Source organism: Anolis sagrei, chromosome 4 (genome assembly GCF_037176765.1).
Source record: "Anolis sagrei isolate rAnoSag1 chromosome 4, rAnoSag1.mat, whole genome shotgun sequence".
In the NCBI taxonomy this organism is placed as follows: Eukaryota; Metazoa; Chordata; class Lepidosauria; order Squamata; family Dactyloidae; genus Anolis; species Anolis sagrei.
Genome location: NC_090024.1, coordinates 209,168,096 through 209,312,274, shown reverse-complemented (window position 1 = coordinate 209,312,274; position 144,179 = coordinate 209,168,096). Strand labels below are relative to the sequence as shown.

Here is a 144,179-nt window from a genome sequence, read left to right as displayed (position 1 = left end):
TTCTAAGCCAGTCATTGACCTGTACTATTTTTCTGGCTCTTGTGGGTCCGTGTCTTACAACAGGGAGGAGGGATGAAAAGACCACCTGTACATTACGTTCTTTTAGCATTGCTCCTAGAGCTCGAAAATCATTTGTGATCTTTTGAAACGTATGCCTTGCAGTATCATTGGTTCCTACATGAATCAACATTTTAAAATGTTGCTGTTCCTCTTTCTGCTTCCCACTTTCTCCCTTTGTCCTCAGCTTGTTTCATGCCATTGTTTTGCAGCAATTTTGTTGTTGACACAAATGGGAACATATTGACAGCATTCCAATGGGAAAACAATCACTATCACACCTGTCTGCCATCACTCTATCATGTTCTCATCTTTTACTTCTCTTCTTCCAGTCCTCTCTTTTTCTGCCTTAGCTCTTGTCTTCCCCCGTCTTACTCCCACCTTTCCAAAGACTTTGCAAAGCAGGCATTACCATTCCCCAAACACACACATACACAGAATAAGGCACAGGCCCCTTTTCCACCCTCTTCTCTGTTGGTTACTCTTCCATACTAAAACTAACCTCACCCTGCTTAGCAATAGGGAGAAGAAAGGGGATGGAGTGGAAGAGAAGGGTCATTCCCATTCATTCAAGCAGCAGTACTGGGAGCAATGAAAAGGTGCACTCCACCGATAATTTAAATGCAAAGCAGCAACAGGAGACACAACATGTGATAAGTCCTAGGTATCAGCTACAGACACTATTTTCTTGATGTAATTATGATTTACCCTCCTTGTGTGTTAAAGTACTGAATTAAAATACATTATTTTGCATTCAATTAGTTTATTTTATTTATTTATCATGTCAGAAGTGAGTTGAAGGCACAGTTAAAATGCATTTAAAAACACAAAATTTTAAAAACTTAATGAAAGGAAGAGAAGAGGGGCAGAATGTTGATTTTCCTTGTATTGTTTTACAAAGCCAAGCTTCCACGCCTTTCCTATCTCGGGAAAGAACAGGTTGTATTCTGTAAATCTGAATTTCTTCTTGTAGTAAGCAGAAGAAATAAACACACTTCACAAAAAGCTGGGGGATAGCAGAGCCCTGCCAGTTAAGAGTTTTCCTTCTGGTGCTTTTCTTGAATAACATTCTCCTCCAAAATGTACATCAGGGGCTCATTATTTCTTCTTTCTTATAGACACACAAATCCTACGATTTCTAATTTCCCTAAAATACAATCAATATTACAAAGAACTGTTCCTGATTTGAATTTCCTCCCTTTCCTTAGGTTGTGGTATTTAATTGTTTGTGCGATTTGCCTATTTCAACATTTTGTGAACTCCATATTCCCACATTTATTGGATTTTTCTGTCTCCACCTTTTCCTTTAGATTCATTACTCTTCATTTTGTGTGTCTGTGCGCACTCATGTGCCAGAAGGTGCACAGTGCCACAGGAAATAAATTCCAATTTGCAGAGTTCAAACGTTCAAATATTGAGAGAGATTTTATTCTGTGCTTTGCGAAAGGTTTCTTTTTTTGGCACGGTGATGTTCCATTTATATTAACAACATGATCATATGCATGCTTACTCAGATGTAAATCTCAATAAGCTCAGTGGGATATTCCTAGGTAAATATGTTCAGGATTGTAGCTGGAGGTATTCTAAAAGGTCATTAAAATGACATTCCTTCATGGTAATCATGTTTTTCCCAACTATATTTTTCTCAACACATTTTATTTTATTTATCCTTTGGCACTACAAGCATTTCTCCTTATTTCCCTCCCATCCAGCCCATTTTTATCCAAAAACTATCCCTCTGAAAAAGATTAGGCTGAGAAGCTACACTCATTCAAAATGATATATAATGTTCTGAAAGAGCTGGTATTTTATCTGATAGCATACTATAGCCATGAAACTATGAAATGTTGTCTACCTATTAAGAAGGCGTTATTATAGGTATTTATTGTTAACGCCATACACACATATTCACATCAACAGATTTGTTGATTTCCTCCCCTCTTCTTGTTTTTTAGGCTTTCCAAAACAGTACAGAAATTCATGGATTTTGGTGTGTTCTTCCTCATTAATAACTTGTTTCCTCTTGTTGCTTGTCCACCTCCTTTTGGCCCCACTCTGATGTTCTTCAGTAGCATGTGTCCTGATTTTCATTTTCAAATTTTGGAGGGAATGCAGTTATTGGACTTTGATGTGTCTTCAATCCTATGGAATCTAGTTTGTATTTACATTTCTCTGCTAGAGAGCTTTTGTACTAAAGAAACATTTTCAAATTGCCCCCAAACACTAAGTATTATAAATCTTCATTTAGCAGCCACATCAGTTTGTCCTCAGTGCTCATTAGGCTTGTGAGTGGATCCATTTTAGATGTTTTCCTTCAGCCAATTCGGCTTGTTTGGCTTGGTCAGATGCCTGTAATGGCAAGGGCCCAGCCATCACAGTTTCCTGTCCATAACGGAACCATGTGGCAGCCAATCATGACTCCTCCTCCACTTTTCAGGAGCACATGGCGCATGGAGAGGCTGCCATATGCTCCTTACACAGAGTTTTCCTGTGAGCCCTGCCTGGTGGGCCATTTGGAGTAGAAGAATGCCGTGACATGTCTTACTGAGTCTGCTTCCTTAACCCCGTTGCTGAAACCCAGGCTCCCTTGAAGGGGGAAAAAAAGGAAAAGATCCCAGAAACAGAAAGGGGAGCCTCGTAAATTCCCCATTGCTGCCAGTGGGCCAGATCTAGCAGTAGTCATATTTTTTGGCTGTGGACCAAAAATGGCTATCTAGCTACCTACCTGTTTTCAGAGGTCTACTGCAATCCAGCCAAAAAAAATGGATCGAGATTCAGCTGAAATGCACAAGTCTAATACCCATTGGATACAAAAGACAGCACTCCCTTCATTGGGCACAATTTGTTTGGGAAGATTTTGGTCTGACACATTTTATTTCGAAGATAAAAAATTAATAATATCACTTGTGAATGAATGGCTTTCTATTAATCAGCCCTTTAAATATTGATCACTGGCTCTCTGTGCTGAAGCTGCCTGGAACTAAGATAAACTGATATGCTGTCATGAGAACCATTTTGAAACTGTCTGGTGACTATTCTGGGAATTCCTCCAGCCTACAACTATTTGTGTAATATCTAAGTATGCAAAATTGGTCCCTTATTCTCGCTTGGTGATGAGCTTGCATTCCAAACACATGCAGTTTGATTGAAACCCCTGAGATATATTCCGTTCAGATGTATTACAATCAGTGTCACAGTAAATGCTATTATTCATAGCAGCCAAAGCTTATGATTGGATTTCATTGAATAATGGAGCAATGTCACACAGCATTGTGCTCTGTGATGGTTAAAGTATGTACACAACCACTATTCTCAAAATAGCATTTACTCTCATGTTCTTTCAGACCCTTATGCTTTGTTTCAGTCCTGCCACCTGGAACTGCTGTCCCTCACCCCCACCCCTTTCCCTTCTGCTGTATGAAATTCTGAGTTTCCCTGGGTGATTTCTACTGGACTAATTCAGTTGCAATACTGTTATGTAATTGAAGAAAGGCATGCATTCCAACATTTCACATATGAAAAGGGAGAAACCTGTGGCTAAGCAACACCAAAGTGTGGTCAATAATATGACAAATGTTATTAATAACACATACGTTTGGAGAGTCTGTAGCAGTTTGCTTTTGCCTGAGCCTGTTGTAAAGGCCAAGACTCCATTGCTGCCTCCCTCCTCAGAGTTAATTGAGTGCAAACCAGTTTTGTCCTTTGAACACCACTTGAAACAACTGAAATAATCTGAGGACAAAGAGGGAAAGTGGAAGGAGGACAGAAAAACCACATCATTTTAAAAGCAGTAGAGAAGGGAGGACAGAGGATTAATTCGGACTGTTCCTGTCAAATTGGGATGTTTAGAGGATATTGAAAGGGACTTATAATACTTTGTCTATTGATATTTTTTTCCTATGGTCACCCGCAGACCAAGGGAGTTAAATGGAAAATTACATAGACATAAATCCCTGCTTTGAATGCCACAACCCCAAACCAATTCCCAGATCTACTATTTAAAAAGTATAGCAGATTCTAATTTCAGTTCTCCTACAATGCATCTAGCTATGACTTCAACCTTCAACTGGTTGCAGAAATAATTTGAAGAACTGGAAGATGAAGTGTCATTGAAGAGTTCCCTTTACTCCTCTCACGGAACTCCCCTTTCCAAATTCATTTATCAGATTACTGACACTTATTTTTCACAGATCTGGTATATTGTATATATTTTTTCTCATCTAGATAAGGCAGCCATGCAAGAAGGACAAAGCACCTCAACCATTGTGGGTGGCATCGCGTCTATGGATGATGAACACAATCTGTGCCTAATAAATCAAATCTGATTTTCTAAGTTCTGTAATCAATCATTTGCATAGCAGTCTCATTTGTATAATGTATGCTCTCCCTGGGGAATGTTAAATTATTGGACATGTGTAAGCTGCAGCAAGCAAAATTCCTGGAACTTGGTTAGAACATTTCTAATGTGTTCAATTTACTATTCTGAAAAATGCTATGTGCTATGGACATAGCATCCCCTCCTCCACATACTTATATACACACAACAAAAACAATATGTCCTTTGTGACAGATGCATTCTTACAGCAATGTCTGCCACTTTAACACCCAAAGCTTCATCCTATGAAATCCTGGGATTTGTAGTTTGGTAGATACTTAGATTTCTCTCCATCAGTCTTGGTGGAGATAATGTGTGTGAAATAGAGCAATTTAAAGCAACCATGGATAGTGAGATCCAGGCCACTGATACTGAAACCTGAAGTGCAGATATCAGGTCCCGTTAAGCAGGTGGCCAGTCCCAGCAGTGGGCCCACCTGTGGATCCGTGAGCCTGGTGAGACAAGGAAGCTATAATCTAATATTTCCCAATCAATAAATCTCACCAGTTGTGAATGAAGCCACCAAGATAATTTATTCAAGTCAGCTGAAGTGGATGCCAACTCGCAGTAAGTCACCAAAGTAAGCTGAGATGCCCTAACATTGAAAAACAGACATTTTTATACAGTAAAACTCTCCGCAGTTACCAACCAATAGCCCATGAGAAGTCTGCCAGCAGTATATGATTTCAGCTGTAACTAACAACTTACACTCCCTAACAATGGATAAACAACATCATACTGCCTATGTATTATATGTGAGGCACTAGTAGTAATTGAGTATGCTAATTTCCATGAATTCATTATTTAAAACTATCCAAGTTGGCAGCTATTTTCTGGCAGTGAGTTCCACAATTCAAGTAAGCAGTATCTAAAGAAGTAAGTTTATTAAAGAAGAAGCAAAGCTTCTCCTCGTCTATTTTCTCCACATCATGTATAATTTTATAGACTTGCTCTCCATTTCAGTAAGCTAAATACTCTCAAGTGCTATAGGTTTCTCTTGTAGGACAGTTGCTATATAAGTCCCCTGATCAATTGGTTTTCTCTGGTCTGTACCTTGATCTGCTCCAGAGTATCCTTTATAGGTGTAATGACCGAATATGGTCACATAATGGATTTAGTGAAATATAGTCGTGCCAGTTTTATTTTTGACTCCCTTTCTAATAGTGCCCAATATGGAATTTGAAAGAAAAAACAAAAGTGCTGACTGAGTAAATGGCTCATGTAAAAGCCATACATTGGGTCAACACTGCCTTACTTCATCAGTTGCTGCCAGCTCAGATGCCATCAGTGTTTGGAGAAGTTGGGATATTTGGCCCAATCATTACTTAAATTGATTATCAATTGCCATTATATGGCCACTTTCTTAGATGTGATAATTTTGGAGTTTAGCCTAAATAATTCAATGTAATCAGCAAACTTGACCGCCTCATTACTCAACACTAGTGCCACATTCTCTACAAGCAAGTTTTACAAAAGCACTGCTTCCAATACAGACCCTTGAGGGATCCCACAACAAATGGCTCTCAGCGTTGCGACAATTCATCATTGACTCCTGTTCTCAGCTTGAAATACTTTAATTAGTTTTTGGTCCAGAAGGGGACTTCTCCTTATTTTACCATTGTTAAGTTTGCTCAATCTTTGCTGAAGAATTGTGTCAAAAAACCTCTTTGAGTCTGCCAGATTATTCCTGTCCATATTGTATACCAAGAGTTTCAAAGATACCTCTATACACACATGGGGGAAATAATTTTATATGAGCAACATAAATATTATGGGGAATAAATGACCCAGAACCTGCTCAAAATCTTTACATCTCAGCTTGTACTATCTTCACAAAATATTCCATAAACCTGTGAATTCTTTCTCTATTTTTTTTTCATGTCAGAAGCGACTTGTGAAACTGCAAATTGCTTCTGGTGTGAGAGAATTGGCTGTCTGCAGAGACATCACCCAGGGGATGCATTACCATCCTGTGAGAGACTTCACTCATGTCTCCACATGAGAAGCTGGAGCTGACAGATGGAGCTCACCCCTCTGATATTCAGGTCAGCAGTTCAGCCGGCAAAGCAGTTTAACCCATTGTGCCACCTTGGCTTCTATCTCTGTTGATTGTGTTATTCACATGAGCAGACAGCCCAGATGAGCAGTGAAATATATAAAAGTTTTGAGGAAGGATCTGCCATGAATCGGAAACTGCATGTATGCTTTGCAGCTACTGTTTTATGAAGGCACTCCTCCTACCCACACTGCAGAATTATTGCAGTTTGACATCACTCTAACTGCCATAGTTCTATCCAATGGAATCCTAGGATTTGTAATTCATTGGAGTACTAGAGCTCTCGGACAGAGAAGGGCAAATATCTCACAAAACTAAAAATTCGAGAATTTGATAGCACTGAGCCATGGCAGCTAATGTAGTGTCAAACAGCTAAAATTCTTTAGTGTCGATACAACCAGTCTTAAGAGACAAACTAGATGGGATGTTATATGTGTCAGATGAAATGTTATATATATATAATAGCAATGAGTGGTTTCTGAAAACTTGGAAGAATAGTGTTAATGTAATTCTTGTGAATTATTGGTTCAATTCAGTGGGCAGGTAAACCCCAAAAGCAAAACTACTCTTCCAGATGAGTTCAGAAAGAGAACTAGGAAGAACTGGAGAAGAAGTACCCTTGCCAGGAATAAGGAAAAGGGTAGCCGGGTTCTAATTTAATATTGATGAGGGAGCAATGGAGCAAATTCTTTATAGTGGAGTTTCAGTTATGCACTTGTACCTATGTTTCATCTTTTATTTAAGACCATAAGATTTGTAGTCAAGGTTGTTTGCTGTGCTGCTGAGCAGCATATAATTGAAAAATTCTGCACTGCCATTTTACTGGATGAATGAAACTTTTGGGACTTTGGATATGTTTTCAATTCAAGATAGAATTTGTTGTTATTGTTGATATACAGTCAGTCCTTCAGGGAGTCTGAATTCATGGATACAATCATCCACTGCTTGAAAATATATATGTTTTCAATCCCAAAATCAAATCTTGATTTTGCCATTTGATCCAAAGACACCATTTATTGAGCTATTAAATATAATGGGACTTGCACACCCACAGATTTTGATATTCAGGGGGGAAGGGTGAAACCAAACCCCAGAAAATACCAAAGACCCATTGTATATAAATTGTGATTGTGCTTGCAATATCCATATCCAATTGGGCCCATAAACTCAGAAGAGGTGCATTAGCGCTAGTACATGGATTCGGTTTCTTTAAAGTTAGAGAGTCAGCATGGTGTAGTGGTTTGAGCACTGGACTGTGACTCTGGAGAACTAGTTTTGAATCTCTATTCAGCCACAAAAATCCACTGAGTGACCTTGGGCAAGTCTCACACTTTCAGCTCCAGATGGAGGCCCAGGCAAGTCCTCTGAACTCAATGATAAGGTTGCCATAAGTCAGAAATGACTTGAAAGCATACAAAAAAAGTTGAAGTTAAATCCATTTATCAAACTGTGAATCAATGTGTTCAGTCATTATTTTAATGTATATATACAATTCAAAATTACTCACAATGGCCAGTAATGAATTATAGTAAAGAGAACCCTTAATCATTACTCAGCTATCATGATAGACATCCAATGTTTTAAAAAATGTGTTAAAACAATTGCAAAAAAAATTCTAACAAGTCAACAAGAATTTCTACCAAAATATTTTCAGACTCTGGAAATGAGCAAAAGACCCACAACATAGAGGAAGTTCCTTGCTCAATACAGAATCTGCAGAAATTGCTGCTTCCTGTGTTAATTTTGAGCAAATCGGGAGAAAAGCTGCCACTGGCATCAGAACTCGTACCAGCTTTTGCATGGGAAGAAGGATTTTCATTGAGACTCCAGCACAAGAGGAATACACAAAACCTTCCCTGCCCATATGTAGTGGTTCTAAAAAAACATACAAGAACAAAACAGTGCAGGCTTCCTAAGTCTTCTATGATTTTTAAACTTTACATGATTGCATGTGACACATGTATTCTATTTGGCCTTTGCAGCAGCCATAGAGGATTTCAGTGTTTTGTTATGTTATTTAACTACATTTTCTTTGGTTCTCAACTCTGCTTGGATCCTGAAGGTTGTGTACTTTGACAGCCTATTTATAGCTATATGATTTAATGAAAAGATGAGGCAGATGCTGTAAATAAACATATTTTTCAATAAAGAATGAGAGGCAAAGTAGACCATCTATGCAAAGGCTGGTAAAGTGGCAGCATAATTTATTCATACATGGTACTCTCTCATCGTTCTCTGTCGAAAAGAAGAGGAACACAGAGGGCTGCTTTTTATCTGTTTAAGTATGCTTATTTAGATATTGTGTGAACACAAACATTTCAGGGCCAAAGAAAATCTCACAAGGTGTCTCATACCATAAATTAATCATAAAACAATAAACTACAATTAAAACACTAAAATCAGAATAATTTGTATCTTAAAAATTAAAGAAAGAAGCAGGAAAGTAGCAGCAATGTTGGAAATAGCAACTTAAGAGCACAACTGTATAAAAGTGAAGAACTGGCTCTTTGGTCCCATTTAAAAGTAGCCACTCTGGGATCCAGTCTCATCTCCCTTAGTCATTGGAGTTCCAGAGTAATTTGGGCAATACTCACTTTGAAAAGTTCCTATCACTTCTGCCCACTAATCTGATATATCTTTTTGGCTGAGCAAAGAACAACTGGTGAAGCTTATACAGGTGCAAGACAAATGCAGATCGCTTGGTTCTAGATTCCAAGGTATTTCAGACCGTAAATATAACAACAAGTCTTTCAATTGGGTCCAAAAGTGTATTGACAAATACTGCAGTTGGGACCAAGTTGCTTGTCCAAGTTGCCTGGTCCACTGAGGGTGCTTCCAGACAGCCCTAAAATGCAGGACAAGGAATTGAGTTTTAAAAATGAGGTACCTGAGAGGCAATCCAGACAGGAAAAGCTGAATCCTGATACATCATCCCCCAGTGTCCTCACAACTGCCTTTTGACCTGGATTAAGATGGAGTGTGGATGGGGGGCATCCAGCAGAAGTTTTTTTAAAAAAACAAAACAAAACAAAAACAAACCAAAAACAAACAAAAAATTCACTCTGGAGATGCACATATCCGATCCAGCACATAATTTTGTAGCAAGGGCAAGCACTTTACTCATCATGAGATTTGTACTTCTGGGGAATGACTAGAGCTCCTTAGCAAATAATTCAAATATCTCATCACACTACAAATTCCTTAGGATGGAAGATCTTAAAGATTCCTTGGGATATAGCAGTCGTAATTAAAGTGGCACAAATTGGATATAACAGCATACTGTAGATATACTTCTGGGTTCTCTTCCTAATACAAGGCATGCAATACTGATAAAGATATTTTCACATCGGAAGCAGAAAAACACAATTGCCTTAGCTGGCAGTAAAAACAAAAGAATAAATACATACCTGACTCCTGAAAACTGACTACTCTGACTGTCTTCACATGCTGGCAAGGGAGCAACTGAAAGTGACTGTACATTGTGGGATTTTATTACACCAGCATAAAAAGATAGTAAAAAAAAACCACAGAGAAATTAGGGTGGGATAAAGTCATAGGTGTCTCTAATATGGTGGTCTCTATATTTTGCAGTCGTAGTTTACTGGCTGATGTTGATGGATCATGAGGGAGAGGGAAGAAGAAGAAGAAGGAGGAATTGTTGCTGATATGCAATTTGATTTGGTAAAACTTAAATTTAAAAAATCCAAAACATCTAGAGGCTACCAATTTAAGGAAGGCTTGTACAGACAAATGCTAAGCAAGGTGGACTAGCTATTTGATACAATAAGGTAGCATATTTGAAGATTACCTCCCATGGGTGGAACAAAGAAGGAAGCTGAGATGAAAATGACAATGGCACTTACAACCAAAGAGTTTGCAAGATAGTACGCTGAGTCCATGAAACTGTATTAGAGGATAGGGTCTGTAGCAATCCAGCAAAGCTGGCCTATGTCATGTACCTGCAAGAAGCAAAGCCTCCTATTCTATAATGAAACTACTTGCTGAACCTTATTTCTACCATAATTACTGGAGCCCCCGGTGGAGCAGTGGGTTAAACCCTTGTGCCAGCAGGACTGATGACTGGATGACCGACAGGTCAGAAGTTCGAATCTGGAGAGTGTGTGGATGAACTCCCTCTGTCAGCTCCAGCTTCTCATATGGGAACATGAGAGAAGCCTCCCACAAGGATGGTAAAAAATCAAAACATCCAGGCGTCCCCTGGGCAACGTCCTTGCAGACAGCCAATTTTCTCACACCAGAAGCGACTTGCAGTTTCTCAAGTTGCTCCTGACATGAAAAAAAAAACACCCACATAATTACCGGGGCATGGGGCAAGTTATGTGGCACACACTGCTCTGTTCTGCAATTCTACTCAATGTGGTTGCATCACTTCAGTTAAATTTAAGTCTAGCCTTTCAGTGCAGGCAGTATAGAAATGGCCCTTTAAAAAATAAGACAATGTTTTATTAAAATAGACTGCAGAGAAAGTGGAAGTGGGGTGGACATTCTCTACTAGCAGAGAGCAAATATCTGCTGAATCAAATGGGTTTAGCATAAATGATCTGGATTTTGTGGGGTCAAATCACCCTCCCAAAGGGAATTCTTGTCACAAATGAGCTTTACTCCTTCTGACATTCATCATTAACTGTTCAGAACTGGGTTTTTTTTTCATTTAAAAGTGATACTAAGCAGTATAGTTCCGGAGATCTAATCTTTTTCCTCAAGTAAGTAGCTCCATAGAGGAAAATGTGTCAGAAGAGTTCGTGCCACATTTATAACTTTAGGTGAAGAAAATCCTTTCGCTCCAAACTTTTACAGAACCAAAACATCCTGACCTCTTCAGCTTTGTGTGACTCACTCCTAGCATTGCTGGATCTGACCAGAGGAGTCATCTTCCACCAGGGATGGGAGTCATGTGGCCCTCTAGATGTTATTGAATTGCAAGTCCCATCATTGGCACAGCCATTGATGAAAAAAGTTGCAAGTTCCAGTCTGTGAGAATCTGAAAGACATCTGAAAGACAGCATGATTTCCACTTTGTGCTATGCAGAAAGTGATATTTCTTGCAAAAAATGTGTTGTCTCTAACATTTCACAAATGAAAAAAAGAAACACACTTCCTACTAGGGCAGTATTTCTCAACCTGGGGGTCGGGACGGGGGTGTCAGAGGGGTCACCAAAGACCATCAGGGGAAAAAAACCCAGTATTTTATGTTAGTCATGGGTGTTTTGTGTGGGAAGTTTGGCCTAATTCTATTGTTGCTGAGGTTCAGAATGCTCTCTGATTGTGGGTGAACTATAAATCCTAGCAACTACAACTCCCAAATGGCAAGGTCTATTTTCCCTAAACCCCACCAGTGTTCACATTTGGGCATATTGAGTATTTGTGCCCAGTTTGGTCCAGATCCATTATTGTTTGAATCCACTGTGCTCTGTGGAATGTAATTTGGCATTGTATTTGTGGACCTATCTGTGCTGAAGGTGGATGTAGGTGAAATACAACTCCAAAACTCAAGAGCAATAACCGCCAAACCCTTCCAGTATTTTTTTGTTGATCATGGGAGTTCTGTGTGCCAAGTTTGGTTCAATTCCATAGTTAGTTGTGTTCAGAATGTTCTTTGATTGTAGGTTAACTATAAATCCCAGCAATTACAACTCCCAAATGACAAAATCTATCCCCCTCCCACAACCCCACTATTATTCAAATTTGTGAATACTGAGTATTTGTGCCAAATTTGATCCAGAGAATGAAAATACATCCTGCATATCAGATATCTACATTACAATTCATAACAGTTGGAAAATTACAGTTATGAAGTAGCAATGAAAATAATTTTATGGTTGGGGGTCACCACAACATGGCGTTAGGAAGGTTAAGAATCACCGCATTAGGGCATCTCTGGCCAGTATTCTATTAGTGACATAAAATCACATATGCCCATTTTTGGAGGGGACACAGGGGCTATTCTCTTACATTTATGCTTTATCCCAAAACGTCACCCCCACCCTGCAGGGTTACTGCTGCAAAGGAAGGTAGAGAGATTTAAACCATGTCCTGGACTCCTGAGAGAAGACAAAAGAGAATACACCACTATCTGAGGACTGTATTGCATAAAGGTGGGAAATTGGCATTGAAAAAACTGGAAACTTGGGGAAATGATTATGGTCCCATACATTGCCAGTCAGCCACATTCCCCTTGTCCATCCCCTGTAATTGACAGGAAAACTACGGAAGTGATGTCAGGGAGCAGGATTGCTCAAACTCCCACTCTCCCCTTTTAGTAAATACAGATTTGAAGTTAGGAAAATATTTCTTTTTTAGAAACTTTGCTGGAATGGCAAAGTTGCATTTACAAAAATAATTTTAATAAGTCTTACAAAGCAGCAGAACTGTGGGAGGATGGAGTTATATCCCAACAGGCTGTGGGACCATGGAGTGGGCAGCTGCCACTGTTGTACAACCATGGTGAGGTTCAAATGCATGGGTGCTCATCCTGGTAAGTTACCAGTATCTGTGATTGTGTGAAAGCAGCTGTGGGATGGCAGCTTTGTGCGATAAAGTCCTAAGTAAATATCATTGTCCCTCTAGATCACAGCTTCTTGAGCTATTTTTACTTGTGACCCCTTTTTACCTGACAAATGTTTACATGACCCCAAAGTATATAAAAGATAGACGGAGGAGGGAAGGTGAGAGAGACACATGTGCATGAGAGAGACAGACAAACAGAGAGAGAGAGAGAGAGAAACAGAGGAAGCCAGAGAGAAAAGGAAAAGAGACACACACAAGAGAGGAGAGGAAAAGAAAGGAAGGCAGGGAGACCCATGTACACAAGAGAGGGAGAAAGAAAAAAGGCAGGGATATACATGCATGGGAGAGAAAGAGAGAAAGGAAGGAAGAAAAAACAAGTGTTTGAGAGGAAAAGGAAGGTGGAGAGATGCTTGTGCAGGAGAGACAGAGGGAAGGAGGGAGGGAGGAAGGAAGGGAAAGGAGAGGGAGGCAGGCCATGCATAGGGTTGGGGAGGGGGAGGAAGATGATTCCAACATACCTTTATGGCGACCCCATTTGGGGCCCCAACCCATAGCTCTGTTCTAGATAAGAACCATACTACAGGAGAGCAGGAGCTCTGAAGTTGCCTACCATACAAATGGTTGAGGTCACATTGTTTAGTATTGTTGATGACCAAGGTTCTTGGGAGTTATCAGATTCATAGGGTTGCCATAAATCAAAGTGAATTTGATGACAAATAACAACAACAAATCAGAAGCCAGGGATTCAGTTCAAATCTTGTTATTTTATTTGACAAGTGGGATTGAGCCTGATTTATTTATTTAAAAGTTTTATATACCGACCTTCTCACCAATCTTGAGGGACTCAGACCGGTTTTAAACCATAATATACATACAGTCAATAAAACATCATACTTCATATGATGCCAGTCCATGGCGAACTCTTCCTTCACTGTTACAGCATCCCTTTCTGTGCAGATATTTAAATGTCTGCACAAAAAGTAGATAAACCACATTCTACACTTTATTTTAACAGTGGGAGGTTTGGGTCATAGAATTGTTTATTCCTAGCCAGTTGATTAACATAATATTTGTTTTAAGCCTTTTACACTTTAACTTGTTTAAACTTGTGCTGTGATCTATTAAGCCTGCAGCAATCACTCTGGAGGCTGAATTGCTTGCATTTTTCCTTCTGGTGCCATTTAATTTTGAAATTAAATTACAAGGTAGATGTGCTGACACAGTTAACTGTTCAACTGAATGGAAGAAGTCCAATTATATAAAAATAATGACAACTCATTTAGATCTTTCTGTCTCAACCATTTTCCCTCAGTTCAATCATAAACATATAGTGCCTAATCTAGGACTGTTACCACTGGTGTTTCACGCTAGATTTTCTAAAGATGTAGGTAATTAACTAATTAGGTAATTAAGTAATCATTATGGTCTTTTAAGTCTGAAAGACTGACCCCACCCCCCCACACACACACATATTGGCTTGAGTGTCTTTCTGTGTAATGAGTTGTGATTCCCTTCCAATCTCCTTCATTACTTAGTTTATTCTGGTTTCTGTTATATGTTATCTTTGAATCAGACTTGGATTAGACTCCCTCCCTGCCTTCCCCCAAAGAGTAAATATGAACAACATGTAATTTTTCAGACATTGCTGGAGTATAAACCCTACCAGTTCTAGCAAGCACAACTAATGGTGAAAGATATTGGGAAATATAGTCAAACATTTGGTGAGTATCACAGAACTGCCTTGGGATGTGCAGAGCAGACAACAATGTTTATCTCAATAGTCAGTTGTTTTGGGTCACTCCACTTTAAAACAACTTATCCTATACAGCAGGCCCGTAGCCAGGATTTCGTTTCGGGGGGGGGGGGGGAGGCTGAATTTTTTTCAGGGGAGGATTCGGGGGGGGGGGGGAGTTTTGTGGGGGGTGTGTGCTGAGTCTGAGTGAAAGAGGGTCTAGCCTAGCAAACCTTTTGTATCCTTACCCCAATACCCCCATGCATATGGGATATATTGAGTATGGTGATCAGATCATGATATGAATAAACATAACAGTTTAAATAATGCATCAGTAAGGCCTTTTCGTGAACCACCATGAGAATTTGGGGGGGTGAATGCCTCTATACAGTATTTGGAAAGGTATTAGAATAGCAATATCCAAATTTAAGTCAACTTCTCTTGCCTATCTCCTTTCCTAACATAAGAGGGATTTCCCAAGCCAGCAAATTTTCTTTTAACTGTACAAGAGCATCCCAAATAATTTCTCCTGCTTATATTGCATTACTCCACAACATTCTGCTTAATATAGATACCAAATACTCCCATAAGAGCTATTGTCATATTTCAACTCTGAGAAATCAAACATAGGAACCAATGTCATTGAAGTACTAAGGCAGTCCTGGAACAAAATAGTTTACAAGAGCTCCTGAAAGCTGCCTCTCATGTGTGGGTGTAAGGTAGCCTCTATTGTTGGAACTGGGGCTTTAATGGATGATCCTTCCAGAACAAAGGAAAACAAAGATACAAGCTTTTGGGGAAAAGGGGCAAGAAGAAAGCCAAAGGCCTGAGTACATAGACCAGGGAAAGATACAGAGAACTGAAAATAAAGGGGTGGACATCATCTAGACCAGACATGAGCAAACTTCGGCCCTCCAGGTGTTTTGGACTTCAACTCTGAGAAATTCCAGCTAGCTTACCAACTGTTAGGAATAGTGGGATCAGAAGTCCAAAACACCTGGAAGGCCAAACTTTGCTCATGCTCAAAATGATCTAGACTTTCTTGTCTCATTAATCACTTTACAAGTGTTTGTGCCATTTTGCTTCTGATACCATTCACACACCACCCTGTTTGCCTCATATTCTATGACTGGTATATTTTAAAAACAAACAAAAAACAAATCAAACAAACAGGAAGCTACAATTGTTTAATTGCACAATTATGTAATAATGCTATTACTATATTAGGAAAATGAGCAGACACCATGTTATTTCTATTTTTTTCCTATGCCTTTTCCAATGCTTGAACCAATACTAGTCTAATTCTACTTTTGCATATTACTCTATAAAATTCAGATTTACCCTTTGTTTAAAGACTACTATTCAAACTTTAGTATATTTATTCTTCTTAAACTCTTTAAGTTGTCCCTGAATCTCATTTTTTTCTTGAAATTAATCCTTAATAGGGTTAAATTGGAATTGCACTATTGTACTAATCCACTTATTATTTTTAATAATTTTAAAACGTGAAAAAGCCTAATGACCTATCATCACATGCTGGAGAACAGAGAATCAACATCCAGCAGTTTTATTGGGAGCTCTTGAGAGTCCCATTGTTTCCTCAGTCCAACCACCAGAAGTAGTCTGGAGTTTCCCTATAGGAAATCCTAAATGAGTGGTGAAACCATACTCACACATTGCCCCTATATCACAATAAAACAGAACAAGGCATCTGCACCTAAAGTGGATATTAAATCATAATCATCATGTCAGGAGCACAGATCTCTTTATTTATTCTTTAATTATTGAACATACATGCTAATATTATGTATTAAGTGCACTGGATGATGGGTGTCGCCATGCTTTAACTATGCTGTTATGTGGGTAGCTAGAGAATCGCACTTTCTCTCATTACCTTAGAGGTGTTTACTGATGTCTTCTAGATTTATGGTTTGCAGGTGCAAAAAGTGAGGCAGAAACTAGCAAATAGCTCCTAAGCTATTCTTGTGAAAATAAGGGCCTATCTGGAATGTTTTTGTTCTTATGAGTCAATGCAGAGGAAATGGGTACAAGAGGGAATGGTGTTGCATACTGACAAAGATGAAAGCTGGGGAATATTTGAATTACTTTACCTATTATTGTGTTGTGCAGTTATTCATTTCCCAGATCTAACAGTGTCCATTGTATGATGAGCAACTCTGTTATCTTAAAGAAAGCTTCAGTGCTTTAAGAGCTTTGTTTCCCATACACGACACATAGTGGGGTAGGATGAGAAACAGAATGATTTCAAGTAGGAAAAGAATAGATTTCTGAATGATCCAACAATGGTACACCATGGTACAGCACCTAAGGGAGCCACAACATCCTGTAATATACCCCAGGGAAAGAGAGAACTAGTACAATGCAGTTGCTGTATCACACCGTGTAATAAACTTCCAGACTGTGTTTTATACTTGTAAACAGAATGCAGTTTGAATGGTGGAAGCCAACACAGCTCAACTGGACAAATATAGATGATTTTCAAATAGAAGGATAGAGTGAGAGCAAGGAATATCTAGCTATTTGTGATTAGGCAGCCCTCAAAGTGCTAAAAGAGAAGATATTTAAGAGTGAGGTGGGAATGATGAGATTGTGACACTGTGATTTTCTTCAATCTTTGGCTTCAGACTCTGCAATAAAAAAGACAGCAAACTATAAGATGCTGTGCTCTTTTTCTCACATGATTGTCACTATGTAACCGCCTTTCCATCTGAATGATCAACGCAATTATGGAATGACAGAGAGTTGCTAGAAAAGAGTTGGGAAGTCTGAATTTCTGACTTAGTACCTAAAAAGTGATTTATTCCAAAATATATTGTGAAAGCCAATCACAATGCCAATATCAGCTAAATGTAACTGTTTTTTCTGCATTTGTATTATAAGGGAAATCACTGGAAATTTATTTGAAGTGGCATCTGGTGGCTTCTGTACTCATGGATTGGTGAATCTGCTCCATCTTTTGGAAAGGAGCTTTCCAAACTACTGATTTTTATCCCCAAAACAGGTTTGTCACTTTAGATAGCTTCAGCACATTAGCCAATATAGATTTACCATCCCATGGACATGGAAACCACCAGTTACCACTGAGTGTGGAAGAAACCAGTTCAGCCTGGTTCCTACATTACAGAACCTACATTACAGAAACATGTACTTTCTAAGTAATTCAGCCCACCCAGTGTTTATAGACAAGTCTTCTTCATTAAAGAAATGTCTTGCGTACAATAATCTGTGCTTTTGTATTCTATGTGTACCATTAGATTTTTGGCTGATATGTTTTCTTTCTGGTTAAGTGGTTATTATTGGAAATAGTTTCATGGTCACAGAACAATTTTGATTCTGTCAGCGATCATTTGGTATTAATTGTCATGTACTAACCATTCAAAGATTAACTTGTCTAGAGGGAATAGCTTCAGGTACATGCATTGACAGACTTGTTGCTATTATCATAACAAAAAGAAGTGCTTTATGCTTGTGGGTAAGAAAAAAGCAACCAACCTTTCCATAATTTCCTGTTGCCAGCCCATATGGTTGTTATTGAAAGGACAGCTGGGAGCAGAATTATAAAAAAACATCAAGTGTTTACTAAGGTCTGAACTGCATGCAAAACAATTCATCAAGGAGGTAACGTTTTGTCTTACGATTCTTAGTTGTTTTTACAACAGTTAATAAGTGTTACACAAGTGTTATGTTGTATTCATTGTTGTATTGTCAAGGGGATAGGGCACCACATGGTAACAGGCATCCCCATCAACACCACTACTTTCAAATACATTTGAAGGATCTCATGGGAATTCTCACCTATGTTACTGATTTTGGGAATGTTCCAATTTGAATTAATCTAGGATGAAAGAAGGCATTTTGCATCTTGGTTGGAGCACCCCCCCTTATTGCAAAAGTAGACAGGGAGCTTTTCAAACAATATGCATGCTACTGCTTAATTAAGAGGGGTTAAGACAAACCAAGGATGCAGAACATATGTTAAGAGATGTTGTTGGACTCCAGCTTCCATAAGCTCCTAGCCATTGTGGCAAGGAAGTAAGAGTAATGGGAGTTTTCACTATATGACCCTCCCCAAGTTTTAAAATCTTTGGAGAAGGGTGTTATCTTGGTTGCATCACTATCACAGACATGTTGCTAAGGATATGAGAGGGATTGTTTTGGTGGCTGTTCAGTTGGCCCTCTCACTGTTCTCTTTCCACCGAAAGAAAAGACTATTTATTGAGGCAAGCTTTTGGATGTTAAGTGTTTGTGACCGAAAGGTCTTTAAATAGTGCATGTTGTTCTTTTATCTTCTTTACTGTGGACTGAATGTTTTAATCTCTTTTAAAACTAGTCTTTGTTCTGGTGACCTATTTAATTCTTTTAGCTATTTATTAAGGGCCAAAGTATCCTATAGGCATTAGAACAAGTATGGGCAAACCCAGGTCCAGGGGCAGGATGCAGCTCTTTGGGCTCTTTTCTTAGGCCCTCCTCTCTCTCACCATCCCATCCTTCTCTCTTTTCTTCCTCCATCCCTCCCTCTTTCTCATTCCCTTCCACCCTTTCACCCTCCCTTCTTTCCCTCTCTCCATCTTTCTCCTTCCTTCCTTCCTTTTTGTCTTTCCTTCCTTCTCCCTTTCCTCCTGCCCCTCCTTCTTTCTCCGGCCCTCCATTCCCTTCCACCCTTTCGTCCTTCCTTCCTTCCATCCTTCCTTTCCACCCTTTTGTCCTTCCCTCCCTTTTTTCCTTCCCTCTTTCCTTCCTACTTACCTCCTTTTTTCTCATTCCTTCCTTTCTTCCTTTCCTTTTGTCTTTCCTTCCTTCCCTTTCCTCCCCCTTTCCCTCTCTCTCTCTTCCCCCTCGCTCCCTCCATTCCCTTCCTTCCCTATTCTTTCCTTCCTTCCCTCTTTCCTCCCTCCTCCCCTCTCTCCCTCTTTCTCCTTCAATTCTTCCCTTTCTCTCTTTTGTCCTTCCTTCCTTTTCTCTTTCCTTCCTCTTTCCCTTCCTTCCTTCCATCACCAGACAGCCAGCCCTCCTAGCAGGGAGGGCTAGCATTGTTGTTGTTGTTCATTCGTTCAGTCGTCTCCGACTCTTCGTGACCTCATGGACCAGCCCACGCCAGAGCTCCCTGTCGGCCGTTACCACCCCCAGCTCCCTCAAGGTCAGTCCAGTCACTTCAAGGATGCCATCCATCCATCTTGCCCTTGGTCGGCCCCTCTTCCTTTTGCCTTCCACTTTCCCCAGCATAATTGTCTTCTCTAGGCTTTCCTGTCTCCTCATGATGTGGCCAAAGTACTTCAACTTTGTTTCTAGTATCTTTCCCTCCAGTGAGCAGTCGGGCTTTATTTCCTGGAGGATGGACTGGTTGGATCTTCTTGCAGTCCAAGGCACTCTCAGAACTTTTCTCCAACACCACAGTTCAAAAGCATCGATCTTCCTTCGCTCCGCCTTCCCTAAGGTCCAGCTCTCACATCCGTAGGTTACTACAGGGAATACCATGGCTTTGACTAGGCGGATCTTTGTTGCCAGTCTGATGTCTCTACTCTTTACTATTTTATCGAGATTAGACATTGCTCTCCTCCCAAGAAGTAAGCGTCTTCTGATTTCCTGGCTACAGTCTGCATCTGCAGTAATCTTTGCTAGCATGTGGCCCCCAAATTAGAAAGTTTGCCCATGCCTGCACCAGAAGCTAAGCAAGGTCAGCCCCAGCTAGTACCTGGATTGGAGATCACCAACAAACACCAGAAGCAGTAGGCTACATTTCAGACGAGTGAACTGGCAAAACCATCCCTGGGTAAGAAAAAATATGAAATTCACAATGTTACCATAAGTCAATGGGCAACTTGAAGGTACACACATTATTATTACAGTTTTATTTGTACTTTATATTATTTTGTAAGCCACCTTGGGTTTCATGCCAGATGAAAATTGCAATATATAACAAATCCCTTTTTTTTAAAAATTCAAGGATACCAGAGGGGCAGGAAGTGGCTTTCCCACTCCTGACTCAAATCACAGTGATCTTGAGTATGTTTTGGGAACTTATCTTAAAGCACCTTTTCCTTACTTGTCACCCTCTGGATCCCGATTATCCTCAGCCAACTGCCCAAAAGATAGACAACAATAGTCCAAAACATGTGAAGGTCATAGCTTGGTGAAGGCTGCCATAAAAAACCAGAGCCAGTCTGTTTTGAGAAATAACCATTCTGTAACAGCTGTATGATGATCATTCATCTTGGTTACATTCTGACTGCCTTTGTTGAGAGAAGCTTATTCTTCCAGTCTAAGACACCGGGAGGGAAATGAAGAGATTGTTCAGTCTGAGAACATTTTGTGCAGAATACAGCAGAGATACGAATAGTTTATTAAAGTACATTTCTGGTTGGGGACTGAACCAGAGCATGACATTCCTTGTTGCAATTCCGACTCAAAAGCCTACTTATTGGTAAAATGCCATCCTCTTTCCTAGTTGCAGCTCTGAAGTCTTGGCAGCAGTGATAGATCCACTCCAGCATTTAGTGCAAACTTTAAAAGAACAATACAAAGAAGTTCAGCACATCAGACAACTCATTTAAAGTTAACAGTAATTCCTGGTATGGAGTCACAATTCCCACAATACAAATGCCACACCAGCCACTGTTTTCCACATGCATATGCATTTATTTATTCAATTTATATCCTGTATTTTTCTCAAAGTAAGATTCTTTAGGCAAGGTATGCACAGGGGCGGCTCAACCATTACGCAAAGTAAGCCGTTGCGGAACACTTCATTTCCCCCAGGGGCGCTCTTCGGCAGCAGCCTCCTCCTCGCCCCTTTGTTGCCCCGTGTCCCTTCTTCGCCAGGCTGGGCTCCCAAGCCTAGCGCCCAGCCTGGGGAGGAAGGAGGACAGAGCAACAGAGGGGTGAGGGGGAAGCTGCCGCTGCTGAGGCCCTCTTCGACAGCAGCCTCCTCCTCGCCCCTCTGCTGCTCCCTGGCTAAAAGGGTCCCTTCCTCGCCAGGCTGGGCTCCCAAGCCTGGCGCCCAGTCTGGGGAGGAAGGAGCATGGAGCAGCAGAGGGGCGAGGGGGAAGCTGCCGCCACAGAGGCCCTCTTCAGCAGTAGCCTCCTCCTCGCCCCTCTGCTGCTGTATAGCGAAAAGCGTCCCTTCCTCGCTAGGCTGGGCTCCCAAGCCTGACGCCCAGCCTGGGGAGGAAGGCGCACGGAGCAGCAGAGGGGTGAGGGGAAAGCTGCTGCCGCTGAGTCCCTTTTCGGCAGCAGCCTCCTCCTCGCCCCTTTGCTGCTCCGTGTCTAAAAGGGTCACTTCCTCGCCAGGCTGGGCTCCCGAGCCTAGTGCCCAGTCTGGAGAGGAAGGATGATGGAGCAACAGAGGGGCGAGGGGGAAGCTGCCGCTGCTGAGGCCCTCTTTGGCAGCAGCCTCCTCCTCACTCCTGTGCTGCTCCGTGTGTGTGTGTGTATATATATGTGTGTGTGTGTGTGTGTGTGTATACACACACACACACACATACATACATATACATACATAGGCCTGGGCCAATTTTGGCCCTCCTTCCAGGGTCATTTGGAAATTGTAGTTGCTGCGATTATAGTTAACTACAATCAAAGAGCATTCTGAACTCCACCAATGATGGAATTGAACCAAATTTGGCACACAGGACTCCCATGGCCAACAGAAAATACTGAAAGGGTTTGGTGGGCATTGACCTTGAGTTTTGGAGTTGTAGTTCACCTAAACTCAGAGAGCACTGTGCACTCAAACAATGAAGGATTTAGATCAAACTTGGCACAAATACTCCATGTGCTCAAATGTGAACATTGGTGAAGTTTGGGGGGGAAATAGATCTTGACATTTGGGAATTGTAGTTACTTGAATTTATAGTTCACTTACTATCAAAGAACATTCTGAACCCCACTAACGATAGAATGGGGCCAAACTTCCCACATTGAATCCCCCATGACCAACAGAAAACACTGTTTGGCGACCCTTCTGACCCTTCTGACACCCCCTCATGATCCCCCCAGGGGTCTCAACCCCCAGGTTGAGAAATGCTGCCTTATGGCCATCCAGACCAACTCCCTTCACCAGAGCAAGAAAACAATCAAAGCCCTCCTGATAAAGAGCCATCCTGCCATAGATATAGATAGATCTATAGAATTCAAACACACACACACACACGGAAGATATAATATCATAGATTTGAAAGGGATCCCTAAAGAAGGACAATGATATGTTTTATGTTCCAGAGTAGGCAAACCAGACAATCGCTACGTCAATACTGACAAAGAAACAACAAGAAATACTGTTTACCCACAAGCATCAAAAAATTACATATATTAGAAACCAACTTTCTCATTACTTTCTTTTCAAGATGACCAGACTACCAGGGGATGGTTAGCGCATATATATATATATATATATATATATATATATATATATATATGTCATGGGCCGACTTAGGCCCTCCATGTGTTTTGGACTTCAACTTCCACAATTCCAAACAACCAGTAGGATGTCCAAAATACCTGGAGGGCCAAAATTTGTCCATGTCTGCCTCTCTCTCTCTCTCTCTCTCTCTCTCTCTCTCTATATATATATATCAGTGATTGGTTGGGGGGGGGGGCACCAAAATACTGTTTGCTTACCATTGAAAATTACCTAGGGCCGCCTCTGGGTATGCATAATAGTAACTAGTACTGTTCAGTTGTAGCACTCATCCAGCTGCAAAGATGGAGGTCACCACCTCACCATCTACACAGGGCCAGACCAAAATGCTTAAAACAAAATTCAAGGTGACCCCATGATCTCAAGTCTATAGATGGAATCAAGCTGGAATGACAGGTAATTTTCACTCCAACACTGGAGATGGGACAATGCCTTCTATCACATTAGAAGACAGCAGTATAATTTAAGGTGTACAGAGTATGCTCTGTTACACCCAAAAAAGAGGAATGGCTGAGGAAGAATAGCAATCATTGATTGCTAGAGACGACTGCCTCATTCTTAAAAATGCCAGGCCCTGTCCCACTTCCACAAAAATCATTGTGGCAGAGATGTCTGAAAGTATCCTGTTATGGAACAGTTATTCAAATCCATTTGCTCCATTGCCTGAAGACTGATTATCTACTCCCCAACTGCTCTCATCATGTTCTGACTATTATTATTATTATTATTATTATTATTATTATTATTAAGTCAACGACAGATCCTAAGTGTAGACTCTGCAAGGAAGCAGATTAAACAATCTGCTGTTGCAAGAAGATCGCGCAGACAGACTACAAGCAGAGGCATAACACAGTTGCTCAGATGATTCATGGGAACTTGTACCACCAATACCATCTTCCTGCTACAAAGACGTGTGATCCAATACAACAGCTAGCAGAGAGATCTTGTTTGCTGTGGACTCATCTTGTTGTGTTTCGAATAATGATGATGATGATGATGATGATGATATAATAATAATAATAATAATAATTTTCTTACCCACCTCTCCTCATGGCTCGGGTCGGTTACAAAACAATTAAAATACATAAACACAGCTAAAACACTACAAATGTATCCACTGAAACATACCACCATAAAAGTTACATACCAAAAGATATCTATGAAATACATATTAAAACAGACAAAACAAAGGACATGCATTAAAATTCATGTTTATATTTAAAGACGGTCTGGGTAGGCTTGCCGGAAAAGACAGGTCTTCACTTGTGCCTGAAATTCTGACAGCTGATTTAGCTGTCGGAGTTCTACCAGCAGGTCATTCTACAGCCTTAGGGCGGCCGATGAAAAGGTCCTCTAGGTGGTGGTTGCCAATCAGGTTCTGTCTGGTTGGAGCAGAAGCATCCCAGAAGACTGAAGTATATGGGCCGGATTGCATGAGAGAAGGCAATCATTTAGGTAACCTGGACCCAAACCATGTAGGGCTTTAAAGGTGAAAACCATCACATGCCTTTAATATGTGAGTAGCACAGATTCAATCCCTCCCCCCCCCCACCCCCATTGAAGATGGAGCAGACTTGGTTTCTGCACCCCTACAGACTAGGACATGGGGCACAAGCTTCAAACTGCAGGAAAAGAGATTCCACCTCAATATTATGAAGAGCTTCCTAATGGTACGAGGTGTTTGACAGTGTTGTGTAGGGTGGTGGAGTCTCCTTCTTTGGAAGTTTTAAGGCAAAGGCTGGATGGTCATCTGTTGGGAGTGCTTTGACTGTGTTTTTCTGCATGGTGAGGGTTGGAGTGGATGGCCTTTGAGGTCTCTTCCAACTCTAGGATTCTAAGTTGGTGAGCCAGTTTGCCCCTGAGGCATTCAGGCAAGTGGAGCCACCCAGACTCCAATGCAGTTGAGTGCCTTCCAGAATGGTCAGGCAACATTGTACTAAATGATCAAGCACATAAACAAACAAAGATTACAATGGGCCCTTGGCTGCTGTTTGGTTCTAGGATCTCCATAGTATGGACTCCACCCCCCCCCCCCAAATATTTTTGAGCTGCAGCTGCTGAATCCTTGGATGCTGAACCTATAGTTAAGGAAGACTGTCTGCATTCAGAAAGCTATTATATCTGATCCTTCTTAGAAATAATAGAAGCTGTCTGCAGTCTCCCCTATACACTTCCTTAGGAACCAGCTACAGTGAACTGATGAAAGGGAATTCTTAACCACATATTGTGCTTGTAAAGGTTTTAATGATGGTAGAATAGGAGAAGTAATTTCCTTTTCTACTGTTGTTTATTTGTTCAGTCGCTTTCAACTCTTTGTGACTTCATGGCCCATGCCAAAGCTCTCTGCCACCTCCAGCTCCTTCATGGTCAATGCAGTCACTTCAAGGATACCGTCCATCTATCTTGCCCTTGGTCGGCCCCTCTTCCCTTTTCCTTCCATTTTCCCCAACATCATTGTCTTCTCCAAGCTTTCCTGTCTTCTCATTATGTGGCCAAAGTACTTCATCTTTGCTTCTATTATCCTTCCCTCCAGTGAGCAGTCGGGCATTATTTCCTGGAGTATGGAGTAGTTTGATCTTCTCACGGTCCAAGGCACTCTCAGAATTTTCCTGGTAAATCACAGTTCAAAAGTGTCTGTCTTCCTTCGCTCAGCCTATTATTGTTGTTACAATTTTATGTGACTTATACTTTTCTACTGTTTTTACCTGTTGTATGTTATATGTGCACCCTGGAGTGCCTTGTAAGCTGCCCTGAGTCCCTTTGGGGAGATGGTGGCAGGATATAAATAAAGTTTATTATTATTACTTTCTTTATAGTCCAACTCTTGCATCCCTAGGTTACTATGGGGAATACTATTGCTTTAACTATGTGGATCTTTGTTGCCAGTGTGATGTCTCTACTCTTCACTATTTTATCGATATTGGTCATTGCTCTCCTCCTCAAGAAGTAAACATCTTCTGATTTTCTGACTGCATATCTAAGGTCGTTAATGTTTCTTCCAGCAATTTTAACTCCAGCCGTGGATTCATCAAGTCCCGCATGTTGATGATGTGTTCTGCATACAAGTTGAATAGGTAGGGAGAGAGTATACAACCCTGCCATACTCTCTTCCTCCTGACCTATGTCCTATATCTCAGGTTTGGTCATATATATACATATATATATATATATATATATATATATACTTTGAAAGTATTGTGGGTGTAAGCCTGCATTTTCTAACATAGCTCTGCAGATTTTGATTTTAAAGTAGTGTAATAAAGAAAGGTAGGACAAGAGACCTCACTAACACCTTCACATTCACTTAATAGGGTCTTGCAATTTCCCACTTTTCTTGATGTATTTCAAGCAACATTGTAAGGCTTCATTTATTATTTTCCTGTTGTTTTCATGGTAGCGAGTTTCTAGCTGCAGTTGCTTGTTATTATTCCAAACCAATGCATTCTTGATTTTATGGAGAAAAAAAACCCTCTACAGGTTGAGTTTCTCTTATCTTTAGGACCAGAAGTGTTTAGGATTTTTGAAATACCTATATTTGCATATAGACGCTGATACATTTTAAACATGGGATCTAAGATTAAATTCATTTATTTTTCATAAGCATCTTATACACATAGCTGGATGGTAACTGTATACATGGTATATTTAACAATTTTGCACATGAAACAAAGTTTGTGCACATTGAGAAAGCAGATGTGCCATTCTCTCAGCAATTCGTGTGGATAGTTTGGGATTCTGGAGTATTTCAGAATAAGGGAAATTCAGCAATGTAGATCAGCATTTCCCAACCCTGGGGGGTTGCGAGGGGGGTGTTAGAGAGATCACCAAAGAACATCAGAAAACACAGTATCTTCTGTTGGTCATGGGGGTTCTGTGTGGGAAGTTTGGCACAATTCTATAACTAGTGGAGTTCAGTATGCACTTTGATTGTAGGTGAACCATGAATCCCAGCAACTACATCTCCCAAAGGTCAAGGTCTCTACCAGTATTCACATTTGGGCATATTGATGTTTCATGCCAAGTTTGGTCCAGATATATCATTGTTTCAGTCCACAGTGCTCTCTGTATGTAGGTGAACTACAACTCCAAAACTTAAGGTCACCAGACCCTTCCAGTATTTTCTGTTGGTCGTGGGAGTTCTGTGTGCCTAGTTTGGTTCCGTTCCTTCATTGGTGGAGTTCGGAATATTCTTTGATTGTAGGTTAACTATAAATCCCAGCAACTGCAACTCCCAAATGACAAAATCAATCCCCCCAATCCCACCAGTATTCAAATTTGGGCGTATTGGATATTTGTGCCAAATGTGGTCCAGTTAATGAAAAAACATTTTTCATATCAGATATTTACATTATGATTCATAACAGTAGCAAAATTACAGTTCTGAAGCAGCAACAAAAATAATGAAGAACTGTATTAAGGGGTTGCAGCATTAGGAAGGTTGAGAACCAGTGGTGTAGATGCTCCCTCATTCAAAGTGCTATGAATGAAGGGTACGGATTTGGGTTTAGAGCAGGCATGGGCAAGCTGTGGCCCTCCAGGTGTTTTGGACTTCAACTCCCACAGGCTGTTAGGAATTGTGGGGGTTGAAGTCCAAAATACCTGAAGGGTCCAAGTTTGTCCATGCCTGTTGTAGATGCACCCCAAGTAAAAAGTCTGGCTTTGTTTTATTCAGATTAGAAATGTAGCTCATACAGGTTCAGTATCCCCTTCTCCAAAATGCTTGGGACCAGAAAGGAATTATATTTTATGGTGTCCTTCCTGGCAGATTGGAGTTGGACTGGATGCCCTTTGGATGCCCCTTTTGATTCTACAATTTGATGACAGGCTGAATGGCTATCTGTTGGGAGGGCTTGGATGGTGTCCTTCCTTGCAGATGGGGATTGGACTGGATGCTCTTTGGATGCCCCTTCCGACTCTACGATTGAATGACAGTATGAATGGCTATGTGTTGAGAGGGCTTGGATGGTGTACTTCCTGGCAGATCGGGGTTGGATTGGATGCACTTTGGATGCCCTTTTCGAATCTGTGATTCAATGACAGCCTGAATGGCTATTTGTTGAGAGGGCTTAGATGGTGTCTTTCCTGGCAGATTGGGATTGGACTGGATGCCCCTTCTGACTCTATGATTCAATGATAGTCTGAATGGCTATCTGTGGGGAGGCCTTGGATGGTGTTCTTCCTGGCAGATTGGGGTTGGACTAGATGCCCCTTATGACTCTACAATATGATGACAGTCTGAATGGCTATCTGTTGGGAGGACTTGGGTGGTGTTGTTCCTGGCAGATTGGGATTGCACTGGATGCCCTTTGGGTGCCTCTTACAACTCTACAATTCAATGGCAGACTGAATGGCTATTTGTTGGGAGGGCTTGGATGGTGTCCTTCCTGGCAACTCAGCCTGCAACCTTTCCACCAGGCATGGGCAAACTTTGGCCCTCCAGGTATTTTGGACTCCAACTCCCACAATTCCTACCGGCTGTTAGGAATTGTGGGAGTTGGAGTCCAAAATACCTGGAGGGCCGAAGTTTGCCCATACCAGCTTTCCACTAATCTACCCTGGGACTCAAAAAGATGTCTGGGACTCAAAAAGATGTCGTTGTAGGCGTCTACTACAGACCCCCAAGCCAGGAGGAAGATCTTGATGAAGTCTTCTGCCAACAGTTGACCAAACAGGCACAGAAAAGAGATGTAGTAGTCATGGGCGATTTCAACTATCCCGATATTTGCTGGAAAACAAACTCGGCCAAGAGTACAAGGTCCAACAAATTCCTCGCTTGCCTTGCAGACAATTTCATGGTCCAGAAGGTAGAAGAGGCAACAAGGGGATTGGCTACTCTTGATCTCATCCTAACAAATGCGGAGGACCTGATCGATGCGGTCGAAGTGGTAGGATCCTTAGGGGCAAGTGACCATGTGCTCCTGCAATTTGAGGTACAAAGGAAGGCCGAAACTAAGACAAGTCAAACCCGCATTTTGGACTTTAGGAGAGCTGATTTCCAAAAAATGAAGGAAACGCTGAGCAGCATTCCGTGGACACAGATACTAAAAGACAAGGGAGCTACGGATGGATGGGAACTTCTCAAGAGTGAAATACTCAAGGCGCAATTGCAAACCGTGCCAACAAAGAGAAAAAATAGGACAAGTGCAAAGAAGCCAGAATGGATGTCCAAAGAACTTCTAACTGTGCTAAGACACAAAAGAGACATGCACAAGAAGTGGAAAAAGGGAGAAATCACCAAAGAAGAATTCAAACAAATAGCCAACACCTGTAGGGAAAAGGTCCGCAAAGCTAAAGCAAAAAACGAGCTCAGACTTGCCAGGGACATTAAAAACAATAAAAAGGGCTTCTATTCTTATGTCAGTAGAAAAAGGAAAAACAAGGAGGCGATAGGACCTCTTCGAGGAGAAGATGGGGCAATGCTGACAGGGGATAGGGAAAAGGCAGAACTACTTAATGCCTTCTTTGCCTCGGTCTTCTCACAAAAAGAGAGTCTTCAACCTCAGCAAGATGGAGTGGATGAGGGATTGGAGGACATCCAACCCCAAATTGGGAAAGAAGTCGTCCAGGAATACCTGGCCGCTCTTAATGAGTTCAAGTCCCCAGGACCAGATCAACTACACCCAAGAGTATTGAAGGAACTAGCGGAAGTCATTTCGGAACCATTGGCAACCATCTTTGAGAGTTCTTGGAGAACGGGAGAAGTTCCAGCAGATTGGAGGAGGGCCAATGTGGTCCCAATCTTCAAGAAGGGAAAAAAGGACGACCCAAACAACTACCGTCCGGTCAGCCTCACGTCGATACCGGGCAAGATTCTGGAAAAGATTGTTAAGGAAGTGGTCTGCAAACACTTAGAAACAAATGCAGTCATCGCTAATAGTCAACATGGATTTATCAAAAACAAGTCATGCCAGACTAATCTGATCTCTTTCTTCGATAGAGCTACAAGCTGGGTAGATGCGGGGAATGCCGTGGATGTAGCGTACCTGGATTTCAGTAAGGCCTTCGACAAGGTCCCCCATGACCTTCTGGCAAGGAAACTAGTCCAATGTGGGCTAGGCAAAACTACGGTGAGGTGGATTTGTAATTGGTTAAGTGGACGAACACAGAGAGTGCTCACTAATGCTTCCTCTTCATCTTGGAAAGAAGTGACGAGCGGAGTGCCGCAGGGCTCCGTCCTGGGCCCGGTCCTGTTCAACATCTTTATTAATGACTTAGATGAAGGGCTAGAAGGCATGATCATCAAGTTTGCAGACGACACCAAATTGGGAGGGAGAGCCAATAGTCCAGAGGACAGGAGCAGAATTCAAAACGATCTTGACAGATTAGAGAGATGGGCCAAAACTAACAAAATGAAGTTCAACAGTGACAAATGCAAGATACTCCACTTTGGCAGAAAAAATGAGATGCAAAGATACAGAATGGGGGACGCCTGGCTCGAGAGCAGTACGTGTGAAAAAGATCTTGGAGTCCTCGTGGACAACAAGTTAAACATGAGCCAACAATGTGATGTGGCGGCAAAAAAAGCCAATGGGATTTTGGCCTGCATCAATAGGAACATAGTGTCTAGATCTAAGGAAGTAATGCTACCCCTCTATTCTGCTTTGGTTAGACCACATCTGGAATATTGTGTCCAATTCTGGGCACCACAATTCAAGAGAGATATTGACAAGCTGGAAAGTGTCCAGAGGAGGGCGACTAAAATGATCAAGGGTCTGGAGAACAAGCCCTATGAGGAGCGGCTTAGGGAACTGGGCATGTTTAGCCTGAAGAAGAGAAGGCTGAGAGGAGATATGATAGCCATGTATAAATATGTGAGAGGAAGCCACAGGGAGGAGGGAGCTAGCTTGTTTTCTGCTTCCTTGGAGACTAGGACACGGAACAATGGCTTCAAACTACAAGAAAGGAGATTCCATCTGAACATTAGGAAGAACTTCCTGACTGTGAGAGCCGTTCAGCAGTGGAACTCTCTGCCCCGGAGTGTGGTGGAGGCTCCTTCCTTGGAAGCTTTTAAACAGAGGCTGGATGGCCATCTGTCAGGGGTGATTTGAATGCAATATTCCTGCTTCTTGGCAGGGGGTTGGACTGGATGGCCCATGAGGTCTCTTCCAACTCTTTGATTCTATGATTCGATGATTCTATCTCTGAGTGATGAAGGGATGGGGAGGAGCGGGTCCGAGACCACCTGCCTGTCAAAGATCTTGTCCAATCGGTGCAGGCGAAAGCCTAGAGGGCGGGCCTTTAGATGCACAGACACACTCAAAGTTGCCTAGAAGCTGTCTGGAGCCTCTCTTCCCCGCGCGCCGCTTCCAAGTCCTGCAGCACTGCCGCCTCTGTCCCTGAATCCACCGCATCCTCCGTGGGAAGCAGCAGGCAGTTTGGGGGCGAGGGAGACCCTCCCGGGAAGAAGGAGCCTGCAGGCATTTGCAAAGGAAGCCGCCAGCCAACCAGCCATCCCTCCTTGGGGACAAGATGATGGCATGTACGGAGATGCTGACAATGTGCTTGCTCTCTGCCAAGCACGCCTACAGCAGCCCCAAACCCACCGAGACCCCGCAGCGCCTGGGCAAAGGCATGGCCATCTTCCACGATGTAAGTCCTTTCCCCGGCTTGTTGTTTTACGCAGGGTGTTTGTGGAAGAGAGTGGGGTAGTTGTAGGAAGGGGGCACAACCAGGGCAGGCTCCCTGCTTGGATAAGAATTGCACTCACCCTCTGGAATGCCCCCAAAAGTCTGGAAACCTGTCACACCTGAATATTTGCCCTGCTAACTTCCCCTTCATAACTTTGCCTGTCCCCTTTTTCTTGAAGTTTCCTACTAAATGCTCAACTGGAAAACTGAGCATTTAGAAGGAAGCTCCAAGAAAATTGGGGGCTGGAAAATTGGGAGCTGGATGACCAGTTCACATGGACAGGATTCTTAAAGGTAAAGGTTTTCCCCTGATATTAAGTCCAGTCATGTCTGACTCTGGGGGGGTTGGTGCTCATCTCCATTGCTAAACTGAAGAACTGGCATTGTCCGTAGACACCTCCAAGGTCATGTGGCCGGCATGACTGCGTGGAGCGCCGTTAGATACCTATTGATCTACTTACATTTGCATGTTTTCAAACTGCTAGGTTGGCAGAAGCTGGAGCTAACAGCGGGAGCTCACCCCACTCCCCGGATTCAAACCTGCGACCTTTCGGTCAGCAAGTTCAGCAGCTCAGCGGTTTAACCCACCAAGGGTTCCAGGATTCTTATTGGGGGGACAATGCATTCACATTGCTGGTCTCCCAGTAGTATATCAGTTGGGGTCAACTACATACGTCCCCTCCACCCTTTGTTTTTTCTCTGCTCATTGCAAGGTTTCTTTCTTCTTTTTTTTTGTATAATATTTTGTTTATTATTTTGTCATGGTTTAATACATTTGTTATACATTGTTTTACAGCAGATACATATTATTCAATACAACCTACCATACTTTTGGCACCGAGTATTATTTTTCTGCCTATACATATTATCTATCCCTCATCATTGCAAGGTTTCTGAATGTCATGCTTCATTGTGAACTGTGGAGATGTGATTTTTGATACAACTGAAGTTTCAGGAGTCAAGGCAAATCGATGACTGTGTGTTCTTATATGAAAAACATCTGTGCTAGGTGCTTGCAGAGAAATGTGTGTATATGTCTATGTGGGCTCTATAGTCTTTAAGAGTATGCTGATTGAAATCTGAATTCTGTCACAGAATTGTTTTAATTATTGTTTAATATTTTATATTTTAATGCATTGTTGATTGTTTTATTATGATGACACCATATGGTGTATTGGTCAGGCCGTCCTGAGCCCCCCCTCAAGGATGAGAAGGGCGGGGTATAAATATAGGAAATAAATAAATAAATAATAAATTTTGGGAATTGATCTGGGAGAACTGGGGTCCCTTCCACACAGCTGAATAAAATCCCACATTATGTGCTTTGAACAGGAATATATGGCAGTCTTCTATATTTTGAACTGGAAGATATAGCAGTGTTCCATATATGACAGTGTGGGGGAGCCACAGTGGTACAATGAGTTAAACCCTTATGCTGGCTGAACTGCTGACCTGAAGACCTGAAGGTTGGTGGCTTGAATCCAAGATGGGTGAGCTCATGTCTGTCAGCCCCAGCTTCTCATGCAGAGACATGAGAGAAACCTCCCACAGGATGGTAACACATCCGGGGTCCCCTGGGCAACGTCCTTGTAGACGACCCATTCTCTCACACCAGAAGCAACTTGCAGTATATTCTCAATTTGCTTCTGACATGATAAAAATATGAGAGTGTAGACTCAGATAACCCAGATCAAAGCAGATATTGTGGGATTGTCTGCTTTGATATTCTGGGTTATATGGCTGTGTGGAAGAGCCCTGGGTCCCCTTCTACACTGCCATATAAAATCCAGATGATCTACTCTGAACTGGATTATATGGCAGTGTAGACTCACATAATCTAGTTCAAAGCAGATAATGTTGATTGTCTGATTTGATAATCTGGATTATATGGCAGTGTAGACATGGCTTGGGTTTGTGTCTGACCTCTAGAAACATATTATTGATCTTGGGCAAACTGAGGTTGGTCATTGCGTTTCCATAGTCCGTGATAGATCCAGATCTCTGGTCTTATAACATTGTATTTGACTTGCTATTTTTCTGCATGTTCATTCCTCCTAGAATTGTGGCTTTGTTGCTGTGAGTTTTCCAGGCTGTATGGCCATGTTCCAGAACCATTATCTCCTGACATTTTGACCACATCTATGGAGGTTGAGGGGTCTGTTGGAAACTAGGCAAGTGGGGTTTATATATCTGTGGAATGTCCAGAGTGGGAGAAATAACTCTTGTCTGCTTGAGGCAGGTGTGAATGTTGCAATTGGCCACCTTGATTAACATTTAATGACCTTGGTGAATTAATCAAGGTAGCCAATTGCAACATTCACACTTGCCTCAAGCAGACAAGAGTTCTTTCTCCCACCCTGGACATTCCACAGATATATAAACCTCACTTGCTTAGTTTCCAACAGACCTCACATCCTCTGAGAATGCCAGCCATAGATGTGGGTGAAACATCAGGAGAGAATGCTTCTGGAACATGGCCATACAGCCTGGAAAACTCACAACAACGCAGTGATTCCGATCTTGAAAGCCTTCGACAACACAATTGTGGCTTAGTTTATTTTAAAAATCAAGTTAGATATAAAATGTGAATGAGAAAGCATCTCAAGAGAAAGAACATGAACTACACAGATTCCGTCAAAGACATTAGCAGGAGATAGGACGCCAATATCTGGCTAGACAACCACATGGTTAAAATGATACAAACTGAGCATTGAATGTGCACATTTGAAGGGTCCCGCAAGGAATGTGGTGATAGATGACCATGGGAGAAAAGACATATAGCATGAGAATTTTGCCCAGAGAAGTAGACCTTTGAAGCAAATAACACAGAACAATGTATTGTCAAAGGCTCTCATGGCCGGAATCACTGCGTTGTTGTAGGTTTTTCAGGCTATATGGCCATGTTCCAGAAGCATTCTCTCCTGATGTTTTGCCTGCATCTATGGCAGGCATCCATCTCAGGATGCCTGCCATAGATGCAGGTGAAATGTCAGGAGAAAATGCTTCTAGAACATAGCCAAATAGTCTGAAAAACCTACAACAACCCAACACAGAACATTTTGTGACTCCTCTGAAAGACTGACACGTTTACTATGGCATGAGCTTGTGTGGTTCAGAGTCCAGCACAACATAATTTATTGCATCTCTTACATAAAGGACAAGTTTTCTGGAGGGAACAGAATGCTGCTCATAACCTGGGCACATAATCAGATGAGCAAAGTGTAAAAGAAGAATGTAATGGAATTACAATTTAACAGAAGAGCAAGTAGTGATGCTATCAGGGCAAGACTTGCAGCAAAAAGAGCCACATGCATTCCAAAGAGACAGAGGGGAACCAGACCCAGCAGAGCTGACTCACCACAGACGGACATTCAAAGTGAAACAACCCCCCCCCCCCCCGCTGTAATGGGAATGCTTCACCAATGCCAGGGGTAAATGAAATAATAAATTCACAATATCATATAAAGGAGGCAGGTTATAAGACCTTCAAAGACTAGAATTTAACATTATGCAAATATACCACTAAGAACAAGTTTGTTCATTCATGAAACTTGCTTGGGACATCCTAGTTTGTGCAACTCCATGAGCTTCCTCTTCAAATACCATGCGTTTCTTATCACTTGATTACCCCAAAGCACTGTTAGCTTGTAGTGGTTGGTTATGGCAGTGAATACAGTAAGGAACTCAAGTCACCTGTCAAAGAATTTCACTGGGTTTTCTTAGGCAAGGAATACTTAGTGGTGGTTTAGCCAGTTCCTTCCTCTGAAATATAGACTAGAGTACCTAATATTTGGTGGTGATCTATCATCCATGTACCAACCAGAGCGACCATGCTTAGCTTCCAAAATCAGAGGGTATCTGATGGCTTTGGGTTATTTAGACCCCTTCCTCTAAAAATATGGAAAGTTTGATATTCAGTATCATTGATATGATTTGCTTATAGGTGAAGGTAAAGGTTTTCCCTTGACATTAAGTCCAGTCATGTCTAACTCTGGGGGTTGGTGCTCATCTCCATTTCTCGGCTGAAGAGTTGGAGTTGTCCGTAGACACCTCCAAGTTCATGTGGCCAGGATGACTGTATGGAGCACTGTTACCTTCTCAACGGAGTGCATGTTTTTGAACTGCTAGGTTGGCAGAAACTGGGGCTCAGTCCGTTCCCCGGATTCTAACCTGTGACCGTTGGGTCAACAAGTTCAGTAGCTCAGCGCTTTAACCCACTGCACCACCGGAGGCTCTGATTTGCTTGTAATATATACAAAATCCCTGTTGGTTAAAGTGGTTAAAGTCAGATTATAATACAAATGGACATTGTTGTTGTTATGTTCCTTCCCATCATTTCCAACTTATGGTGATCCTAGAGTGAATCTCTTATGGGATGTTCTGGCATGATTCAGAGGGGCATTGCCTTTGACTTGCTCTGAGGCAGAGAGAGTTTGACTTACTCATCTAATGCAGTAGTTCTCAACCTGTGGGTCCCAGGTGTTTTGGCCTGCAACTCCCAGAAACCCCAGCCAGTACCAGCTGTTAGGATTTCTGGGAAATGAAGACCAAAACATCTGGGTACCCACAGGTTGAGAACCACTGAACTAATGGATTTTCATGGCCATCTCCTTGTCCCGCCTAGTCATGGTGAATGTCCCAATGTTCAAATCATCATGCTGTGCTGTTCAAAAAATGGGCATACATGAAACTAAAATGAAAATCAAACAACTAAAAAGCAGGACTTGGAAAGTTAGTGCACAGAGGATTACAGCACAAAACAGGAACTTTTCCAAGGTCTTCTAAAAATGACTAAGTAATGGTGACACATCTTGATGAACGTCAGCTTTGAATCCCTTTCTCTCTGTGGTGTCACCATGGTCAAGTCTTATAGACAAGATAAATGTTAACACAATGTTGTTTTTGAAATGAGAGAAGTGGATGAAACATCTATTGTCTACTTTGGGGAATTAATTTATCCTCAATGATGCAGCATGAGTTTGTTGCAAGCTGTTTTTGATCTTACCCTTAGGATAGTATTGCCTGCTGTATAATGTGAGAACACTGAGATCTACATCAACCTAGTGTCCCTATTTCCATCAGCACAATCCCTGCCTGTTACATATCATGTGGAAAGATATGGAGGATCATTGCACATTTAGCTGATCACTCTCCAATACTTCACGGATGGGAAATAGGATATGTATGTCCAAGCAATGTCTGAGTGTGATCAAGATGGTAAGATGTATTAATGAGGAAGAACAGACAAACTAGGGGAAGTTACAATAGCTTGCTTCTGCCTGGGCTTATAGGGAAGGTAAGATTTCCTTTTCCCCACTGAAGGCCCTTCCATATCCCAGAATATCAAGGCAGAAAATCCCACATTATCTGAGTATGGACTCAGATAACCCAGTTCAAAGCAGATATTGTGGGATTTTCTGTCTTGATATTCTGGGATATAGGGCTGTGTGAAAGAGCCCTTAGTTAACTGAGTGCAACTACTTTTGCATTTTGGACTCAGTTTAGTATACCCGAAGGTTGGGGACAAAGGCAATGAGAAGAGGAGAGACCTGGGACATTTCAAAAGCTGATGGAAAAATGGTGTAATGGAGGATTAACAGGGACTGCTCCTGCCAAATTCTAAGAATTGGAGAGTACACACTTAGAATTTATCCCACAATCAGGAGCTCTGGTTATATAGGGTTCCCAGTTGTCTGGTTATTTGAAAAAAGGACAACCCACAAATACTTCCTTTGCAGCACTTGATACTCAAGAGAAGAAAGTCAAGAATGGAGAGGTTTTGGTACGGGAGTTAGGGACTAGGTGGGAGTGCAAGCTCTGTTTTCCATTCATGTACTTAAGGGAGTAATGTGGAAAAACAGCTAACACCCGAGATTGGAACGTATATTTTGATGGACTACAACTCCTAAAATCTGGCAAATCTAGTAAAAATAAATAATTTGCCCCAAAATTGACTCAGAGCTTATTGATATGCAACTGAGGCTCAGTTCTTTATCAGACAATATAAGAATAGTATGGGACTTTGACAAGTCATATCCAAATTTCAGCATTTTTGCTAGTAGACCTTAAGAGTTTTAATTGCCTAACAAAGTGAGATAGAAATGGTATTTTGAGCTCAGTTTGCAGCAACAGCCAGGGGTTTTATTTGTTATGTATTTATGTATTTATTTATTTATTTATTTATAACATTTTGATGCTGCCTTTCTCCACCCCGGAGAGATTCAAGGTGGCTTATTCATAGGCAACTATTTGATGCCATAAAACAAGGTACAATTAAAATAAACATTTTAATAGAATTATAAAATACATTAAAAACAATATCATTACAATTCATCACATAATCATCAAGCGTAATCCAGGCCGTTCCAATAGTCATTTCACATCATTCCATATCTATTTCACAAGTTCTCTAAAGGCTTGGTCGCAGAGCCAAGTTTTTACTCTCTTACAGAATGTCAAGAGGGAGGGGAGTGGGGAAGGAATTACACAGCCAAGGGGCCACTACTGAGAAGGCTCTCTGTCATTCCCACCAATTGTGCCTGCGAAGGAGGTGGGACTCTGAGCACAATGTCCCCCGGAGAGGACTTCAAAGGATCACAGGCCCTTCCAATTCTGATTTTTTTTTCATCCTCTGCTGGTTTAACCACAGCTCAGTAAAAGGTTTGGTAAATATGTAGTGAAATTGTTTTTGATTTTTCCCTTAGAATATTTTTTAGGGATTGGAGCTGGTTGGGGATTTTAAAGGGTCATTTGGAGACTTTTATGCAGACTACATGGTATGCTATGCTCAACTCTGATTTAAAGAGAAAATAAATATTCCCTTCTACGGTTATGCTTTTCATGAGATCTAGCATATGGGAAACATGTAAAAACAGATTTGCTTTTAATGTGTACAATTTGTCACTGATTTGCAAGTATTACCCAAGTATTATGCACACAGCGTGTCTCATAAATTTAAGAACCGAAAACAGTCCTAAATAATGACTGAATGTTTCTATAGTGGCAATTTTATGCAATTACCTTGAACACAATGGAATTTACTACCCTTCAAGTAAATATGCCCTGAATTGTACTTCAAGTATTGTAAGAGTTGAATGATTCAGGCAGCCCAGCATTTCTCCATTTATGAGCACAGAGAAGAAATCTCTGCAATTAAATAAATATCCCATATTTTATCATCTGTTCTCCAGAGTATATTTCTATCACACACATACTGACTTGAATCCTTGTTGCTGTGCCTGCCTATACAAGAAACACAACTCATAAAATTTTAAGGACTCTTGAGTTTTAATGAAACAACAGTCTTTTTTCTAATATTGATCTCCTTTGGAAATGATTCATAAAATTAATCTATTGCTCCAAAAATACTGTCAAAGCATTTTCCCTTATGAATTATTTGTGGCTAGAGACAATTGAATACAGGCTCTTTTCAATTAAACAGGATGGAATGTTTATGCAGTAAAACCAGTGAGAGAACATAGCCATTAATGAACACTTTTACTAAGTTATAGAGGCAAATAACAAACAAACATGTATTGCAAGTAACATCAGGAATTGTATGAGAAAAATGTACTAACCCTTCCCCCCATTCATATTTTTTTCAGGAGCAGAATTCAAAACAATCTTAGCAGGCCAGTAGTCAGCCAGGATTTTGATTCTTGGGGGGGGGGGGGGGTGAGGATCTACCCTAACAAACCTTTTGCATCATTATCCCAGTACCCCCATGCATATGGGATATATTGAGCATGGTGATGAGATCATGATATGAATAAGCACAACAGTTTAAATAATGTACCAGTAAGGCCTTCTCGCGGACCACCCTGAGAATTTCGGGGGGGGGGGGGGCTGAAGCCTCTCAAGCCTCCCCCCACCCCCCGGCTACATGCCTGAATCTTAGATAGATGGGCCAAAACTGACAAAATGAAGTTCAACAGAGACAAATGCAAGATACTTCACTTAGACAGAAAAAAACGAATTGCAAAGATACAGAACAGGGGACTCCTGGCATGAAAGCAGTACGTGTGAAAAAGATTTTGGGAGTACTTATATATTAAATAATCATTAAAACATATAATGTCTCAAAACACTATTAATTCATGGTATCAATGGACCTCCTCCTGTTCCAGACCATACCACAACTTTGCAGCGAACATACAAGAAAAAATGACAAATCAATAACTAAAAAAACAAAACACAGTTGCAATAAAAACAGCAGTACGTGCTAGTAGCACATGGAGATAAAACCCCATGATCTGCAGGTTCATTGTAATAGGGTAATAATGACAGCTCTGATCAGAGCAATCGGCAATGGAAGGTTCAAAGAGCAAATTAGCACAGAGTTTTAGCCTTGTATATATATATTGAAATACATGGCTTCCAAAATGCTTTTATGGTTACATCTAACGATAGAGATAGCTTTTTATAAAAAATAATAAATGTCAGATGAAACACTGCACAAGCATTTTATAGACAGTCACTTTTGGTATCTCTCCTCTGATGGTGTTACCTAGTGCTTTGATGCCACTGCGATAATAGCACACCTTGACTTCCTGCCATTGGCATTATGTAATTTCTGCTATTGGCTATGGAGTGGTGAAATACAATATATAGGCAGCATAGAGCACTGACTCTGGTGTAACTGTCCACTATGCAATTAATATAAATAACTAACAAGAAGGCATGATTCAATTTTATTAAAAAATACAAACACAGGATAAAAATACTGCCATTTTAAAAACAGGTTGATTTCAGAATTTTGAAGTTTGTAATCTCTGAATACAAAGTTCCATAAAGCTGTCCTATGGAATCTGTATGATAACACAAGGTATTCTTTAAATCAATAATGGTTCAAATTAATAATTAATAATTGATTTTTGTCAACAAGATATTAACTAGGATTGATTGCCTAGAACAGTGGTTCTCAACTTGTGGGTCCCCAGATGTTTTGGCTTACAACTCCCAGAAAACCCAGCCAGTTTACCAGCTGTTAGGATTTCTGGGAGTTGAAGGCCAAAACATCTGGTGATGCCCAGGTTGAGAATCACTGGCCTAGAAGCACACAGTAGCTTTATAAGATGAAAGAAATCATCAGCAGGTATTGGTGAATATATTAACAATGCTAGCTTGACTTAAATAGTGCCTTCGTTGTACAGAGAGAAGGCATTTGATAGGGTCAAATGGCCACTCTTTTGAAGGGCAAGAGATGTTTTCCGTTTGAGGAACAAATCTAAAAGCTAGAATGCTCTTTAATCATTTGCTGGCGAGGCTTACCTCCATGCCTCTGCTTGACCTAAACTGTTGGTGCTGTAAGTGGAGCACGGAAAGTGAGAATGAGTCAAATTGTGAGTTCTGGCAAGTAGCGTAGGAAGCTGGGTCACAGGGCACTCCGCTTTCTCAAGGAAGCCATTTTCATTGTCAGTTCCATGACAGCTTTAACATTTGCTCTGGCCCTTTTGTTTTATAAATATGCTCCATGTGTTGACAGGTACTATTTCTAATGCTGTGCTGTCCTTTCTTTTTATCTGTATAGGTTACTTTGTAAAGAATTTGAATTAAAACAAAAATAGTTAAATTGAACCATGGCAGAGCATTCATAAAATGCAAAATGTTGTGGCATGGAATAGTCAGGATATTCCACTGTTGCAGTTTTCAACTTTTCACCCTCCAAATACCAGAATCCTTGACCATTGACAACACTAACTGAAATTATTGAGAATTGTCGTTCAAACCATGGGGAAAACTAAAGGTCGATGACCATTGGTCTGCCCTGCCCAAGCCTATTTTCCCAAGGCTGGAGTGGCAAAGACAACCCTCCAGATCAGGCATTCCCAAACTGTGGCCTTCCAGCCGTTTGGGCCTTAACCTGCCAGAATTCCTGATAATTGAACAAGCTTGTTAAGGCTTCTGGGAGTTGGAGGCCCAAACAGCTAGAAGGCCACCGTTTGAGGATGCCTGCTCCAGATGTTTGGACTGCAGCTCGCAGTAGCCATCCGTCCATAGGAGAGCCAATGATGAGAACTTGATGGAGTTTCAGTTCAAAAGCACTTGGCAGTCTGTGCTTCAAAAACCTCTATCCTAGGATGGCAGATGCTAATAAGGCTGAGCTTCCAGCATCTTTAATAGGTCCAGGAAAGAAAAAAAACTTTTAGTGAGATTAGTTTATTTAGTGTTAAAGATGCAGTGTCCTCTTCACACCTCTTGCTAGTTTTCTACACCTCACTGCATACCCTCCAACATCTCAAAGATGGAAACCAGAGGAAGTGTGGCCAGTCATCATTAGCATACATTATTAAGGAGGAAGATTACACAAACAAGGAGAATCTGCAACAGTTGGTTTTTGCCTGAGTCTACTGGGGCCCCATCTACAGTGCTGCATAAAATCCAGATTATCTGCTTTGAACTGGATTATATGGCTGCATAGACTCATATAATCTAGTTCAAAGCAGATAATGTGGATTATCTGCTTTGATGATCTGGATTATTTGGCAGTGTAGAAGGGGCCTGGGAAGGGTAAGATTCTGCATCTTACTCTCATTTCTCTACGTTGAATACATTGAGTCCAAAATACTTTTGTAATCTCAATTCAATTTGTAGCAAATTGAGGACAGGAAAAACTGGAGAAGGAGAAAGTGGGGTATTTCAAAAGTAGCTGAAAAATGTAGCGGTCGAGAATTAATTGTGATTGTCCTTGTCACACAGGAAGAGTTTCTGTATTTAAATGGTCTATGACATTTTGGGGACATGGGGGGTGCAAAGCACTGGACTTAGAATGATGTTGGCATTTGGACACAAGATCCCTGCTCCAAATACCTTGCAGCTAAAACTGAACAAGAGGGAGAGAAAGTTATGGCTTTGGGACAAATATTGCGTCTGCAATCATGATAAATCCTGGCTAAACTCTTCATAGGTGGTGGTAACTTAAAATAATTATTGGCTTGAACAACATTATACACACAGCTTCTGCCCAGAATTCTAAAACAGGCTGGTGCAGGTTTTCAGACTGAGATGGAAGGGGAGAAAAAAAAAAGCTTCCTGTATTGCACTGTGTGATTTGTTCACCAGGCTCTGGTCAAAGGGTGACTATACAACAAGGACAGCCAGTTCAAAACAGAGGAAAAGCCAATAAATTTGGATCAGGCATAACCTAAGAAATATAGCCAACATTGAATATTGATGGATAGGAAATTGGCAGTCATTCACCACCATGCTATAGCTGAAGGGCTGTTGTGTCCTAGGACCTAATTACATTGATGAGTTCCTGCAGGGCAATTTGCCAGCCTCCGTGGCAAGTTGGTGGGGCAGTCCTGGTGCCCCACACCTTGCTGCACCCACAGCTCCGCTTCCCCAGCATACATGGGGAAGCATAGCTGCATGGCTTCCCCCTGCGCTGGCCCCATTGTTCCTTATGGACGCTTGCACCACTGTTGTTGTACGTAGCCTCGCTGGAAGTGACCATGCATTGTGTAATGGGCGACGTGGAGCTCCTTACAACAGCTGTTCTGTAAGCATCCTGCATCACTGTGTGATGAAGTCCTTTGGTTGAAAGACAGTGATACAGCTAGTGGAAGCAAGGAGGCAGTGCCATATGAGGGTTTTGCCTCTCCAAATAAGAATGCTGCCCTTCCACATTTTTTTCTTTCAGTCTCCAAATTTATAGCAAAAAGTGAGACATTAAAAATAATTCAGATCTTGAAGTTTGTCATTAGAATTCCCTTGTTAACATGTACTATATTCTGCTTCATTTATTGTAATTAATTCTAAATTTCTGGTGACAATTACTTGGATATGAGATTGCTCATGGCTGCCTAAAATCATATTTCTAAATATTCATCTGAAGTTTTAAAATGTTGCACACCAGAAACTTGGGGACTGAAGAAAGCTTTAACTGGGGACAGAATTCTTCTTTGGGAGGGACAATGATCTCATTTTGCCCCCCTGTCCAGAAGACACAAAGAACAAGGAGATGGGACCAGGCCTGTAGCCAGGGTGGGGGGTTTAGGGGGTTAACCCCCCCCCCCCGAAATTTTTCAGGTTAAAAAAAAAAACGTGGTTTACTCATGAATTTTAACTGGTTAACCAAATCCCCATGCTAAGTCTATGAGACGCAAAAAATTAAGAGTCTCTCCAGAACTGCAAGCACTATCTCGAGCAAATATTGACAATTTATTCACACTGTCATTACTTGCAGCAATAGCCGATGTAGCGAAGCAACCAAGTTGGGGGGGGGGGTGTTGAATGCTTTCATTAAGGAGGCCAGACTTGGTGGAGTTGGTTGACAGGGGAGGAGCTGCATGCTATTGAAGGCTGCTCTGCTCCTGCTGTGCTCTTTGCTTCAGCGTGAGCTAGGAGGCAGGTTTCAACCCCCCCCCCAAATTTTCAAAACCCCCCCATTTTTTTTCTGGCTACGGCCCTGGATGGGACCGCAGGAACCCCAAATTTGGCCACCCAAATTCAGGACAAAGAGGCCACAGTAACAGAGGAGCAGGTACACTAGTTGTATGATCACAATCTTTCCTATTATTATAACATGTTCTGTATTTCTGCTTCATTTATTGTAATTCATTCAAAATTTTTGGTGACAGTTACTTTTACTGGCCTTTGGTTCTTACAATGAGGGTAGACCTGCACTGGCTGGTTGCCTTCAGCTGTATTATAATTGTCTAAAGTTTCTGAAATATTTTTTTAAAAAAAGCTATTATTGTTGGCTTTAAAATGTTTGTTGCCATGCATTGAATGTTTTAAATATTTTTATCCATTGTACACTGCCTCGTGGGTGCTGGTAGGCTGAGAGATGCTAAACAAACACTTAAAATAAATAGATTTCTACTTATATGTTGCATATGCTTTGATGAAAATCTGTGTCTTCTTTCATCCCATTTTTCCTATGATATGTAAATAGATTTCCTCCTGATTGGATGCCCACATGGCTTTCCCATAAAAGAAAGCTGAAGAGAATTATATTTCCATAGAAACACTGTCATGTACATAAAGCAAGTGGTGGAGAAGTCTGATCAACATCCAGCAGAACACTTTCCAGCCATGGCATTTCATAGAATCATAGAATCATAGAATTGGAAGAGACCGTGTGGGCCATCCAGTCCAACCCCCTGCCAAGAAGCAGGAAAATCACATTCAAAACACCCCCGACAGATGGCCATCCAGCCCCTGCTTAAAAGCCTCCAAAGAAGGAGACTCCACCACACTCTGGGGCAGAGAGTTCCACTGCTGAACAGCTCTCACAGTCAAGAAGTTTTTCCTAATGTTCAGGTGGAATCTCCTTTCCTGTAGTTTGAAGCCATTGTTTTGTGTTCTAGTCTCCAAGGCAGCAAAAAACAAGTTTGCTCCCTCCTCCCTATGACTTCCCCTCACATATTTATACATGGTTATCATGTCTCCTTTCAGCCTTCTCTTCTTCAGACTAAACATGCCCAGCTCTTTAAGCCACTCCTCATAGGGCTTGTTTTCCAGACCCTTGATCATTTTAGTCACTCTCCTCTGGACACATTCCACTTGTCAACATCTCCCTTCAATTGCAGTGCCCAGAATTGGACACATTATTCCATGTGTGAACTTCAAATTTCCTTGCATTTACATTTATGATGCTCAAAGTATTGGCATGCCCAGCATTAACAAGGGATTGTAGAAGGAGAAGACCTGACAAGAGAGCGAATACTTGCAATGCTAGATTTTGCCAAAGCCCATCAGCTTGACTCAGACATCGCTAATGAAGCTTGTACAAAGTAACCCACTCTGCTTTATAGCAATAAATCAGTCTACATAATTATCTTGCTAATTAACACTGAACATCTTAAATTTTGGCTAGCATCCCTCTCATAATGCAAATTATATTTGCTACATCTGCAGTTAAAGATTCTAGGAGAGCGAAGATGGATTTTTTTTTTAGTAAACGATGATTTGTGGGTGTGTGTTTTTGTGCCTATTCATGTGAATGTGTTTGTGTATACATGCATATACACACATGGTTAATGTGTCCAGTGAGTATTTTAATGGTTAGGATTTTAATGTGGAAATGAAACATTATCTTTTGCATACTGTTATGTTTTTGATTCAGTACTGTTACTTTTTTAAAAAAAATATCCAGTATCAAGATTACTGAATTCATGAACATTTTCCTGTATTATATTTATGAAATCATTTATGAAATTAGAAATAGATGGCAGTAACTCAGTTTTCCAAATTCAGAGAATCTCAGCAGTCTCAACATATATACAAATAGAAATGAAGTGTATGCTGGTATGTTTGCATTATTAAGATCCTAAAATATTTACAATCTGTTTGATCTCTTCCGATGATGCAGCATATTATTAATGTGCTGTAATAGTAAGACACAGTTTTTAAAAGTTTAATTGGATTTGTCTTATTGTTACAGAGTTCTCGGAATATCCTGGATCATATTCTTTGCAGGTCTGTTTAGAAATAATATCTGTGAAAGAACAATTAGGCATTCAAATCACAGTTTAATTTCTAATCTTAAAGACAAAGAGCTCTTTGGGACCCCTATTGAGAATGCAAAAGAACGTCCCCATATGAAAATGCTCACTTTCACAGTCTGAATAGCTGATCAGACTTCCATAGTCTCATTTCTTGCGTTACTTTCTTTCAATGGATATGTTCAAGAGAGAATCTGTTTCTTCACTAGCAATGCCAAGGGTATGTATGCTGTTTAAAATATTCATATAGACCAAATATCCAAAAGACTTTCTATCAAAATCCAAAGCCCTTTACAAAAATAACCCTTTCTTAAACAGTGCGCTTATCTATAAAAAATGGTAAAACTTGAAATTCTTATTATTAGCTCTTGTGCTAAAGGAAAGATTATTGTGGCACTTTAGACGGAAGGTTTCATTACTCCTGCTTGGCAGGAGTAGTCCCAGAGCGACACATTCATGCACTGCTCTTCCGTTATTCTTGCAGTTTAAAAACATCTACCGTGTTTTCCCGAAAATAAGACACTGTCTTATATTTATTTTTCCTCAAGAAGACACACTATGGCATATTTTCAGGGGATGTTTTGTTTTTATTAAGTATGGTACAACAATCTGCATTTATGGGATGATCTCTCTGGGCTTAGAAGCAGACTCCTTGCTGAAGCTTTTCTCCTATTACCTGGTGTTTGTGTGGGGTGAGAGAGACCCACAAACTGTTGTTGGTCAGTTCTGGGGAGCAGCAGCTTTACTGGTGTTTGTGGGGAGAGAGACTCACAGACTGTTGCTGGTTAGTGCTGGAGGAGAGAGACCCACAGTGCTGAGTAAAACAGCAGCCACAGCTTTCCTTCTTCCCCGTGAGGACACAGTACCCAAAGCAGAGTGTCCTGCTCCTCACTTCACCGAGGAGACTTTTACTTACATGTTCGATGTCTCCATCTATGCCTCAGTTTGCACCACGCACAGAGTGACCAGGTCCTGACACGGTTATCACTATGTTTTATTTTTGGGGTATGGCTTATATTGTGTAAATGCTTAGAAATCCTGCTACAGATTATTTTATGGGTATGTCTTATTTTCAGGGGAACAGGGTAGATGGGGTTGTGAGAAATGATGAACTCTTCCCTTTCAACAAATATCTGAGCAACTGAAAATACAGATCCTTCTCTCCTGTTGCTAGAGCACTATTCCCTTTAGACCTATTGCTTTGCACTGTGCCTCACTTAAATTAAGCTCTAGTATGGCTAATGGGATCGTTTTCATACTTCTTCCTTTCTTTCTCTTGAAAGATATGGATGTTCCATTTAGGGCTGGAGAAAGATCCATGTGTGCATATGTTTATATATAGAAGGGCCTGATTTATAGGAGAAGAACATGGGGGGAAAGGTAATTTTTGAATTACAACTCCCCAAATCGGCTCAGCTACTTTTCCAGCTTCTATTGTTGTGTCACTTTTACAGCTCTTGGTCCAAAATAAAATCTGATTTTGCACCTAGCCGGTCTAATCTAACATATCCCAACCCCCACCTTGTTGTAAACCTAAAGCTTCAAGGATTCAACATCATTCCAGGTTCTCCCGCCACATCCCTATTCAATTTTGCATAACATTTGGACCAGAGAAAAGCACTATTATGCATAAAGGCATACTTTAAGTGTTTATGACATTTGGGCTTATCTTAACCAGGTTCCAGAGTGCCACCATTAGACACAGTCTAGGTCCTATAGTTTGCTTTAGAAACAACAACAACTAGAGATGGCTGGTTTTAGCAGACCCAGACAGAGATGGAGAAGGATACTTTCTTCAGCTATTAAAGTATGAAAATTAATTTTAATATCTCAGGAGAGTAGAGCCATTTGGAGGCATTAAATTTTTAAATACTTTTCTCTTTGAATTGTGTATTTAAAGTTTAAATACCATCTTCTTTAAATACCTTAAGCTGTGCTTTGCATGCCTGAAACTTGTTGCATTGAGGGCTTACTTCTCAATAGGGAGACAGAGAGTTGAAATGTTTTATATGATTTGGGAGGGGAAATATAAAAATCAGAAGCATTTGAATTACCTTTGCATTCTTATGGCCATGTGTGGTAACCAACCTATCCCATGTGCTTCAAGCTGACTCATCTGGAGAATCAAAGGTTAAACACCAGCATCTGGCAGTAAAATCAGGGCTCATAGAACTGGAAAATTGGGATATTTTCATTCAAAGTGCTGGTCTTAACCTACAAATTCCTATATGGTTCCAGCCCAGTTTACCTGTCTGAACGTATTCTCCCCTATGAACCATCAAGAGTGTTAAGATCATCTGGAGAGGCCCTGCACTCAGTCCTGCCACTTTCACAGTCACGTCTGGTGGGAACGAGAGACAGGACCTTTTCTATGGTGGCCCCCCGGCTATGGAATTCCCTCCTGAATGAAATTAGATCTGCTCCCTCCCTCCTGACCTTTAGAAAATTAGTGAAAACCTGGTTGTGGAACGAGGCATTTGCAGAATGATGGGTGAGACCGATAACTGACCAAAGTTATTGACCACAATACATGGACTGAATATACGGACTGAGTTGGACATGTTTTTTATCTTGGTGAATGGCTTTTATGTATTATTTTATATGTATTTGTTAATCTACTGCTGATATATGATGTTTTAGATTTTTATTGTTAGCAGTGAATTTTTGATGTCAGCCGGTCTGAGTCCCTCTACAGAGGTAGAGAAGATCGGGATATAAATAAATAAATAAATTAGCAGTGGTTATGATTCATCTGTTGCTTTCCTGGCTTCCATAGTTGCAAAGTATCTGGGGAGGTGAAACAGATTCACCCAATAACAATATATTGCTGTGTACCTTTACTATGGTATTGCATAATTTTGGAGGTGGCTTGGATTTGGATGGGTGAGTTATGACCCAGTAGCTTGACAAAAGACCCATATCTGAGAAAGAAGAAAAGAAGTGGCCTGTTAATATGGATTGGCAAAGCAACTTGCATTTTTGAAAATCTTTTAGAATCATAGGAATGTAAGAGACCTTGTGGGCCATCCAGTCCAACCCCCTGCTAAGAAGCAGGAAAATCGCATTCAAAGCACCCCTGACAGATGGCCATGCAGCCTCTGCTTAAAAGCCCCTGAAGAAGGAGCCTCCACCACACTTGTTAGCAGCACAGTTATGGGAACTGTATATTGTGGGCATACCTCTCAGAATTTACCACTGAATCCCTGCCTGCAAAGAGGAAAGAGCAAGTAGTAAAATGCTGTTGTCTATGCAGTTGTGAAAGATGGTGCTGTCCTTCTGAGATCTGGAGTCATCCATCCAAATGGCAAGCTATAAAGCATACTGAATGACTCTTGGGTCTGTTAATGGACTCTTTCTTCCTTCCTTAGCAGTTGCTCCCTTCCAGACCCTATGTGACCTTGTCACCTCCATAGCCACATCTGCACTTTTCTGTTGTTGGCAACCTGTGATTGGGAAGCATCTGTTTGTCATTCCTTGATGCTTTTGTGCCTCATTATAGAGGGTAGTGAAACAGGCTTGGAGCTGGCACCAGGTGTTGCTGCACAACAACACAAAGGTTAGAAGAGGGAACAAGATTGTCAGGGGACACCTGAACTGGCAGGGAGGTCTGTATTATCAAAAGCTGCTCTGCAATATGCTTGTAGTGCCACCGTTGCTGGAGTGCAAAATACGCTCTGTTCTTCTTTTTGGCAATGTAACAAGCTGAGGAGGTGGAGGAACAGGTTGTCAGACTGAAAAGGGGCATATCTCCTGGCTCTTTTAACACTTGTCCAGAAGGGATTTTATTTTTTGACAGGTGCCATTTCTGCAATGACAACACAAGTGCATGAAAAATGAAACCTGTCAAAGCTATTACAAGTGTAGGAATATTTGGTAGCTATATTAAGCAGAGTGCAGTTGTGGTAGGAAGAGGAGGAATAACTCTGGATGCTCTTGTGTGCTAAAAAGATAACTTATGCTTACTGTCTATCTTCTGATAGGAAAGGAAATAAGCAAAAGAAGCTGACCTAAAAACTGGTTCTCATATGCGTGTGTAAAAGGGTATCAATTATTGCAACTGGAACCTCATGGAATATCCTTTCATTACAAAGGAAAAACAAAGACACTACCTTCTTGAGAAAAGAGAAAACGAAAATCGAAAGGAGTAGCAAATAGACCAAGAAAGATACAGAGGAGCAAAAACCAAGGGGTGGGCATTCTCTTGACTCCCTTGTCTCAATAATCACTTTACATGAGACTTTGGAAGCCAGGAGGCAAATCAGTATCCCTCTACTTTATTCATCCTTTAATGTAAGGTGCAATATGAGGTGAATAATCATACTGATCTCTCAGGGGAGCTTGGAAAGGATTATAGAAGCATTACATTAAAATGTTTTAAGGACTTAGGAAAAGTACTCTGTGAATGGAATGGCAAATGGTATAAAGGCATCCAAGCTAAGCTAATATTAAAATAAGAGAGAACTTTATATCTTATATGCAAGTAGTTATAAGCAGTTATCTTATATGCAAGCCTGATGCCCCACACATGAAACAAAACCCAATTTCCTCTGCATTTCTGAGATGCAGATAGTGTTTTGATTAACCTTAGAGTAAATGAGCCTTAGGAATATATTTTCCCCAAATCACTCGACACGAGGCCCATTAGGCTTCAGCATTATCCGCTCTGCTCCTGCTTGATTTTGTTAGCACTCTAAGTAGGTGCATCACAGAGACAAGTAAAATACATGTACAGATATAAGGATCTATCTTTCTCAAATCAGTGTTCTGATCATTGCTACATCTTAAGGTCAGCCTTTAGATGGTTCTGGTGTTTGCTTTGAAGTTCCGAGAAACCGGTGTCTTCACAAGCAAAGTGTGAAAGGTGCCGTCAGACTGAATATGCTGTTGCTCTCTTCGAATGCTTTCAGGCTTTTTGAAATGTTCTGTACATTTGAGCTGGTGAGGCATAGCAGGATGGCTGAAAATAATTCTGCAGAAGTTTGAACAAAAACTCTTAACAAAAGATATTTCTGTAGAAAGTGTACTTACGTGCAGATTCGTGATTCTGCTGGGGAAGCACTAATATAATGAAGCAGAATTCAAGCATACTCAAACATATAAGTTTTCACTTTGAAAAGTGTAAGTCTGAAAGCATTGTTTAGTGCGCTGCCCTTTCCAATGACTATTGAAAACAGTTATGCAACAAAACCAAATACAGCCCTATTTCTTTTATTTGCCTAATTGATGTAAGTTCCATGCTAAGTACTAGTTAACTTTTGTATGAAGGAAGTCCCAAAACAACCACTAAAAAGGTCTTCCACATGTGGTTCCCACCAGGTGTACTTATGATAGTGGTAAGACAAAAGTAAGAGCCTGCCCAGAAAATCTCAAAGTACAGATGGGTTCATTTAGGAGAAGACATTTCTTGAGATAACCTGGATCTGAGACATAAAGAGCTTTACTTGTTCCACAAGACAGACTAGCAACCAGTGGAGCGATTGCAACAAGGAAGTTGTATGTTTCCTGTAGCTAGTCCCATTTATGTCTACAGTGCTCATAGACTTTGGTAAACCCATTTCCCCAGCTCTCAAGTCTATGATGGTGCTGTATCAGATATGCAGGCAAACACAGAGAGGACAGATTAATTCCACATGGCTGCTCACTCCACTTCTTTCTCACTGAAGAAGAAATCAGTCCTGTCCTAAGCAGATGAACCCATATCTTCAGGTTTCCATAAAGCCATCTCATAATCCATATGTAGCTTGCTGTCATTACATGCATGAACCTTAATAATTAGAACAGATGAGCCTGCTATTCCTGTTGAAAAGTCATGGCTGACCTTACCATGTGAGTGAGAGCCTGGCTAAGGCAGCTGATCTGGTGTGCCACAAAAAGGCAATTATTATCAAGTTGATCTATTACTGTTCTGTTTTCACACTTCATCTCACTTGCTTCATTGCCACCAACTCCTTGGAAAACCAGGGGACTAGTTTGGCTCTGCTTTGTGAGATGGGGTGTTCAGTAACAATTGTGTCCACCGACCTAGCCATTTCCCCATTCCAGAGGTCGACCAGAGCTTTGACAGAATTGCCTGCCAAGGTGACAGGAAAATCCCCAAGAGCAGTCAGGAATCCATCCAGATCCACAAGCCTTCTGGGGCGGATTATCTTTATTGGTCCCCCATCCCTGCAGAGGTTTGGAGTTCCAAGGAGTCTCAACCTGACCAGGAAGTGATTGGTGCATGACAACGGAACTGTGACAAGTTCCTCCACACCACCATCACCCATCCCTTCCTGTACAGAAAACAAGGTCCAAAGTCTGTCTGGCAGCATGGGTAGGGCAAGACTCCACTTGGGACAAACCCAAGTTTGTCATGGTCGCCATGAAGTTCTGAGCCACTCCCAACAGGGCAATCTCAGCATGGATGTTGAAGTCTCCCAGCCCTATTAGCCACTGAGACGCCAACGCCAACTCCACCTCCCCGCTCCCCAGGCCTCACCGGCTGCTGCACAGAAAATCCTGGCAGTCAGAACTGAGAGAGATCACCCCCACCCCCGGCCCAGTCCCACCCAGCCAGGTCTCTGTGATACAGACCAGGTCAGCATGCTTATCCAGAATCAAGTCCTGGATGGCAGTGGTTTTCCCATTTAGTGACCTGGCATTCAACGACAGCATTTTCATCCTAGGGGGACTGTCACCCTGGTTATCCAGATTATTAGATTGGCCCAAGGGATTCTAGACAAGGAAGACACAACCTTTAGTTGTAACTGTATGCTAGACACAATGCTACAGAGCTGCCCTTTTTATTTAAATTATTGATTTAATTAATGCTTCTAAAGTTTCATAATGCCCACACGATTGTGTTAGTCATTTTGTTTTCATTTACACAATAAAGCACTTTGGGTTCAGATTAAAGAAAGGAAGGATGTAAATTAATTAATTAAACAAATAATTCTCCTTGGGAACTAATTTTTTTCAAAATCAGTGTACAAGTCCTGCAACAAACATAATTTCATGTAACTTCCGTGGTCACTTACACTGCACCCTATACATATCTGAATTAAACTGCACAGTTTTCAGTGGAGATGACCGGCTTGCAGACTCACTGAATAGCTCCCACTAAGGTGATGCTGCCCTTGTATTTTCATTCTGAGAACAGCTTTCAGCAGCAGATCAGAGTATTTATCCAGATATATCCACTTATTCAATGTCTTTTCTTTTTTTCCCCTTCCTTCCTCCCTTCCTTCCACAGTACGAACCCTCGATGTGATGTATCTCATGCTCTTGAGTATTGTAGCTCAGAGGGGAACTTAAAGATTGTCTCTTGCTGTTAACTTGGCAAGATCAGCCTAGGAACAGATAGACTCATACTGTGTTCTTGTTGACTCACCCACTATTATTGTCTGAACAATAACTCTGCCTTTGGACCTTCTGTACCAATGATTGAAGGTCCCTGAATGGAATTCAGCTCATCATTTGAAAAAGGTGTTACTTGAATCCACAGGAAAAGATAGCAACGGGAGGGGGGTGGGCAGTAGCAGCCATGTTCTCCCCTGAAATGAGAAAGAACATTTGATTCATCCTATACAGGGAAGCAGCACTTTATAGTGCATTTGAAAGCATATGTTTTCTCAAACAGGAAAGCTCTAGGTCTGCAGAGCGAACTGTCTGTCATGACTAAACAGAGGTAACAACGCAGGCAAAACAACACCAACAGAGGATAATATGCTCAGAAGCATGAAGTCATCCTTAACCTTTCTGTTTCTTTTCTACTCACATTGTTTCCCTCAAGGCTATGTTCTCCCTTGCAATTCCAGGTGCATGTTTTCAAGGAAATCATGCAAGTCTTACTTGCAATGCTGAATGGGATGATGGTCAATAAATGGTGCAGGGTCATACTTTCTCATTGTAATGATTTGGTGTGGACAGTTTAATTAATCCTCTGTCATTCCAGTTTTTCAGATGCCCATAGAAAGGGTTTCTCAACCTGGGGATTGGGACCTTTGACGGGTCACAAGGTGGGGGGGGGGGGGGGTCAGAGGGGTTGTCAAAGACCATCAGAAAACACAGTATTTCCTGTTGGTCATGGGGGTTCTGTGTGGGAAGTTTGGCCCAATTTTCTCATTGGTGGGATTCAGAATGCTTTTTTTTTTATTGTAGGTGAACTATAAACCCCAGCAACGACAACTCCCAAATGTCAATGTCTATTTTCCCTAAACTCCACCAGTGTTCACATTTGGGCATATTGAGGTTTTGTGCCAAGTTTGGTCCATATCCATCATTGTTTGAGTCCACAGTGCTCTCTGGATGTAGGTGAACTACAACTCCAAAACTCAAGCTCAGTGCCCAGCAAACCCTTCCAGTATTTTCTGTTGGTCATGGGAGTTCAATGTGTCAAGTCTGGTTCAATTCCACCATCGGTGGAGTTCAGAATGATCTTTGATTGTGGGTGAACTATAAATCCAAGCAACTACAACTCCCAAATGACAAAATTAACCCCCTCCCCAACCCCACCCATGTTCAAATTTGGGCATATTGGGTATTTGTGCCAAATTTGATCCAGTGAATGAGAATACATCCTGCATATCAGATATTTACATTATGATTCATAACAGTAGCAAAGTTACAGTTATGAAGGGTTGGGGGTTACTACAATATGAGGAACTGTATTAAGTGGACACGGTATTAGAAAGGTTGAGAACCACTGCCTTAGAATGTTTTCGTTTATTTTCCCCTCCCACTTTTTCCTTTTTGACTCTCATTTATTTCAGTTGTTGCAAACTGAGATCAAAAGTAATTTGCATGCCATTAACTCATTTAATAACTATGCTTTTTTAAAAAAAAATACAACCTGTAGTTCATTATAATGATCTTAAAAAAGCAAAGGGAGAACTTCATTCTTTCTTTTCCTACTATAAGTGGCATATTTCATGATGACCATAATGATGATAGTGGTGGTCATAGTAATAATATCCTGCTTTTATCCCTGGAACCAAGATTCAAAATGGCTCACAAGTTGTTCCAATTTGTTAGGGATAGTCCTGATTAATCCTGGCAACATGTCCTTGTTTCTTTCTACTTCTGCAATTTTCCCTTTTCAGTTGCTGAAAACTAAGTTCCAAGTGCAGAAGTAATTTAAAACCAGGGAGAGATGATGAGGCAGAATCTTGTCCTTCCCTGTAGATTTGGGCAAAAACAAACTGTTGCGGACTGTCATAGCTTGTGTGTTCTTCCTTATCAATGACTTTTATCTTCTTATGACCACATTCTTTTGTTAGGCAACTACACATCCTGGTTTTCATCTTGGTGGATATACTTCAAAACAAAAAATGCAGCCAGTGAAGAAAGAGTTAAGCATTTCTTCCTTTTTGGCCATTTGTCTGCTCAAAACTGCTTCTTCTGAGAGACGCTGTTCTGAGTAAATAAAATGACTGTCAGGGCATCATTATGTGTGCTTCTGCGTAACATGTAGCTTGCCCTTTTTGTTGTTAATAGGGCCTATTAGGCTTGATGGAGAAGAAAAAGAACTAGCTTTTGCTGGATGGCAGGGAATGGCAGAGATAATTGCAAAAGGCACTGCCTCCCTGCCACATTTTTGAAGAAGAAACATGCTTTCCTGCATTGTCATATTGTAATGAGCATATTGTGAAAAATTTGAGAACAGCAATTATGTTCTACAACAGGACCGGCCAAACTAACTTACTGCCTCATCGTTCATCTTCAGTTGTTTGAAACAGGCATTGCAAAAGCACTTAGATAAAAGGACTGGAATCAGCAATTTGAAAATAAAAACACAGCACACAAAAAAGCAAACAGCTAGCTCTAAAAAAGCATTTAAAAGAACATCTTGGCCAAAATTCATAATTAGGCTCCATTAATATAAAAGGTGACTCACATTGCCCATGACTAAGGCCAATATCATAACCTTGGTGTTTACTAAGAAGTAAGCCTTGGAAATCCAGATGAAATAATCAGTCTTCCTTCTCACACCCACATGTAAATTCTGGTTTTGGGCAACCAAAATCAGAAGTCATTTACATTGCACCTTCATTTTTGTCTCACCTTCAAACTGAGAGTCAAGCTTTTGCTGACTGCATTTTAAAATAGAGAAACTACCCTATCTTGTGCTGAATAAATGTGCTCCAAATTTTAGAAAAGTTAATTTTGGATTCAGTTCCCAGGATCTCCAACTCTAGTAAACAGTTGAAGTAAACAACTGGAGATTTGAAGAACAGTAATCCAGGATAGCTTTCCCATTGTTAGAACCATTGTTCTGTCTTGTTTATTCAGACTGATGGTGGCTCTCCAATTCTAATTGAAGATGCTGGCAAGTGAACCTGGAACATTTTGTGCTTTGTCACTGAACTACATCCCTTCCTCTAGTTGTCTTCTTTATGCACTGCTTACATGTGATGTTTTTACATTTCTGTTTGTTCTTATATTGCTCTTCAATGTATTTTCAAAGACAAGAACTCATGTTTTAAGGGAGATGCCACTGACAATATTCTATAGTCCTGAAACTATTGATAATGTTCACAGAGTAGTTATGCAAGTAGTTATGACAACCATCCAGTCCTCTGAGACTGCTTTGACCACAGTAACCAAATTAAGCAATATTCCTATGCTTGGTAACTGGGACAAATATAGACAATATTTTACTTCTGCCTAGAGCTTAGAATAGTTAGTCTTTGAGGACTATAATTCCAAAAATAACAAGAGGTCTTAAGATTCGCACATCTGGTGTCTCTTCTCCAGTCCTCCAGGTGAGGGAAGGAATCCCAGGATAGGAGCACTGTCTTAAAAATAAACATGTATATTTATATACTTGTAATACATGGTATATTTTTATTTGAATGGCATAACCTGTGCAACTGTAGTGGATGCAAAATGCTCCTTATGACATTAACCTTTAGCATCAGGAGGATCTTTCTCTAGGTTTGAGGTACAGTAGAGTCTCACTTATCCAATATAAATGGGCCGACAAAATGTTGAATAATCAAAAATGTTGGATAATAAGGAAAGATTAAGGAAAAGCCTATTAAACATCCAATTACGTTATGATTTTACAAATTAAGTACCAAAACATCATATTTTACAACAAATTGACAGAAAAAGCAGTTTAATACATGGTAACGTTATGTAGTAATTATTTATTGTATTTATTAATTTAGCACCAAAACATTGCAATGTATTGAAACAGCTGTGGATTTGGATGGGAGGCAGACTGCCTTGGATAATACAAAAGTTGGATGAGCGAAGGTTGGATAAGTGAGACTCTACTGTATTAGCACTGAGATCTCAGGGCCTGGTTTGGTCCTGACCTGGCAGCCTTTGTAGTGACGTTGCAGTTCAAAACATTGCTTTTGCAAATGTGCTTATCATGGTATGATCCACAAGGACAATTACTGATTTACCTTAGCTTTTAAAAGGATCTCTCCCTAATGGAGTTATTTTATATGGAAACAATTAATAAGCTAAAGCATAAAAACAAACCTCCTGTAAAAACTTGGTTCTTATCACATTGAATAAATATATTGCAGCTATATGCAAATATTTCATTCTGTAGCCCGGGACTAATGTAGGCTGCTGTAGACAAGATTTCAGCTGTCAATTGGTAGTCCATTCTTAGACATCAAATTGGTGCTAATTGAGATTACTATTATTAGTGTGCTTTGTTCTAAGGAAGCTAAACGATCGAGGATGGCAGGTTATCATTTCCTAGTCAGAATTTATTCCTACATTAACTCAAACAGTGACAGCTTCTTTTTTATTGATCCCCCTCCTTGTGACATCCAGTCTGTAATCTAACACAATTGGCAACCACTCAGAAGAGAAATGGTAAATAAGAAAAAGCAACTTGTTTTAATATGTTCCAAGTTCCCCAAATTTGGGGCCCATCCCAGTTAAATTTGTCTTCTACAAAAATTTGACTGTGTTGTCTTCTATTGATGATTCCCAGCTTACCTGCTGCAGGTTTATCATGCTAAGAAGGCAACTGCAAACACCCACTAGCTATTTGCACTCTGAGTGGCATTTGGGATAATGGAAGTTATATATTATCATCCTAATAATATAAGTTCATCCAAGAGTTCACATTAGTGCCATTAAAGAGGAGACAAATTTGCATAAAAGTTGGATGCATGTAGATGCAATTTAGCTAGGCTGGATATCATTTAAATAGAAATGCAAAACAGCTCAGGCAACACCATATGACACCAAAATTAGTCTCTAAAAAAACTCCAGTAAAGGATTATTTTTTAAAGTTAGACGGAACTTCAAAATATTTTTCAGTTGCCCAGTTTATATGTATGTTATCAATATACCTACAAGGCTAAAACTCTGTGCTAATTTACTTTTCAAACATTCCCATGCTCAAGTCAGAGACATCATTGTTACGCAGTTACAAGGTCACTTTGAATCATGTGGTTTTGTCGGCATGTCCTACAACCGCACACTGTTGTTTTATGGTATTACAGCTAAGTATTGAAGTATGGTCTGGTACAGAAGGACCACCATGGGGGTGACACCATGAATTACTGCACTGGATGACACCAACCCTAGTGATGCAACTGGGGAACAAGTAGCCCTAAAATCTGAGCATACATTCAAACTGGTTTACTCTTTGATAGACATTCAGGCAAAGTATGTTTTCTATAGCTCAGGTTTTAGGGCCACATTTATATGCACACTGCTAAACATTCAGGGATCATAACAAAGCAACTCATTATAAACTGTCAAGAACAACAGATTATAGGATGGAAAATATTTTGCTGGCATATCTTTAACCAAAGAACAAACTGAACATGTTCTTAAAAATAAAAAGCAACGACAAGGATGAATGCCTGGCTCCTGCTGAACAAATTAACAGCAAAGTGCAGGAGTGAAGATTTAACTAATGGATGATTGTTATGTGTGCAGCATGAGTCTCATCACTTGGTATAAGAATAGTCAGGTCATGTGTCTCCTCCTGTTCTTATTTCTGACATATTGGAAGATATATGAGCAATGGAGTGTGGATGTGCCTTTACAGCAGTAGAGGCAGTTCACGTGACCAAAGGTTTTCTTGTTGTTGCGAGATGTGTTGGTATTGAAATAATACCCTTTGGCTAGAAACCTGGTTGTGAAAATACTGGTGTAAGTACTCTTATACTGGCAATACCACTTTTTTAGGGCACTACACAACAGAGACACTTAGTAATATATATATATTTCATGTTAGGAGCGACTTGAGAAACTGCAAGTCTCTTCTGGTGTGAGAGAATTGGCCATCTGTAAGGACGTTGCCGAGGCGATGCCCTACTCACTCCTACTTGCAACTTGCACAAGGGTTTAACCCATTGCGCCACCGGGGGCTCAGTAATATAATGTGCTGTCAGGCATATCGTACCAGGTAAACAGAGGTCCATTTACACTGCACATTCATTGTGCTGTGATACACAAGAGCTCTCTCCCTGATCTAACTATGCTGGTATGTATGTATAATATGTTACCAGTTGATAAGCATGATAAGGGTCATGCTATTAGTTTTGATGGAGTTTCACAACAGAAGGAAACATTATATTGGCTACATAGCATAACTTTGCACTGGATATTAATGACTGGATACTAATCATTATTTCAAAATTTCCAAAAGTAGGTACTACCTATAAGTAAGTTCTGCACATTATATACAAATCTGTGACCTATCACCCCCACCCCGGTTTCTCATGATGCAAGTGGCCACCCCAGTTCCTAGGATGAGTGGGCATCTGAAACTGTTCACACCTAACTTGATGCCAATCTGAGTGTGAATTCTAAATAGTTTCTGGTCATTGAATGTCTGGCAGTTCCAAAGTTCCATATTTCCAGCCTAGACCTATGTGCTGTTTTTCTAGGCCTTCATTCGCAAACCAGAGCCTCAGATGACTCTATCTATTAATAAGATGGGACAAAGTCCATGAAATCCTCACTGTAGATGCTACATTTCTTGAGAAAACTTCAGTAATTTCCTTCTTCACATGGCCACATCAGTTGAGAAGGCTGAGTGGAAAAAGATTTTTTAAAAAGTGGAACTCATAGTGGATACCAGTGAATAACGCCAAATCCATGGGGTGCTTAATCCTAGAATTTCACAGAACAGTACTATGATCCTTAAAGTGGAACTTTACGTAACATACATATATGAGCCTTCAAATTTCTTTTTACCTATGGCAGCCCTATGATTCTCATACTATGAGATAAGCAATGAATTCTAAGAAGTGGTTTTTTTTTTAAATGATTTTTATTAAGGTATTTATATAATACAACGAAAGAGTGAGAACATTGGAAGAAGATAGGATAGTAAGGAAAAGGATAGAAAGTGCACACAAAAAAACAAAAAAAAAGATGTAAAACAAATGTGTAAAAAAAAATATAAAAATATATGAAAATATAAAAAATATGAAAAATGTAAAAGGGTTTGACTTCCATCTCATCATCAGGTGTAGTAGCTCTAAAAATTGTTTCTTTTATTTTCCAGGCTTTAATTCTTTTTTATTTTTTCTCTTCTTCCTCGTATTTATCAAAAAATGTCCAATCTGTCCTCTTTATCGGGTTTCCGGTATTCTTCTTCAAATAAAAAGTAAGTTCGTCCATTTCCTTTATTTCTCTTATTTTTCCCAACCAATCCTCCTTAGTAGGTATCTTATCCTGTTTCCATACTTTTGCTAATTCAATTCTCGCCGCCGTTGTCATATAAGTAAAAAGTTTATCTTCATTTTCTTGTAGTTGTAATTCACGATCCGTGAAACCCAGTAAATAATATTCAGGTTTCTTCTTATATGATTTTTTCAATACTTTTTGAACTTCTTCATGGATTAGAGACCAGTATTTCATTACTTCTTTACAAGTCCACCACATATGATAAAAAGTGCCTATCTGTTGACACCCTTTCCAACATTTGTCTGAAGTATTCTTATTTATTAATGATAGTTTCTTAGGGGTGGTATACCATCTGTGGAACATTTTTATCCAGTTTTCTTTTAAATCAGTTGCATAGACATACTTTAATTTCTTGTTCCACATCTGTTCCCACTCCTTAAATTGAATAGATCTTCTTATATTTTGTGCCCATTTTATCATACATGGCTTAACCTGTTCAGTTTCCGTTAACCACGTCAGGAGAGCATTATGAATAACCGAAATAACTTTTCTTTTCACCCTTAGAATTTTATCCCAAGTCGAACCTTCCCAAGCGAAGCCTATCTTATTATCCTGTTTAATATAATCTTTCATTTGTAAGTAATTTAACCATGTCATATTTTTATTTTGTTCCTTTAAAACCTCATAAGGCTTAATTTCCCCTGTGTTCTCTTTCAGAATATCCTTATATGTCGGCCACGCTCTCCAGCCTAATAGTCTTCTTTGATGTGCCTCCATTGGGGAAACCCAAAGAGGTGTTTTATTATAAAAAAGATTTTTATATTTCGTCCATGTTCTCAACAGAGATGCTCTAACAAAATGGTTTCCAAAATTCTTTTCTTTTTTCTTTTGCTAAGAAGTGGTTTTATCAGTTCCTTTATCTGAGAAATAGCTTATAGCACCTGATATCTGTTGGGAGTCTCCCAGCCAAGTCCTCATCAGGACTGCCCCTGATCAGTTTCCAAAATCAGAATAAAATCTAGTGTCTCTAGGCCAGTGGTTCCCAACCTGTGGTCTGTGGACCACCACTGGTCCGCAAGAACTAAAATATGGTTCACATTCTCATTGTTACTATGCTTCAATGAGAGAGACTGGTCTCATGAAACTCTCTTATAGTGCCTAGACTTATTAAATATGGCTTTCAGTGAGTGAGCAGATGGCAACTACTGGATAGCATGTGTCCTGTATCAGAAATAGGAGCTTATGTGGTCTATCCAATGCAATTTTCTGAATCAGCACCCCAAATAACCAAACCGAATCTAAAGTTGAACAAAAACTGATCTGTAACCATTTGGTACTAATGTTGGAGAGTGGTCCCTGGTCAAGTGGTCCCTGGTATAAAAAAAAGTTGGGGACCACTGCTCTAGGCTAAAGTTGAATCCTAGTGATTAAAATTCTGTAGTGTGAAAGGCTGCATGGAGAACACCAGTTGGAAGAAAGCTACACCAGAGTTTCTTGTCTGATGTTGGAGAAGAAACAGAAAGAGAAGAAATCTTGGTTACGTGCATTTTCCCTTTCACCAACTCTATGTAACTCATGACCTGGTATCAATATATATTATTTTTAAAAAATTAAATCTTGTCTTTTCCCACTGGCCGGGACTCAAGACAGTTTGGTGTCAAGGATGTAATCCTGTTGGCCATTATTATTATAAGCATACAGGTATAAGGAATAGTGGTGGGCAACATAGTAGCAGTGGAAAAGCATGGCTAAAATGTCCGCAGGTGTCATGACGACAAAGATACAAAGCAAGGGAAGTTATTTTTGTCAAAAGACATCTGAATTACTTGGGAACCAGAAGGGCAGCTTTCTCTAGCTTTTTCTTCCACATCTGGACTCCTGCCGTATAGTGCTCCAAAAAGTGTCTTATGCTGGTGTAACAGCACATTATACCTGTGTTAAGACCCCAGGAAAATGCTGGAAGACATTTCTCTCTTGATCTCTCCAAGTTGAATGGCCACATTCACAAATAGTAGTTGGATGGCTGGCTGTTTTTTTGCTCAAGAAATAGTGCAGCTTCTGAGGGCTTTTTCTCTGATAAGTTCGCACTCTTAGTACAGTCATGAGTAGTAGCCGTGTTATTTGAAAGGCGGTGAATCAAAAGAGCAAGCAGCTGCTAGGCCAATTCATATTTAATAACAGGGCACATGCTGAGAAGGTAAAAGCCAAATGGGAGTTTATCAGGAAATGCCATCTTCCTGCCATGTACAGAGGTAAGTGCTTCCTTTTTGTGTTGCTTTTCAACTTGGTGGCTACCCTGGCGGTGTACAATAGAAATAGTTGGTTTATTATTATAATAAGCAAATAGGAGATAATACAAACTCTGCAGACTTCACCCTACACATACTCAGAAAGGGGAAACAAAATGCTAGTGCACTGCAAGGTAACAGAAAAGAAAGGGGGAAGTGATAAGCAGTAATTGTACAGAGGAAGAAACAAATATTCACTGCATGAAACCCTCTTGTTGGCAAGGACTCCACTATCCACTTCGTGTTCTTGGCCTTCTTGTCTCCCAGAGGATTGTATTACATTTTCAGCTACCTGGAATGTGAGTCAAAGCACTGTTTTATTCAATCAATGAGCTTCCATGCTAGGCAATGTCTGGATATTAATTGCATTCAACTCAAGTCTGGGTCACTTCAGCCCTGGCAGCTCCTGACCTTTTAAAAATGCCTGAAGTAGAAATGGAAAAGTTTCCATTGGGATATGAGCCTGTTAAAAAGATTCCCGCATGTTCCAATTTCAAGGCTGTGGTCCAAAGAGCACAATGTGAGGGCAATTCCCACTGAACCATCTGGAGACTTCCTTTCATATAATCATCCATAAGGATGGGTTGTGTCTAGTGCCACAAATGGGTGAAGTTACAGGGCTCTTCAAGGATTCTCTTGGTGCTGGTACACATTATTGCTATAGTATAGCATAAGCTTTATTGATAGTAAATGATGCAGCAGATGGTATATACTGCAGAGGCGCATTCCAACTTCTTTGTTGATAGGATCCATCCTCTCCAGATCTACAGTGGTGGAATCACAGAAAATCAAAGTTCACAAATGTTGATCATCTTCTCTTAAGCTAGGAAAACTAGACAAATAAGCTACAAAAACTATATAAAAGGAAAAATTAATTATCCAGATCTATTTCCAGCCTTCATCTCTTTTTCATCCTCAGGCTGCAAAATAAAAGGTGTCCAACAAAGTCAGTCATACAAGTTAATTGACACCACTTCAAAAGATCATTCAGAGTGCATCTACTACACTGTAGAAGAGGCATGGGTAGCCTTTCTAACTTGGGGGCTGCATGGTGGGTCAGAGTGTGGTGGGAGGGCTAGGAGGAAGGGGTTTCTCCCCAAGTTCCTGCCCTTTTCTCCCCTTCCTCTTCTCTTTTGAAGGCAGAAAGTGAAGCAAAGATAGGGAATGTTTGGATCCCGAAAAGGGTTAGTCTTAGTCAGGATGAGATGGTGGACAGGAGAGGAAAAGTGTATCCATTAGATCCTGTTTTGCCTACTCCTGATATAGAATCCTAGAACCCTAGAGCTGAAAGAGACCCCCAATGGCCATCCAGTCCAACCCCCTGCCATGCACAAAGGCACAATTAAAGAATTCCCGATAGACAGCCTCTGCAGAAAAGCCTCCAAAGAAGGTGACTCCACCACACTCCAAGGCTGCCTATGCCACTCTCCAGGAAGTTCTTCCTAATCTTTTCAGTCAAATCTCTTTCCCTGCAATTTGAAACAATTGCTCCCTTGTGCCTTGGTCTCTAGAAAAAGCAGAAAGACAGATTTTCCCCTCCTCCTCAATGGGATACCCTTATAAATCTTGAAACATTGTCCTCATCTTCCTTTTCTACCTCCTCTTCTCCCAGCTAAACTTCCCCCAGGACAGGCATGTAGCTGGGGGGGGGGGGGCTTTTGGGGCTTCAGCCGCCCCCCCAAATTCTCATGGTGGTCTGCGAAAAGGCCTTCGTGGTACATTATTTAGACTGTTATGTTTATTCATATCATGATCTGATCAGCATGCTCAATATATCTCATATGCATGGGTGTATTGGGGTAACGATACAAAAGGTTTGCTAGGGTAGACCCTCTTTCACTCAGACTCAGCCCCCCCGAAACAAACTCACCCCCCCCCCCAAATCAAAATCCTGGCTACGGCCCTGCCCCAGGAGGAAAGGAGGAAGGAAGAAGAGAAGGAAGAAAGGGAGGAAGAGAAGGATGGAAGGAAGGAGGGGTGGAAGGGAAGGGAATGGAGAGAGGGAGAGATGGGAATAGAAGGAAAGACAAAAGGAAAGGAAGGAAGGAGAAAGAGGGAGAGGAAAGAGGGAAGGAAGGATGGAAGAGAAGGAAGGAAGGTGGGAGAAAGAGGGAGCTAAGGAAGCAAGGAAGAGGAGGAAGGAGTAAGGAAATAGAGAAGGAAGGAAAGATAGGATGATGAGAGAGAGGAGGGCCTGAGAAAATAGCCCAAGGGGCTGCATCTGACCTCTGGGCCTGGGTTTGCCCATACCTGCTGTAGAATTAATGTAATTGGACACCACTTTAACTGTAATGGCTAAATGCTATGGAATCCTGAGATTTTTTAGTTTGGTTAGGTGCCAGCTATCGTTGGAAGAGAGGGCTCTAAAGACCTTGTAAACTGCAATGATTCCATAGTGTTGAGCCATGACAGTTGGTGTCAAACTACATTAATTCTACAGTGTAGATGCACCTCTCTATCTGTATTTTCCTATGTCTGAGCCGTAATTCCTATAGTTCTTTTGAAAGATGCCCTCATTTATTTAAAACAGCTCAGTACTGTAGTTTTCTAAGCAATATCAGTCTTTAATCTACTGATTATGCTGTAGAGATTTTATTTTCAAAATATATTTCAGCAGCTACCAAGAGAAGCAAAATAAAATTCCCTCTTATCTTTACCACAAATCTGGGTTTTAAATAGATTTTACAGTGTTGCCTGTTTAAAAAAAATGTTTGATAAGAAAACATATGAAAACATTCAGAACAATCAAAATGACAGAAAAGATATCTATCTCTGTTCCAGTGAACAAAGAACTCATCTGCACACCAATTTAACGCAATTTTTATTCATTTTCCAGAACAGCATTAGACCATTTAATTTAATAGTCTTTGTTACTAGCAAAGGCCTCTCCAACATCACAGCATTTTTTTTTGCCCAATGTTCTGCAATTACAGCCTTTGCAGATTCTATCAAGCTTTCAAAAATAATTGTATACTTATTACAGTAGTGTTACAAAGCATCCATGTTTCAAAGAATGATCAGAACTTGCTTTCATGGGTTAGGGAGCAATACTAGGTCTAAAGATATAATAGTGGATTGTAGAATGGCTTGTGGAACAACTTGTGATGGTCACAAGTAGAATCAAATCATGCAATTTGAGAATTGTTGGAGCATGGAAACAGAGGTGTTGGGAATTGTAAGTGTGTGTGTGCGTGTGTTTGGCAAATGGTAGATATTGTATGTCTGAAGAGTGGTTGTAACTTCTAGTTAAGCTTCCTGGACCACACACCAGAAGGACAGGACCATAACACAAGAGATCAATTGATTAGTTACAGATTCCTTTATAGAATTATAGAGTTGGAAGAGACATCGTGGGCCATCCAGTCCAATCCTCTGCCAAGAAGCAGAAAAGATTAAGATGATCCTAATGTTTGGACCAGTTCATATGAAAGAAATACATCCTTCACATTTTCAGCATAGGCACAGAAGAGAGGAGAAATGATATTTGCTGAATTGCCAGTGAGTAAAAGTTGTCATCAAAGAAAGATTGGTGTGGATTCTCCTACTCTTCCAGCAAAAAGTATCCTTGCCATTTAAATACCTCTAAGTCCAATTCATAATAATATAGGTAACTATTTTAATTTACCATTTATATATATTCACATATAAATCAACCCCATATATTGCACAATGGCAGGTTTTGAGGTCAAAATAATGGATTTTGATATGACCCCGGCTGTTCCGGCATGCTTTTGAAGCATTAACAACAAATCCCCATACCATGACCATCCCAGTACAAATTTGTCCTTTGAGGCACTTTATCTCATCACCTAATGGAAATTAAACCCCATCGTTTGTCCCATCTGAATCTCCCACCAGATATATTACGCTACTTACCTATCTCACCCAGGGTATTGCACCACCTGACATCCGCCGGGAAGTGGCAGCCAATAGTGAAAGGACCAAGGCAGAGACATCTCCAGCTCATCCCCTATTTGGGTATCAGCCAGCACGTCAACGACTTAAATCTAGACATAGTTTTCTAAGATCTACAGAGACACTCGCTGGAACACCTCAGCAAGCAAGAGTCCAAAAGTGGCAGGCTCAAACCCAGCACCTCAACCAATGGCTGTTACCAAATCAGAAACTCCCTCCTGGGCACACAGAAGACTGGGCGACTTGGAAGGTGCTGAACAGACTGTGCTCTGGCACCACGAGATGCAGAGCCAACCTTCAGAAATGGGGCTACAAAGTGGAATCCTCGACATGTGAGTGTGGAGAAGAGCAAACCACTGACCACCTGCTGCAATGCAACATGAGCCCAGCCACATGCACAATGGAGGACCTTCTTGCAGCAACACCGGAGGCACTCCAAGTGGCCAGATCCTGGTCAAAGGACATTTAACCAACTACCAAACTCACAAGTTTTGTATTTTTCTGTTTGTTTGCTTTGTTCTGTTAGAAATGTAATATAATGGACTGGTTGCTCTGACACGACAAACAAACTCAGGGTTTTATAATTTTGCCCCCTGTATCTGGCCCAACCCACTGTGTTCAACTTTTTTATTTTTATTTCATATTCTGTGTTTTCCTTATTGTATTATTTTATTATTGTTTGCTTTTTATTTGATGTTACTATTTGCTGTATATATTTTTATTTTGTTTTATTGTAACTGTTGGGCTTGGCCTTATGTTAGCTGCCCATAGTCCCATTGGGGAGATGGTGGCAGGGTATAAATAAAGGTGGTTATTATTATTATTATTATTATTATTATTATTATTATTGTTATTATTCCTTGGAGAAGGGAAGGCATCAATGCTATCTCGTGGGGGTAGCTGTCTCCTAGCTACCACTATTTCCTCACCCAGGCATTCAAAAAAGTCAGAAGGGTTGCCACAATGAAGAGAGTTGAGGGGGTTAGTGCTTCTTTTAGGTTCTCTTGAGATGGATTAGGCTTTCATCTTTTGCCCTCCTACTCAGAGAAGAAGAAAGTTCCTTTTTTGGTAAAAGTTCAGGTACAGTTCTTCCACTGATATGTGGATAAGTCAACCCAGGTTTTGTGCGCTGGGTTTTTGGACCTAAATTTCTAGACTTATATATATAGCGTATATAGGGTCGTCACAACACCAATCTGTGACTGGCTGTAGCTCTCTATGGTTTCAAGCAAGATGTGTCCCTAGCCTGCCAGGTGATGCTGTGGATTGAAATCAGAGCCGGTGTCCATATGATTTAAACAAACTTTGGTTCCTTGCTGAAGAGCCCTTGCTATTATGCATGTACATTGACTATTATTTTCTTCCGTCCTAGTTTCAGCTCTTAACTTTCAAAATTCTTTGCAGTTTCTGCATTGTAGAAACTTCAAAAAAAGAGGAACAAAAAAGATGTTCAGAAATATTCTGAAAGATCAGAAATGAAAATTGCACACTTTGTTACCCAAATTAAATATATGGTTTTGAATAATGGATTCCTCTGGTGACATTTCAAGCAAATAACTTCCCCTATTCTAATTCAAGATCCGTTGGGTTGTGATGTAACCAGTTTTATACCCACTAATTTAAACTTCCCTTTCTCAGAACAATAACAATACTCTTAGCTGCATTAAAATTAATTTCTGCTCTAGAGAGTGCCATCTTTTGGCACTCTCCCATTAATACTACCCTACTCAATTGTACCAACTGTAATATATTTTTGTATACCTTACTATGACTATATGTGAGGGGGGGGGGGGTTGGAGGGGAATGTATGTGTCTTCTTGACTGCCTAAACAAAGGTGCCAACTAGTTTATAATATTATGAGAGAGAGAGAGAGAGAGAGAGAGAGAGGTAGGTAGGTAGGTACATTAAAGGAATGTTACTAAATATTAGTTGCTGCTGTTATGAATACTTGCCATGCTTATCGTTTATCTGTTTTTGTATAGTAATGTCATCTACAGTTCATTGTCATTTTGGCCTCTTTAAAAAAAAATCTAGTTTCTTTATATAGTGGTCCATGCCCTAGTTACCTCCAGATTGGATTACTGTAATGCACTCTACGTGGCGCTGCCTTTGAAGACAGCCCCGAAACTGCAGTTGGTTCAAGGTTCGGTGGCCAGATTACTAACGGGAGCTAGTTACAGGGAGTGGTCAACCCCCCTGTTCAAACAGCTCCACTGACTACCAATAAATTTCCGGTCCCAGTTCAAGGTGCAAAACCTTAAATGCTTCAGGACCTGCCTATCTTCGCGATCGCATCTTCCCCTATGAACCAGCATGTACCCTAAGATTATCTGGGGAGGCTCTTCGCTCACTTCCACTGCTGTCTCAAGCATGGTTGGTGGGGACGAGGGAGAGGGCCTTCTTGGTGGTGACCCTTTGGCTCTGGAATTCTCTATCTAGGGAGATCAGACCAGCACCTACTCTGTCCACTTTCTGCAAGAACCTAAAAACTTGGATGTTCCGCTGTGCCTTTGACTAGGCAGTTCACCAGAGAATTGGCCTGATCTTACCAATGTTCCTGCACTGTAGTTTCACCCCATGGTCTGCAATTCTAACACTTCAATGTCTAAAGACATTACCCTCCCATCCTGGCCATATCAAATTTTGCACTGGCTCAACTTAGGAACTATTGCACAAACTCTGAGCCCTCTGAACTCAGCATCTATTATCATTCAGCTATGATATTGTTTTTATGATGTTTGCTTTGTTATTGATATTTTTTTACCTGATGTGGTGGTTTTGATTTTATTTTATTGTGCTATGTTTAAATCTGTATTCTCTGGGTTTGTCCCTTTGTAAGCCATCCTGAGTCCCTGAGGAGATGGAGGCAGGGTATAAAATTATTATTATTATTATTATTATTATTATTATTATTATTATTATTTACTACTACTACTACTACTACTACTACTACACCACACACACACACACACACACACACACAATGTGCATACAAATGTGTACTTTTCTTGCTCTCTCTCTCCTCCAGTCTTTTTGACTACTATTTACTTGTCCCTGCAGACAATGAACCAGTTTTGTAAACTTATGGTAGAAACAAAATCATTAATTTTTAATATTATTTCTTGTAACAGATTTATGTAGCCACCACCATTACCACCAGACATTCCCATCCATGCAAAAATACTTTTCAAAAATACTTTTCAGCTATGTAGATTTTTTCTAAACCAGTACAATTCTAGTTATTTTTAAAAGGTTCAACAGCAGTGCAATCTAGTAAGTTTTGAATAGCAGATACCGAAATACAGATAAAAGCAACTGAAGAGAAACCAAGCATTATAGAAGGAGAAAGCAAAAGAAGAATTCAACTGAAACTTTGATCTACAGATAGGCAACCTATAACTTAGGAATCCCCATATCTCATTAAAACCTACAGAACTATAGAAATTGCAGTGACCCATTTATTAGCCCCCCAACTAAGCACATCTGAAATGCTAAATGCCTAGCTGAGGCCTTTGCCTGATTCTTCACAAAAGAGGGGAAAGCTCTTTGACAAAATCAAACATGATGACAAAATGATGGCATGCTGCATATACATCATTCCTTTACCTGATATTTCACAGACATATTAAAAAAATATTTCATAATGTTGAAACTGCTCCTATTAAATTCACCCCAGGCTCAAGACAGTGGAAATATCCTGAGGTTATTTTTCCTGCAGTAATGAACTGAGGTACCTCTGAGCAATTTCCTGAGCCTTTATGTTCATCATTTACAACCCAGGAAAAAGAAAGGCTGCAAAACATATGGTAAGGTGATGAGATAAGCTGACTAATAATTGCTGGAGAGAAACAAGTCTTGTAGGTATTGGGAGGTCAGCAGATTGGGTCATGCTGATGAAGAAAGGAAAAAATAACACAGGAAGTAAGTTTAGGATAAAAATATTATCAGTATCAAATTGCTTACAAAGTATAAAGGAAGGATCAATCTTGAAAATGTTACCTTTAGACTATACTTCAAGCATCCCTCAATCAGGATGAACATTGTCTATACTGGATGGAGACAGATTTCCCAGGTTAAATAAGGATCAGCACTGTTGTACATTTAGTGCAGTGCTGTAGAATTTGAAGAGGCACAAATGGAGGGTGAAAGAGAGAAACATGCCAAGAGGAAGGCGTGTCAAGCCAACCCCGACCGAGACCGCCTTCCACCTGGAAACCAATGCCCTCACTGTGGGAAAAGGTGCAGATCAAGAATAGGGCTCCACAGTCACCTATGGACCCACCAGCACACTGATCTTGGAAGACTATCCTACTTGGACAACGAGGGATCGCCTTAGTAGTAGTAGAACGTATAGAAAAACGCATATCAGCTGGAGTCAGTTGTCCTGTGAACAATACTTGTTGAAATACACTCACAAGCACAGTTGATGGGAATAAGGGAAAGGACCTTCTCAGTGGTGGCTTCCCAACTTTGAAACTCCCTCCCCAAGGAGATTAGGCAAGCCCCCAAAATGTCCACTTTTCGCAGGGAGGTCAAACTTGGATGTTTCATTAAGCATTCGAAAAGGATTAGCCCCATTTATAAATGCCCAGTCCCTAGATGGTGGAGATGGTGGCAGGGTATAAGAATAAAGTTCTTATAAAGTTAGTATTATACCAGCATTCAAGGTACAGGAGCCCCATTTCTTATTTCACGAGATAACAGTAAGCAGAGAATTTAAAGAACAGCAGTCAAAAATTACTACTACTACTACTACAAACAACAACTACTACTTTTCCAATTTTGGGGAGGCAAAGTGAATTATGACATGGCCACTATCCTTTGTTTGCAGAGTTGTTTGCTCTGGAAGTTACTTTTGAGTTGATCCATAAAGTAAGATTAGTTAATAGAGCAAAATAATGTAAGTCCTCTGAGGGAGCTCTAAATAAAAAACATATTTATAAGATCCATGCACATACATTTCTGTAAATTAGAGCTGGAGGCAATGTAGTCTTTTGAGAGAGATTGTTTCAAGCTTCGGATGGTTGAATCCACTGATAAAGAATCTGTGGATATAGAGGACTGATTGTGTTTGTAAAATTATTGTTGGGGCCCCACAATAATTTTACAAACACAATCAGTCCTCTATATCCACAGATTCTTTATCAGTGGATTCAACCATCCGAAGCTTGAAACAATCTCTCTCCTCCCCCTCATCGCAAAGGTGTTGGGAAACAAAATGTGGGGCACAAAAATCTCACATTTTTTTTCAGGAGAGTGCAGTGGATGTTGTCACCCTCAAGCACACTGTGATTGTGGGGGGGGGGGGGGGGCGGGGGCGGTAATGCCACCCCTCAAGTTCAGTCAGTTGCCTATTCTTGCTGTAAACTGAATTGTACTATTCCAAGTATTGCGCAAATGTTTTGAACACCAAAACTAAGTGGGGGTATTTTTTCCTGCTTGGCTTTCCCCCTTCTACACAACTCTTTTTCATTTTAGCAGCATAATTTTGCAAAAAGACAGATCATTTTGTTGTTGCTAGCAATAAACATTTGGAAGTCAGTAATCTTTGCAATGACCTGCAAGGAGATGAATATCTAAGCATGGTGTGCTGCTCATGGCTGCATATCTCTTCAGCATCTTATGAGCAACACATCTAGAAAAAACCACTCACTGAAGAAAGCCCACTGGGAGATTCTTCCCGCATGGGGAATTGTTTCCTCTCAAGACAAGAAAATTACCAATAGATGGAAATGTATATTTTCTTTATTTACAGGTGAAACTCTCAGAAATCTTGGCTAATGGATTCTTGGAGAACTTACAAAGATTTTTTTAGTGCTAAGATTGCATTTCTGCTTGACTCAGTGTTTGCCTCCCAAAGGTACCCATTACCTAACACTTGATAAGAGCAGAGCAGGTTTGTTTTCTTGAAGCGCCATCAGAGATATTGTACAGAGGGGTCTTCTTCCTGTGGAAAAAATCTTTCACTGTGTTCATGTGTTGTGTAAGATTTTAAAACATCCATTGAGATATATCTCAAATGAGGAGTTTCTCAAGTTACTTTTTGTAGAAAAGGCTCTTGCATCAGAGAAGATGATAACAGATGTCTGATTTGCTGTATACCTTTGTACTTTTCCATTATTTCTCTTTCCAAACTGAGCAAAGTTATTTTTGGATTATAATTTCCAGAAGCCCCCATTCAGCATGATAAGTAGCCAAACGCTTCAGATTCTTGAGACTTCCATCCAAAACAAAACAAAACAAAAACCATTTTCATCCTATTTAAAGACGTAGTTGACATTTTCTGGAATAAAAAGGTATATGATAAATAAGTTCTCTTTGTTTCTGTTGTTTGCACTCCTGGGAATGCTTTGATAATTTTTCCTAGCCTAAGGGACAAACCAAACATGGCATTAACTGTACCTTTGCATTTAATTACTATGTTAAAAAAATGTAATTAGCAACCACCTGTAGCGATACAGTGAAGAAGCAAACATCACAAAAAACAAGGAGGAAAAACTTCACTCTTTCTTGTCCTACCATGAATGGCAGATTTCTTTCCAAATCAGCTATTAGCAAATATCTTTCAGTTGTCCCAATTTGGCAGAAGTAATCATGATTAATCTTCTGTCATTCCACTTTTTTCAGCTGCTGGCAAAATATTTGAGTTCCTCTTTGCTTTTTCAATTTTGTCCCTTCGATTGCTGACAACTGAATTCAAGCTAAAAAGTAATTTGAACCCAGTTAACTCAATTGAGTTGGAGGAGAGAAAGGGCAAAATCTTGCCCTTCCCTGTAGGTTCAAGCAAAAACAAACTTCTGCAACCTTTCTTAGCTTGTCCGTACTTCCTCATTAATAAAATATAAAGATTTCCCCTTGACATTAAACGTAGTTGAGACCAACTCTGGGGTAGTGGTGCTCATCTCCATTTCTAAGCCAAAGATCCGGCATTGTCTATAGCTGCCTCGAAGGTCATGTGACTGCATGGAGCGCTGTTACCTTCATACCAGGGCGGTACCTATTGATCTACTCACATTTGCATGTTTTTGAAACTGCTAGGTTGGCAAAAGCTGGGGCTAACAGCGGGAGCTTACCCTACTCCCGGGATTTGAACTGCTAACCCTTCAGTCAGCAAGTTCAGCAGCTCAGTAGTTTAACTCGCTGAGCCACCAGTAACTTTTATTATATTGAACACATCCTGATGTTTTCATGTGTGAAATGTTGGAGTGCATGCCAATTTCACTGGATGAATTTTGCTGAAAATTCCAACATAAAAAAGGTTTGTTGAAATCATATTTCTCTCTACCTGATTCTCTTTCACCCGAAGCCTCAGTTAATACAAATGGAATAGTTTACCAAGTGAGCTTTATTGCTTAACAGGTACTTGAACTAAATTCCCAGTCCAGCAAAACTGGCTTCCGAGTATCATAGTGTCAAGTCATAGCTTTTTTAGCTAATCGCAGCTGCATGGTCTACAAATCTATGACAAGGTAAACCCATACCTCTTCAATGTGCTAGAATTTGAAATCAATTCATAGCCTTGTCCTTTTAACAAATGAACATGGTACATTAGAATCTTGTCAGTTCACTTGAAGCCAGCCAAGTGTGTTGTGATCAGCCGATGTTGCAAGTGGAGAAAGGCGCATAGCTTAGTCTGTTGGCTTTGATGCTTTGAAAGCGAATGAGGAGGAGCTAGCAGTAAATTATTTTTCAGTTCCTGTTTCTAATAATTCCATTCTTCTGACAGCCTCACAAAAGATCATTGCAGATTATAGAACATCATGCACAATAGAGGATTCTTCTCTGACCTCATTTCCCCAGAAAATTGGTTTCCTGTACTGAACAATTTTACTGTAGTGAAGAACGTTTGTGAAAACACTTCTGGCAACTGGAGCAAATGAAAATATTAGCATGACCTCCTAAAGGGGAAAGTGAACTGGTAATGAGGAGAAGTCTTTTCTCAAATGGATTTAGAGGGCAAAGTGGTGGCCTGTGTTATGGATGAATCATAGTAGAACTATTATAATAAGAAATTGCCTCAGGGGCCAGGGTCTGGAGAAAGTCTATGATGTATCCTCAGAAAACAATTCAACAGATTGATTTGAAACTTCATTGCGAGAATAGTTTTAGAATAGTTTGAGCATATTTTGAAGTAGAAAGGCTAAAGGGCTTGTTTATAGAAGTTTAAAGAAGCAGTTTGAGAGGTGTATGCATATATATGCCTTCAAGTTTCCTGTCAATGTATGGTGATTCCATGAATCTCATAGGGCTTTGTTAGCAATGAATAGACTCATAGAATCATAGAGTTGGAAGAGACCTCATGGCCATCCAGTCCAATCCCTGCCAAGAAGCAGGAAAATCGCATTCAAAGCACCTCTGATAGATGGCCATCCAGCCTCTTTTTAAAAGCCTCCAAAGAAGGAGCCTCCACCACATGCCGGGGCAGAGAGTTCCACTGCTGAACAGCTCTCACAGTGAGGGAGTTCTTCCTAATGTTCAGGTCGAATCTCCTTTCCTGTACTTTGAATACTGAGAGGGTACCCTCCAGCTACATTTTCATTGCCAGTCTCCAACTCAAGTACTAATTGGAGCTGAGTCTGTTTAGCTTCCAAGATCAGACAGGATCAGTTGTTGTGGTCTCTATACAGCTTTTTAATGTGTGTGAAATAAAGTGATTGATTGTGGCTTGTTGGCTTTGGCAAGAATCATTGCTTTTTTTAATTTGTAAATAAAGCACATGGAAATTGAATGACTTTTAAAAAGATAGCTCGTGCTTCTAAGAGGCTTTTTGGAGGTAGGTATAAATATGTAAGAAGAAAGAATATTAATAATGTAGTTCAACCTATGATTGTGTGTGATATCAATGAGGATGGTTTTCCTGGGCCTATGTCTGATGTCAATGGGGATGAGGGTTTTGCTGGGCCTGAGTAAAGCCCAGGCCTTGCTAAGAGACCCAAGGTTTCTTATGAACAGATTGTTTCTCCTGTAGATTCCCAAGATCAAATCCCTGGGAGATGCCCACAGCAGTCTTTCTCTGATAAACTATCTTCTGAGGATGATTTGTCAGATGCAGAATTTAATGAGTTTGAAGATAGAAATCAAGAGTTTGTAAACTAAGGCAAAGTTCTCAAGATTTGCGGAGGTCAGCCCATCTGCTAGAAAAGAGAGATAAGAAATCCTTATCTGGTTTAAGGGAAAATGAGATGCTTTCTTTCTTTCATGGGACAGGAAAAGCTTTATATGATACGAGGAAAGGATTCTAGTTCAGTCTCGTCAATGTTGCAGTTTCATGCCGGACCTGTTTCCAAGTGGATTTCTAGTTTCATGTTTCAAATTCTGCCAGGTTCCTATTCTGGACATTGGATCTTCATGCTGTCTTGTTCCTTTGAGTTTTGCATCTTTGGATCTTGTGTTTCTACCTTTCTACCCTTTTGTCCTCTGTGTATATTACCATCTGTTCATCTATGTATGTGGCATAGGTTTTGGAATATAGAATCTAACACAATGGAGATAGCAAAGGAAGATGGGGAAATGGAGGTGAATAAATAGTAGAACAATCTTGTATGTGCATGTGCATGCAGTCAGTTTTATGCTTACCAATACTTATACCTAGGAATGCCAGCAAAATCCACATGGGAATACATTGGTACCATATTTTCCCTATTCTGGAGGGGCAGCATCTTTGTGATGCCAGACTTGAAGGCACACAACATCAACAGATTAGCTTGTATGGGACTGTTGGAAGTAGAAATGCATTTTTGCATTTACAAAACTGTATAAATGGCTTCCTTTGGACCTCTTTGTAGATACATATGCATTTGTTTGTAGATCTTTTTTCTGCCTCAAATCAGCTAGCTTCACATGTGCCAAGTTCTCTTTTGGTGTGTCTATCATCTAAATGAGGGTGTTTTAAAATGGTGATGAAAACAGCTCTAGCCTGTTCTTATGCTTATGGCATGATAAAAATATTAGTCTTTAAGGCACCATCAAATTATTTTGCTGTTTATAACACCATCAAGGAGTTTATGCGAGGGCAAAATTCTCATTTTTTTCAAGCTGTCAGATTCAGGATATTTTTCTCTCCATAACAGAATGCAGGAGGCAGTGCACTTAGAAGTTTTATTCTGGTGTATTTTAAGCAAGAAGCTTTTTGTCTAAAGCTGCTAAAAATTTAAAGATGTGAGAGTAACAGGAATGTAGCAAAGATGCAATTTTGGAATTTCTTTGTACAGTTCCCTTGTGTCCTTCTACCTACGATATGTAAAGGAGTAAAAGGATGCTCTTAGATGCCCTACATGTTGCTAAAGCAGAGAGAAGCATCCATACAGGCATAAAAGGTTGGAAAACAGGAGCAGCTCTCTAAATTTTGCAGTCAAAATTATGTCCCAAGAAAACATATTCTTCTCATACTAAGCACTGTTTAGCTGCTGTTATAAGATGAAATGTCTCCAATGATGTAATTATGAACTCAGGGCTCACAGTGTCAAAGGTCCAAGACTTTTTAATCAACAGGGACAATGACATTATCTGCCATCTCATTTAGACTCCATTGTTCCCTCTGAATTTAGTCATCATCCACAGGGTAACTAGAAAGGACTACCCTCCCCCAGGAATGGCATATTGTTATGATCTATTCTTGTAGTAATCAAATATATTTGAATTAGTAGCATCTTTAGGATTCATGTTACCCAGATCAGTAATTCATGGCATCACCCTGCTATACCAGACCAGAGCATATAGTAGCAAAATTGTCCAAAGATTTGACAAAACAAGTGACTTAAAAAAACTAGTAACAATGAAAACAACAGCACATGCTTACAGCAGATGCAGGCAAAAATATATAATTCAAAGGAGCTCTACACATGGGGCATTTTAACCCCATTTAACTGCTTTTAATCATGGCTTGGACAGGGCCTGCTGTGTGCCATAACACAATGCATGGCACACCCTGCCCACATTCCTCCCAAAGTGAAGGGGAAACACCAAAAGGTGCTTCCTCCACCACAATGGGAAGAAAGTGTATTTTGGGTAGCTCTGACTGAGACATCCACACGTTCCTCCTCTTTCTCCCGTAGGATGGAGGAAAGAGTGGTGGGGCAACCCTTTCTTCCATTTGATGGGGCCAGGGACAGGATGCCAACGTGCCCTGACCCATCCCCACCATATGATGGCAGAAGTAGGGAGGGCACATGGGATGCCCCAAGCCACCTTGCCTTATTTCCCTTTCGCCTGGGACTGCTGGTGAAATGGCATGGCCCAAAAGTGCCACGTGAAGAGATCGAAAGTGTTGCTGTAACTGGGTAATAATGACAGCTCTAATCAGAATAAATGTGCATGAGAAGATGAGAAGATTTTAAAAATGTGCACGAAAAGATAAAAACAAATTAGCATAGAGTTTTAGGTTTGTAAGTGTGTTGAGATAATATTCCTGAGCTGGTCTTTTGAAAAATGCTTTTGTGTATATCTGACTGCAGGGATTTATTTATTTATTTATTTACTGCATTTTTTACCCTGCTCTATGTCAACCCCGGAGGATTTAAAAATAAATATATATTTGTGCTGAAATTTTATAATAAAAATTTTGATTGGTAGTCATTTTGGTGTCAACCCTTCTGATAGTGTGATTCAGTGTGGTTTGCATCAATTTGAAGCTGGCTTTATGAAATTTTTATTTCTGGTAGATATGAAACTGCTAGAAGTTAGTTTTGGTCGAGATAGCCACCAGCACTTTTGAATTCTACATGATCAAAAGTTTCAGTAAATTGTACTTCAGACTTTAGCACTGTAGTCCTGGCATTCCCATAACTGGTAGAAAAACCAACAATGAACAGGAAAAGAAGAATCCCAGCTCTGACCCAAACACAGTGTATGTCACATATTGATGTTTCTGTTTCACCTGTTTCCTATGGTATTGATAGCCAAGGATATCTCAATTTCCCAAATACTGCCCACTTAACATAGAATGGATCTCAAAATTTAGTTTTGTCAACTTCCTCAGAAAGAGAAAAATGTTTAAGAAAAAATGATTCCTTCTTCCCTCCAGAACAAAATTTATGGTTTACATCACCTGAAATAGTACAGAGACATGGATTTGAGTAATGTCAACCCATTTCTTCTTTGGGAAATGTTCAGATGGTGCTGCATTCACACAGGGTTCTTCTTCAGCCCACTGAGTTTCAGCCATGCTTGCATCTCTCCCTGTGTTTAGAGACACTGGCCATGTCAGTGTGGGATGTGCAGTTCACACAACATGGATTTGCCTTTTCATTGGTGCTACAGTACTAATGGGGATCAAACAGGAGGGAAACATGCATGCATCTAATGGCTACTAATACAAATGGGGATTGTTATTGTGCTGCAGTGAAAGGCACATACAAGAACATAGAGGTCTTCTATCTCCCCAATCCATGAGAATGGTACTTTGTATGGAAACAAATGTTTAAAATGACAACTGTAACTTCAATAGAAATGTGAGATGGTTTGAGGCCATGTGTTCATGAGCCATCTCAAGGTTTCTTGGCCCAAACAAGACTACATCTCCAAACCAAGTGCTGTACTTTAACAGCACCCCCAAAAAAGGAAGCTGCTCTTTAAAACAGGCCAACCGAGAGACTCAGTAGATAGGGCTCATATTTATTTATTTATTTACTAATTCAAATAAATAAATAAATATTTATTTATTTACTGTAACCCTTCTCAGCCCTCAGGTGACTCAGGGCGGTTTACAGGGGCAACGATTCAATGCCTCATGTGGGCTGTTACGTTGATATAGCCAGGTGAGATCCCTGCTTTTGTTCTTTCTTTAACATCCATATAAAAAAGGAAGATTTATACACCAAGCTAGATTTGAATGCTCTTTCTTTTCTTTTCAGATTTTTCGGCGAGCTGACAAGAATGGTGAGTTACCTGCTGCATGATTTCCTTGATTGTTTCTCTTGTGCTAACTGTTATGGTTTTAAAATATAGCCCACAGGCAAGTGGTAGTTTCCATGTGAGTGGGCTGGTGATGCAATTCCAGGTTTTAATCTGAATGTTAAAAGAGCTATCTGTACTGGGGATAGAGTTCAGCACTATGAACAACTCCTTTAACAGCTATGAAATCGACCAGCCGCCACAGGTGTAGCCTTCACTCTTCTCAAATGTTAGTGATGGGCATCACATGCTTTTTAGTAGAGTACTCTGAACTTAAATGGCCTTTAGAAAATAAAACGAACCGACTTATTTCTGTTACACCCCTTCTCCGAGGAGGTCATATTGACAAGCATTGACACGCTTCTCCCAATATTTGTGTCTCACAACTGCTTATCAGGTAAATTATTCAAACAAGTAGTGACTTGTCTACAGCTATCAGTAAGCATAATGGATTAGTCCAAATTTGAACTCGGATTTCACCAATAATAGTCCTATAGTATTCACTTTCTTTGCTATTACAATGAGTTTAATTTGTTCAGCAACTCAGCTTTTAACTCAAATCACTCTTATCTCAAAGTGAATTTTCCCACTGAAATGCTATTAATTTGTTCCAGCCCCCTGAACCCCACCCCCACCCAATTTTTTGTTGCGTGTTATTAAAGAAAATGTACTTTATAAATAACAATCTGTAGTATATGATTTCAATTTAATTCTCAGATAATCTCTTCATGCCTATATCTGTCATAGTTATCTATCATTTTTCATAATTGTAGCCACTTATGGAGAGAAAAAGTGGGTTATTATTCTTATTCTTATTATTATTATAATTAATAATAATAATAATAATGAGAAAACCCCTAAATATATATCTCTCCATTGTCTGTCTTGTCACTGTATAATCGGCATTGAATGTTTGCTATATGTGTGTTCTGTGATCTACTCTGAGTCCCCTTTGAGGTGAGAAGGGCAGAATATAAGTACTGTAAATAAATAAATAAATAAATAAATAAATAATCTGTAGCCCTTGTTTTGCCTATCTTAAGTCAACTTGCATGTCAATAACTGCTGGGTGAATCGGTCCTTCTTGTTAAATGCTGATCTGTGGTTGCCTTTCTACTATCCATTCTGACCTTTGCATCCCCTGAAACTACTATCTTCATATTTCCATCATTTCCTCTAAATCTGGTCTGAATTTTATGACGACATTTTCAGTTTTACTGAATACTCTTGACCTTTGTTCATTTCATTTGGAATTCATTTTTGGTTACATTTTCAGCATATTTTACAAAGTATTTTTCTCTATGCTCCATTGTTCTGCTCATGTTATCTTAAATTTGGAATTTCCAAATTTGCAGGTGGCAAACTGGATGTTAACCCTGGTTTTATATGCCTGTCATCCCTGGGCAACTTTATTAATTGCATCCAAGGTAGAAAGTGCCCAGCTACTCACTAACCTCCACTGACAAGATGTAACTAAGAAATAATACTACAATTCTATAGATGTTGTGTCTACATTATGATTATTGATAACTTGTATAGACCTTTGCTGGCATTTCTTCATGCCTGCATTTGATCATGTTGTTGGAAGAGTCTCTACATTTTTTGTATGAGAACCAGCATAGCAATTTGAGCTTTGAATTATGACGGGAAAATAGGATTCATATCCCACTTAGCCATGAAAACCCCTGAGTTACCTGGGACAAGTTATATTCTCTCAGCCTCAGAGAAAGTCAATGGCAAACTTTCTTGCCAAGAAACCCTATATGTGCTCAGGTTGTTCTGTGTCAGAATTGACTTGAAAGTGCATAACAACAATCTTGTCCCTGTTTTTAAGTTGCCACTAATTGTATTGGTTACTCAAAGTTAAACATGGATGGAGCAGTTAGACTCAGTTCTACCACTTTGGAATTTTACCAGCATTAGTGGCAAATATATCTTGGGATTTCACCATGCTGACTGAGGTCTTTGAGGAGTTGTAGTCCACAAAAATGACTCTTCCACCCTCTGATACAGCTTCACCATTGCTATGGTTGATGAATTTGCCTCACATGTTTATACTGCAATATCCTCCTAGTACAGAACAAGCTGAATTAATTAGACAGTATAGCACGCCAGGCACTGTGTTACTTTCTCTTCGCAGAAGTATAATTATTCTCCTTCCTTTGTTTAAATGTAGATGATGGGAAGTTGTCATTTGAAGAGTTTAAAAACTGTTGTGCTGATGGCATCCTCAGCTCCGAAGAACTATGGGAGCTGTTCAACAGCATTGATAGGCGTCATTCAGGGTAAGTGAAAGTTTATCATAGATAAGGACCTAGCTAGAGTGTAGAAAGCCAAGGACAACAGACACAACCTCCCAGAAAGGTTGACCACAATGTTTCTAGATACAGCTGTACAGTCTTTGCATTTGATGATGTGGTGGATCCAGTCATGAGACAGTCTGCCTCCTGGACTGTGATAATCTCTAACCTAACCTCACCCTGGCTGTTGAGGAGGGAAAAAGAGAATTCATGAGAAGCAAGATTCCTCATGAGCTCCTGTATGGTTCCAGACAGAATGGCACAGCTACCAAAAAGTGAAGCTGGTCTAGTAGCCCCCCCACCAAGGTGATCAAGGTGATCATCTTCACCACCAAGGTGAAGATTGTCACATTACTTTGGATATGACAATCTTCATATCCAAAGTAACAGGCATGAAGGCCCATTTCTACATCTTCCAGGAGTTCTAGAACTATTGTAAATGGTCACAATGTGTCATATGCCATTACAAGATGGAGAAAAAATTGGGAAACCAATGAAAGCCAGCAAGCTAGAGAGGCAGACTGGAGAGAGAAGCTCCTCTCCAATGAAAGATTTTCAGCCACTTGTTTAGCATGAATCAATGAACTCATGAAAACCAAACAGGTTCTTGGGAAGGAGTTACCATGCCACTGGAGGGATGCAGCACTTCCCATGGACCATGTTCACACCAATAGGATGTAAATGGGAACGTGAGACAATAAGGCCATGTCTGCAAAGCAAAATCAGCAGTTCCTGTCCTCTATTGGATTGTATCACTTTAGCACTTTAGCAGTGTGACAGAAAAACTTCCCAAAACAAGATGCTGGATGGCCTTCATATGGCAGGAAAGTTCCCTTAAAAAAACTACTAGATATTGGGAATAGTGAGATATGGAATGCAGACATTTCTCAGGGGATGGAGATCAGTAATAGCACAGAATCTGCTTTGAATGCAAAAATTGCCTCACTCGATCTCTGGCCTCTCTGGGTGAGCTGCAAAAGTTCCCTGTCGGAACTACTAATGAGTAAAGACCAGACTGTGTAGGCAGGGCGTAGCCAGAAAAACATTTCGGGAGGGGTTGAAATTTTCGGGGGGGGGGGGGTTTGAAAATTTCACAGGGGGGGTTGAAACCTGCCTCCTAGCTCACGCTGAAGCAAAGAGCACAGCAGGAGGCAGAGCAGCCTTCAATATCCTGCAGCTCCGCCCTTGTCAACCACCTCCACCAAGTCTGGCCTCCTTAATGAGAGCATTCAACATCCACCCCCCCCCCCAACTTGGTTGCTTCAGTTCTGTCGTGCACTGGGCCTGTAAATAATTGTCTTTAGAACAGGATGCGCAACCTTTGCCCAGCGGGAAGCCAGGGGGCCTAAAGAGAAGTTCTCAGAGGTTTCCACCACAAACAGTCTTTAGATGGCTTGAGAAGTACAACAAAGTCTTTTATTAATGAGCAATCAAACAGAAACTTCTCTTGTCTTCAGTAAAGTTAAGCAAATGATTCCAAGCTTTTAGGCAACTGGTGAATTCCTAATCTTGCCCATGAAGGACAGGCAACTGTCTTCAATAATTTCTTCTTTAAAGGAAAATCCCCGTTTTAACTTCTCCCAGGCTGACTGTAATCTAACCCTTACTGATGTGGGCTCCGCTACCGGGTCGAACTGCGTCTCGAACGCCGAGTGTACCTACCAGCAAGGCAGTAGATGTTCTCCAGCTGGAGTTCTTTGGTCTTTAGGGCTGTTTTCCTGGAAATTCTTTGGAGACTCTTAAGACCTTTCTCCCCCGGAAGGTCTTAAGGGTTGAAGCTTTTGTACAGGGGAAGCTTGCACACATCCTATAAATAAGCTTACCTTGCTGAGACTAACTAAAATGGCTCCCTTCCCTTCCCAATTGCCCTGAGCAAGGGGCGGGACCAAAACTTAACAATGATGGACAGGTGACTTGCCCTATGACTGCAACCAAAGAAGCCACCTATCTGCAGAGTCCCTGAAACCTAGGACTGCAAGCAAACGTTTAATACAAAGCAAATAAAGTTGGAGCTCCTGGTACAGCTGTACCAGAACAACTACATCGGCTATTGCTGCAAGTAATGACAGTGTGAATAAATTGCTAATATTTGCTTGAGATAGTGCTTGCAGTTCTGGAGGGACTCTTGATTTTTTGCATCTCATAGACTTAGCATGGGGATTTGGTTAACCAGTTAAAATTCATGAGTAAACCAGGTTTTTAAAAAAAATCTGAAACATTTCGGGGGGGGGTTGAACCCCTAACCCCCCCCCCTCGCTACAGGCCTGTGTGTAGGCTAATTCTCTCCAAATTTGGATCCCCAGACATTGTCAAATATCCAAGTACTTTGCTGAGCCCTAATAAACATGGCTTATTGTCAGAGATCCAGGGCAATATAGTATCAACAACTCAATGGAGTCATGTTTTGGAACCACTAAAGTTGATAATACTGAACTAGAAGATCCAAAGATAGGGGGATATAATTTTTGACTGAAATGTTCTTGCTTTGCTTAACACAGGTTAACTGATGCTGTTAACAGATATCATAAACATATAATAAGATCAGTGGCTTGGTAGATGATATATTGCATTTATTGTTACATATAGGGTGTGAACACATAAATTGGTTCATTCTCATTCCATCTTGCTGTGTTTTGCATTTTGAACTATACATTGGAAGGGATGTGTAAAACAGAATGTGGGGAACCTGTATCTGTTTGGATGTTACTAGACTATAACTCCCAACATCTATTATCATTGATCATGCTGGCCAAGTTTGATAGGAGTTACAGTTCCAACAATTAGATGACCACAGATTTCCCCATTCCTGATGCAGAAGATGTCTAGGCTAGATGTCTTTTCATGTGCAGCCAGCCTTACAGTGTGGCGATTTTATACGTCAGTGAGATGGTATTCTTTCTAAAAGCTAATTTAGGCTGCCTTATGCTGGTAAGGGAGCAACAGATTGTTTGAAGACACAGCTTGTGTCTTGGTAAGCTTGGTAAGCCAGGGAATTAAAGCTGTTTTAAAAATAGTCCAGGCTCTGATCATAATTAAGATAGCATGTTAACTTCACAGCAGTATGCCTGAATTGCATGGATCAAAATCTCCTTTACTATTTTTGTCCAAGGACAGATTAAAATAACATGTAAATTCTCTAAGAAACACGCAAAGAAGATATTTTTGCTTTTAAGCAGCATAACAAGTGCTGTCCTCCACAGCATGACTTAAGCTAAGTGAAAGAGTTACATTGTAAAAGAGGGTTGCCTTTCTCTTCTGTAGGTTCGGCTTGACTGCTTTGCTTGTTTTGAATGAATGGAATTGGACTCCAAAAGGAGATAGTTAATGGAACCAGTCTTTAAGCACTTTGTCATAATTTACAATGCTTAACCTTTGTATGGTGCTTTTGAGTCTTCAGAACACTTTCCATGCCTTATCTACTTGTGATCCTTACAACAGCCCTGTACATCAAATTAGTTTCAGTATCTTGCCTATTGCAGATGAGCAAATAGAGGCTCAGGAAGAGTGAATTCATGGCAGAGAAGGATTCCCAACAAGGTTCCTTTTTTTTGGTTCCAATATCTTGCAGTAGCCATACCACTGTAGGCAACAATTAAGGGATTAAAAACAATTATTTCTTCTCTGTCAGGAGACTAAAACAAAATTCAGGACAATTCCTATCCTTGGCTGCTTTTTGAGATTGAGTTTAGAGCAGTGGTTTCCAAACTGTATTCTGCAGAACCCTAGGATTCCACAAAAACATTAAAAAATTAAATTTAAAATGGATAAGACCAATTATTCAATTGTCTCAAATGTGAGAGAAGAGGAAGTGTGGGTTATCTCCAGGGGCTATGTTCCTGAACTGAGGGAGCAGCAAGAACATGAGAGGCTTTCCATGTTCTTATTGAGAAGAACGGGAGTGGGGGGGGGGAGCTGGGTGGCAACTCTTCCACCCATGGGATTAGGTAAGAGGTGATGCGGGGTGATGGGTTCCCCACACCAGATTTGCAACGATCCATGGCCATTCCCCCTACTACCATCCACAATTTTGAACCCAATGTGATGAGGTCCTTATTGGCCATTCTATGATTCTAGAGTTCTAAGGGTTTCATGACTGAAAACATTTGGGAACCACTGGTTTAGAGGACTGTTGCTCTCTCCCAGGCTTAGTTTTGCCTGTCTCCTATTCCCTAATATCCGCCTGTCTCCTATTCCATGCTATCTTTCTTACAAAAAAAAATGCTTCAACTTCTTCTTCACGTGTTGTTTGAAGCATAACAAAGGGATCTTGAAGAACTAAAAACCCAGGTCCTTAAGGTCTTGGACTTGGGATAATAACTTTTTCATGTCTTTGTGTGCTCTTTACTCACCTGAAAAGTAGGTGCTTTGCATGCCATTATTCCACAATGAATCTTTCTGAGAGAAGCTTGTATACAATTATGGTACATGGATGCTAGAATGATTTTACACAGAGATTTTCCATATTATTTGCTGAGTTGAACTAGATTATGTGCCTCTAGCTAATGGAATGGAGGTATTTTGGGGGGAGGGGATATATCAACAAAGAGCATCTTTGTCCCCCTTATCTTTAAAAGGTTATTTGTTTTAAAGAGAAGATTTAGCAGCTAATTTCAGTTTAAAACCCTACAAAAGTTGATGTGTTTCTCTCCTCTCAAGAGAAGTTTACCAACCACAAATCTGATACAATAAGAGAAAGAGAGGATGAAGAAAGAAAGAGGTGGGGTGATGTGTACTGTATATATTGTGTCCTCTTATTGGCTGGTCCCAACTTTTATAACCCAAAACTCAGAAAGTTCACTCCAAATCTATCTCATTAAAATGTTTTGTCAATTAAAAATGCATCTGATTGTTTGGTCAAAAGTTTAATTATTCTCTATTTCCCCTGATTCAACTCTTTAATCTTCTTTTTAGAAACTCCAAAAAGGTCATAAATCTCTGAACTCCATGTTTATCCTTTTCTACAAAGTAGATAAATACCTGTGCCTAGAGACACAAATGCATCTGCTTATTTTTTAATATATTTTTAGTACCATAGTAATTAAAAAGATCTGAGTACAACTCTTATCAGTACCAATTAAGAGGAAAACAAAAAAACAACCTGACATTGATTAATCGCACAGAAAAATACATTTCTACCTTCTATTTAGGCCCTTTAAGTCTCTATCAATTTAGTATTCAAAGCATAAAACCTCTTTTGTTTCACAGTGAAAGCATAAAAGGGAAGCGTGTGCTTACTTCAAACATAAATGCATACATAATGTAAAGAGTAAATAAAAAGAAATATCTATCCCTAAAGAGTTAAAAGAAACAGTATGACAAACCTCACCTAATTATTCCCTTTCTGTCAGCAGAGAATTGATTCTATTCTTATTAAATTAAAGCAATTCATGAGGTAATCGCAAATAACATGTAATTATGGCAAAACATTTTAAGTTCATTATTAGGTTTTTATGCCTGTTCTCAGTATTTCATACTTGACAAGACAGCTAAAAGATAGGTTTTCAGTTGCATAATGTTAACTGGGAGTAAGTTTTCAAGGCTGCACAATGCAGGTGCATTGTCTTCAAATGTTCTTTATTAACACATCTATAAAAAAGTACTCTGTTTTCACATGGTCCTCTTCCCAGTTGGAATCAATATTTTATCCTCAAGGACAGACTGGGCTCACTACTGTAGGTTTATCTTAGCTACAAAATTCCAGCATTGAGTTTGTGAACTAAAGGCTTCCTGATCCAGGATTTCTCTTCATGTGAAAGAAGATGAGTCTGTGCAGATTCAGGCCTCCTAGAGTCACTCCTCCCAACTAATGCAACAGCACAGGGGCTTCTAACTGTTTCTTAAGATTGGTTGTGGACCAACTTCTTTCCTAGCTGGATGGCTTGTTTTACCAGTATGTCAGATATGCACCTACTGGCACAGAGAGGCATATTTATAGGTTCCTTAGAACTACTCTGTAGGGTGAAGAAGCTAAGCAAACTGAGGCATCTGAGTTTAAGAATCAAATCCTGTGGGAGAGGCTGCTGTGAAAAGCTCTTCTGTCTTCTCCATCTTCTTGTGAAAGTTTTTGGTTTCTAGGTGGTTACTAGCTGTTCCTTGTCTCTTTCTGAAACCAACGTCCAATGCCATAACAAATCAAGACACTTGGGCTGCTTCATTATTCTCCTTGGCTGCAGCCTCTGTTTTTATACCTGTGTTACCTAGGCTGCTCCACTCCTCCTGTCTGCTGAGTCTCCAGTATCTTCATGTGCTGAATGGCACAGCTGCCAGTATTCTTCTTATCACAGGTTAGCCTTGGAGCTGGAAGCCTCCTCTGTTTGGCAGCAGCAGCAGAAGATAGTAGTTTGCCAGGTTGAAAACTGGAAAGGCCACTTGTACCTTGACATTAGAAGAAGGAAGTTTGGCAGGAGTTGCTTGTCATGCAACCAAGTCACAAGCAATAGCTGCTTAAATTCCCCCTTCTACACAACCATTAAAGAAAGACACAGACACCTTCTCTTGTTTTCATTCTAGCAGCACAATCTCCAACACCCCCCACATTTTGCAGCTCTGTTTTCCCCAAAGCAAAAATGTTTAGAAACAAGGAGTAGGATTAGCTCTCTTAAACACATCCAATTTCATCAAATTCTCTAAAAATATACATATTGTCTCACTAGACAATTGTCTGGCTAGACTACAGTGACTTTTTTTAGCATCTGTAATGGTATGTCTTCCCCTGCCTTCCAAATCATGTGTCAGGCAGTTCCCCAAGACTGGTCATTTGTAACAGGAGCAGTTGGAACAAAATTATATGAAGCTCAGTCCTAAAGCTGTTTGCTTCAGGATAGTCAATGCTGCTTTCACCATATACATCCTCAGGCTGCTTCCAGACAGCACTTAAACACATGCCGAAGCAGGTTTAAGAAACCTGCTTAGGCGTGCATTCAAGTCCCCACATCTCTCCTCAAAACCTCCACTTTCCCAGAGAGCTGTCTAGACGTCCTCCCGGTACCTTCTGGGAATGCATCCAGACACCCAACCCCTCCCCCCCCCCGGGCCATAAAATAGAAAAGAAATTACCCGGCCGCCATTAAGGTCCTACCAGAGCATAAAAATGATATGCTGGTGGAGGGGGGAGGAACTATTCAACCCCCCCAGCAGGGCCTTAATGGTGTCTGGGAAAGTTCTTTCTATTTTAAGGCCTGGGGGTGGGGATGGGGCTGGGGACGGGGTAGGTGCTTTTGATTTTCCGGGCTCATACAGCCCAAAAAGCCTGAGAGAACTGGGCCTGGGGATCGCATGACATAGTCCCTGGGCCCCAATCTATATTGGCCTCAAACCTGAAAAGAGCTGGATGATATCAAAGATCCGGGTCTTACCATGTATCAAATTAATTCAGGACAAAGCAGGGTTTTGGTAATTTTATATTATATTTTAAATAATAATTTTGTATTTAAAACGAAGCTTGTGTGCAATGGAGGATCAAAAAGTAAAGGTGTCACTTTCGCAGCCACCCATGTGGAAAACTTTGAAGTATTTTGGATTTTGGAATTCTGGACTCTCTATGTATGTGTGCATGTATGCATGTGTGTCATACACATACATATGTAGTAAATTCTTAGTCTGTTTCTTTCAATATGTTCATGGGTAGAAGCTTTCCTGGGTGTCTTTGAAGCAAGCATTTTGCTAGCTGCACCTGATTTTATTGAATATCAAACTTGGGACCTTGGGCATTCAAAGTTGATACTTAGCTACAGGCCTTCCCTCCAGCTTAAGTGATCAGATCTCAAACACATGGAGTAATCAGAGCAGGACTCTTGCTTGATTAAAAAATCTCAGTCAATTAAGTGTATGGCTTTTCAGCGAGAAATTGATTCGCCATCCATTTCATGCAGAAATTTCCATATGGCGAGGAAAGAACAATCGCTCCAAAATGGAAGGAAGCAGCACACATTTTTAGATGATCCAGGTATATTTTGTTGCAATCATCATGGCTGAAGAGGGGCATGGACTGTGCATACCTTCAAACATTGTTGAATGGCAACTCCAAGCATTCCTCACCATTAAATATGTTGGCTGGAACTCTCAGGATAGTATCATAGAATAATAGAGTTGGAAAAGACCATGTGACCCATCCAGTCCAACCCCTGTTATGCAGGTAACATAATCAAAGCATCCCTGACATATGTCCATCTAGCCTTTTCTTTAAAATGTCCAAAGAAGGAGATTCCAAACCCTGTGAGGCAAGTCTCCAGAACAGGAATAAAAACAAGCTTACCCCCCTCCTCAGTGTGACATCCTTTCAGATATTTAAACATGCCACTTCAACAACATCCGGAAGACCATATAATTCCCACCAATGACCTAGTCTTATCTTCTCATAGTTATAATCTGTAGCTTTAGAAGGATTTATATTTATATTGATAATCAATATGAAGAGCCTTACATTGATGGTTGGTGTTTCATCTTAAGGTTTTTGTTTTTTGTTTTTTTTTAAAAAAACTTGCTTCTGTTAGATCTTGTTATTTCCTAAAATTCAACTTGCTCTTTATGCAGTTTGGGTTTGGGGTTTTTTAAAGGAAGGATGAGCCCCGTGTAGACTTTGAGAGCCAATCTGGAAAAGCTGACTATGACTCTGGGGACCAGGGTTTAAATCCCTACTTGGCCATAGAAACCCTTCCCAGGGAGGTGCTCTTTTTGGTAAAAAAAAAGAAAAGAAACTAATTTATTATTTGTAGCTTTTCACTTTTGTGGGGGCCCTGTCCATATACCCCTAACCTCAAAGAATATGGAGGACTAGCTGTAGTGGATAGTTAAAAATTGGAAGAGACTGAGAAACTTCATTGTTTGGACACCCACAAAAAATTCAAACTCCAGCCTCAGCCGGAAGCACATTAGGATACACTGGTCCCAAAGAAACAAAAGGCAGCGTGTCCTTGGAGGAAGAGAGTGACAAAGGAAGCAGAATGACTTGGTAGGAGTGTATGAGTCTGACACAATAGAGATCTAAATTTAGTTAAAATAACAGTACCAAGGAATGCTCTTTCATAAATGAAAAGGAAGAGGAAGCGTGTGTCTCTAATGGTTCATCCTCCTTCGACAGGCTTATGGAGATGAGGATGTGGCAACAGCACATGATGTTCCATGTATATTTGAGAGCTGGATTTTTTTTATTCCCCTGCCTTTGGTGCCAACAGTCCTGGAAATAATGTGCTTTATCTTCTGAAATATCACACCTCAGGTCCTCCTCTGCTTAATGATTCCTTAACCTTGGCCTGGAGCAATGTTTTAACCCAAGTGATTAAATTAACCTAGATTAATCTTTAACAACAAAAGGGAAAAGTAATCGAAGACACATGAGGAATAAGGGATGTTGAGGGATAGCTAGCTTTATTGGGAGCTGCTGAAAGAAATGCAAGTAAGAAGAGGGGTGTATGAATTCTGTTTATGCAATGAAGGTAATTCCAAGTGAGTGTCTTGAGCTGGAAGCCTGCTTAGGAAGGTAGGGGAGTGTGTTTTTAGCAACTTCACTGCCCTTGCCTGATGTGATGGAAAGTGTGCCTTAGAGATGAGCTATTTGATGCTGGCACATGTAAGATGAGCAGTCTTCACAACCAGATTGATTAAAGAAAATGGATTTTGACCCAATCCAGTGGGACTCAATCTTTGTGTATGTCATACTGGCAGTAGGTTTTTCTGAGATTCAGATTTCTAGAAAATGGCAGAGATACGAGACTCACATTTCTACCACAGAGCTATATAGGTATAGAGGCAGTAGTGTAGATGGGGACATTGCCCCTCCAAATAAGTATTGTGCCTCTCTTTATAAGATTTCTCTAATATAAGATTTCCCCATATTTCCAGCATTGCAGAGAGAGATACTGAAAATAATTCACACCTAGAACTCTTATTTTTTGCTATATTCTCATTTCCTGGTAAATTTGTCTGTTAATTTTATTTGGATGCCTAACCTGTCTTAGGTCTAAATTACTACCATGCTATAAATTTGGGAACAGAAAAAAATCCTTCATTTGGGGTGGCAGAACATTTGTCCACCGCCAACTTGCAGCAATGCCCCTATTCTTAGAACACTTGCACCTATTCAGAAATTACACACTTTCCAAAGTTCAGAGCTGATATGCCCTTTCAGATAGTGGAGGTCAGAAATATTTAATTAATAAACACATATAACAACCCTCCTTGTGCAGGTGCTCTCCAGATATGTTGGACCACATCTTGTGGTGCTATGGTACAGATACATAAAGAAACACTCACAGAAGTCTATAGAGAGCCAGCATATTGAGTGGTTTAAGCATTGGACTCTGGAAACCAAAGTTCCAGTCCCTACTCATCCATTGAAAGCCATTAACCTTTGGCAAATCACACACTCTGAGACCCAGACAGCCCCATTGGAAATGACTTGAAGGCACACAAGAACAACAAAACACTCTTTACCTCCCATTTTCCTAAATAGATTTTCATCGCATCCACCACCCAGGTTGACTTTCTCAACTTTTATCCGCATACCTCACTGCTCTTTCCTTTCCATGGAGTTAAGTACTGCACTTGCCTTTACCTTCTTCAGTGCTCTTTCTCTTCTTTTCCCTTCTCCAGTCTTTCTTTGTTTGCATATGTTTCTTTCTCCTGACCCCAGTGATTGTTCAGCATTTATCCCTTTCACTCTCCCTCACTAACTGCTTAGTAGGCAGCAGAACACTTTCCCTCTCTTTTATCTTTTTGAAGATTGGAATCCCTGCCGGAGGGAGTTCCATGAGGGAGTACCAAGTGTACCTGGGACAACTGTGTGCCTCTGACCCACATAGAGCTTTCTGAAGGCTCTGTGGAAAAATGCATGAGATCAGCTTGACTATATCTTCCTGACTGCTAGTTTGGAAAGTCTGCCACTCAGTGAGTGAATATAGCTTTGCCAGTTTTATTTACAGTATTTATATCCTGCCCTTCTCATCCTGAAGGGACTCAGATCACCTCATAGAATACAAACATATGGCAAACATTCAATGTAAATTGTACACTTAACAAGGACATACAACACAAACAGAGGTCAAGGCAGTTTTTCCCATCTTATTTCTGGCATCTTGGAGGCTGTGTTCTACTCCAGCCACGGGGAGTGCCATCAATCCAACTTCCATGCCAATCAATGTCCTTGAGGATGTATTTAAAGTAGTTAAAAGTTTTTAACAGATGATGCTAAAGTATATTTCTTAGATCAAGTGGTCACTATATATCTTGGACTAGTCCAATTTTAATGCATTTTTACCAGACTTAGATTCCAACATGCTCTTGGCCTGGATGCCATGGGATTTCTGAAGAAGCATCACCAAATAAGAGGCCAAAAGAGGAGACAAACATAAAATCTTCATGTGCAAATTTATATGTATTAATACAGATGTTGAAATAACTATTGAATTTAAATAGAAATACAGGCTCTCTCCCATAGCTGAGGCAGCTGGGACCAAGGGGCCTGTGTGCCTGTTCACTTTTCTTCGCAGGTGGTAAATGTTGACAGGAAACTTCAAAGCTCTTGCTCTCTTTTCTGATGCCTCTTTATCCTCAAACCAAATATTGACTAGGCAGCACTTTGAAAAGGGGATGCCTTTAAACATACAGTAATTTTGTGCTACTGCCCTTCAAATAGAGAACTGCCTTCTGTAAAAATGGATACATGGTAACCCTAATCCAATTATTAATTTTGCACTCAGCATTTCTATAATGGGAGATTTTTTGCATTAGCCTCATTTATTTAGTGTGAATGGATTTTAAGAAAAAGCAATGGAGCCGCTCTTTGCTGGGGGTATGCAACATGCTGGTTTTATTTCCCTTAACAGATTGGCAACAGAAGAAATGCTGCTGCTGATATTTAGTCCTCATAGGGAGAACTCCGGCTACACAATAGAACTGAGATTTTATTATGGAAAGGCTGGATGGATCTCATACTTCCTAGGGTGTTTCCTCTCCTTTGGGAAAAGAGCTGACATCTGGGAAGATGAATATTTTAGATCCATCATTCATTATATTTTCTTCTTTTCATACCCCCACAGAGAGCCACATCAGATGAACCTTCTGCCTCTCCTTGGATTCCACAGGGATCATTGTTGCCAAAGTATTACAGTTAAGGAAATAAATAGCAACAGAAAAGCAAAACAGTTTGAATTTTTATCCTGAAACCCAGCAGTGGCATCCGTGTCAGTGGGATGGCTCCATGTTTTAGTCCAGCCATTAGAGGAGCTCTGGAAACTGCTGAACCTATTTTGGGAATAAGGTTCAGCACTTTGGATGATTCTTTTAAAATGCAGTCTGGCTTGAGTTTGAAAGAGCTATCCAAAGTGCTGAATCCTATCCCCTGAGTGGAGTTACAACCTCATTGAAATGGATGCTTTTCACTGCTGCTACCCAGAGGCAATCTTAATTGTTTATTTTAGGGTAGTCTAATGTCTTCTCAAAACTTCTTACAACTACTGTGGGTTTTTTTTCATGCCAGGAGCGACTTGAGAAACTGCAAGTTGCTTCTAGTGTGAGAGAATTGGCCGTCTGCAAGGATGTTGCCCATCAAAACATGCCCAGATGTTTGGATGTTTTACCATCCTTGTGGGAGGCTTCTCTCATGTCCCCGCATGGGGAGCTAGAGCTGACAGAGGGAGCTCATCTGCGCTCTTCCTGGATTCGAACCTTCGACCTCTCGGTCTTCAGTCCTGCCGGCACAAGGATTTAACCCATTGTGCCACCAGACACTGTGGTGCTGTAGTGATTATGGTGTTAGGCACGATTTGGGGAGACTCAGGTTCAGATTTCCATTTGACCACCAAAACTCACTGAGTGACCTCAAGACTTTCACTTTCTCTTGTCCTAAACTGAATCATAATTGGTTGGTTTGTTTTCGAAGAACTATTAGGGAGTGGGTGGGGGCATGTAACTCTCTTGAGTTCCTGAGAGGAGAGACAGGCATTATTTACATGTAGTAAATAATGCAGAACAAACAAACAAAAAACCCAATGCCTCCCAAACCAAAAGATCCATACAGAATGTGCTGCCGGGTTAATTTGCAAACCACAAAGAGTACATTGATGTCCTAGTTCCCACTGAATTATATGCCTTAGATTTCTTTGCAGGAAAAGGATAGATAAGCTTATCTTGGACCTAGAATCAAACTACTTTGCAATTTGTCTTAGAAAACTTTCCTAACTCTCATGGGACTTAGAAATTACTTCTTTTTCCATTTTCCATTTAGCTCTTTGATGTCAAGATGGGCAAATAAAGCTTTACTTATCTCATATCGGCGACTGGTAAATACAAAGCATTGATCCAACTTCTATCCTCATCTCCTGTGCATATAGTCAAGAGATTAGTATGCAGAATTCATAGGACCTATGGAGACCCATCAGATGTTCTAAAAAGAGTGATAGATAGATAGATAGATAGATAGATAGATAGATAGACAGACAGACAGACAGACAGACAGATAGTCTGGAAGCTACTGTACCTTTTGTTTTCCTCAGTGAAGAAGAAGTATACTGGCTGCTGGAGAATTCTAGGAGCTATAGTTAGAAAGAGGATTGTTCTGCCTGAGGCAGAATAACAAATGGAATCAGCCACACACACACTAAGCCATGCTTTAAAGCAACTAAAGCCAGCTAAGTTACTTTCTTATGTGAGGCAAAACCCCCAAAACAAACCCAGAAGGACTTTTTACCCTGAGAATAAAAACAGAAGAACAACAAAGTAAACAATGTTTTTCTGTCCTTTTATGCCTTCCAAAACCTGCTGCCTGAGGCAGCCACCACATTTTACCTAATGATAGATCACTCTGACTGGTGGAGATGTCCACTGTATTATGAAATTCATATCAAGAATGGGAACTGTGCATCCTTGGCTGAGTATAACTCCTAGCTTTCCTCCCCATTGCTATGATGACTAGGGTAGGGTCTCTAGTACACGACCTATACTTCTGCAACATCTAGATCAGCTGCACAGTTCCAATCCTGATTTATATGCAGCCTTTTGGGATATCCTGCATCTGTACCTGATTATATTATTATCAAAGTGCAGATCTCATTGCACCAGTGGTTATACATTTTCACAGTTAGAGCAAAAGTGATATTCTGAATACATATGTGATTATAAAATGCAGTTATGAAATGCAGTTCCATGGCCAGTTGTGCAAGAGGTTGCACATATGTATGAATAACCACTTCTGCAAAGAGGGTTTGCACAAACTATGGGATTTTTGGTCAGCTATTGTATTGTGACCGCATACGCTCACTCTCTGCTCAATCGATTTGTAAGGTGGGCATAGTGGCATAGACTATAATCTTACAGATTAGATTATATTGTGATAATGTAGATGAAGTACATTTCAAATGAAAATGTTTCATTATTGTCATTATTATTATTAACATCACATTTTGTATATCATGGCCTCCAAGAAATCAACAAGAGAAGTACAATCAGATGGAAACATGTGTACCAAGTAGCTTAAATGTGGCTGAAAGTCTTAAGAGTAATGCTAGTGCTTTCAGTGCAAACTGTCCTTTAGATATCAAGCAATGCAAATCATTTTCAAAGCGATAACTGTGGTAATCTATTGCATCATGAGAAGAGAGGGAAGGAAGGATGCAGGGCAGTCTTGTAGCACCTTTAAAACTAGTTGATTTATTTTAGCATAAATACACATAGATATACAAATTAGCATCTTCAGATGCTTTAATGGAACATAACAATCTGAGGAGGAGGTATCCAATAAATTGCATTGTAACCCCCTTCAACTACGATAAACTGGCTTGTATTAATAGTGACAATTCTGGTTCAACCATCTTCTCAATAGAACACAGTGTTCCTGTTCTAGATTCTACTGGTGTTCTATTTTAGAGCACAGGGCATAGATCTAGCTGTTTGATTTTTCTCAAGGTTTGTCTCAGTGCTAAATTATTCAGCATTTTAATTATTAATTGGTTAATGTTTGTTACAAATTCAGGAGATGAAAAGGGCTAGATAAGTACCAAGTACTCTTGGTGCCCTTAGGGAAGTAAGAGCCAGAGTTTTCTTAGCTGGAGTGTTCAGGTTACACTTTATATATTTTAGTATCTACTGAATAGAAACTGTCAGGTATGATTTAGAGAATGCCTTCATAAATCCTTGAAGCCTAAAAGTTAAGATTTTTTAAAACTCCAATAGTTTTCCATGGACAAAAGATAGGGAACTACAAGTAGAGCCACTCAAAGGCTTTTAACTATTTAGAATTTATTTTGTACAAAATTCACATATATATGTTTTTGCACATGAGATACTGTTTTGTATGCAAATCAATCACATACACATTTTATACCGAATAAATCCCCAATTATAGCATCTTCTGTTCAGAAAATAGCATAGTCTGCATGGGAATTAATATTTTTGCACTGAAGTATTATTTTCCATGCGGAAAATTCTATGTCAACAAAAATAAACCAACCATGTGTTGATTTTGTGCAGAATACATCCTGAATTTTGAAGACTTCAGTCAGTTCAGGAGTCTTCTAGGGTTTCTCAACACTCAAAATCATGGGTTTTGACCATTTCCCCTATATTTTTAAAACATTCTTCCCATTCCTAACCTACCAAGTTTGGCTGTTTTCCCTCACTCACTCAAGAAAGAACAACTTTCACTCATTACCCTAATCACCAACATAAGTAAGTCAGTGGAGATTTTTGCTCTGTCAACAGCCCTATTGGATTTTGACCACTGGAAGTATTTGTCAATATATATGTGTGATCTTAGCAAAGATCGTTAAGGTTTATCAGCATTCAAGAACAAATCAGAAAATAGAAAACTGTCCCAGTATAAATGAAAATAGTATTGTGTTGGGCGTGGGCACCTTTTTCTGGGTATGCCTCCTGTACTTTAATGTTCTCGAGATGGGTTGAAGAACAATTCCCATATCTTTTGGACAATATGGCTGTTGGCCATACTATTTGGGGTTGCTGGATTTGTCATCAGATAAATCTAGCTGATAGAAGTGTCAAATCTGGATTAAAAGGTTATAAATAATTATAAAGGATAAAAATGTTCCAGCCTTGAAGACAACACACTAGAATTTGTTTGTTTTTTTAAAATTCTTAGTGAATGTAGTTAGTGAATGCAGTTTACTCCCAGATAGGACAAATTCAGCATCATTTCAAATGAGGGTTTAATAGAAAGCTTTTTGAGTCAAATGGAGATTTAATCTAGTAATAGCCACTTTTAGCAGCAGTTTATCTTCAGATTTAGATTCACCATCTCATACTATGTTTTTTCCCTGTTTCTTGCAGCAATTTAGAGACTGAAAAGTTTTGTGGTAAGTAGGTCATTAACTTTCCCTTCCATCTTGGCAAAATATTTCATAATTACCCACAGTGCATGTTGATTCTTCCTTTGAAGCTGATGGCCACTGTTTTTTCAGGAAAGGATCTTGCATAACACCAGGTCTAACTGCTAGTCTGATCTGTTCCTAATGCCACTGGTTACATACTAAAGCAACAGATGTAGATAATAATACTAAAGCAACTTTTCTATTTACTTATTGTTTTTAATTTTTAAAGCAACTAGAAAACAAAACACTGCACTACTCGATTGAGATGCCATTATGAATTTTTTCCCTCCTGTTACAGATTATTTCTCAGAACATCTTGGAGAATATAAGCATGTTCTGATTGCTTTGGAGCAACTCAACACTGCTGTCTTGTCAGCCATGGATAAAACCAAACTGGTAAGTGTGTAGTCATTTTCAGTCAAGGAAATGAGTTGAGCTAAGAATATATTGCTTTTACAGATGGCTTTAATTAACCTCTGGTACCACCATTTGTCTCCAGCTCCTAATACAGACTGTTAGTTCCTATGTGGATATCCATGATGGATGGCATAATGAATGCACTAACCAAGGTGGATTGCCTCTTTGGAAATTCATAAAAAACATAATTAGTATCATGCTAGTACCTTAATTTTAACCCAAAATTAGGAAAAGCTTCTCTGAAAAAGTTGCTTATACACCATTTGGAGCACTACTCTGAAATCTGTCAACTACCCTTAATGCCCCGACTTGTCTCAAACCCACTAGAATAGTTTTCTCAGCTTGACTGATGTTCTGTACGGTTGCCAATGTACAACCTGGACATCTGGCACACATTTTTTTTTAAAAAAAACTGTCTAATTCAGGTGCCACATTTCCAATCACACTTATTAGGAAGTAAGCTCTTGAGTAGACTTGGGTTTACTTTGAAGGAAGCATACACATGGTTATACTGTAAAAAAGCCAATGCAAGCACAAGCGTTCAATTCTTCCACCATTCCTCCTAGTTTAACCTCAAATTTTGCCTTGCAAGAGCAGCAATGAAGATCAACATGAAGGAACAGCTCTCTATATCATTCTGACAATGTTGGGAGTCCTTAAAAATATTATACACATTTTTGTCCATCACTAAAACGTCTGACTTTGTTCATATCTTGGAATGGTTACTTCTGGAGACTACAGCTCCCTAAATCCTGGGAAATCTGAAACTTTCTTAAGCTTTAAATCTACCTAATTTCCAACTATGGAAGGTAGGTTTCTCTACCCTCTTCTCCTCAGCATTCACCATCATTTTCCTGTTGTTGTTGTTATGTTTCTCCAATCTTCATGCAGTGAATGCACAAACTGTATGTCAGGGAGAGACTCTAGCCTAAATCCAAAAAGTCAAAATAATTTGTAGAGGAAAAACAGCTGATACCTTCAAATATCCAACTGTTTGATTTCTCAGAGAAAATTTATACTCAAGAGAGATGAGTTTTTCACTCAACTCACAGAGCATCCATCACTGAATTCATTGTGTACTTCCACTTCTTTTTACATCCTTTCTTTCTGCAGCTAATTTTTTGCCTTACTTTTTACCAAAAACTGACACTGTGGGCCTTTCAAAAACCTTCTGCCAAGGTATATTATGTTTGCAATAGAGTGCCCTCCATGCAAAACAAACATCAATTGGGGGGGGGGGGGGACCTGAATAAATAATGTATGAGAACGTTTCCAGGGAATATGTTGTACCTTAAATGCACAAAACAGCTTTGTTTCTGTACTTAAATGCTTTTTCCATTTAGATGAGAGAGAGCATGTGGGATTCTGCACAAATAAAGTAAAAAGACTGGGAATGGTGAACCGAAGGGCAAAATAGATACAGGTTGACTCCCTTTTCCAGAAATCAAAACTAACTAAACATTTATAGGAATAACCTTCTCAAAATCACACTTGAATATAAAAAGCTAATGTTATCTGTTACTTCCCAAATTGCATCATGAACATAATGTAAGTGTTTAAAATAATGTTCTGAACTATTGTTTTTGCCTTACTTTTTACCAAAAGTAAGGCAATGTTCTTAACTATTGTTACTTAAAACAGAGTAATAAGTAATGCTGTTGCTCTCCAAGTCAGATCTGAGGTATGGTAAGCCTATTATAGGGTTTTCTTGGTAAGATTCATTCCATAGAGATTTGTCATTGTTTTCCTCTATATTTGAGAGAACGTGACTTACCCAAGGTCACCTAGTGAGTGTCCATGACTGAGCAGGAATTCATATTAACTTATTTATGTATTTACTTTATTTCTACACCACTCTGTCTCACCCGAGGGGAACTCAGAGCAGCTTCCAATTTTGGCAAACATTCAATGCCTCCGGTGGTGCAATGGGTTAAACCGCTGAGCTGCTGAATTTGCTTACCAAAAGGCTGCAGGTTCAAATCCGGGGAGCAGCATGAACTCCTGCTGTTAGCCCCAGCTTCTTCCAACTCAGCAGTTTGAAAACTTGCAAATGTGAGCAGATCAATAGGTACCACTCCGGCAGGAAGGTAATGGTGCTCCATGCAGTCATGCTGGCCACATGACCTTGGAGGTGTCTACAGACAACGCCAGCTCTTAGAAATGGAGATGAGCACTAACCCCCAGAGTCGGACATGACTGGACTTAATGTCAGGGAGAAACTTTTACCTACCTTAAATGCCACAATAATACATAAATCAAACAATACATAACACAGTTAAGCATTAAATCAAATAAACATATAAAATAATACACATTAAAACCAATGAAAATATGTAAACATGCTTGTTTTTTGAAGTCGATTACTCAAAAGCTGCACTGGGTTTAATGAGGAACAAGGTTACTTATTTCCAGGTTCTGACTCTTCGAGATCACATTGAGGTTTGCTCCTAAAATCAGAATTCCATCAAGGAAGAAAACCATATATGAAAGTGACTTTTAGTGATGAGTTGCTGAAAATCTTATAAATGCTTTTAAATGCTGAACAATCTCCCTTCTTTGTTCTCTGGATCACAGTTCATCTCCAGTGGGACTGCAAGCATTCAAGGCTAATAATACAGCTACCATCCCTGAGATCTATTTTAGATATAAATGTGCTAGAGAAATAATTTAATGTGCTCAGCAGGAAGGAAGCATGATGGGTTTCTGATTTGTCTGGTGATTCACTTCTTCTAAAGTGATAGGCATGATCTAAAGATCACCTCTGAATAGGGTGTTTGCGTATTTGAATGATATAACCATTCTGCTGATTTGACTAGGGACTTCATCACATGGGCAAACTTACCCATTCTAGGATGCCTTCAGTACAGCTCAGGGACTGAGCCCATCAAAAGACACACAGCTACTTTCGGCAGGGCTCCATCCCGAACTGCGATGAAAGCACCCTAGGACAAAGCAACGAGAACACGGGAGGTGGTGCTGCAGGCTATGTGATGGCTGGCAAATCCCCCCACTGTCATCTGCATTAGGCCGACTAATGTGATGAGGTCTCAAGGTATATGTGAACCAGTTAGACCTGCCTCCAATCTAATTTTATGGCAAGGAAATTTTTAGATTGAGTTGAAAACAGAAGTAGCCTTGTGCATTTGAGTGAGATTACTTCAAAATAAGGAAGCTATAAATTGCAACAACTTTTCAGGGCCATCTATTAAAATATAGCAGGATATGGATTTCTTTTAGGCTTGGGCCCAATCGTTTCCAGTATGGAATATTGGAAGATGCATCAGTGATTAGCACTCAGATTTCCACATATGTCACACGCATACATTTTTTCTCACATAGTCATTGGCACATGGAGACATTGCCATACACATCTGTTCCATGTACACTTTCAGTACAAAAATATATTTTTGACTGAGAACCAGTTTACACAAAATATTTTCTTGGCAAAATTTGCACAAATATAATATTTTGTAAAGCAGTCCCAAAATGCAAATTGATGTGAAAAACTCGGTAATCTTGATCAGTGAGAAGAATACTTTTAAAATTATTCATGAAAATAAGCATTTTAATTCCTCTGAAACACCAATTTCCCCTGCCTGTTAAAGTTGTAGTGGCAATGGGAATCTCCTAGCATGGCTGCCACAATAATAAGTCGTCATAGTAAAAATTACTGCTTTTCTACAAATCACACATGAACGAACTACTAGAAGAAAAATAACACCTTCTAGTCTATGGCATGCTAGTCAGATTTTTAAAAAGTTAAATGTGATCAGTCTGTGAAATCAAGTGTGGCATAAACATTTCCCAGGGTTGTCATTTCTTAACAGCAAAACATATTTGCACTGTATTCAAAGCACCAGGTGGCACAATGGGTAAAACCCTTGTGTCAGCAGGTCTGGTGACCAATAGGTCGCAGGTTCGAATCCGGAGAGAGCGTGGAGGAGCTCCCTCTGTCAGCTTCAGCTCCCCATTTGGGGACATGAGAGAAGCCTCCCACAAGAATGGTAAAACATCAAAACATCCGGATATTCCCTGGGCAACGTCTTTTTCATGTCAGTCACTACTGACATGAAAAAAAAGACTGTATTCAAATATATATAGGGATTAACTATATGGGATAACAATCATCTTGACCATTTCATGTGAGGGAGAAATCACTTTATTCAAAATAAAATTCTGTATATAATCAGAGAAAAAGTGATTGTGATGGTTGGAACATCTTTGTTATGCTCTGGCCTTGGCTACATTTTATTTAGTGGGGTCATTTCCAGGTGGAGCATGTTTTCACCTAATTGAATTTCTCATGAACATAAGTTGCTCCATACTCTTGATAATCTTCTTTTCTCATCCAAAAGTGCTGGAAAGAGGTAAGTGAGGCTAGTATGGAACCTCCCAGCCAAACACCTATGCCTCTTACTGAGGAAGTAAGTATTTTGATAGGGTGCCCTCCTCCATGGAATACGTTACCCAGTTCCAAGTGTATTTTCTCTGGGAAGCCAGGAAACAGTGAGGAACTGCAGTTATATATTTTATAATATCAGCCCAGTCTTAATGTTGTCCTTTCTATCTACTTTCTGGATAAAGAATTATTTTTTATTCTAATTTTTGCGCTATTAATTCTTCCATTTCCTTATTTACCTTGTTGTGGAATTTTTGCACTTTATCGCAGTCTCACCACATATGCATATAGGAGCCATGATAAGAATTCTTACATATAGGAATAGTTATCTCTGAAGACTTCTTTTACTGGTAGTGAACATGATCTAATAAAATAGTGTTGTGGAATCTCATGTAACTCCATTAAAATAGTTTTAGGCAAGGTGCTGTGTGTGTTTTTTAATGTATCTGAAATGCTTAACAAAAGAAATTGCCATTCTAACTGTTTTTGGTGTATTGTTGATCCTGTGGTACTTACTATACAGTGCAGGCCACTTTTGACCAGTATTACTTTCACAAATATGTATTAGTAATGCTGGATACATGTTGGCAATTTGGATATAGAACTAGCATGTGAAAACATGTTTCAAGTGTAACATATAAATAATCACAAAGGTGCTTATTTTCCTTATATTTTTGAAAACATATTGGGTCTTTCACATCCCAAAGTATGTCCACATTAAGTGGAGATCAGAGCAGATAAGATTTTGATTGGAACCCAATTTAAGCATCAATAACTGGGCTATGGAAGCAAGCTATTTTGTCCCATCCTTGGCATGACAGCCCTTCCAGTCCCCTGGAAATGTTGCTTAGAGGATGAGGAGATCCTTTTGAAAGGGGTTGGTTGGCAGTTTATGAGAAGACACCCACCCAATTGAGCAGAGATGTCTTCCATAATTAGTCCTTTCTGCAGGCAGATGATAAATGTGTGAGGAATGTTGGTTACATTTACATGAAGCTGCTGGGAGACATCATCCGGAGTTTTGGGGTTAGATGTCATCTGTACACGGATGAGGTTCAGCTCTATCACTCCTTTCCACCTGTCACTAAGGAGGCTGTGCAGGTCTGCTGTGTCGGTCTGGATGAGGGCGAACAAATTGAACTGAATCCAGACAAGACAGAGGTACTCCTGGTCAGTTGAAAGGCCAAACAGGGTATAGGGTTACAGCCTGTGTTGGACAGGGTTACACTCCCCCTGAAGACACAGGTTCACAGCTTGGGAGTGATCCTGGATTCATCGCTGAGCCTGGAACCCCAGGTCTCGGCAGTGGCAGGGAGAGCTTTTGCACAATTAAAACTTGTGCACCAGCTGCACCTGTACCTTGGGAAGTTTGACTTGGCCACGGTGGTCCACGCTCGTTACATCCTGAATAGACTGCTGCAATGCACTCTACATGGGGCTGCCTCTGAAGACTGCTCAGAAGCTTCAATTAGTCCAACAGTTGGCAGCCAGGTTGCTCACCGGAGCGGCGTACAGGGAGCATACAACCCTGCTATTAAGCCAGCTCCACTGGCTGCCAATCAGCTTCCAAGCACATTTCAAAGTGCTGGTTTTAACCTTTAAAGTCCTAAATGGTTCTGGCCCAGAATACCTGTCTGAACGTATCTCCTGTTATGAACCATCATGAAGTTTAAGATCATTTGGAGAGGCCCTGCTCTTGATCCCACCACCATCGCAAACGCGATTGGTGGGGACAAGGGACAGGGCCTTCTTAGCAGTGGCCCCCCATCTGTGGAACTCTCTCCCCAGGGACATCAGACTGGCCACCTCCCTCCTGTCTTTTAGAAGGAAACTTAAGACTTGGCTCTAGGACCAGGCGTTCGACCAGTGAATAGCAGCAAGTGGAGAGAAGACTTAGGCAACTCGTGACAATGAATTGACCCAAACTTGGATTTGGTTTTTAACTGGCGTGTTAATCAATTGTTTTTAATTAACTGTTTTAATGTTTCTAATGTATCCGTTGAATGTTTTATGATAGTGATGACATTGTATGGTGCTTGTTGTGAGGCTGCCCTGAGTCCCCCGCCCCCCCGGGTGAGACAGGTGGGGTACAAATATAGGAAATAAATAAATAAATAAACTTGCCACAGAGGCAACTGTAATATTCCAGGGAGCCCCTTGAGTGTGTTATTTTGCATTCATGAGACCAGCATTGTCCTAACTGGAGAAGTGGGGATGGCTCCACCTCGAGTTCAGCAATGTCTACTGAATGTAGTGGTTCCCCTGTCCCCCCTCTCATTGAAACTCCTATAAAAGATCATTTGCAATCTGCACAAAGCATTGTTTTCCTTTTCATTCCTATTTCCTACCATCACCCTTCCTTTCCTTACTCACAGCCATGGTTGGGATTTCCCACAAACTGAAAAAGGAGGAAAATGTGTGAAGCAATGATAAATTCAGCTTCTTTTGGAAAATGAAATCATCTATCATCAAAGAAACAGCTGGTTGCAGCATAAAAAGGAAAATTTGGGGGGGGGGGCACTGATATTCTAATGGAAGTTGAGTGCTAAGCCATCCCTATATACACAAAATAAAAGAGTGCAATGGCAACTCTTTCTCTCTCACTGAGAAGCCAGAAAAGGGAATTAAGGAAATTAGTCATTGGTTATCATGAATGGGAACTGGACAGAAGGCATTCACACTCCTCAGGTCAAGCCTTTCTCTCCTTCAGCTCCTGGGAACTTCCTCAAGTAAGGAAAAAAAAATAGGGAGGAGATAGGGATTGGGTGAAGGTAGCTGTGGCTTTTTAAGAAATGAAACCAAGATCGAAATAGGGAGGAATGGGGAGAAGAAGAGGAATCAAGCAACCCCTTTAAAACTAATTGATTTGTATAGATGAGGAACATTTAACTGCAAATATGTATACATTGTTTTTGAAAATAGAAATGGAGGAGGAAGAAATAAAGGATTGTATGATCAAATGGGCTCAGAATATTGGACATAACATGCACATGGAACTATGGGGATAATGTGGACAAATGTGGTGCAACTTAAAAATGATACATGGTTTTGAATTATGGAATTGGATAGTTGGAAGAGACCAGAAGGGTTATTCAATCCAACCCATTGCCATGCAGGAATACACAATCAAAATACTTGCAACAGATGGCTATCTAGCTTCTGTATAAAAACCCCCAGAGGAAAAGAGACCACCACACTCTCCAAGGGAACATATGGCATTCCAGTGTCAAACAGCTCTTACCATCAGGTAGTTCTTCCTAACATTTAGGTGCAGTTTGAATCCATTGCCCCCCAACCTGGTCTCCAGAGCAGCAGAAAAGCAGCCCGCCCCCTCCTCAATGTGAGGTCCTTTAAAATATTTAAACATTGTTTAAGTGAACTGTGCTCTTATAATGCCACAGCTTCTAACCATGACAGTCCCATCCCATGTTCTATTCCGATACTGAGGATGGATGTCTACCTCTTAAACCTTTTGCTTCTTTACCTTTAAATCTTCACAGCAGCCTCTTCATAGTTTCTGAGTATCCTCATGGGAGTCTCTGAAATCTCTTCAGATACCACGAGGCTGTGAATCATGTGGCTAATAGAAGGAAGAGCTTAGCCTTGATGGCCATTCTTAGACCTTGCTGTAGGTTCTCTTGCCAACAAGGATGTGCTTTTTCTCCTATGATATCATCATGTTCCATCATATACAGTTCCATATTATGTTCATGATCTGCAGGAGTCAGGATGATAGTAATAGCAGCTCGATCAATTGGCACATCAGTGGCTAGTGGAACATGGGTTGGGTGGGACTCTTTGCAATGACAATATATAGAATGACCATTGGCCATATATACTTTGTGTGGAGGTTTGTGGCATGCAAAGTTTCAGTTCAGTCACCATTTCAAATAATCCACTAACAGCTATAATTTTATTTATTAATTTGCTACATTTGTATACTGCCCCTCTCAGCCCGCAGGTGACTTGAGGCAGTTCACAAGGCAACAATTCAATGTCAACAACACCATAAGAACATTTAAAACATTTAAAAGCATTAACATATCAATCAAGACCATAACAATTAATAAAAACAAATCATTTTGTCTCCTAGATAAAAGCATAATCCGATCTCATAGTCCAGATGTTCCATAATCCTATGTCTGTTACACTGCCTTTTCAAATGCCTGCTCGAACAGCCAGGTTTGACTTTCTTTCAGAAAGTCTAAAGGGAGGGAGCTCATCTAATGTCCCCAGGAAGGGCATTCCATAGCCAAGGGGCCATCACTGAGAAGGCCCTGTCTCTTGTCCCCTCCAAATGTATTTGCGATGCAGGCGGAGTCGAGAGCAGGGCCTCCCCAGATGATCTAAACATCCTAGATGTTTCATAAGCTGCTATGAAAGTGTCTTGCCTGAGACTCAAGAAAACTATTCTTACTTGGTGAATGCTTCTGTGATAAATGCACAAGTAGTCTGGTATGTCATAAGATAGATTCTATGTTCCAATGACTATTTCCTATTGTTTACCCCAGCATTCTATTGATCACCAGCATAGTGTCTCTGAACAGTGACTCTATTTGGTTTGTCATGGCTAATAACTACCAACATTTTTATCTCCCACAATGTGGAAAAACATGAGGATTCATTGGACATAGAAGCATTCAGAAAGGTGACATGAGTGGTGTGTAACCTCATTGCTAATGTGTGTGTGAAGTGCTGGGTGCCACATACCAATCTATTAGAAGAAGTTAGAAATGTTACTTTTCAGATTAAATTCCTTTTATTTTGTTTCAAAGAATGTTGTAATTACTGAAGTTGCTCTTTGGTGGAAAGATGACAATTCTAGAACTGGATGGATAGCATCATATGCAACTCTCCAGTTGTTGTTGGCCTGCATCTCACAGACGTAGAGAGCTGCACTTTGCCTACTCCTGAATTAGAGCTAAGGCACTGTGGAATATTCACAGAATGTTATCTCAAAGGAAAGAGCTGCAGGTGTTTTATAAACAGGATTTTTGCACAAAAACTCCCTTTGAAGGCACAGGAAATCCAGAACTGTTTCTCCAAGGAATGCAGGGTTCATGTCCTGGTTGGACCCTTACATACTGAAAGGTTACAGCAGGATGATTCCTTTCTAACTGCGATGGTTCCATTCTGTGAAATGCTAGGATTTATAGATTTAGGAAGAGAATTCCAAATGGTCCTTCCCTAAACTGTAGATCCCAGCATTCCATAAAATGAAGCCATGGCAGTTGACATGTAATCATAGTACTACAACTTAAACGTAAAGGGCCCCTAGCCTGTAAGTGTATTAGAACCTCATTGTCTCAGGCACTTTAGTTAAATGCAATGTGAAATTGTCCAAGAGGAAGGGCTTGGCTTCAAGATGTGCTATATACCTATCATGAGGAATAAGAGTTGAATTGGGCCTTTATGTGCCCTATTCCCAAAGAGATATATCAATATTTAAGTTGCATGTATGTTGGTAACAAGACCTCATGCTGGGAGTTATAACTTGATATTAAAGCAGTAGCTGAACAAAAAATTTCATCAGCATACTTATGCTAAAAAAGCAAATGTTGGCACTTTTTTTGGCTGTGCAACACAAGGCATACCCTCATAGCCAAGGTGTGTCAAGGCATCTTCTAACTGCTATTTTGCAGCTAGGGGGAAACCATTGTGCAAGGAGATACTAGATGCTATCTTGTGAAACCCCTTTCAAATGCCAGTTTAAATAACCAATAAATCCTATCTATGCTCCTAAAAATTGCTTTTCAAAGCTCTAGACTATGGTGCAATGACTGAACACAACCAGCTATTTGTGATGCCTGGATTGGTTTATTGCCTTCCCATGTTCTGGAGGGTTTTGCTTTTGCCCTTTGCTTTGATCACATCAGCCAGTCACAGCCCACGTTGTCCCCTCATGCCTATTGGATGTATGGTGTACCAATGCTTGCTTTTATTCTTGGTGAGCGAGGAATCTCCGTCGAGCCCGGTTTGCTTCTCCCCCTCAACCAAGAAAAATAACGTGTGATACCGTTGCCTCTTCTGGATTTGACAATCTCCCGCTCCGTGTTGTGCTGCTGGAGGAAATGCCAATGAGGGGCTGGGATTGTCTCTACGGCAGCCCCTCACTTCTGGTCGTCCATAAGTGTGCACCCTGCCTCCCAGGGGGAGAGTGAACAGAGGGAGGATTTTTGAGCCATGAGATAGTTTTCCAAGAGGAGGCAGCAAAACTACCTTGACCTGTAAGCAAAATAGAAGCCTCCTAATAATCTGTAATTTTCCTTCCTCAAACCAGAGCCCACTCCAATATATTTCTGCAGCCTGAGAGAAATACTTCCTTGGATCTTACATTTTTCCTGATAGAACAGTGTTTCTTAAACTCTGGTCTTCCAAGTGTTTTTGGACTTCAACACCCAGGATCCCTGATAATTGGACAAGGAACAAAGGTTTCTGGGAGTTGAGGTCTATGTTAATGAGGCACTGAATCTTTTCCAAATTTAGTCTACACATTAAATATGCTGTCAACGGTGGTGACTCTCAGTCACCAAAATAAGTTCAGCATTGATTTATCACACTACTGACATGTTTGCAACAGATACAAAAACTCACTTGATTTTAGGAAAATTGAAGTATCATGACCATTTAGATAATATCTGAAGAGAGTGGCATGTGGATATGTGCGTCAGGTTTTTTAGTGCTCCAGTTTATGTGACAAAAGGGTTTCAGGAGAAAGAGATGAAGAGGCTAGAAATGCTATTCTCCAAAATCACCTCAGCTAGCATGGCCATGATGGCTAGAAAATTTTGGAAGCTGTACTCCAAAAAATGAGCTTTTCTGACTACTACCGTGATGTGGGATAGGAAAGACTACAGCATGAATCCACTGCATAACTGTCATTAGAGGTAATGTGACTTGTTTCTACTTCCTAATCCTGTGTTTGTCTTTTACAGCTGTAGGGCAAACTAGACCCAATAAACAACCCAAGTTGAAATTGTAGGGCTTGGCTGTATCTACACAAGCTTTTTTTTTTTAAGAAGTACTCCCTCAAGCATGTGACCTGCATGTTAGCCTTTAACCTGACTTTGCCCTAAGGTAAGCAAAGTTGGGGGATTCTCAGGAATTTGTAGGGAACTCTAGTGTTGTCAGGATTTGCAGATGTTTGGACAGCTGGATCAGGTTTTACCCAACCCAATCCACAATCTATACACACATTGCCACCATCACCTTTCCCCTGCACTGCTCAAGGAAGGGGTTGAATTGTCCTCATATCACCACCACTGCTCCTTATGGACAAATAGCTCTTTGAAGAGCATCACCCTCATGGTCATATCTGCAGAGGTCAGAATGGGGCATCTGTGCAGTCAGTTAGAAGGAGGAGGTTGCTGTGCCCCCTTTGTTGATTGCACAAGTACCTCATTATGACCTCAACAGACGTGACTGCATTGGCCATGCTCTTGCAGGGAGCTCCTTGGCCAGCAAAGAGCAACATCAGTGTTGACACAAGGACAACACAGCAAGACTGATGCGGTCTCAGCCAAGATGGACCATCTAGACACTGACACAGCATTGCAGAGAGTTTGACCTAGTATGTGTGGCTGCCATCATAGCCTATCTGGGGGCAGTCTGGATCATAATTCTCTGGACTGATCCTGCATTAAGCAGACACAAAGTGGAGCATTAAGATGATTATCTGCAGCACGCTTTTATCCATGTTGATGTATCCAGGAATGTGAAAGAACTTCTGGATCAGATCTTTTTTAGCTCCCTAGTAGAAAATCCCTGTAGCTCTATAAATCAAGTACAATTAATCTTCCTTCAGAATAAAAAGATGATGTTGACTTTCATAAAAGCAGAAAGTATGACAGTGATTGAAGGGGGTATGTTGAATTGACATTGACTGCTGTGAGTTGTTGTGGTTTTTTTTTTTTTTACATACTTTCCCATTGAGCATTCAGCTATACTGCTTTGTAAAGATGTTCCTATACTTTTTTTAAACCAGTTCTCCTATGAGTCTTCCAGCAGGGTATCCAGATAATTTTAAAATTACTACTTTTAAAGCATGGATTGATTGTTTTAATATCTATTGGTTTACATGCCTTTTAACTAAATTGTTTTTAAACTGGTGCTATGCAGTTTTGACTTATTGCATTTGTCCAGTCTGTGATGGTATTTTAATTTGTCTCAGTCCATAGGGAGAGGCAGATAAGTAATACTACTACTATTGATGATGATAATTGTACCAATAATCTTTCCATATACCATTTTGTTGCAACTGAAGCATCACTTTCCTATACTGCCTACCACTAAACTCTTCTGTATTCTTCTTTCATCTTTGTTCTGTCTACTTTCTGTAGGTATTAAATGTTATTGGGAAAGGTCTCAGTCATTCTGGGACAGTGGGTTCTTGGTATCCACTGAGTTTGGTTCCAGGACACATCCACCCTCCCAGTAGAAAGCAAAATATGCAGGTGCTCAAGTCCTATTATATACATTGGTGTAGTAAAAAATGGCATCCCTTATAAAAATGGTACAATCCTGTATGCCATTTTTATTTTTTCTGTGAAAAGGGGATATTTTAAAGCTATGAATAGGTGAATACGTGGATGCAAAATCTATGGCTATGGAGGGCTAACAAAATCAGAGTTTTAAAATTCTTGCTAGAAATAATTTATAGCTGTCAGAGCTGGGTTGTTTGGCAGAGAGAGGTGGTCAACTTGGGTGCCAAGATACAAGGAATGGTCACTTCCCACTGAAAGAGCTCCTCTCACTGTTGTTGGAGTCCTTCTTCCATTTTCATCATATCCTCTCTCATTTCACTTTATGGCTGTACTCTCCCATCATCTGCCCCTTTTGCTTGGTCATGCAGTGCCTCCGGGCCATTGCTGCCTTCCTCCCACTTTTGCTGCTTCTAGTACTTCTTTTGCTAGCATGATGTTATTGAAGGGGTGTAAATTGTGTGGCCAGTGGGCAGCATGCAGCCCTTTGTGTATGTGTGTGGGGGGAGGAGCGGAGGTTTCAGCAAAGGATCTTGGCCTTCAATGACACCTTAAAAGCCCTGCAATGGAAGGGGCCTCTCGAAATGGAGAAGTGCTACATCTGTCAGAGGAAAAATACTTTGCTTTGGTGGTAGTTTCTCTGGAGTCTTACTTACTTACTTACTTACTTACTTAGGCGATCTCTCGTTGGACGAGTAAGATGGTCTTCCATTATGGATTTCCTTGTGGGTCCGTATGTGGCTGTGGAGCCCTATTCTTGCTCTCTGGAGTCTATACTACCATTCAGACTAGGTTTTCATAGGAAAACTTAATTGAGTGTGTGAATTGCAATGCATGGTGCGTGGTGGCTTCCTTTCCAGTGTGGTGAAGAATGCTGAATGTTAAAGAAGCTGTCTAGGGCGCTGAAGCTGTTCCTGAAATAGGGTTAATCATCTCCTTTATACTTTCTGGTGGAACTACCAGCTAGCACTTATTGTTGTAAAGGTAAAGGTTTTCCCCTGACATGAAGTCCAGTTGTGTCCAACGTGGGTGTGGTGCTCATCTCCATTTCTAAGCTGAAGAGCTGGTGTTGTCCATAGACACCTCCAAGGTCATGTGGCTGGCATGACTGCATGGAGTACCTTTGCCTTCCCGCCGGAGCAGTACCTATTGACCTACTCACATTTGCATGCTTTCAAACTGCTAGGTTGGCAGAAGCTGGAGCTGACAGCAGAAGCTCACACCACTCCCCGGATTTGAACCTGCGACCTTTCGGTCAACAAGCTCGGCAGCCCAGTGCTTTAACCCACTGCGGCGCTACCGGGGGCTCCAATGTATTGTTATATACAGGGAATTAAATGGGGAATCAATGATCTGAATCTATGTGAGGTCTGAGTTGCACTCAACAGCCAATAGTGGGTGATGACTCCTCTCCCTGTGATACAATAAATCTCCTATGACTTTTAGTCCAAGATAAAAAGGGTGCTGAATTCTATTCACAAAATAACTTTAGAACCTTGTATAGATCCTTTAATGTTCAAACTAAAACTCAAAGTGGATTTATTACTCAACTGACATTGAAGCCACCAGCTGCATCATAGGATCCAGCAGTGCAGACATTTAGCACTGCAAGATGACCCTGAGCCAGGCAAACACGTGTCTTTTTCATGAATGATTCATTATAGATGTTTTTGGTGCCACTGTTTGACAGAAATTCCCAGGGGAAAATACAAAAACTATTGAAGTACAATAAGTAGGGCTAAAGTCTGCCTAAATAATCTGGGGTGATGAAAAATGTCAGATTATGAAATGACAGTAAAGTAGGAGCTAGATAGACTTTTGTAAACAGAACATTCCATAATTGGGGTGATGCCTGTAAGATGGCTACTTCTAATCCTGCCTTGAGGAAAAGGCAGAATATAAATTGAATAAATAAATAAATAAATAAATAAATAAAATCAGAATATATTCTCCTTACTAGCTACCTGCCCTTGTGCTCAAAGGAAGTTATAGAAGTGGACTAGAGCAGTCAGTTGTGTAGATTGTCAGTACTTAGTAACTAGTTGTATGAGGCTGATGAACACACACAAATTTGTGTGTGTGTGATATTGCAGCATTGCAAGGGACCACGGTAGCACAACGGGTTAAACCACTAGCTGCAGGAAAAGCTGCTGACCGAAGATTGGCAGTTCAAAGCCATGAGTTGGGGTGAGCTCCTGATTGTTAGCCCTAGCTCCTGCCAAACTAGCAGCTTGAAAGCATGCAATGTGAGTAGATCAATAGGCATCGTCTCAGCGGGAAGGTAAAAGGGTACTACATGCAGATATGCAGACATGCTGGAAACGCAATTGGAGATGTCCATAGACAAAAGGATCCTCAGCATGGAAGATGAAACAAGAGCACCTCCCAATGGCTGGAGTTGAGCATCACCTCCAGACACTGGAGATGGAAAAAGGGGAAGGCCTTTGTCTGTATTGTATATCGTTGTTCACTGTGTGTGTAAAATGGCATTGAATGTTTGCCTCATATGTGCATTGTAATCCACTGTGTCCCTCAGGGAAGATAAATAAATAAATTGTATGTATGATTTCAGCTGGTACTTACAGTAGCTTTGTCTCTTTTCAGGTAGATTACAAGTCCTCCCTTCTCTCTGTCCTTGTCCTGGTCTGTGATTTTTTCAGATCTTGCCGATTTAATGTTTCTCTGGGAGGTGTTATTTCCCATCATGCCACCCAAGTAGTGGCCCCTCCTTCTTGGGAAGTAGCTGCAGTTGTGCTAGCACCAGCCCCTCCTCAGGCAGCTGAACTGGCACAAGGTACTATTGTGATGTCATCCATCTATAAAGTGATCTTACAATAGTTGAAATACATACTATTGAAATCTTGCCAGGCTGCAAGCAGTGTCCAGAGTCTTTTCTTCCAGATAGCCTTATTTTAGAAAAGGGATGGCCACCTTGTGGCCCTCTGGATGTTGATGGGCTGCAGGTTTCATCAGGCTTAATCAGCCTAGCCAACAGTGGGGGATGATAGGACTTGCAGTCCCATGTCATAGGGAGAGCCAAAGTGCAATTTCTGTTTTCAAAGATCAGCGTTAGTTTCTATCACATTTTTCAAATCAAAATGCAAACACAGTATCCTATCATTTCAAAACAAAAATCACTGTCCAAACTACTTGCCATTGCTCATGTTACTAAAAGCTCTGTCGTGTTTTCTTTGTGGTGCATCTGTTTTCTCCACTATAATCTACCTTCTGAAGACTTCAGAAAATGTCCCTCCTTGGATTTTATCTCCCATAATGCATCATATTGTGCCCAGTTGGTTTATTGGTAGATAAAACAAGTAGCCTTTGTTTTATGATCAGTTCTTTCTCATTTAAAGAAAGCTAAGATATGTGATGCTGCAAAAAGGTAAATCGTATTTTATCCCACAATACTAGAAACATAATTTCCAAGTCATGGGGAGTAATTGTCCCACTGTATTCTGTGCTGGTCAGGCCTTATCTGGAGTACTGTGTTCAGTTCAGGGACCCTAATTTTAAGAAAAATATAAACAAGTTAGAGAAGATTCAGAGAAGGGCAACAAGGATGATAAGAAGTGTGAATAATAAAACATATGAGGGGGAAAAGAAGGAGCTGGACATGTTCAGCCTGGTTAAGAGAAGACTGCCGACTGCACTCTCTAAATACTTCTAGGGCTATCACAGAGAGAAGATGGCAGGCTTGTTCTCTGCTGTCCCAAAAGGAAGGGCCAAGTGTAAATTTACAGGAGATTTTGATTAAACATTAGAAGAAGCACCTTGATAGTAAGAGTGGTTCTGCAACAAATTGCCAAGAGAAGTGGTGAGGTCTTATCATAATAAAGAGGCTGGACAATGACCTGCTGGGTATGCTTTAGCTGGAGCTCCTGCATTAAGCTGGACTAAGTTGGACTGAATGACCCATGAGGTCCTTTCCAACCCTATGATTCTATGATGTATTATTTTGTGATACACGCGTAGATTCAAACATGCTTAGTCACATAATCAGGGTGGCTTGAGTTCCATCACTTTTCACCAGTCCTCCTCTTTCTAGCTTACTGCTAAAACTCTATGCCACTCCAAGATTGGTTTTTCAAGACCAGACAGCAGTGCAGTACAATAAATTAAAGACATTTATTATGTCTCTAATAAATTGATTTTAGACAGCAATGAAACCATGGAGAAGGTACTCTGAAAATATGTATGAAGCTAAAAGGAGCAGGTAGGAAGTTCCTTCAGCCAAAGGAGTTAGGCTTTTGCTAATCTGCTGTCTGTTGATTCCCAGTGAATTGAAATGATTCTATATCTTTCACTTTCAGAGTAGCAAACAGGCAGATACTAAAGTGTGATGGCATATCTCTTAAGAATACATTGGGATTTTCATGCCTTGTTGAGGTGCCACCTTGCTTTTTGTCTATCAACTTTCTGTGAGTGAACAACACTGGCATCTTCTTTTTTCCTTAATTTATGAGCCCCTTTTCTGTGGCTCCTTATTCCTTCCTTCCTTGTGCAACTTAGTAATTTATCTTCTGTGTGAAAATGGTTCTCACTACACTTGGACTTTATGATGTCTCCCCATAATCAACATTTTTGTTCTGCTTTCAGTTCTCGTGTTAATTGGTGAGGACAAACATATACAGTGAAATGTATTATGTTTGGTTTCAAATAGTGATCTTGTTTTTAGTCAGTTAAACAATTGTCTGTTGAAAATAAGTATTCTGATACTTGAATTAGGTGTCCTTTATGGGCCGATTAAGCTTAACTAAATATATATTTCAAGAGTTATACAGAGATGATCATAATTACTGCATTTATTATCACTACTTTTTATCCTTGGCTTTCAAACAGCACATTTGATGGATTAATGCTGTTAAATCATTATTTGTTTGCACGTTATTATTGTCTTGGCAACACGAAGTCTTATTTCCATGAGACCATTGGCGGGCTCTACAGCACTAGCATATTACAGTTCTTGACACTCAGCTGCATGGCAGCCAAAAAAGTAGGATGACTGCCGATTATGTAGTGCAAATATTATCTTCCATTTTAGTCTTTCTCTAGAGATGTGCACACATTTTTAAAGAGAGATTTGCATGGCTTTTTCAGTTAAGATCTAAGATTAGTCCATTCCAGATTGATCTGGTTTCAGTCCATTCCATTCCTAATCCCAAATCTGAACCTATACTTACCTCAAACCCTTTGTTGCTACATTTTGTGTTAACAGCTACCTAAGATGGGCAGAATGTTTCTGTGAATGTTTTCTTTTCTTATATTCGAGTCTGCTGCATGTATGTTCTGTGGTTCTGTGGAATGTTGTAGTTTTCCATACTGCAAATAACCTACATATTTTGTATTTCTAAAGAGCTTCACAAGTTGCTTAATGACCCTGCAACCTTCAGATATTGTTAGATTATAAATCACAACAGACCTTCGGCAACAGAACCGATTGTGAAGAACATGGAGAGATGCAGTTCAGCAACATCTTGAGGGACACATAATCCTCATATTTGATGACATAATCCACATGTTTGTTCATTGTAAAAACAAAATAAATTAGTGGTTTTAAAAATGTTTTGCAGGGGTGCATATATTTTGGTGGACATGTTTTTATTTTCTGGAATACACTACAAGTCTGAAAATATGTAGCTTTCCAACTACAAACAGCATCTCCTTCCATGCTGGTACCAGGAGAGATAATCTGTTGTTTATATCTTAGCAAAATTAATGCCTTATATATCTCTATTCAAAGGCAGCTTAATCCTCTATGTAGACTCTAACCTCATTACATATGGATATCTGAGAGTCGGAATTCACACCTTGCTCAAAGTGACATTATGGCAGATCTGGAACTCCTGAATGTGGTCTCCTGAAGTCTTATAAAATTCTTTAGACATTGAATCATAGACTCACCATCTGAATACACTTTCACATCCATCTAAAATGCCATATGAATGAATCAACCAAGTGCAGTAATAAATTAAAGTGCTTGTGTCGTCTGTGGATGAAGTGACTCACTTACTAAAGATGCTTTCATGTAATTTATGATTCCTGACATCCTACACAATGTACATTTGTTTAGAATTTACAACCACTTAGCAAATTTCCATTAATTTAAAAGTGAAAGAAAATAATTGCTGTGTTGCTTCCCTTTAATCGGAACATAAGGTTTGCATTATACCTCATTTTTGAGAAGTCACTACATTTCAATGCATTGAAAATGAGTAAAGTTTTACTATATAGTCAAACCTTATGGATAGACATTTTAGATACTTCATTAATTCATCAGTTCATTATACACGTCTCTGCATAAATGAGTCACTGAAGTAATAAAACTAATGAAAGAATCTGTAAATATAGGTTCTTTAATTAGAACTGCAGGCTTTAATATGAAGATGAGCTAACTAAAGATTAGAAAGGGGACAGTTTTAATTAGTGGCAGGTTTCAATTTTTTCTTTATCTCTTTAAGGGTATAATTATTTCTTTGGGGATTCTGTTTCTGGTTCTGATCTATTACTGTGAATGCCCAGATGTCCTTTCTTTTTAACAGTGAAGGATAGATTTATGAAATTGTCAGCTGCCTTTCATGTCCTTTGGTAATTTGAATATGTTGTTTATGAGGAACATACTTTTGCGTGTCACCACATTGCTCCCACTGCAAACAGAAGTAGCTGAACAAACCACGCGTCTTCCACGATTCTTGTCACATCCAAACCTATCACATTGATTTGTCTCTCCTCAAACATGCCAGGGCTATAAATCTCAGCTTACAGGACAGAATGTTTTTAGCAGATAGATAACGTTCAGAAAATAGTCTCTTGAATAGAGAGATGAATCAATTAATATCCTGCCATTCTCTTAATATGGGGCTTGAGATATAGCCAAGTACACTTCTCCATTTCTATTGCAATCAATCTATGAAAGAGATCTGTAATTATCCAGAATTCATCTTAACATCTAAACTAAGAACCTGGAATTACCAAGCCAAGAGGAAGCTTCGAAATGTTATCCCAGTTTGAGCTCTGCTAATAACCAGGTTTGTTCTGAAGCTAGTGACCATAATTTTGTTTTGAAGCTAGCAACCAGAAAACTATGGTAGAAGGCGTCTTCATTTGGTTGCTTGCATTAGTAAGAGAGGAGAAAAGGAGCAGTAAGTGTAGGTAAAAGGTTTTTTTTTTTTATAACTCATATCATGGAACCAAGATATGATCATCTAACTTTGAACAAACTGCAGTGAGGTGGAAGTGTGGGGTATCTTGGGTGATAAGGGAGATGCTAAACCCTAGCTATACCAGTTTCCCAAATATCTTCTACCATGATATTTTTTCACTTTGCATTCAAGGCTATCCTGCAAGTTGGAAACAAGTGCTTATAGATGCTAGAAATGTTTCTATGCGAATATATTTTCCCTCTGAAATGCACTGCAAGCTTTGCAAATGTATGGAATTCTGAGAGAGGTCTTAAGAGGTGCAAAAAAAGTTTTTTCCACCCCCCCCCCCTAATCTTTTTCTCTTTCTTAAGCAAAGTTGTTTCTGAATCAAAAATAGCAATGACTGTGTGTTGTGGTGTTGAAGGTCATGAAGATTTAAGAGTCATAAATTTATTTTTCCCAAGAAAGAATGAACAATTGTACATTTTTTCCTCCTCATTGCAAGCAAGTTGTGGAAAACTGTAAACTTTTCAGACTATCTACAGCTTGGTATGTATTCTGTGAAAACATACATATGGATTTTTCGTGCAGAAACAGCATTTTCTGTATAGAAAACATTTCTGCACCAAAATCCTCCCAAATTTTTTGCACAGATTTTTCCCCAATCTCAGATTATCCTTACCAGAGTTCCTCAATACTTGAATAACCCATTTTTGAAGCCTTCTCAAATATTTTCAAATATTCTTTCCATGACAAATGGGAAGAAGGGAGATTTCAAAGAATGAGAATGGGCAGAAACCTCTTTTCATCCATCAGTGTTTCACTTTAATGTCTCCATCAATTGTTTTATTTCTCTGGCAGCACAACCTATGTTCTGATGGCACAAAGATTTCAGTCTTCTTACATCCAACTAGACCTAAGAGTTCAATTTTTAAAGAATAGACTTTTGAGATGAATTTTGAGGCTAGACAAGTGAATTCGCAGTTATGTAATCAGGTCAAGCCTAATAGATTTTTGCTCGCATTCATTTGGTAAATGGATAAAGATGAAGTAGCCATTCAGTACAGATCATTACTGTTACTGACTCATTATACAGAAAAGCAAAGGAGAGAGTATATAGTATTTCATTATTACCTGAGCCCTAATTGCATGACTCATGAACACTCTGCCTTTCTTCCATTGTGTGCAAAAGGACAGGTTCTTTGCTTGAAGCATAATTCAGTGGGTAAAGGGCTTTTGAGCTATTCATTTTCTTTCCCAAATAAAACCTGGTGGTATTGGGGTTGTTTTTAAAAATGTGGAACTTAATTGCCTGGCAAAGATTTAATAAAATAAAATAATTGCTAAATGAACTATTATTTCTTTTATAAAAATATATTTATGTTTGTGTCAGGCAGAGCCAGTGTGATATAATGGTGTCAGCATTAGACTATGATTCTGGAGACTGAAGTTCAAATCTCTGATCAGCCATGGAAACACACTGGCCGGTTACCTTGGGCAAGTCACACTTTCTCAGCCTCAGAGGAACACAAATGTAACTCTGAACAAATGTTGCCAAGAAAATCATGTAATAGGTTAATATGAAGGACTCCATGAGTCAGAAGTGAGTCAAAGGCACATAACAACTTGGTTATGGGACCAAGCCTTTGATCAGTAAAGTAACACAGTACAAGAAATAAATATGGAATATGTGTGATCGATATTTGGAATGGCCCCAGTCTACAAGTTTGAGTCATATTATTTTAATGTTTATATTAAGTGGTTTTAATTTTATGTCCTCATTTCTAAATGTTGTTTTATCTGATGTTTAATTGTCTTATTGATTTTAATGCATAGTTACATGTTTTGTTTAGATTTATGATTTGGTTTTATATGTATGTGAGGTATTGAATTTTGCCATTATTTGTTGTAAACCACTTTGAGTCCCTCCTGGAGTGAGAAAAGCATTATATAAATACAGTAAAGAAATAAAATAATAATAACAATGACATAAAGTGGCCACTTTATAGAATGAATAGAGTCAAATAGTATAATCCCCATATAAAAGCCTTTGCAATGAGAGGGTCTAGGCTCCTCATCTGGTTTTGTATAAAATGCTTGCTGAAGTATTATTTGATTTGTAATTATAATTTTGACAGTATTTGCAGTTGCTTTTTGTTTTGTTTTTTGTTTAGTCTGAACTGTGTTACAACAATTTGGGGAAGGAGTCTTTTTCCCTTAAACTTGGAATAGGTTTCAGTATTCAGAAAGAAGAAAAAGCCACTAAATCTAGTATTTACTCTTTATACACACACAACACACCTTTTAAAGGTGTAGACTTCCTAGGCACAATTTCTGAAAATTACAAGTAGCTAATTCTGCCACCTGGCAGAGCTGAGTTCATAATTTTCAAGAAATCTGTTATTGCAGGAGCAGTTACAAAATACACATAGCAGGGAAAGGTTTGATTGTACGTAGTGAATAGAGTAGAAAAAAACCCCAATCAGCCAGTGCATTAAATAGGTTTTCTCCCGGGGGGGGGGGGGGGAGTCCTGAGAGTAGGTTGAACATGTGATTTTTGCAGTCTGGTATAGCCCCATTTTCTAATATGGATAAACATCCAAAATGTGCATGATGCTTTAAAGAAAGGGATGTGTGTATCTCTCTTTGTATTTATTTATTGTGTCAGAAGCGAATAGAGAATGCAATTATAATGTATAGAAAAACCACACACAAAGTTAAAAACTTGGAATTATACTAAATTTTCTTAGACCAGAAGCTGGTCACTTGGAGTGCCTCTGGTGTCACTGTAAGAAGGTCCTCCATTGTGCATGTGGCAGGACTCAGACTGTATTGTAGTAAGTGGTCTATAGTTTACTCTTCTCCACACTTACGTGTCATGGACTCCACTTTGTAGCCCCATTTCTTAAGGTTAGCTCTGCATCTCGTGGTGCCAGAGTGTAGTCTGTTCAGCGCCTTCCAAGTCGCCCAGTCTTCTGTGTGCCCAGGACAGTTTCTCATCTGGTACCCACCACTGATCTCTCTGTGTGTAAGTCAGTGTCTGCCATCTGCTTTCAGGATAGGATAGCTATTTCTGTTAATGCTTAGGCATTGATTACAAACTTCTGAACTTCCTACCAAAGAGGTCTTCTCTAGCCTTCTATTGATTCACCTTCTGCTTGTAAGAAAAAACCCCAAAACTAACATTTAGTCTATTGGGCTGATTTACTCTGGTGGTTGCTTTATATGTTTCGCCTTGTTTTAAGGGTGTTGTGTCATGTTTTATTATTTAATGTTTTAATGTTTTAATGACTTTAATTATTCATTTTAGATAGTGCTAGGTGATTCTATTTTAATGTTTATAGTCTTTAAGTTTTAAATTGTATATTGTCTTGTTTTTACCACTGTTCACTACTATGAATCTCTTTAAGAGAAAAAAGCATAACAACAACAAAACAACAACTCTTGCAAAAGACAGTAAAGGTGGCCTCAGTGGTGATTGGCACACTGGGTGAAATGCCTAAAGACCTTGGCCAGCACTTGAAAACAATGAGCGCTGACAAAATTACCATCTGTCCGCTGCAAAAGGCCACCCTACTCAGATCTGCATGCATTATTCACCTATATATTACATAGTCCTAGACACTTGGGAAGCATCCAATGTGTGATCTAATACAAAAGCCAGCATAGTGATCTTGTTTGCTGTGTACTACTCTTGTTGTGTATATAATAATAATAATTGTTTTCAGATAAACCAACTGCCATTTTTTTTAAAAAAATGCTCTTATGTTTGCACTGTTTTAAAAACAATTTTAAAAGTTTTAATGCTAGGAATTTGGGGATGAAGAGGAATCTCATTGGATTTTTATTCTGGGTGCAATGGCCTTATTTAACCCAACCACAACCACATCCAGTAGTTACATCTTGGGAAAGAAAGGGTCTACTGTCCCCATAACCAGTTAATCCTTATGCATTTGGTCTGGTGGTGGGGATCTAAATTTTGAGTGGCATCCAGTGAGTATTTGCTTTTTCCAATTTTCTCTGGATCAGGGAGATGGAACTGTAAATCACGTCTCTCGGGAGCCTAATATTTTCTCTGTGATGCCAGGCAAAACATTTCATTTTTTGACTGCCACACTCCAGAGACTTTGCAGAGTGTTATAGTAAGCTTGCCTCATAAACAAAGCAGTGGAGACTTTCTGTTGCTCATTCATGGGAAGAAGCCTGGTGTTTAATGCTTATTTCTGTGCATAGTTTCTCATCTTTACTGTCGATATTGACAGTTCCATTTATTTATCTGAGATTCCTTGGATAAAAAGAGCAACATATGTCAAAACTGGGGTGGTTACTAAAGTCTTGTTTTTATCTCTAAAGTATTGCTGGGTTGATCGGGGATTCTGGAAGATTCTTAATTTGGATATTGAAGTACAGAAGCCTGTTTGTATTCAGCTGTCCGTTGTGCCTTTATCCTTCCAGGTGTATGAGAGCTCTTCCAAGATGGAACAGTTTGTGACTCGCTTCCTATTGCGGGAGACGATGAACCAGTTACAATCCTTGCAGGTTTCATTGGAGTGGGCTTCAGACACCATTGAAGAACAAGCTGGCAAAGAAAGGTACAAAAACTGTCTGATAGACTATATCTCTCCATCTGAGTCTGCTTGACTCTGGATCTTCCAGGAAGGCCTTTCTCTCACATTCACAAAGACAGCTGATGGGTCTGTTTCAGATTTATAAAGTTTATAGGACTTAGATCCAGGCTTCCAGTCCTGGAGTGAATGCTCTCTTTTAAACATATCTAGGCTTTGAAATCAGCAGTAGAAGCTCTTCCCTTTCTCACACCACTTTCAGAGTATGTTTGATAATGGCGTGAAACATTCAATGAAGTCATAAGAGAGTGAATTCTTGGTAAATGCTCCCAGATTATGGAATAATGTTCCAACAGAGATTAGACTAACTTTCACCCTGCTGTTCTACTGTCAGTGTGCAAAGATATGTCTATTCAGGGAGGTCTCTAGCAGTGGATTGTCTGTTATGATCTAAGTTTTTAAATAGCAAATTCCAATTTATGATTTTGTATGGTTTCAATATGTTTTAGTTTATGTTATGATTTTTATAATTTATCATGGGTTTTACTGGCTCTTCCATTTCATTCTGTAAGAAGCCATTGTTTCATCATTGAATGTCAGAATACAAAACAAAACAAAACAAACAAAAATAAGACTGGTTCAAAAGATAAGTAAACTAGCATGAGTCCAAGGTTCAAATCTCCACTCAGCTCTGGAACCCCACTGAGAAAATCACATTCTCTCAAAAAGGCAATAGCAAACTTCCTCAGAACAAGAAAACAGAATTGCTTTAGGGCTCTCATAATTCAAAAAGGACCTATGGAAATAAAGGAACAATTACACAAATAGGTAAGCTATACAGTCTGAATCCTGGATCTAGTTTTATATAGGGATATCCCCAAAGGCTAGAGGACACTCTTTCTAGGAGAAATTATTTAATTTCCAGCTATATTCTACTGCATTGTAGTGAGAACCAGAGTAAATGCCATGCAGCTGTTTTATTACATACATATTATACATATAGAAGTACCTCATCAGATGGCCCTTTGTAATGCAGAGGAAATCATGTGGCAGTGTAACGCTGCATTCCCCACAGTTGAGCATCATTGGGGTTGTGCTATCACTTCCCACAGTATTTTCTTGCTAGACCCTGCTTCCTCTTCACCTCCTCTGGCTTTCTCTGGGCCCCGTTTCTCTCTGCTATCAACACCCTGCTGGCATGGAGCCCATGGAGTCCCTCCAGAAGTAGCCCTGCGCCATGTGATGAGCTCTGGGAGACTCCATGCTGGCAGAGGAGAGAAGCGGGGAGAAGACACTTCTCTACCTTCATCTGATGAAGTGGTGAGCATCATAAATGTAGGTAGGAGGAGTTATCCACTGACATTCAAAATTCCCAATTTTTGGTTGTTAGATTGAATCCTAACCAAAAAAAAAAAACCACTAGGTGCCATTATCCATTACTTCTAAATTATATATAATACAATTTACATTAAATAAATTACCCTGAATGTACACTCTCACATTTAGGTTAAAATGATGTTTAGCATATGTTGAGGGAAGTCACGGTGCCCCTCAATCCTGCTTTGGGCAGAACTCACCTGGAATACTATGTCCAATTATGGGCATGACAGTTTAAAAGAGATATTGAGAAGCTGGGAGGTGTCCAGAGGAGGGCAACTAAAATGATCAGGGTCTGGAGACCATGCCCTATGAGGAGTGTCTTATAGAGCTGGGTATGTTTAGCTTGCAGAAGAGAAGGTTGAGAGGAGACATGATAGCCATATATAAATATGTGAAAGGATGCCATAAGGAAGAAGTTTCCTGGAAACTGGGATTTGGAACAATTTTATTATTTATTTTTATTTACATCACTTATATCCTGCCCATATCAGCCCGCAGGCGACTCAGGGCAGTCTACATATCGGCACAATTCGATGCCATCAATACAATACAAAAGCAAAAACAGTTAAGTGCAATTAGACAAAAAAGACAGTGCAATACAGTGCAATAACAATTTAAAAAGAGCTATATCCAATAGGTTCAAGTGACAGAAAAGGAGATTCCACCTGAACATTAGGAAGAACTTCCTGAACTTAAGGGCTGTTCAGCAGTGGAACTCTCTGCCTTGGAGCATAGTGGAAGCTCCTTCTTTGGAGGCTTTTAAACAGAGGCTGGATGGCCATCTGTCATGAGTACTTTGATTGGGCTTTTCCTGCATGGCAAGGGATTGTACTGGATGTCCCATGTGGTCTCTTCCAACTATGATTCCATTTTTGTCTTCTCCTACTGGAAGATTAATGATCTTGCATTCATAAAGTTACATAAAGTCAGTGACTTGTTATGGAGAAAGCTTATTTTCTACTTTTAACCTGTTTTTCCTCTCACTGTGGAATTTTCTCAAAGGTACATATCTCAGCTATCAGTCTTTCAAATTAAACCAGTGTATACCTTCCAAATGGTCAGTCACAATACAAAACATGCTAACTGCATGATACAAAAAGAAGGAAAGCCACAGGCTATTACAAAGAATCATATTTCGCCACTTCAGGAAGCACCTCTTCTGAAAATGTGATAAATTTTTGTTTTATTTTGATTCATTGACATATTAAGCATGGCCTCTAAGAGTGTATTGTGCTAATTCTGTGCTTTTTAGGAATAACGTAAAGAAATCGCAAACTCTTGTTGGCCCACGTGCTATAAAAAGATGTGGCCGTAGAGTTCAGAAGAACATCTGCTTGTCTCCTACGGATCCTTACTCTGGGATGCTGACCACAGGTATGAACAATTTCTGTGTTAGTATTTGTGCTAGTATTTGTCAGGATAAGATTTCTGATGTTATGGAAAACAAAACACCATAAATCCTCCCTAGACAGTTCAAAGCCAGAAGGAGGGGCCGATGGGGAGGCAGAGATGACACCCGGATCTCTGGAAATATTTCTCATGGGAAAAGTCTGACAATGGGTTTAGGGAGAGGACTGAGAAGAGTAGTGTGGACTGAGTTGCCATGGACCTGAGAGAGAGGGTAGTAGGAGTGGATAGAAAAACTAAGACTTTCTTGCACAAACTTTACTAGTGACTTTTTGCTTGCTGTAGTAATAAATCTATTTCCAAGACTTTCTCTTGTGAATGGACTGCATTATCAGGGAGGTTCTGCAGTTACATACAATATGGGTGGATTCTATCAGAGCAGTATGTGTAAACTGGATAGAGGAATGTGTTATCAAGAAATTTTGTACATATTCTTTCATTGCAATTAACAATGCATTGCTTCACATAGCCATAATTGCTGATTACTCAATTACTCGAAAACTGATAATTCATTATCAACATATGAGGAAAAGATTTGCCTTGCACAGTGATATGGAAGTTCTGTATCTAAGGTTAATCTACGAAGGTTCATGCATAAAATTCTCTATTTAGAAATTCTATATTTCAATTTAACTTATGAAAGTTAATGCATAAAAGCCACCATTTGCTACTGAGGTTAACGAATTATTAGTATGCCTATCTCAACAAGTTCAATGTCTTAATTAGGAGACATTGGCTTTCTTTTTCAAAACATACTACAAGTCGGAGGCTGTTATAAAGTGACAGAGAGTTCCCTCCAACTTGTATCTTCCCAATCATGTCTACACTGAGATAATTGGGTTGCTGTGAGTTTTCTGGGCTATATGGCCATGTTGCAGAAGCATTCTCTACTGATGTTTCACCCACATCTATGGCAGGCATCCTCAGAGGTTGTGAGGATGCCTGCCATAGATGTGGGTGAAATGTCAGACCATGAAAGCCTTTGACAACACAGAGAGATAATTACTTTTAGTTCTCCCCTGCTCTTTATTTCTGTGTATTGACATGTCTGTATCAGTCATGGAGAAATGCTGGATCTGATGATGTCATTCCATGCCTAGGAGATGGATGGCGTAGCTATTGCTTTGTGGCAATCACTTGTCTCCCCTTATGTTTTTCAGCTCTCAGACAGACAGAATCATAACAGCATTCTTATAAAGAGCTTGAAGCAGTATTTTCTGTAAGACTCACCCACTTTAGTTTTCATTGCAGGAATGACATAAGGAAGAATGCCCACGAATGATAATTCAATATTAGAAGTGGTCGTGGCTCATTTCCAGATATATCTCCTGTCTATTTTGAAGCACAGAGTAAATTATTTATGAAATATTTGAACATGCCAGAGAAAACATTGTGTGAGACAGAGAGAATGGAACATCGCCTTGCTTGGGGATAGGGAGATTGAGTGAAAGGAATCGTGGAAGAATTACAAATCAAGTAAATCTCCCTGATTTGTTACAAAAGGAAAGAGTGAAGGTTTACTGTCCTGTCTGTCTAACTTTTTATCCATCCAAAACCTTTCTGATACAAGTGTTGCCGTCATTTGATTTCATCTCAGACTTTTCTCTGCATTGCATCTAGGTGTTTGTGTGAACACCAACAGCCATTGGACTACTCAGGTTGATCAGCTACAGCAGCTTATTGACAAACTGGAATGTAAGGTGGGTCAGCAGATGAAAATAGTAGTACATAAAATGAAGATTAGTCTCCATGTATTCCTCTGAGATTCCAAGGCAGCTTTACTTCCACAAAAAATGGTATTCCAAATACATCCATGGCATTCTGGTATTAATTTATAGTGACTGTGAAGATCCAGTGCAAAAGATGATTCTGGGGTCTATTATATACATTTATCCTCCTAAAGATCTCCAATGTGGGGGCTTGTCTGATATCCTTGGGGAGTGAGTTCCAGAGTTGGGGGGCCACCATAGAGAAGGCCCTGGTCTTGCTCCCACCCCCTTTGCAGGTGCAATTGTTGGGGACGAGGGAGAGGGTCTTCTCTATGGTGGCCCCCGACTCTGGAACTCACTCCCCAAGGATATCAGACAAGCCCCCACATTGGCAGTCTTTAGGAGGAGTCTGAAAACATGGCTGTTCCAGTGTGCCTTCCCTGAATAAAGGAAATAATACCCTGCACTGACCAGTTCCCTGCAAAATGTCCTCAGAAGCACGTTAACTACCCGTTGGGTTGATCTCCCTACATTACCCTTTAAAACTCTCCTACTTAGATACATCCTACCTCTGTCACACCCAGGATTTATTTTAAAATTTTAATCTATTACATCTGGCCTGGCCATAAGGTTTTAAATTTTTGTGTGTTACTGCTTATATGTGGGTTATATTAATTGTACTGTTTTATTTACTTGCTGCTTTGTTGTTTTACTGATGTGTTGTTGGGCTTGGCCTCATGTAAGCCACCCGAGTCCTCTTGGGGAGATGGTGGCGGGATATAAACAAAGTTTATCATTATATTATTATTATTATTATTATTATTATTATTATTATTATTATTATTATGCATTTGTGTTAATTTATCACCTTTTGCAATAATTCTGCATTTCTGCCCATTCAGAGTCCAAGGCTGGAACCTCTGAAAGATAATGTGGTCTGCAAAGGAAGAGACTCTGTAAGTTATCTTTCCTATTGTTATTGCTTGATATCATTATTACTAATTGGTTGCCCAAGTTCCTATGTGTAAGAAAGGGAACACACCAAAAAACAAACAAACCATAAATGCTTTGGTGGTATGTAGTGAATTTCCTGAGTAGTGTCATTAAGCAGTTCTCCCTAAATTTTCATCCTCATAATTAATAGTTTGCTTCTGAGATAATAGATGAAGGTCTGCCTTCCAAGATAACCTTGAACATGGCATGTTATAATTGGAACTGCTCACCCACTCCTTGGCATATTTTTCTCTTCCTGCAGCACATCTTGGTGGCACAGAGACAAATTTCAGTGGCAGAAAGTGGATTAGAGGCATTCTGCCAGGCATTCCAATCCTACACAGAAATCACATCTGGACAGAGCAGCTGCCTACAGTAAGTCTTCCAGCGTTTGACTTTTATAGGTTGCTAGGATAAGAAACATCTTTAGAAACAGTAATTGTGGCTTCGGCTGAACTCTCTGTCTTCAGAGAATGAACTTGACTCACTCTGCCAACTGCCAGGGAGGTATTATTTATAGAACCTTAAGTATATACAATTCTGTTTCATACTGACAAACATCTATGAACTAAGCTGTCCACCTAACAGCCTCATAAAAAAGACAAATACTATGTGAAAGCCTACTAGACAAAGAGAAATATTATTGCTTATATTTTTATGTAGATAGCCAAATATACAGAAAGACCGAAAAAGGCATTCATTGACATGATGATCAGCCACCACACACACACATCTCCAAATTTACTAATAAGCATTGGTAAAAGTAAATGTGTTCAGGCTGCCTAGAATTTAGGTGCCAACTTTTGGTAGAAACTAATTCTCTTATTTCTGCAACAATAATGGCAAAAGTAAATCCGGTATGTTTATGTGTTAATGTGTACATTACAAACACTTTGGAATGGACTGACTATTAAATTATCCTTAATATGAATAATAATAATAATAACAACAACAACAACAACAACAACAACTTTATTTCTATCCCACCACTATCTCCAAAAAGGGATTTGGGGAGGCTTGTTGGCATACCTTTATTGTTTACTGGAACACATTTCAGACTGATGAGCATGCAAATCAAGACACTTTGTTAATTAAGACACACATTATAAAAATTATGTGATTCTAATTTTTTTAATCACTTGGTGTCATAACTGAGAATCAGCATGGGTGCTGCAAAATCCCAAAAATATTTTGGGGGCAATGTATTTTCCAACATGTAATTGGCTCAAAAAAGCAGCAACCAAGCTGAATTCTCTCCCGTACCACATTATTCCCCATAACATTTGGCCACATTTTGCTGTGTGTTGTTGATATGATATACTTCCCTACCAAATCATTGGTTGGGGAACAATATGAGCAGATAGCTAAACACTAGTAGAGAAATGAGAAATGTGAAGCCCACTTTACATCGCTGTACTACAACTCTTATCATCCCCCACCATTCTGGCTAGGTTGAAGAGAGTGGATACCAGCAACATCTGAAAGATCATGTATTCCTAATATAACCAGAGTGACTGGAAAAAGTTGTCAGAAAGATCTCTTTCACAATTCACAATTATAGAACTTTGACAATTTAATTTACCATGGCTGCATGCTGTGGAAGTCTATAATTTGTAGCTGGTGGAACATTAGAGCATTTGGCAAAAAATGCTAAATACCTCACAAACCACAAGTCCTAGGATTTGGTAGGATGGAAAGTGACAGTTAGTGGCATCAAGGTGCTATAATTAAGCAATGTGAAAGGGACCGAGTGCCTTTTCAGATTTCATGTCAAGCATGACCTTTCACTTGACCCTTAAATGATTATATAAATGATCCTTCCAAAGAGAGGTATGATATTAATATTCCTTCCTTTGATTGAAGATAACTGACATGCCTAGCAATTTCTTGAAAGTCAAGGAAGTGTAAACATTCAAAGCAGCAGATAAAAGCTTGGGTGTTAATTATTCTACCTGACAAAGCTGATGTAATTAATGTGGTCACTATCAAAAGTTAGAACACCTCTTTAAAAAGTACTGGGTGCTATTTAACACTGGCATGGGCACATTATCTTTTCTATGAAAACAATACTAAGAATCCATCCATGAGTCACTAATGGTTAGCAGTTATGATACCAGAGTGAAATTAACTGTCAATACTAAAGTTCATTTTATATCTACAAATACTGCCTGGAGAAGTGGTATGATATAGTGGTTTGAGTTCTGGACTATAATTCTGGAGACCATAGTTCAAATCCCCATGGAAATGCACTTGATGACCTTGTGAAAGTGCCACTCTCTCAAAGGAAGGCAATGGAAAACGCATAACAGGTTCTCCTAAGAGTCACCTAAGTCCAAATTTCCTTGAAAAATCACAAAAACCAGACTGATATCAGGGATACAAACACAGCAACACACTGTCTGGCACACAATGACAACCATTTTCTTCAAATTCTGCCTTCTTTTCCTGTAGCGTATCTGCCCACAAAATGATGTTGAATGACACATGCTTCATCCTCTATGAGTTTTGGCAAGATGTGGCCTCGTGGAAAAGGTGGGTGGTTCCTTACTATTGGTGGGTTATTCTTCTGAAGGTGAAGAAAATATACATCTGACACTGCATTAGACCAAACTGCAGCCTCACAATGTTTGACTGTTCTTCCATGTTAATGACTTTTACCATAATGACCACACTCTTATGTTGTTTATCAACATATACCTTGGTTTTCATCTGTGAAATTAATAGTGCAAAATAATGTTGGAGGTATGTAAGGTTTCATGAAGTCATTCCTATGCATACTGATTTGGGAGGCAGCTACACTGAACAGATGAACAAGTAAATATTGTCTTTGTAAGTCTTCCTCTTTAAGGATGTTTCAGTTATATGGGTAGGAAATGTAATATTTCTTCCCTTGGCAAATATCTTTAAGTAAACAAAATAATAATAATCTGGTTGGCAATATTGAGCTCTAACATCTTGAAAATAGTCCTGGAGTCCTAGCTTTTAACCTTGCTTTGATCCATTATTTGATTCCTTTATACTGATAGCACCAAACCCAGATTCATGGGAAGTCATGTCTACTGTGTTAAGGGACTTGCAAAGCACGGTCTCATTTATAAAACATTTTAAAGGCCTAGTGTTATGCCAGTACATCCTTAATGTAACAGTTTGTGGGAAAATAAAAGCCAAGTGGTAGAAACATTTGCTGGACCATGGAAGATTTAGGCCCCTTCTACACTGCCATATAAAATCCAGATTATCTTCTTTGAACTGGATTATATGGCAGTGTAGACTCATATAATCCAGTTCAAAGCAGATAATGTGGATTATCTGCTTTACTAATCTGGATTATATGACAGTGTAGAAGGGGCCTTGGATAGAGGATAGACAGAGTCCTTCAAAATTTTCTGATGAGTTAAGGCAGAGCTTTGCAAACGGTGTAAATGTGTCGTATGGGTGTGTCAGGAGAAAGTGATGAGAAACCTCTGAATCTATGTGAAATAAGCAATAAACAATATATGTTTAAAAATATGAATGAAACTTTTATGAATGAAAAAATATGAATGAAATTTATATAAGTGTCCATACCTCTTATAAGGGGTTGGTTTGGCCTCCAGTTTACTAGTAAAACTGAATTGCTGTGTCATGAAATGATGCATTTCTAAAAAATGTGTCACTTATCATGAAACTCTGAATTAAGGAATACCTGTTACCACTGAGCAAAGTCTAGGAAGTCAGCTATGTGCATGAGGCTGGATAGGATTGGTTGTTTATTGTTCTTAGAAGGGTACAAATGTATTCTGTTCCAATTCTCCTTCTTCCTTTACAGTCATGTGCAATCAGAATATAGTATGAAGTTCCAACGTGCCATCATGGACATACTGGACTCTCCAGAACTCTTGACCACTATGCTTTTTCCAGGTAGGACAATATTCAATACAGCTTCCTGGTTATTCCACACTTTTTTTTCTTTGAAAAGATTATTCTGAGAGCACACAACATTGTTTCAAGCACATTCCATCTCCATCTTGGACCTGCAGAAACACTCAGTGTTCAATACAGTATGCAATACTTGGGGACTTTGAGTACCTTCCCCTAATCATCATGTACTATTTTGCATGATGAAGAGTTTTGGAGAATTTTTCTGCCACTTTCAGAACATTTAATAAAGGGCCACTTATCTAGCTCTGATTTAACTTCTAATATGTATCTATTCTGATCTAGCTGTCACTGGGAATTTCAAAACTAATTTCCATATTGTATTATCAGGAGCATACCAGATATCATTGAACTGCAACTGAGCAGTCCTAGAATAGCCAATGGTAAAGGATGCTTGGAGTTACAGTCCAGTAACATCTGAAAGGCCAGAAGTTCCCCAACCCTAAACCTGAGCCTATTATACATTTATTTGCTCATGAGTACAGTTGAGTTTATAGAATTACAACCTATTATAGAGATAGGAAACAGAAATCAGCAGACAGGTAGAAGTAGCACATTAGACAAAGTATTAAAAGAGAGAGACAGAGGGAGACATCTAAACAGGCACATAAAGATATTGTGTATTTATTGTTGTTTTTATAATCACTAGCAGGACATAAGATATATATAAACTGCAAAGACAAGCAGAAGACATGATGCACAGCCTTACTGAAATATATGAGATTTAGATTAAGAGATTATAATACATTAGCTGTGTGTAAGTACAACAACAAACAAACTAGCTTAAGGGTTGTTGTAGGTTTTTCCGGGCTATATGGCCATGTTCTGGAGGCAATTTTTCTCCTGACGTTTCGCCTGCATCTATGGCAAGCATCCTCAGAGGGAGTGAGGTCTGTTGGAAGTAGGAAAAATGGGTTTATATATCTGTGGAATGACCAGGGTGAGGCAAAGGACTTTTGTCTGCTGGGGCTAGCTGTGAATGTTTCAGCTGATCACCTTGATTAGCATTCAGTGGCTTGGAAGGGCCTGGGGGGAATCTTTTGTTGAGAGTGATTTTATGTGCCTGTTTGTTTCCCCTCTGTTGTTTTGCTGTTGTGATTTTTGATTTTTTTAATACTGGTAGCCAGATTTTGTTCATTTTCATGGTTTCTTCTTTTCTGTTGAAATTGTCCACATGCTTGTGGATTTCAATGGCTTCTCTGTGTAGTCTGACATGGTGGTTGTGAGAGTGGTCCGGCACTTCTGTGTTCTCAAATAATATGCTGTGTCCAGGTTGGTTCATCAGGTGCTCTGCTATGGCTGATTTCTCTGGTTGGAGTAGTTTGCAGTGCCTTTCATGTTCCTTGATGCGTGTCTGGACGCTGCGTTTCGTGGTCCCTATGTAGACTTGTCCACAGCTGCATGGTACACAGTAGACTCCTGCAGAGGTGAGAGGATCCCTCTTGTCCTTTGCTGAACGTAGCATTTGTTTAGCAAACTAGCTTAAGCAGGTATGAGAGGTTGTGACTTGTGAATGCTGCCTTGAGTTTCATTAGGATCACAGGATAGACGCACCAAGCTGTTAAAATAAAAACTAGTCGGCGCATCCAAAGGCTTAAATGTCATCTGATCTTAAAAGCTAAGCAAATAAACCTTTGTTAGTATGTGGATGGGCGACCATTCAATGAACACTAAATGATTTATTTCAGAGGTACTGAAACCACCTCTGAGCATTTCTTCTCTAAGGGCATGTTGTCTACACTGACTATTTAATGCAATTTCAAAATCATACTGAAGAAAGTGATTTCATTATGCAGATGAAACAGAAAACCCTGGAAGTAATTTGATACATGGATAGTGGTTGCACACACCACAGAGTACTGATGCACATTAAGAGGTTTCTTTTGCACTCTTTTTGTGGTAGTGTGTTGTTTGGCCACTGCAGTGTGAAACTAGCTTTCAACTGCACTAAATGGTCCATGTTGATGAAGCCTAAGAAAACCATATGAAATCCACGGGGCTGCCATAAATCAACAGGCAACTTGAAGGGATGCACACACATGCAGATGAATCAGGGCACCAAAACTTCTGTAATTGTTCACGATTTCTTTAATACACATTCTGAAAACCGTCCTTAATTTCCATAGGAAAAAATATACATAGTTTTGAGTTTATGCTCAAGATTGTCCTGTTCAAGTGTAGTATTGATTAGCTTTTAAATTATGCCATGCACTGTCTCTGTAATTTCTCATTCTATTGTGATTTATTAAACCTCAGTTTCCTAGTTGATACGTCATAGGAAATTATGATTTAATATACAACAATACAGCTACATTGATCAGGCAAGGACATATGTATGGGGTGTTGCATGGCTGTATGGCTATGGACTAGCAGCATTTTATCCTGAAGTTTCTCCTGCATCTGTGGCTGGCATCTCTAAAGAAGCCAGTCACAGATGTAGGCAAAATGTGAGAAGAAAATGCTGCTGGCACACAGCCATACAGCCTAGAAACCACTTGACACCCCAGTGATTCCAGGCCAGCTCTGAAAGCCTTCAACAAGATATATGTATGGTCATAAGACCCCATTTGATAAAGGCAAGGTTGTTATGATTTAGCTAGGTTCATATTTGAGAATGAATAGTAATCCAGTTTATGTATCTTACCTTAGTAATTTTCTTGCATTTATCTCCTCAGCATCCTGGTGGATCATGAACAATAACTGAGGTTCCCTCAAGAAAGCCAGCATGTGGATGGATCAAGCACTATCTTTCATAGAAAGCCTTCCTTCCAGAGTTGCTGTTCCTCGACTTATTCTCCTTCAATGTTACTTTCTTCCTCTGTATTCATGTGGAATGCTTCCTTTTTTCTGCAACTGTGGGAATGGGACAGCACTTTGGAATGCACCCTGCCATCCTGCCTGAACATCACCTGCATCCTTCCTCCATTTTGACATAGAAGTTTTACAACAAAATAGCCGTGTTAGCATTTTGTCTAAAAGAACAAACTATCACTGAAGAATTATGACTAGTGAAAGGATAGTCAATTGGCTCTCCAGTGTAACATGGCAGTGCAAAACATATAGATATGTTTTCAGATATTTTGACGGGGGAACCTTGTCTATGTTTACCATAAAACTAACTTTCTTATATCATAAGGAACTATAGCAGGATCGCCTTAGATTCTGTTCCCCTCCAAGTGAGTCTCTGTTAAAGCCGGTCATTGGTTTGTAACAAATAACTAGTATAGAAATGTGGAAAATGTGATCCATACAATAGGAATTATTTGACTGCAATTCTGATAAATCTTGACTAGCATAAGCTGAAGACTAGTAAACTCTAGAGGATCACAAGTTGCCCATCCTTGGACATGACTATTCCTTCTGCAACCTGACCAGATTCCTAGGGCTTTGCTTATCAGGTCTGTTCTGCTAGATGCCATATCCAAAACACATTATTCATGTTCAAATTTGTAAATGCTTTCTTTGCATTTCCGAGCTGGGCTGAAATCCCTACTCAAATATGTGTTTTGACAGTGACATTTAATTTTTTACAAACCAAATATGAGTTCTGGGCCACTGCATAAAATCCAAGACATTGTAAAACTTTATTTTCTTTTTAAAAATAATTCATATGAAATAGAAATCAATTGAATGTGAGTATGCTTTTATTTCAGCATAGCTGAAGGCATCATATAACGAAGATGGTGCTGTAATTTAATCCAGGGATGGTCAACCCCTCTTTTCTCAGAGGCCATTCTCATCTATAAATAAAAGCTTTAATGCTCAACTGTAGTTTCATGGAGAAACTAGAGCCTGGGGACATTTTTGAAGTAATGCTACCAGAATTTCCCAGCCAACATGTAGTTTTTCCAAGTTCTGACATAAACTAACTGGGTTAGGTCTCATAATAAAAGTGACATCATCACTTTTGATCTAGTAAGGGCTTCACAACTATGAACAACAAGTACTCAGGCCAAATGGGGCCACTGCACATTTCATTTGCTTCTCCCAGTATTCCAGACTGATGTTTGCATAAAGGAGGACTGTAAGTCTCCCCCTTTCTCATGAAATGAAAATGAATTGATGGTGATGGGGAGCAAGGATGGACCAATTTTGGCATTTCAGTTTCACACCTTCCTCATTCCCCCAATAGTAAAATTGTTTCATCCCACCTTTGTGTCAGTTTGCGAATGCTACAAAATCCTTATCCCTGATGTCCAACTTAGCATTCACAGATACGCATTTTCTGTGATTTCTCCCTTTAAAAAATTCATAAACACATTTTCTGTTGTGTGTGCTTTCTGCAAGCTTTTTTCCCTCAGTATAATGAAAGTTTTTGTGCACCCTTTTCCTTAATATACTCATTTTTTGCAGATTTTAAAAGTTGCAAACCAGATTGCAGATGTCTGAAACCTGCAGATTTTAGTGTACAAGAATGTGTTGGTTCACTTATAAGTTCAGCAGGTTACATTCATGTAAAAATGTAGACCAGGCAAGTTACTGCTACTTCCCTAATTGGGAGTTTCACGGGAAAATAAACGGTTGGGGAAACAGGTAAGCATTCCCTTCCACAGAATATCTTTTCTCATAGCAAAGGAAGAGGGGCTCTTAAGATTTCCTTATATTCAGCCTAACTGTAAGTTTTGGTTGCACTTATTAGGGAAATAAGGAGTACATTGAAAACCCTTCAAGGCACAAGTATATAACATTTGCCATATAGGTTTGATCATATTCCCCTTTTCTGGGAATTGTGGGACTTTGAGGAGAGGAGCTTGTGCCTCTTGCAGAATTTCCAGTGTCTTCATCAAACCACTATTCCCAGGTTTCTTTGGGGGAACCTGAACAGTCTGTTGCTCTGTTGCAATTATCTGGCTGATCTTTCTAAACAGGCAGCCCAACAGCACTTAATGGACCTTTCAACAACAAAAAAAAAGAATTCTAAACAAAACATTGCTTTCTCAGAATGGATGGTTCCAAACTTTGCCATTGGCATGTAGTTTCCCCATACAAATAAGGGGTGCTATTTATGCATTGTCGAAGGCATTCATGGCTGGAATCACTGGGTTACTGTGAGTTTTCTGGGCTGTATGGCCATGTTCCAGAAGAATTCTCTCCTGACATTTCACTCACATCTATGTCAGGCATCCTCAGAGTTTGTGAGGTCTGTTGGAAACTAGGCAAGTGGGGTTTATATATCTGTGGAAAGTCCAGGGTGGGAGAGAGAACTCTTGTCTGTTTGAGGCAAGTGGGAGTTCTTTCTCCCACCCTGGACATTCCAAAGATATATAAACCCCACTTGCCTAGCTTCCAACAACCTCACAACCTCTGAGGAAGCCTAGATGTGGGCGAAACGTCAAGAGAGAATGTTTCTGAACATGGCCCCATACAGCCCAGAAAACTCACAGCAACCTGGTGCTATTTATGTTTAAAGCAAAGAAAAAGAGAAAACTATTGCTCCAAAAGCAGGAAAGTTACTTATCCATTTTACAAATGCCTGATTATTTTGTATTCCTTTTGTGTATATACAAGGCTCTGTCTGTACTCAGTAAGCAAATATGGCTGTATCTCCAATTTCTTTATCTCTTAATAAACAATTCCACACTCCTGCATTAGCTTGTCTTCTCGTGAATTTCCTTCTAGGTCTTGTATGAATAACTGAGGCTAAAGACACTGCAGTTTCCTTTGTAATGATGCTTTGAATTTGTCTCGAATAAATATAGAGCCTTTGACTGCATGCTCACGTACCATATTTTGGGAAGTTTTTATACTTGAGAATGTGTTAGTAGTCATTTGAACATTTAGGCCATTGATCTATAACCTTCTTTTCCCTATAGCTCTGCTGAGTTGGAAGGAAATGATGCTGCCAGGGAAAAGATGCTGCTATGAGCACTGGGTCAGCAAGTCGGATTGTGGTTGTGGGAGTATTTATTTATTTACCCTATTTATACCCTGCCTTTCTTTACCCCGAAGGGACTTAAGGCAGTTTACATATAGGCAATTATTCAATGCCTTAAAACACATACAATTCTTGTAACATTAAAATTAAAATTAAATTAAAATTAATACATATTAAGCATTTAAAACATTTTAAAAACATTACATTCAATATAAATCATGCCATCCATAATTATAGTCCAAAGACTTTTCATAGTCATTGCACATATTCCAAATCTGTTATTTCACTGCACTATTCTCCAAAAGCCTGCTCCCAAAGCCAAGTTTTTACTTTCCTTCTGAAGGCTAGGCGGGAGGAGGCTAATCTAATGTCACTGGACAGGGAGTTCCATAGCCGAGGGGTCACCACTGAGAAGGCCCTCTTTCTTGTCTCCACCAGTCACGCAAGGAAGGCGGGAACGAGAGCAGGGCCTCCCCTGGCAATCTTAATCTCCGAGGCCGTTCATAGGGGGAGATACGATCAGACAGGCAAGCTGGTCTAGAACCATTTAGTGCTTTATAGGCTAAAGCCAGCACCTTGAATTGTGCTTGGTAGCTGGTACAACAGGAGGGATGTCCTCTCTCTATATGAATAGGGTGGAAAAGACCTCTTCAACACTACAAGATGAAAATCCAGTCTTACCAGTGACTAGAGATAAAAGTGATTTACATTTCAAATGTCTTGAACGTATCAAGAAAATAATATATGACATTGATATGCCTTGGAATCAGAGATAAGAATGGACTGTCTCTGCTTAGTAAAACGGCTTGGATTTCTCATGACACACATACATTTTATGATGAGGAAAGGCAATTATCAGGGATGGGGGGTATATTGGCCCACTCTGGTCTGCCACGCTCCACATACATCACCAACAAAAAATGTTTTTGTAAAAGCCAAAATATTTCTCATCTTTTCTGTAATCATGGGGGGAAATTTTCCATTTTAGGAATGGTGGGCTCCCAAAAAAAACCTTTTCAAAAGCAGAAAGTCAACAAGACATATTTTCCTTTTGAAAGAAAGAAAGAAGAAGAAACCTTTTCTTTGGGGGGAAAAATTAGTCTCTAGAAGACATGGGTGTTTTTGATCAAAAAAAGTGTAGAAGGAATTTTGTGTTCAAAAATCTCCCTGAAGTTTCATGTGTGGTTCCTAGAATACATTTTCACCACCTTATTGATATGATTACCAGACACTGAGTATGTGATTCAGAAGACATTCGGCTGGTGAAACAGAGGACCCACCACTACACAATGAGAATACAAGCTAAATACTCAATACAGTGCTGCCTAAGAGTTGACCTGATAAATATACAGAATTATATTCATATTATAATTATCTTTAACATAGTATCCATGTACAAAATGAAATGGACATTTCTATATTTTAAAAACCTAAGGTTGTTTGTCACTATACAAATACGGGCTGAAATCTTGCACTGGAAAAATTGCTATGACATCTCCCAATCCTTCCTTCCAACATTCTGCCTTTGAACTCTCACAGCCTCTCCCTAAATATTGAAGAAGAAAAAACAAGGTACCAGGGAGAAAGTTCAATGGGTGATAACATGTCCAGTTCCTTCCTGGTCATGAGGCCATGAGGTTGGACTGGATGGTCCTTGTGGTCTCTTCCAATTTTATGATTCTATAGTGGGGCCTGCTGGGACAAGGTCCCATAGTGATCCTGCCATATTTGCCTGTCTTACTATAACCCATGATTACAAGAGATCTAAACTCATGATTATTCACCACCCCACTCTCCATTTTGGAAATAGCTGTGCTGGGATTCAGGGATGTGAAATTTCAAAGGTATGAATTTTGATTGTACAGTGAACATAAACATGAATTAGAACAACTACAATGCTGTAAATCAGTCTCCTGACATCATAATTACTGAATAGGATGCTGGCCACATATACAATATGAAAGCTTAGCACATACAGTTGTATACAGTTTCACTCTAAGTGTTCAGTGTAGCATGTATCTTAGAAGAATTGAATATGTTCACATACAGAATGCCCACCATATCTATGGGGGATGCAATCCTGAACGTATTGTTGAAACAGGTAACTGAACCCTATTAAAATGAATGACTTCTACCAGATGTATAGTTTTGCCCTGGAAGACCTAGAAAATTCCTAGAGATGGATCCTACTTCTCCCAACATGACTTTATGGTAACTTCTGATGGAAGCATACCACGTAACATCTGGAAGACCTAGAACTCTTCACTGGTGTAGCAGTTGTGCGGGTACAGAAATCATATATTACATCTAATCAATGTCTAATAAATGTTTCTACAAAGTATTAAATGATCGATTCAATGAATTATTTTTTAAATACTTAGAGCTCTGAATTTATATCACTTGAAAAAATACCGTAGAAAAGTTTTACAAGATAGAAAAAGAGAGTCTCTCTCAAGGTCATCGAACAAAACTTAAAATAGTACCTGGGCTGGTATTATTTCCTCTTCTGTCATGTTGTATCAATTGTTCTACGATCGTTACTGATGTTGTTTGCAATTAACTCTGATCTAAGACTTATCTTTTCAGAAGACATGCTACCTTTTTCATGTCCTAGTTCTAGAGAAGGCAGAAAAATCAATGGCTCTTAAGTTAATATCAATCACTTGCCTTATTTCACCAGGCTAGGTTTTCTTGCATGCTTTTGTTCAATCACACTTTGTGAGATAAGTGAATCTTGAGTCTTGCCCTTTAATGTACCGTAGCCAAGGTCACAGAAGGATGGCTCAACAATTGTATACTTCTAACACTTACAAGCATTTCTCCAGATCTTCTTTGATCAGATGTACAAAAGGCATCTTATATAGCTGTATCTTAGGTTTAAAAAAGGTAAAAAAAAAAGTAGATATGCTTCTGGGCATTACTTCTTTCACATAAAATGCGGTACTAAAGGGAGAAATAATGTAGAAAGAATGTGGATAGGTCCCTGCCTCACAAAAAAGTTCAAAATATTTCATCAGAGTTTTTATTCTATACCAACAATATTCACATATGGGATGAAACACCAAGTTGGGTAGGCCTTGCATAAGTTTTTTTTTAAAAAAAACCACTTGAAAGCTTATTCCAAAATGAATCAAGGACTTTTTTGACAGGTTGGGTTGATCTACTGAAGCAGGCAAATCTACTTTCCTCTTTTCTCTCTGATTCACTGTACATGTGTACATTTGGAGACAGCCGCAACAACAGATTCAGCTAGAGTATAATCAGAAAGTATCTAATTTTATGCTCTTTTTTGCTCAGAGATATTTGGATAGATACGCTGCACCCCCATCTACACTGACCATTTAATGCAGTTTCAAACTGGTATTGAAGAAAGTGGTTTCACTGTGTGAATAATTACATAGGAAATCTGGAAGCTTGAATTGTGATTACAGAAACAACAGAGCACTGATGCACATTAAAAGCTTTCTTTTGAGTGCTTTTGTGGAAGTTTGGCCAACTCAGTTTGAAAATAGCTTCAAACTGTATTCAATGATCAGTGTAGATGATGCCTAGAAATGGTTTACTTCATATCCAGAGATTGAAGGAAAAATTATATTGGAGATAATCTTTGGAGATCTTTCAGCCAGTGCATTCAGCTACTGGTTTATAAACACATCCAGTTCTTTACTTGTATTTTTTTTTACATGTTATCTAGTTTCTAAAAATGTGATCTCCGTTGATTAGGCAAAGCAAAAGTTCACAAATATCCAGGGTTTTTGAATACTCCTTGCTAGAGACCCTGTCATACCAATTACATACCACTACAAACAACAACCAAAAAGACAATTTCATCATAATGTGATATTCCTTTATTGCTTATGCATGTCACGAATAAGCCCTCTTTGGTCTTCCTGAAGCCTATGACAAATTTTCATCATTACAATCATTTAAAGTTCCATAATACAATGTGATTAGTAGACCTTCAATTTTTCTCATTTATAAAAAATCTTTTAAAATGCAATTGTACCAAGATACATCAACGAATTATTATTTAAATACTTAGAGCTCTGAAATGTTAGTTTTGGGGAGTAAAGTTCCCATAAAATCTGAGTTGGTATGGCTGTGTGGCCTGGGGTTTCTGGGGATTGTACACAAAAAGGCAGTTTTTTCTAAACTTTGCTTCACTTCAGTTAAAGTGAAAGAGAAAATCTCTCTTTCCTGCTGTTGTCCTCATTGGCTGAGACCTTATGCTCGCAAAAAAGAAAATGAGTTTCCCAGATAAAGTTCTTTTATAGCTCTCCACTCACCAACCCCAGGATTCATGACTTTGTTGCAACAACAGCCCCCCCCCCCCCCCCCCACACACACACCAATAACCCCCATCAACAGCAACTATATTAGTGGTCTAGAGATTATAGAGATTACAGAAGTATCTGACTGTACTGGCTATGAGCCAAAGAAATCTACAGTCTCAATGGATGGCATCATTGGAGTGCATCTAGAGATCCTTCAGAGGATCTCCTCCTAGCCATGGAATAGCTTTTAAGGGGAGCTATTGCAGTAGAACCATGATCTAGTGAGCAGAAGGTTCCCTGCATGAAAGACAGTACCACAACATGTAAAGGCATAGGTAGATGTATGATTGAGTATGTTACTGACAGGATGCTGGTGATTACTTGTCAACTGCCATGGTGATTATTGTCATTGTCTAATATGTTGATGTGGTGTTACCTGTATTTTATGTGGTTTTGTCACTTGCAAGCCACACTGAGTCCTTTTTGGGAGATGGTGGTGGGGTATAAATAAATAAATAAATAATTACTACTACTACTACTACTACTACTATGTAGTTGCCAAAGCTTGGCTAGTTAATGAGGCATAGTAGTTACTCTACAATTTTTTAAATATTACTATATGTATGTCTGCTTTATTTTATAAAAAAAGCATAAATATGCTTTTTCTTTGTTGTTGTTGTTGTTGTTTATTTGTTCAGTCACTTCTGACTCTTCGTGACCTCATGGACTGGTCCACGCCAGAACTCCCTGTTGACTGTCACCACCCTCCGCTCCTTCAGGGTCAAGCCAGTTACTTTGAGGATACCATCCATCCATCTTGTCCTTGGTCGACCCCTCTTCCTTTTTCCTTCCATTTCCCCCAGCATAGTTGTCTTCTCTAAGCTTTCCTGTCTTCTCATTTTTTGGCCAAAGTACTTATATTTGCCTCTACTATCCTTCCCTCCAATGAGCAGTCAGGCTTTATTTCCTGAATGCTTTTTCTATTCCACTTTAATTCAGGTAGCTGACCAGCACATGCTTTTGGAAAGCTTGTGAATAAACCAGAA

General features: G+C 39.9%; 1 protein-coding gene across 1 annotated transcript; it reads left to right on the top strand.

Moving 5' to 3' along the window:
- The first annotated feature begins 31,422 nt into the window (after positions 1 to 31,422).
- NECAB3 (N-terminal EF-hand calcium binding protein 3) lies at positions 31,423 to 137,507 on the top strand. Its single transcript, XM_060772353.2, has 13 exons — positions 31,423 to 31,774; positions 79,916 to 79,940; positions 82,132 to 82,240; positions 98,534 to 98,559; positions 98,873 to 98,970; positions 123,468 to 123,604; positions 126,210 to 126,331; positions 127,985 to 128,064; positions 128,976 to 129,029; positions 129,329 to 129,441; positions 131,518 to 131,598; positions 132,875 to 132,966; positions 135,660 to 137,507. The coding sequence occupies exons 1-13, from the start codon at positions 31,655 to 31,657 to the stop codon at positions 135,686 to 135,688; spliced, it is 1,086 nt and encodes a 361-aa protein (XP_060628336.2). The 5' UTR covers positions 31,423 to 31,654; the 3' UTR covers positions 135,689 to 137,507.
- The last annotated feature ends 6,672 nt before the right edge of the window (positions 137,508 to 144,179 follow it).

Coding starts and splice junctions, on each gene's coding strand:
- NECAB3 (XM_060772353.2), top strand. CDS start 31,655: ATGATGGCATGTACGGAGATGCTGACAATGTGCTTGCTCTCTGCCAAG. Junction 126,332..127,984: donor CTCTGGGATGCTGACCACAG/GTATGAACAATT, acceptor CATTGCATCTAG/GTGTTTGTGTGAACACCAAC. Junction 129,030..129,328: donor TCTGCAAAGGAAGAGACTCT/GTAAGTTATCTT, acceptor CTCTTCCTGCAG/CACATCTTGGTGGCACAGAG.